At 41.3% G+C, this 144,179-nt stretch overlaps 2 protein-coding genes across 7 annotated transcripts in view; one reads left to right on the forward strand and one right to left on the reverse strand.

The window, feature by feature from the left end:
- Positions 1–26,742: 26,742 nt before the first annotated feature.
- LOC140732533 (serum paraoxonase/lactonase 3-like) lies at positions 26,743–77,442 on the forward strand (the record flags this gene model as incomplete). Its single annotated transcript, XM_073055302.1, has 9 exons — positions 26,743–26,960; positions 43,901–43,971; positions 45,488–45,543; positions 49,342–49,507; positions 50,043–50,169; positions 61,598–61,798; positions 70,212–70,293; positions 75,914–76,042; positions 76,516–77,442. Coding segments are annotated over 9 exons (1,218 nt in total), but the record flags the coding sequence as incomplete, so codon positions are not given.
- A 5,735-nt stretch (positions 77,443–83,177) lies between these two features.
- Positions 83,178–144,179, reverse strand: part of ppp1r9a (protein phosphatase 1, regulatory subunit 9A) — a 231,650-nt gene continuing 170,648 nt past the window's right edge. For 2 of the 6 annotated variants that reach the window (XM_073054197.1, XM_073054195.1), the window contains 6 exons: positions 142,805–142,888; positions 136,036–136,231; positions 107,408–107,527; positions 105,045–105,068; positions 103,276–103,458; positions 83,178–89,062 (listed from right to left, as the gene is read on the reverse strand). In XM_073054197.1, coding sequence (XP_072910298.1) covers positions 88,853–89,062; positions 103,276–103,458; positions 105,045–105,068; positions 107,408–107,527; positions 136,036–136,231; positions 142,805–142,888 — 817 coding nt within the window. In that variant the 3' untranslated portion in view covers positions 83,178–88,852. Of the gene's footprint in view, positions 89,063–103,275; positions 103,459–105,044; positions 105,069–105,884; positions 105,998–107,407; positions 107,528–136,035; positions 136,232–142,804; positions 142,889–144,179 lie in introns of those variants that run through there. The other 4 variants (XM_073054199.1, XM_073054196.1, XM_073054201.1 and 1 more) reach the window with 4 other exon arrangements.

A 144,179-nucleotide genomic window follows, 5' to 3' on the forward strand; every position in this document is an offset into this window, starting at 1 on the left:
AAGCTATTGTTCAGGGCTGCATTTAAAATTTAATCTACAATCCACGTTCATGTCTGAAGAATGACTGCTGTTGAATTTAATTATTAATTATATAGCCTAACTCCAGAATTTGCCCAAACACTCTCTAGCCTCTGTTTGAAAGTACCTTAAGTTGCCTGCCTCACTCACTCTGTGTGATATTGTCCCATTCTCACCATTATTTAAAAACATCCCCTCCCCGTTTTCGTGGTGATATCCTTACTATATATTGCTCCTAGTTAAGTTTTTCCCAACATGTGGAAACGTTTTATGTCAATAAAATAACATTTTCTTCCCTTTCCTATTGAACTAAACTCACTATGGAAACTGGCCTTGGCAATGTGGACTTTGTGCATTGGTCATGCCCAGATCACATTGACTGCACTGCCGGACATTGCACCTGGAAATTGTGCTTGCAAGTAGTTTGAGAGTTCAGAAATTGAGTTATCTGGCCTCAGTAAAAGTGTTCTGGAATGCTGAAAAGTCTTTATGAAGGATGCTGCTGAAAGGTCTGTGAAGTTGCAGTTACAGTAAAGTTCACAAGAAGCTAAAAGGCTGACATTTGCCTTTAGGCATCAGGACTCTGCATCCTTAAAAAAACACCAGTGTGTAATGTAGTGACTGGTCTGAGATGTTGAACTACCATGTTGTGAGCTTAAACCCACCAAGAATTCAAAATACAACAATCAGTTTCCAGGTTCTGTGTACATTTGGCATTCTGATTGTGGCAATACAAAGTACTCTGACTTAGAGTCTCTATTAATGAACTCCACACAAATGCTCTAGTTGTGTAAATACTCTGTAATATCTTAAAAATTCCAAGTTCCCCAGTGTAGTGCCTAACTTGTGAAAAGTTTGTGAGTACACTTGATGTAAAAAGCACCAAGAAACCAAATGCAATAAGACCCAATTATCACCAGAAACAGTGAAGAGGCAAGCGTGGTGAGGCGAGTTCAGGGATGTGCCAAGATGGTGCGTTGCAGAATCATTGTAGATGGAGTTCCGGTGCCCTGGGGGTAAGGTTGAATCACTCTGGATGATGAAAAGAGGAGTAGGGGCCTGGACAGAGAAGTTCCGATACTCGTTCAACTGGCCTGGGTGTGAGGTTGGATAGTTCTGGTCACTGAGCTGAGAGCGGCTTCAGGCTGGATGGCAGAATCCAGGCCTGGAGAGAGTCTCTGGGTGGCGTGGACTAGGCCTGGAGCTTTTCGCAGAACCGGTGCCTGGGTCCTAGAGCAAGGTATGCCATTTAGACAATTTAAACACTGGCCCAGAGTGCAGGTAAGAGCCAATCTCACTCACTCTTTGTGATCTTCACTCTTCTCTCCAGGGCACGGAGCCTTTTGCTGTTCTGTTGTTGGGTCAATGTAAACGCTGGCCCAGATAGACTGAAAAGACAGGGTGACAGTCAGAATGACAGCCAAATTTGCTTGCTTTCCATGATGGTCATTTCCATGGCACTGAAGCTATGAAGACTTCCCCAGCTGCTGTGCTCTGTGCCCGCTAATGCGATGATCTAATAAGCAAGACTTCGGGCCTTCTCCAGGCTGCTCCAGGGTTTGGATCTGAGGACTCTTTTTTTTCTTTCTCTTGCACGACGAGTGACGGTCTCTTGTTATTTTTTCTTTAATTGGGTTCTTTTTGGTTTGTTAGTGGCTACCTGTGAGCAAGCAAATCTCAAGGTTGTATAATTTATTCATTCTTTGATAATAAATGAATCTTGAATCTTGAGATAGCTGGGACCCTGACTAAGAATTTGGTAACTTTGCTAACCACAGATGATGTACCTGAAGAGCAGAGGATAACACACATTGTGCCTTTATTTAAGATGGACAGTGGGGATGATCCACGGAACCACCGGCTAGTGAGCCTTACATCAGTGTAAGTTACTGGAAGGAATTCTGAGAGATAGAATTTGCTTGTATTTGGAAAGGCATAATGATGATGACCTAACCCGTGGAAATCGTGTCTGATAAATTTGATTCAGTTTTTTGAAGGGGTTACCAAAAGCACTGATGAGAGCAGTGCAGTAGATGTTGCCTACTTTGTCTTTGACAATGCCTTTGAAAAGTTTCAGCATTGGAGGCTGATCCAGAATGTAAGAACATGTAGGATCTATGGTATTTTGGATGTAAAATTGTCTTGGTGCCAGAAGGCAGAGGACATAGTAGAAGATGACTTTTCCGATTTAGGGACTGTGACCACTGGTGTGCCACAGGTGATCAATGCTGAGTCTCCTGTTTGTCATATTTATTAGTGATCTGGATGAAAATGTAGGTAGTGTGAAGATAGCCATCATCTTCAACATTTCAGCAAAGCCTTTGGAAAAAAAAAGTGTTTGCAAGTCAAGTACACAAACGTCATTGTTTCATTCTTTGTGTTTATGCACTTTCCCAAACTTGACCTCATTTACAGTGGCCCTGTTGCCACTTCCGCTGTCCTTTCCTCTTACACTCTGCATATCTGCAACCAGATATCTGTACACTGCCATGTTCATTTTAGGTTTCTGACTTTCTGCTCAACCGCACCTTAATCTACTCTCCCTCTTTAGAACTTAGAACAGTGCAGCACAAAGACAGGCCCTATGGCCCACTAAGTCAAGTCGTGAGATTTATTGTCCTTTAACTACATAACGTATATAGAAACAAGACAATGTTTCTTCGAACCAGTGTGTAAAGCACATAACACATGATCACTTAAGAAGGTAAGGATAAAATCTACAGATGTATCATACATAAATAATAAACTAAAGTGCATTATATTAAATATTGTAAGGTACAGAACAGATTAACCAGTGATACTTTGAATACAAGGCGGACAAGATTTCAACAGCCTAATGGCCTAGGTCTGACACTCTGCAGCTAGCAAGTATCTGTTGATGGAATCCTTTACGAGATCATGTAAGTCCTATACAATCCTGAAATATGCTTTCACTCATAATATGGACATTCATCTGTTTAACCAAAAAGAGAGCAGCAACTTGCCAATTGCATGCGACGACCCAAAACTATCTCATGCATAGATAGGTCTGTTATGCAGTTTGGAACACAGTGCATTGCTCTGAGCCAGTGGAAGCACCTCTGGCCATTTCAGCTTGGTCTCATCATACAATTTAGCCAACTTGCTTTTCAGGGCCCTGTTCTATCTTTCAGCTGCCCCAGTAGATTGTGGGTGGTTCAAGTTCAAGTTTAATTGTCATTCAACCAGACACATGAATACAGCCAAATGAAACAGTGTTCCTCCGGGGCCAAGGTGTAAAACGCAGTACCAACAGTCACTCCAGCCATATTACACGTATATTTAACATAGCAGAAAAACATACAGTACCAAATAAATAATGGTAAGGGCAGATGAAATGATACATATACTGCAGGACTTTGACAACTCTGATATAAATCTACCCGTAAAATGAGGACAGTTTTCACATGGGATTTTTTTCAGGGATCCCAAACCTAGCAATCAGTTCTCATAATAAAAAAAATTGATCAACAGTTACAACATCAGTTCTACAAGTTAGATAAGCTCTTACCCATGGAGATGACAAACACAATAATAAGTATGTAATCATAGCCCATACATTTCGGTGGCAGCCTAACATCCATTTGGAGATCCACAAGTGACCTCCAGGGGGAGGGCACAGCAGTGACAGATACCGGTGGTGTCTTTTGGGATTACGTCTCCAGCCAATGATCTACTTTGCTGAAGAGTTTTCCTCCAGAAATGTTTGCAGATATATCCTCTATTCTGGGCAGAGGATATTAATGTACTTTCAGTATTACGTTGATGGTGACCTTAAAATCACAGATCCTGATAGACCTATTCTCCTTAGCTACTGCTGCCACTGGTGTTGCCCATGGGCTCTACTGAACCTTGGAAAGAATTCCTTCAGCTTCCATGTGATCTAGTTCACTGGCTACTTTATCATGGATGGTATAAGGACCGGACAGGCTTTGTAAAGCTTGAGTGTGGATTTTCATGTAATACTCTTCTACCCTTGATATGTTTGAGCTTTCCAGTGCCACCCTTGAACACTGCTGTGGCATCATCCAGTATCTTTATTAATTTGCTTTCTTTTGACTCCATTGGAGGGAATGTGGCATGCAAGTGGCGGATAGACCTCCAATCAACTTGTAGTTGTCTCAGCCAATCACAATCCCACAATACTGGCCCTCCTGTTTTTACCACATACAAGCCCAATGTGTTTTATTAGTTGTTGTATTTCACCGTTAAGAATGTGTTTCCCACAAGAGTTATCTTTTCTCAAGCAGAAGTTCTTAGTTGGTTATCTTTGAAATGCCATTCAAACACATCTTGTGGAATAACTGAAACAGCTGAGCTCTTGTCCAATTCCAATTTAATTAATTTACTGTTCACTTCTGGTGTAAGCCACATTGCTTGTCTATTGTTAGTTTTCACAATGTAAATCTCAAGGCTACTCAGTCCTCTCATCATTATTAGATATTTCATCAACAGCATGCAGATTAATGCACTTTTTGATACTTCAACTTGACTTTTTATCTTGTTCTCTTCCCTGTGCAGTCTATTTATTTTTGTCTGCCCAACATGCTCTTTGAATGTCTCCTACTTTGTTGCATTTTAAGACCATATTAAGACATAGATGCAGAATTAGGTCATTTGGCCTATCAAGCCTGCACCGCTATTTTATCATGGCTGATCTCTGTCCCACTCAACCCCATTCACCTGCCTTCTTGCTGTAATGTTTCACGCCCTGACTAATCAAGAACCTATTGATCTCTGCCTTAAATACATCCAATAACCTGGCCTCCACAGCTGCCTGTGGCAATGAATTCCACAGATTCACCACCTACTGGCAAAAGAAATTCCTGCTCATCTTCATTCTAAATTGATGTCCCTCTATTCTGAGGTTGTGCCCTCTGGGCCCAGACTCTCCCATCACAGGAAATATCCTTTCCACATCTAGTCTATCTACGCATTTCAATATTCAATAGGTTTCTATGAGATCTTGCCTCATTCTTCTAAATTCTGGGGAATACAGGTCCAGAGCCATCAGTCAATCCTCATATGATAAGCCTTTCATGCCTGGAATCATTCTCGTGAACCTCCTCAGAATTCTCTCCAATGCAAAAGTGAAATTTTACCTCTTACTAAAGGAGACTATAATCAATGTCGATCAATAACCCAGTTTAGATGGCCGGCAAATGGTATAAAATATTTAGGTATAAGAGTCGATAATGATATAAAGAACATATACAAATTAAATTATTTACCACTATTGAAAAAAATTCAAGAAGATCTTGATAAATGGATGGTATTACCAATAACATTAGTAGGTAGAGTAAATACCATAAAAATGAATATATTCCCTAGATTACAATACTTATTTCAATCACTACCAATACAATTACCCCAGAAGTTTTTTCAAGAGCTGAATAAATATGTGAGGAAGTTTCTTTGGAAAGGTAAGATGTCAAGAATATCGTTGGAAAAATTGACATGGAAATTTGAGCTAGGAGGGTTACAACTTCCAAATTTTAAGAATTATTATAAAGCAAATCAACTTAGATTTATTGCATCCTTTTTTGAGAAAGACAAACCGGCGTGGATCAGAATAGAACTAGATAAAATAGGAGAAAACATACCAGAAGACTTTATATATAAATGGGAATCTAAATGGATACGGGAAAAGAAAGAATCTCCTATATTAAAACATTTGATTGATTTATGGAATAAGATAAATGTTGACGATGAGACAAAGAAATCCTTATTAGCAAAGAGATCTTTAATCCAAAATAGACTTATTCCTTTTACAATGGATAATCAACTTTTATATAATTGGTTTCAAAAAGGGATTAGATATATAGGAGATTGTTTTGAAGGAGGTATATTAATGTCATTTGATCAATTAAAGAATAAATATAAAGTATCAAACAACACTCTTTTTTGTTACTTTCAACTAAGGGCTTATTTAAGAGAAAAGCTAGGTCAAACAATGTTACTACCGAAACCCAATGAAATAGAAACTTTAATTCAAAAAGGAAAGATTAAAAAATTTATCTCTTGTATGTATAATTTGATTCAAAAACAGGCAATTAAACAAGGAGTCCATAAGTCAAGACAAAAATGGGAAAGTGATTTGAATATCAAAATTGAAGAAAAAAACTGGTCAAGACTATGTTTTGAGAGTATGACAAATACAATAAACGTTCGATTAAGATTAGTGCAATACAATTTTTTACATCAACTATATATTACACCACAAAAAATAAACAAATTAAACCCAAATCTATCTGATCAGTGTTTTCGATGTAACCAAGAAATTGGTACTTTTTTACATTCTACTTGGTCTTGCTCTAAAATTCAACCTTTTTGGACAAATTTAAGAGTTTTACTGGAACAAATCATTGGAATACAACTTCCACACAACCCAACATTACTTTTACTAGGTAATATTGAAGGGATAAAACCGATATCCAGATTGAATAAATATCAGAAAGAATTTATAAAAATTGCATTGGCAGTAGCCAAAAAAGCTATTGCAGTGACTTGGAAATCGGATACATATCTAAGTATAGATCGTTGGAAGAACGAAATTTATGGCTGTATTCCACTTGAAAAAATCACTTACAATTTAAGAGATAAATATGAAACATTTTTGAAAATTTGGCGCCCTTATTTACAAAAGACAGGATTAAATATATAGGTGCTCTGAAGATGAAATAATTGGTTACTTGGGGAAAGAAATAAATATATATACTAAAGTTATTACGAACTCCGTGGAGCTCCGATATCCAGGCATTCCTTTTTTTTTTTCTCTTTCTTTTTTTTTAGGGATGTTAGGGGGGAGGGGTTAAGGGGAGGGGGGCTGGGTAACATTTTTTTTTTCTCATACACTTTTATTCTGTAACTATTTGAAAACAATAAAAAAAGTTTAAAAAAAAAAGAATTCTCTCCAATGTCAGCACAATTTCTTAAATACGAGGCCCAAAACTGCTCACAATACTCCAAGTCAGGCCTCACCAGTGCCTTTCAAAGACTCAGTATTACATCCTTTGTTTTATATACCAATCCTCTTGAAATAAATGCTAGCATTACATTTGCCTTCCTCACCACTGACTCAACCTGCAAATTAACCTTGAGGAAATCCTGCACAGTGTCTCTCAAATCCCTTTGCACTGAGGATTTTTGAATTTTCTCCCTGTTTAGAAAATGGTCTAAGCCTTTATTCCTTCTACCAAAGTGCATGACCATACACTTCCTGACACTGTGTTCCATCTGCCATTCCTCTGCCCATTCTCCTAGTCTGTCTGAGTCCTTCTACAGACTCCCTGCTTCCTCAACACTACCTGCCCCTCCATCAAATTCTAATAGAATCCTAATAAGTTTGACGGCAACACTTGCTCTTAGGGACAACGTGCTGATTATTTTATAATGTGCCCCCAAGAACCCCAAAACCTCATCCTTAACAATTGACTCCAACATCTTCCCAACCACTGAGGTCAGGCTAACTGGCCTATAGTTTCTTTTCTTCTGCCTCTCTCCCTTCTTGAAGAATGGAGTGACATTTGCAAATTTTCGGTCCTCTGGAACTATGCCAGAATCTATTGATTCTTGAAAGAGCATTATTAATGTCACCACAATTTCCTCAGCAACATCCTTCAGAACCCTGAGGTATAGTCCATCTGACTTCTCAAGCACATTCTCCCTAGTAATAGCAACTGCACTCACTTCTGCCCCTGACACTTCCAAACTTCCGGCATATTGCTGGTGTCCCTCATAGTGAAGATTGATGCAAAATACATATTCAGTTTATCCACCATTTCCTTAACCCCCATTACTACCTATCCAGTGTCGTTTTTCTGTGATCCAATATCTACTCTCCCTTTTCTTTATATATCTGAAAAAACATATAAAATTTTTTCAATATTATTGGCTAGCTTACATTCATATTCATTTTTCCCTTTTTTTTAGTTGCCTTCTGTTGGCTTTTAAAAGTTTCCCAATCCTCTAACTTCCCACTAATTTTTGCTCTATTATATGCCCTCTCTTTTGCTTTAATGTTGGGTTTGATTTCCCTTGTCAGCCACGGTTGTGTCATCCTGCCTTTAGAATACTTCTGCAAACCCAAGGAAATCTGCAGATGCTGAAAATTCAAGCACCAAATGCAAAATGCTGGTGGAACGCAGCAGGTCAGGCAGCAACTATAGGAAGAAGCACTGTTGATGTTCGGGCCAAGACCTTTCATCAGGACCGAAGGGTCTTGGCCCATAACGTCGACAGCGCTTCTCCCTATAGATGCTGCCTGGCCTGCTGCGTTCCACCAGCATTTTGTGTGTGTTGTTTAGAATACTTCTTCTTCTTTGTGATGTATTTATCCTGTGCTTTCTGACCCACTCCCAGAAACTCCAGACATTGCTGCTCTATGTTCATCTCTGCTAGTGTCCCCTTCCAATGAATTTTGGCCTGCTCCTCTCTCATGCTTCTGCAATACTAATAATCTGACTGTAGCTTCTCCTTTTCAATTGCAGGGTGAATTCTATTAGATTATGATCATCACTTCCCAAAGGTTCCTTTACCTTAAGCTCCCTAATCAAACCCAGTTCATTACACAACACCCAATCCAGAATAACTGATCCCCTAGTGGGCTGCAAGTTTCACCTTTAAACCTACCACAATGGTAACACAATTTGTTCAGGCTAGTTTCTGTTTAGATGCTGCAATTTCTTTTCACAATCACTTTCATTCCTGACTGCAACTCAACTGTGTCTCTATCTGTTGTTTCCATTGATACAGCTATTTTCACTGCTCTTAATGTACGTTGTCCTTCAGTTAGGAACCATTTTTGAACACTTCCTTGTATGATTCCATAAACTAAATGAGCTCTCAGTGCATCATTAATCCCATTAATGAACTGACAATACTCAGACAATCTCCTCAATTTAGCCACATATGCTGAAATGAACTCCCCTTCCTTTTGAATCTGCTTATGAAACAGGGATGCGGTTATGTTGAATTACTGGGTGAACAAGTACTGCAAGTCTGTGTCTTTATTGATGCTTTGCTGCATGTTTGAGAGATCAGTGGAGGGTGCCGATGCTTTTTTGCTGGTGGGGGGGGGGGTCGTTGCCTTGCTGCTGTTTGTGCATGGGAGTGGGAGCTGGGGGAAGGGCTTTGGTGTTCTAACGTTTAACTGTCATTCACTCTTTGGGGCACTCCTCTGTTTTCATAGATGTTTGTGAAGGAAAAGAATTTCAGGATATATATCCAATACATTTCTCTGACATTAAATGTACCTATTGAAAGCTAAAGCTTTCTGCTTCAACACTGATTTCAGTCCTATATGTTCTTGCATTACTTTCACAATATCAGCAAAGCTCATTTTGGTTGGTTTGGTTGGAGCAGTCAAACCTCTAAGCAAACTTTATGCCTTTAGCTCCAATCCACTTTGCAAAATTGACACTCACTTCTCATCAGCTCTTTCATTTGCTTCAAAATACTTCTTAGTTTGTTCCACGCACATATTCCAGTTATCTTTTGTGAAATCAAATGTCTCTATCTTTCTGATTTAGCCAGCCATTTCTGCTCTTTTTTAAAATTTATGTTTTTTTATCACACATGAATTCATCTGTTTTCTGCTTCTTTTTTGAAAAAGTCAATCGCCTACGTCTCCTTTTCTGAAGCGATATGCTGCGCTGCTTTTTAGAACTCAAATGCCTCGTTGTGCTTCAACAAGTAGGTAGTCATCTCGGGTTCATTTAAAACCTACTCGCCACCATTGTTATGTTTTGTAACTCCAAAACATTAAACTAATTGAAAGCAAAAACATGGAGCCAGGAATTTTAGTATCTAAGTTTAGTTTTAACTTTAAGCGAGTTGTGCACGTATGATGTGGCAGCTTAATGACATGCCATTTACATACTTTTACATACAACCTTCAATGCATTACGTTATCAACAAAGGATGCTGAATCAAACAATATATTTATAATATTACTTAAATATTACTGAAATATTAAATACACAACAGTACAAGCTGCACGTTTTATAACAAAATTAAAGTAGGTAATTAAAGAGCAGAAAAAAGATTTATAATTAATTTGTCATGTTTTATGAGAAGTGGTGAGAAGTTTCCATAATTGAGAGACTGCTTTGCTGAGCATCTACATTCCACCCGCCAGAACAAGTGGGATCTCCCAGTGGCCCATTTTAATTCCACTTCCCATTCCCATTTCAATATGTCCATCCGTGATCTCCTCCACTGTCGGGATTCGACCACACTTAGGTTGGAGGAACAACACCTTATGTTCCATCTGGGTTGCCTCCAACCTGACAGCATGAACATCGATCTGTCAAACTTCCAGTAATGTCTCCACCTCACCCCAACACCTTCCCCATTTCCCATCCCCTTGTCCCTCTCTCATGTTATCTTTTGCCTCTCTCTGGTGCTCCACTCTCCCTTCTTCTTTCGTCCATGGCCTTCTGTCTCTTTCACCAATCAACTTCCCAGCTCTTAGCTTCATCCTCTCCCCCCCCCCACCGCCTCCCAGTTTCACCTATCGCCTGGCGTTTCTCTCTCCCCTCCCCACCTTTCAAATCTATTCCTCAGCTTTTTCTCTCCAGTCCTGCCGAAGGGTTTTGGCCAGAAATTTATTCCATCGATGCTGCCTGGCTGGCTGAGTTCCTCCAGCATTCTGTGTGTGTTGCTCGGATTTCCAGCATCTACAGATTTTCTCTTGCTTATAGTTTCCATAATTGTCCATTGTCAAGTGCTACTCCTAAGGCATAATGTGAGTTGGTGTAATCACTTACAGCAGCACCAGCTACAAGGATGCAGGCTTTTGTTAACGTAAGAAGTTCAGCTGCATGACCGCAATAGGAAGGAAGGCAGCTGTGCCATCTCAGCTTTTATATAAGGTACACAGACTCTATATTCACTAAAATTTTCCACTATTTCCCCCAGAATCAGATTAAGAGAAGAGGCTATCAAAAAATACATGCGAGTTTACATGAAGTAGCATCTTACAACAGGCAGAATTTAAATTGTGCAAGTTTTTAAATACAATTCGGCAACGGATTATTTAAAGTAAATTGTGCAGTCCATGGTACTCGTGGCAGTGGAAGCAGAAACTTATCAAAGTTGCATTGGCGCTGATGACCAGGCTGTCCACAAACTAAACGGACCCCTCGCGGACATCCCCGAGTTTTATGATAAGCATTATAAAATCATACATTTAGAATAGCATTATCTAAATAACTAGGCCGTTCGGATCAAATGTAATACCAATCAAGTTGGTCACATGAGCCATTTGCATCTAAAGCAGGTAATGTTAAAACGTAAGTTTACAGTGAAATTGTAACCAGAAGTTAATCTGATAATGATTAATCAAAGTTTGATCACTGTCAATTTAGCTGAATATAAAACAAAACTATAAGTTAAAATAACACTCAAGTTGTATAGGACATCTATCGCAATGCAATTAAAACAATGTATTGTAGCGATGTGCTACACACAGCGCTGAAATAACGACACGCAGTTGGTAAGTCGTTTTGAGACTAGTTTATTCAAACTTCGCGGCACTGGCATTTAATCCCTAGCGTCCGCCCTCTCCAGGCGGAAATTATGTCAGAGATGCATTACCAAAGTCTCCCCCCACGCACTGGCTATTTGTGAGCCGGTTCGCCTGCGCAGAAAGTGGGTCGCCACATAACCCCGCCCCCCAGAACCGGCGATACACCCCCCAATGTCCACAGTCTGGATCAGCCTCTGTTTGGGAGGTCTGCCTCTGCGCTGCGGTGCCTGAATCTCGACTGGCTCAAACAAGTCCATATGGGCTGGTTTGAGTCGGTCCACCGTGAAAACCTCCTCTCTCCCCCCAATGTCCAGAACGTACGTGGACCCGTTGTTATTGATCACCCTGAACGGCCCCTCATATGGCCGCTGTAGCGGTGCCCGGTGTCCGCCCCTTCGTACAAACACAAACTTACAGTTCTGCAGGTCTTTGGGTACATGGGTCGGGGTCCGTCCGTGCTGTGAAGTTGGTACGGGGGCCAGGTTGCCGAGCCTTTTGCGTAGCCTGTCCAGGACTGCTGCGGGTTCTTCCTCTTGCCCCCTTGGGGCTGGTATGAACTCTCCTGGGACGACCACGGGTGCGCCGTACACCAACTCGGCCGACGAGGGGTGCAGATCCTCTTTGCGCGCTGTGCGAATTCCAAGCAGGACCCAGGGAAGCTCGTCCACCCAGTTAGGTTCTCTCAGGCGGGCCATGAGAGCCGACTTCAAGTGACGGTGGAAGCGTTCCACCAGTCCGTTTGACTGTGGGTGGTAGGCAGTTGTGTGGTGCAGCTGCGTTCCCAACAGGCTGGCCACAGCTGACCACAGGCTGGAGGTGAACTGGGCGCCTCTGTTGGAGGTGATGTGGGCCAGTACCCCGAAGCATGCTACCCAGGTTGCAATCAGTGCTTGGGCGCAGGAATCGGCAGATGTGTCGGTGAGCGGGACCGCCTCTGGCCACTTCGTGAACCGGTCTACTATAGTTAGGAGGTACCGCGCTCCTCGGGACACTGGTAGGGGGCCCACGATATCTACATGAATGTGGTCGACCCTCCGGTGAGTGGGTTCGAACAGCTGCGGCAGGGCTTTAGTGTGCCGCTGCACCTTGGCTGTTTGGCACTGCGCGCACGCTCTGGCCCATTCACTGACCTGCTTGCGAAGTCCGTGCCACGCAAACTTGCTGGAGACCAGCCGGACGGTTGTCCTGATAGATGGGTGCGCCAAACCGTGTATGGAGTCGAAAACCCGCCACCTCCAGGCTGCCGGGACGATGGGGCGAGGTTGGCCAGTAGCCACATCGCACAGGAGGGTCCTCTCACCTGGGCCTACGAGAAAGTTCTGCAGCTGCAAACCTGAGACTGCGGTCCTGTAGCTGGGCATCTCGTCGTCTGCCTGCTGCGCCTCTGCCAGTGCTACATAGTCCACCCCCAGGGACAGGGCCTGGACAGCTGGTCTGGAGAGTGCATCTGCCACGATGTTGTCCTTTCCCGAGACATGCTGGATGTCCGTCGTGTACTCGGAGATGTAGCACAGATGTTGCTGCTGGCGAGCCGACCAGGGATCAGACACCTTCGTGAACACGAAGGTCAATGGTTTGTGGTCCATGAACGCTGCGAACGGCCTGCCTTCTAAGAAGTACCTGAAATGCCGGATTGCCAGATACAGTGCCAACAGCTTCCGGTCAAAAGCACTGTGCTTGAGTTCAGGTGGTCGTAGGTGCTTGCTGAAGAATGCCAGGGGTTGCCAGCGACCCTCGATGAGCTGCTCCAGCACCCCACCGACTGCTGTGTCGGATGCGTCCACTGTGAGGGCGGTCGGAACGTCCGTTCTGGGGTGCACCAGCATCGCAGCATCTGCCAAGGCTTCCTTGGCTTTAACAAAAGCAGCCGCGGCCTCCTCGTCCCAAGTAATGTCCTTGCCTTTACCCGACATCAGGGTGTACAAAGGGCGCATGATACGGGCTGCTGAGGGGAGGAAACTGTGGTAGAAGTTCACCATACCAACGAACTCCTGCAGGCCTTTGACCGTGTTGGGCCGGGCAAAGTGGCAGATCGTGTCTACCTTGGCGGGCAGAGATGTTGCCCAGTCTTTGGTAATCCTGTGGCCCAGGAAGTCAATGGTATTGAGACCGAACTGGCATTTGGCCGGGTTGATCGTGAGGCCAAAATCACTCAGGCGGGAGTAGAGCTGGCGGAGGTGGGACAGATTCTCCTGACGACAACTGCTGGCTATGAGGATGTCGTCCAAATAGATGAACGCAAAGTCCAGGTCGCATCCCACCGCATCCATTAGCCGCTGGAACGTCTGTGTGGCATTCTTCAGGCCGAACGGCATTTGGAGTAACTCGAACAGGCCGAACGGGGTGATGAGTGCTGTTTTGGGGATGTCTTCAGGGTGCACCGGGATTTGATGGTATCCCTGGACCAGGTCTACTTTGGAAAAGATTCTTTCCCCGTGCAGGTTTGCTGCAAAGTCCTGTCTGTGCGGCACGGGGTAGCAGTCTGGAGTTGTAGCCTCGTTCAGTCTGCGGTAGCCGCCGCATGGTCTCCAACCCCTGGCTGCTTTGGGCACCATGTGCAGGGGGGAAGCCCGTGGGCTGTCGGACCGCTGTACGATCCCCAATTCCTCCATCCTCTTGAACTCCTCCTTCGTCAGGCGGAGCTTTTCCAGGGGGAGCCTTCGTGTGCAGGCATGGAGGGGTGGTCCCTGGGTCGGAATGTGGTGCTGTACCCCGTGTCTGGGCATGGCTGCCATGAACTGCAGTGCCAGAATCGATGGAAAGTCCGCCAAGATTCTGGTGAATTCATTGTCCGACAGCATGATGGAGTCCAGGTGGAGGTGAGCAGGAGACGCTCATGGAGTGAGCACTGTTTCAGATTCGCTCCATAGCCTTTACTTTTTTTAACCTTTGATCACCCTTATTTAACTTACTTTTACCTACACCAAAAGATTCTTGCTACTTTCTTGGACTTATCTTTAAGAGTTTATTGTGAATTTTTGAAGAAATGAATGCAGAAATGGCTCTTAGATCTAAAGGGCGAGAACCTGGGAAAGACTCTAACGGGAACGGGAAGAAGAAAAAGACTGATCCTAAGCGCACTGAATTGACTTATGAAATGTTATTGGAGGTTTTAAATCAAAAATTTGAAGAACAACGACAAATTTTTAAACAAGATATAAAGGCTTTTCAAGATTATATGGATAAGACAGATTCAGTAGTTAACCAGCAGTAAGTTCTAATCGCAACTCTGCAAGAGGACGCTCAGAAGCGAGACTTGATAATTGAAAAACTGCAGCAGAACTTACTTTTGACGATTTTGACGAAGGTGGAAACACTTAAAGCCAAGAGTGTCGACTTTGAGAATCGCTCCAGAAGACAGAACCTACGCATACTTGGTCTCCCAGAAGGTATCAAACAAGGGGACCCCACAAAGTACTTTGCTCAACTTTTAAAGGATGCGCTCCCTTCTATATTCCCAGACAGTCCTCCGTTACTCGATCACGCTCACAGAATTATGCGTCGATCACCAAGTGCTTCAGCTAAACCACCGGTTGTAATTGTCTGATTTCACTATGTGCATGTTAAAGAGCAACTTATTTGTGTGGCTTGGCGTGTAGGGATGATCAAATTTCAAGGTCACAATTTTCAATTAGTAGAAGATTTTAGTCCAGAAGTAATGAAGGCAAGGCTTCTTTTTAAACCTCTGATGTCTGAATTTTATGAGAAAAATCTAAAACCTGCGCTCTTATACCCTGCGAAGCTCAGAATCTCGCCTCCGAATGCTCCACGTCATGTTTTTCTTTCTACATCTGAAGCGAGAAGCTTTCTGAAGGAGAACTTCCCTACTGCTACGGACACTCATCTCTAATGAATGAGTGATTTTGATCGTGCAAGATGGTTTTTATTTCCAAAACCAGATTTTGTTTCTGGCTATTGGTGTAGGTTTACTCTATATTTTATACTCTAGTTAAAGTTTTTTTTTGACATACTAATCTTTTTATTTTACTTACTTCAACCACTGTACTTTAACTTTGGTTATTATTATTAATCCTTTGAAGGTGAATTTTTAATCCTTCGAAGGTGAATTTTTTTTTACTAAGATGGCGGTTTTTTCTCTAAAATATTTTTGGCTTTTTTTTATTTCGCTTTTTTCTCTCTCGTCTTCTTCCTATAATGCATCTCTTATCACAGTTTAAATTTTTTTGGTTTGTTTGGGTTTTAACCCAATTTATAAGTTACTAGTGATTATATTCTTTTTGTTTTTTTTTACTACCAATTATATTAAGAAGTTTGGTTTTAGTATAGTGATTATAATTTCTTCAGAGTTTGGGTGGATTTTTTTTATCCTTTATATACGGAGTTGTCTTCTGCTGATAGGGGGGTAGATTTAATTTCATCTTTCCCTTTTCCCAGCCTATCCTTGGCTGAGGTGGTCTTTTTTTTCCCTCTTGGGTGGGGGGTGGGAGGTCTTTTTCTAAATCTTATGTTTCTTATATCAGTTTTTTTCAGTTTTTTCATTTGGGCTGATTTTAAACTACAAAAATGTCCGCAATGTCGTTACTTCCGGGTTCGCCCCTTATTTTTGTTCCTCTTCCGGGTGCATGAGTTCATAATTTGGTTAACCCTTTACATACCAAAGGGTTGATTTCAGAAATATGGTTCAGACCATTAATTTTGTCTCTTGGAATACTAATGGCTTAAACCATCCAATTAAACAGAAAAAGATTTTCAAAGTATTCCAAAGACTTAATGCTCATATTATTTTTGTACAAGAAACTCATGTGAGGAAAGAGGACAATTATCGCTTTTTTAGGTTTTGGATGGATCAACAGTATCATTCGAATTCGAATGCCAAAGTAAAGGGAGTTTCAATTTTTATTGACTCCTCTATTGCATTTGTCCAACATGATATCTTTTCGGATCTGAATGGTAGATTTTTGTTAATTACTGGCTTACTTTTTAACAAAAAGGTTGCTATGGTTAATGTTTATGCTCCAAAGGTGGATTGTCCTGATTTTTTTAAGTCCTTATTTACTTCTCTACCTAATCTAAATGAATATAAGTTAATTAATGAGTGGTGACTTTAATTGTTGTTTAAATCCTTTGATGGACAAATCTATATCTACTCAGACTTTACCCAATAAGTCGGCCACTTGTATTAACTCTTTTTTGACTGATAATGGAATTTTTGATATTTGGAGATTTCGGCATTCTAAGGACAAAGAGTTTTCATTTTTCTCATATGTTTATCATTCCTACTCGAGAATTGATTATTTTTTTATTGACTCTTGTTTTATTCCATCGGTAATTGGTTGTAATTATGATATTATAGCCATCTCTGACCATGCTCCATTAAAACTTTCTATTAAATTTATGGATACAGCTTCTAATGCTAGACAATGGCAATTTGATTCTACCTTACTGCAAGATCCGGATTTTATTAAATTTATGAAGGAACAGATCGATTTCTTCTTTTCAACTAATTCCACGGATGATATTTCTTGCAGAACACTTTGGGACACTTTTAAAGCATATATACGTGGACAGATTATCTCTTACTCTGTTGGTCTGAGAAAACGCATTAAGAAGGAAACTCTATTATTGGTTGATAAAATTAAAGAGATTGACAAGAAATATTCGATCACTCCTAGTAAGGAGCTTTACAAACAAAGGGTTGAACTTCAAACAGAACATAGTTTATTACATACATCTTCAATTGAAAATCAATTAATGAAAACCAGATCTGATTTTTATATACATAGTGATAAATCGGATAAAGTGTTAGCTAGTCAATTGAAGAATGCTTTGGTTAAACGTCAAATTACTAAGATCCGTCAGCAGAATGGGGATTTGACAGTTAACCATGATGAGATAAATAAATCATTTCAAGATTTTTATACCTCCCTGTATCATTCTGAATTCCCTCATGATCGTAATACCATGTGTGATTTTCTTGGGAAATTGAATTTTCCAAAATTATCATCAGATGATCTTTCAATATTAGAAACTCCTATTATACGGATGCAGAAATTAAAGGGGTTATTTCCTCCATGAATTCTGGGAAAGCACCAGGTCCAGATGGGTATACAGTAGAATTTTTAAAGTGTTTTCCCGTTAATCTTTCTCCTTAGTTATGCAGGGTTTTTGAAGAAGCAATTAGATTGGGGAATTTGCCACAATCTTTTTATAGAGCTTCCATTTCTTTAATATTGAAGAAAGATAAAGACCCTACTGACTGCACATCCTATAGACCAATATCTTTATTGAATGTAGATTCCAAGATCTTTTCCAAGTTACTGGCATCCAGGTTGGAGAAGGTATTACCCCAAATTATTTCGGAAGATCAAACCGGTTTTATTAAAAATCGCTATTCTTTTTCCAATGTTAGGAGATGATTGAATATTGTTTATACTCCTTCACATAGCACTTCAGAATGTGTTATTTCATTAGATGTGGAGAAAGCTTTTGATAGAGTTGAATGGCCATACTTATTTAATGTGCTGGAGAAGTTTAATTTTAGTCCATTCATTTCCTGGATTAAACTGATATATCATACTCCTGTAGCCTCGGTGCTTACTAACAATCAAAGATCTCCCTTTTCTCGTTTATTTCGGGGTACTAGACAAGGCTGTCCTCTTAGTCCATTATTATTTGATATTGCTTTAGAACCCTTGGCAATTGCTATCAGAGAATCACAGAATATTTTTGGCATTAATAGTGGGACAGATATACATAAGTTATCATTATATGCAGATGATTTATTATTAGTTATTTCTGATCCTGAGAAATCCATTCCTGCAGTTTTATCATTGTTGGCTCAATTTAGTGATTTTTCCGGGTATAAATTAAATCTTAATAAGAGTGAATTGTTTCCTTTAAATAGACAGGTTCCAATTTATGGAAATTTACCTTTTAAATTAGATAATGACTGTTTTACTTACTTAGGGATTAAAATCACAAAAAACTATAAAGACTTATTTAAGGTTAATTTTTTACCCTTAATTGATCATATTAAATGTTTGTTTACTAAGTGGTCACCACTATCTTTATCTCTGATAGGTCGGATTAATGCTATTAAGATGGTTATTTTACCCAAGTTTTTATATATATTTCAAGCGGTACCATTTTTTATTCCGAAATCTTTTTTTGTGAATGTTGATTCAAAAATTTCCTCATATATATGGCAGAATAAAAATCCTAGGTTAGGTAAAATATATTTACAGAAGGCAAGGAAGGAAGGTGGATTGGCATTGCCTAATTTTAGATTTTATTATTGGGCAGTTAATATCCGATATTTGATATGTTGGTTAAAGGATTGGGATATATCTTTTAGCCTTCATTGGGTGAACCTGGAAATTAAATCTGTACAAGGATTTGCATTGGATTCTATTTTAGGGACTTCTCTTCCCTTTGCTCTTTCTAAATTGCTGAAACGAATTGACAACCCGATAGTTTAAACATACTTTACGTATATGGTTTCAATTTCGGAAATTTTTTGGGTTGACTCAGTTTGTTTTAAATATTCCTATTGTATCCAATTGCTTTTTTTATCCTTCTATTATAGACCAAGCTTATTTAGCTTGGAAGACTAAAGGATTACTACGATTTTCCGATTTATTTTTGGATAATTGTTTTATGTCTTTTGAGCAATTATCTAATAAATATAATTTGCCTAGATTTCACTTTTTTAGATATTTACAGATTAGAAATTTCTTAAATACTGTACTTCTTCCCTTTCCAAATTTTGTGTCTTCAGGTATTTTGGAGAATTTGTTTGAACTAAATCCTTTTCAGAAAGGGCTAATATCAAAACTTTACAATATAATTATGAAGATACGTTCAGAGCCCTTTTATAAGACTAAAAATGATTGGGAAAGAGAACTTAACCTTACTATCCCTATTGAGAATTGGGATAAAATTCTTCAATTAGTTAATACATCATCTATATGTGCTAAACATTCATTAATACAGTTTAAAGTTGTGCACAGGGCTCATATATCCAAGGATAAATTGGCTCATTTTTATTCCTATATAAATCCTATTTGTGACAGATGTCATTCTGAGATAGCGTCTTTAACACATATGTTCTGGTCGTGTCCGCTTTTGAAAAAATATTGGAAAGATATTTTTGATATTATTTCTGCGGTATTGAACATTGATTTACAACCTCATCCTATTACTGCAATTTTTGGTTTACCAATGATGGACTCACTCCATTTATCCTCTTCCGCTTGTCAAATGATTGCATTTCTTACACTAATGGCTAGAAGATCTATTTTGTTGAATTGGAAAGAAATTAATCCTCCTACTGTATTTCATTAGTTTTCTCAAACTATGTTATGTCTAAATTTAGAAAAACCTAGAAGTGTTGTATTTGATACTTCTATTAAATTTGAAAAGATATGGAGACCATTTATTCAATATTTTCATATGATGTAATATGACCCTGTTTCAAGCCTATTTGATTTTCCAGTTTCGATTTTATATATGTTGAGAGGATCGGAGTTGACGACACTGATGATTTTGTATTTTTGTGAGATATTATAAACAGCCTTTTTTTTTCTTTTTCCATTTTTTCTTTTACTCTTTTTTCTTTTTTTTGTTTTTTTTTCTTATTAGTTATTAGATTATTAGATTAGTTTTTTTGCATATTTTTTTTCTTTTTCTTTTTTCTGTTTTTTTTATTATATATTATGATATACCTAGGTTTGCCTTGTTTATTTGTATATTGTATCGTCCATGATTTGGGAATACTCATTTATACTGTAATCATTGCTTATGTATTCTTTCATGTTCAGTTGAAATGTGTACGTTTGTAATCCCATTATCTATGTATCAATTTTATTTTGTTGATATTAATAACAATAATAAAAAGATTGAAAAAGATGGAGTCCAGGTGTGGGGCCAGCAACTTGGCTTCACCCAGGGAGAACGTCTGGAAAGTCTCGGCATGTACCAGTCTTTTCCCTTGCAAGTCGACCAGCAGGCTGTGAGCTTGCAAGAAGTCCGCCCCCAGGAGTGGTTGGGCCATGGCGGCCAGTGTGGTCCCACGTGAACCGGCTGGCGCCGAACTGCAGCTGCACTGTGTGGGTGCCGTAGGTCCGTATCGTACTGCTGTTTGCGGCCCTCAGGTGGGTTCTGGCTTCCTGTTGCGGGTGTCATACCCCGTCGGGGGCAAGACGCTGATCTCCACTCCGGTGTCAACCAAGAAGCAGCGTCCCGACTGTTTGTCCCAGACGTACAAGAGGCTGTCCTGGTGGCCAGCCGCCATAGTCATTAGCGGCAGCTGGCCGTGGCCCTGGCCCTTGCAGGGCGGGCAACAATGTCGGGCTTTTGTGCCCCACCACTGGTGGTAGAAAACACTACTGTTCACTGGCCTCCTCACTCCTGTCTTTGTGTTGTGTGCGCTCCCTTGCCGGCCTGGTCTGGTCCGCTGTTGGGCGCGTGGCCTGGTAATCTGACTGACGGATGCCACGCTCTCCCTCTTGGCTTTCCACAGCACGTCTGCCCGGGCTGCCACCTTCGGGGGTCGCTGAAATCTGCGTCAGCCAGCAGCAGATGTATGTCCTCGGGCAGTCGCTCCAGGAACGCTTGCTCGAAAATGAGGCAGGGCTTGTGTCCGTCAGCCAGGGCCTGCATCTTGTTCATCAATGCTGATGGCAGTCTGTCTCCCAAACCATCCAGGTGAAGCAGGCGGGCACCCTGCTCACATCATGAGAGGCCAAAGGTCCCAGTGAGCAGCGCTTTGAATGCTTCATATTTGCCGCCTTCCGGGGGTGACTGTATGAAATTCCGCAACCTGGGTGGCCGTCTCCTGGTCAAGGGCGCTCACCACATGGTAGTAACGTGTGGAATCAGAGGATATCTGCTGAATCTGGAACTGGGCTTCTGCTTGACTAAACCCCACGCGTGGTCGCAACGTCCAGAAAGTTGGCAGTTGTAGCGAAACTGCGTGAACAGATGAAGAGTTGGTCATCTTTGGTCCAAATCCCGTTTGGGACCGTTGGGGTCACCAATGTAGTGATGTGCTACACACAGCACTGAAATAACGACACACAGTCGGTAAGTCGTTTCGAGACTAATTTATTCAAACTTCCCGGCGTTGGCAATTAATCCCTAGCGCCCGCCCCTCTCCGGGCAGAAATGACATCAGAGGTGCATTACTAAAGTCTCCCCCGCACGCTGGCTATTTGTGAGCCGTTTCGCCTGTGCAGAAAGTGGGTCGCCACAGTATAATATTACCCAGAGGCGATAGTGGAGCCGCCAAGAAGTCTCACACAGGTACTGTCCCCATTCCCCTTAACGGGTGAACTTAGTCAAGATGGCACCAACGTACAACGCTCCCTTGGTCGACATCTGCCAAATAGCAAATGGAAGTAGCTATTTTTAAACTTCTTTTACGTCTGTTTTCACCTTAAGTGTGTTTCTGCAGCTGTTAGATCCTGCGATTTAAAGATTCCGGGATTCGAGTGCATACTCGGACAGCCTCGATGCAAAGAAACTTCGATACAGGGTGCGAGCCGATGTCTGACTCTGTCGAGGAAGAGGAAGATATCGAGGGCAAATGCAGAAGGCGAGTGAGAATTGCAGTGCCGACTGCCTGCCTTTTGATCTGGGCGGGAGAAGGGATCTTTGAGCGGCCATTGCATTCATAGATTGCTCTTTTTGCATTTACAGCCTGGACCATGGACTTCTTCAGACATATGGTTTTTATATTCTGTGCCTTTTTAACACCTGTTCCTATTGCTGTGTGTGTGTGTGGGGGGGGGGTGGAATTGGGGGTTAATGTTCTGTTAGTTTTTTTTGACAGGGGGTTGATGATTGGATGCTGTTCTTTTTTTGTGCGGGGGAGGGGTTCTCTGAAGGATTTTTGTGTTCATTGTTTTATGGCTACCTGGAAACGTACAAATGTCAGAGTTATATATGGATACATGCTTTAATATTAAAAGAACTGTTGAACCTTTGACTCCCTTGATGTTGTAATTGCTTTTGGCAATACTGTAAAACAATCAGATTTTACTTAACTCTCTTATGTCACACAGGCATATGTGTGTTCCTTTGAACAACACACACAAAATGCAGGAGGAACTCAGCAGGCCAGGTAGCATCTATGGAAAAGAGTAAACACTCAACCTTTCAGGCAGAGACCCTTCATCAGGACTGGTGAAAAAAGATGAGACTCCCTCACCTCCCGTAGTGCTATTAGGAGCCTCAGCCAGTAGCAGGGCACCTGGTGACACCAGCTTCACCACATACTCTAGAGGTGCCACTTGTCATGAGGTTTATTGAAACTTTGCCTGGGAAGGCAGGCATAGTTTACACTAACATGTGTACATTTAGTATAAGCATGTTCAACGCCATAGTTCCATCCAGGCTGGACAAGAAGCGCAGAGACCTCGGCCTTCACCCTGCCTTGTGCAGCTGGATCCTGGACTTCCTGTCAGATCGCCGGCAGGTGGTAAGAGTGGGCTCCCTCACCTCTGCCCCTCTGACCCTCAATACAGGAGCCCCTCAGGGCTGTGTCCTAAACCCTTTCCGTTACTCCCTGTATACCCATGACTGTGTCACCACCCACAGCTCCAATCTGTTAATGAAATTTGCTGACGACACTACACTGATTGGCCTCATCTCAAATAATAATGAGGCAGCCTACAGAGAAGAAGTCATCACCCTGATACAATGGTGTCAAGACAACAACCTCTCCCTCAATGTCACAAAAACAAAGGAGCTGGTTGTGGACTACAGGAGGAATGGAGATAGGCTAACCCCTTTTGACATCAATGGATCTGGGGTTGAGAGGGTGAACAGCTTTAAGTTCCTCGGCATCCACATCACCGAGGATCTTATGTAGTCTGCACATACCAGCTGTGTGGTGAAAAAGGCACAACAGCGCTTCCTTCATCTCAGATGGTTGAAGAAGTTTGGTATGGGCCTCCAAATCCTAAGAACTTTCTACAGGGGCACAATTGAGAGCATCCTGACTGGCTGCATCACTGCCTGGTATGGGAACTGTACCTCCCTCAATCGCAGGACTCTGCAGAGAGTGGTGTGGACAGCCCAGCACATCTGCAGATGTGAACTTCCCACTATTCAGGACATTTACAAAGATAGGTGTATAAAAAGGGCCTGAAGGATCATTGGAGAACCGAGTCACCCCAACCACTAACTGTTCCAGCTGCTACCGTCTGGGAAACTGTACCGCAGAATAAAAGCCAGGACCAACAGGCTCCGGGACAGCTTCTTCCACCAGGTCATCAGACTGATGAACTCATGCTGACACAGCTGTATTTCTATGTTATATTGTTGTTGTGCATACTATTATAAATCACTATAAAAATTGTATATTGCACATTTAGATGGACATGTAGCATAAAGATTTTTACTCCTCATGTATATGAAGGATGTAAGCAATAAAGTCTATTCATTTCAATTCAGTTTAATTCAGGGGTACAGCAGGTTATAGTCACCTAATTCATCCTGACTCTGGTACCAATTGTTTCTTTTTAAACACTGAGGTAGATGTTATTATACTTCCTATGTCTTTCCCACTTTTGTCCACTTTCTCTGCTTTTATTTATCTAACCAGTTGTGACTTATTGAACCTGTTGCATTTCATATCTACATTGAACAAACTCAGGCCACCCTACAGTCTTCTGTCATTTCCCTTTCTCTAGCAACACATCTGCAAACGCTCACTTAGTCCACTCCAACCATATCATATACACACACTTCTCAATAGACTAAGCACAGCTCCAATGTCACGTTTAAGTTTGCTGATGACACCACTGTCGTAGGCCGAACCAAAGGTGATGACAAATCAGCATATAGGAGGGAGACTGGAAATCTGGTGGAGTGGAACTAGCACAACAACCTATTACTCAAATGTCAGCAAGACAAAGAAGCTGATTTATTGACTTCAGGAGAGGAAATTGGAGGTCCAAGAACCAGTCCTCAACAGGGGATCAGAGATGGAGAGGGTTTCGGAGGATCTGTCCTGGGCCTAGCATGTCAGTACAATTATGAAGGAAGCACGGCAGCACTTCTACTTCCTTAGAAGATTTAGTATGACCTCTATAATGTTGGCCAACTTCTATAAATGTGGGGTTGTAGGGTATATTGACTGGTTGAATGACAGCCTGGTAATGGAAACACCAAAGGCCTTGAGTGGAAAATCCTACAAAAAGTAGTGGATAAGCCCCCCTCACCTCTGAGCACATATACATGGAGCATTGTTGCAGGAAAGCAGCATCCATATTCAGGGATTACCACCCAGGTCATGCTTTCTTCTCACTTCTGCCATCAAGAAGAAAATACAGGAGTCTCAAGATGCATACCACCGGGTTCAGCGACAGTTATAGCACCTCAACCATCAGGTTCTTGAACCAGAGGGGATAACTTCACTCACCTCTTAACTAGGGACCCACCTTTAAGGATTCTTCATCTCATGTTCTTGATATTTATTGCTTATTTATATTATGAATTCTTTCATTTTTATATTTAGTTAGTTGTCTTTCGTACACTGGTTTTCCAGCCTGTCGGTGCAGTTGATTCTATTATGGTGATTGAAATTATTGAGTATGCCCACATGAAAATGAATCTCAGGGTTGTATCAGGTGATGTTTATGTAATTTGATAATATTGAACTTTGAACATAATGCTTTCTGGTTCATGATGTACAGTACAAACATGCATGCTGTCAGAGTCCTTTTAGAGGTTTGGTACAGGACATACAAGCAGGGTGTACACAGGCTCACACACAGACACACACATATTTTGGAATTCCTTTTTTCAACCACACGCCTATTGTGTGCCTCCGGGATCCGACCCAGACCGGGGTGACTTATTTTTTCCCTCGCTCCCGCAGGATGCGATCCAGACTGAGGGAGCTCGCTTTCTCTCATTTAATGTGCTTCCGCAGGATACAGCCCAAATTGAGCAACTCTCCCTGAACTCCTGTGAGTTTCGACCCAACCAAGAGCAACCTCTTTTTAATGCACTTCTGTGATATCTAACCTGAATCGGTCAGTGAATGTGCTTTTGGGGGATACGACCTGCACCGGGGCAACTTTGTCCTGTGCTCCTGCAGGATTAGACCCAGCTCAGAGCAACCACTTTTTAATATGCACCCAGGGGATCTGACCCAGACCAAAGCACCCTCCTTTGTTTTATTCTGCAATTTTCCTACATCAGTGACTGTGTTACCATATGTTGACTACTCACACAGGAGGAAATCTGCATTCCAGCAGCAAACTCAGTTGTTTGGTCAAGTACCAGATGCCCAGATTTCAGACTGATCGTCCTACTGGTTGAATTCCTTCTCCAGTATAACTAAATCAAGGGTTAGCCATCTTGGCTGAACCTCCAAGTAATTGTATTCGCTGATTAAGTGGACTTTGAAAACACACACTCATTCTTCAAACACACTTTATGTTACACGTGCGCATGAAGAACAACGTGGCCCCTGTCACCACTTAATCTTCTTCACCATTAGGGCATAGGCTGCCCATCTTCTTGGTGTACCCTTCCGCTGCCAGGGATGAGGTCATTGGAGCTTCTGTTGATAATTCTGTAGCACTGGGTTTTTACAGGACAGGTGGCTAATCCATGAACCCCCCCCCCCTTTTGCAGCCAGGTTTGGGGCTGTCATGTCAGAATTCCCTGACATCACACTGTTTTGAATTCTGAACACAGAAATTGCTACTTTTATGTAGAATTAACCAGCATTAAAGATGTGAAACTGTGTATGTTTGAATTCTTTACTTACAAGATCAATCACCACTCACAAAGCAGGTTTTAAAAGTCACTAGAAACCACTAGCTACCAATTGATGGTACTTTTTAGTTAGTAATTATCCCTTTTTTGGTGTGTGTGTGTGTGTGTGTGGTTTCGTATCCTTCTGTCAAATTCTTATTTCGGCCGCATTAAGCAAAATAGCTCCCGGAAATCTGTTATACATAGGGGATCCATGCTGTTCAAAGATATTTCTTGCCTGGGTTGTCTGCACTTTACCTGCAATCTACTCTTGCCTGGCAATATCTTAACCCGAACTTCCAGATTGAACTCCAGCCAGAATAAACACCCTATCAACCCGGCTCTCCGTGTTTTTTTTATATATCCAAATGCAGTATTAAATCCAAACCACCAAGTAAAAACAAAACCTAAGGAAGGTATTTATTGTTAATCATTTGGAATGAATCACGACTGTTGCCAGACGACCGTGGATTCATTGTAAACACGGAGGAGAGGCCAGCGGTGCGGCAGCGGTACAGCACGACCCGCAGTCTGACAGGTCTGGTGATTGCCTGCTGTGGGATGGTATACAAGTACCTCGTTTGATATGGGGAAAGGTATTGTGGTGCACCCTTCTCGTCGTCGTCCTCGCCTTGTTCGCCCACTCGTTATTCGACCTTTGGTAAGTGGTGCGGCCCTTTTCTGAGGTGTGACGCAGACACCGGGAGCGGACGTTTAGAGTTTGGACAGCAGGACGAGACCACGACCACAGCTCTCAGTGGGACTGAAAGTTAAATTATTATTTTGGCCAAACACGGGGAGCATTTGTGGCGTGCCTCGGATCTCTCCAGCGCGTCGCTTGGCGCCGCACCGCACTCTGCAATTCATGCCCGTGTAAAACTCTCCGACCACCGGAGCAGAATGCAGAATGTGAAGAGTTACCCACCCGCCACAGAACAGACACGCACAGTATTAGCGCACTTTCGCCTCTTGGAGATCACCTTCAATGTTACATTTCTTCGTATTATTGCTATCTAATTTCCCTCATTTACACACTGAGGGGCCTCTATAGCCGCAGACATCCCACCCTGCAAAAACTCATTTCAGGGAGGTTAGCACCCCCGCAACCCCATATCACCACCCCGTCGACCTCCGAGGGTGTATGTAATAACTTGTTTAGTGATTTTGTCTAATTTGTAAGCCAAGTTGGGTATGCAGAAAATGTAACATTAAAATATGTACTTATAGATTCGTTTTTTAAAATTCTATTACAACTTTCAGGAAGTCTACAGAGTTTGGCCTCATCACGTAGTAGTCAATAGAGTAGCTCCTTAGCAGCTAGCCAGCTAGCTTAAATAACATTAGCTATGCTAATGAACGAGTGACACCTGTTACACTCACCTCAACATGTCTTTTACATTTTAACCCACCATGGGCAATGGAAGTCACTATTGCAAACAGTGCAGCGAGCAACACTGTCATTATCTTTGACCCCTATTAGGCAGGGCTACACTTTAGTGTAGTCTGGGGTGAAGTACGTTTTATATTTTCTTTTTTGGAACACTCTGCCATGGCGGTGCAGGACACTAAACTGAACTGATGGAGAATGAAAGAGAGAGAGGTCGACTGTAAAGCCAAACCACGGAGAAAACTGATAGGTCTACTTAGCATGAAAAGAGACCAATCAGTATGTGCCCTCGCCCTCTTAAAAAAATCAATTTAGGGGATATTGTATATAATTTGCGGGGTGTCAGGGAGCCGCTATCAATATGCGGGAGTCTCCCGAAGCTTGCGGGAGGTGGGATGTGCGCAGCCCTGAGGTAACCATGCCGACACCATGTCAGTGGTGTCATATGCTCTTTGCCTTCTCCACACCTGCCCCCACCATTTCTGTAACTTAAAATTACGCTTTCCTCTTCTCTCCACTCCTGTCCATGGATCCTTCTCCTGGAAGATTAGATGCTGCCTAACCTCTCAGCTGCTTTGTGTTCTTCATGATCTGCTTTTGTTTCAGATTCCCTGCATCTGCATATTTCTTATTTTCATTTGGTGTTATTATTTCAGCAGGCTGTGATTATCACCATCTTGATGTAATAAATCTTCTCCAGGTTTTTCCAAGAAAATAATCCAAGCCTGTCTAATGTTATTCTTGCAGCCCAGTCAGCCTTAACAAAAACTATTTCATAAATTTCATCACCACTATTTCATCACCACTGCTCAGTACAAGAGGACATGGCTTTAAGGTAAGGGGAGGAAGGTTTTTCACCCAGAGAGTGGTTGGTGCGTGGAATGCACTGCCTGAGTCAGTGGTGGAGGCAGATACACTAGTGAAGTTTAAGAGACTACTAGACAGGTATATGGAGGAATTTAGGTGGGGGGGTTATATGGGAGCATGGGTTTGAGGGTCGGCACAACATTGTGGGCTGAAGGGCCTGTAATGTGCTGTACTATTCTATTCTAAATCTTTTCTGGACCATCTGTAATGCCTTTCCATCCTTCCATAGTATGGTGACTTGACTAAACCAAAAACTTCTGATGAGGATGGCATAATGTTATTGCTTTCATACTTGGTGCTTCTGCTAATAATGTAAATGTAAATTTGCCGGATCCAAATAATGACAGCACAAATAGATCTTTTTCACCTGTTTATTTCTTCAAGCTCAGCCAGTGAGTGAACTTAGTAAGCATTGATAAAATTGGTAAGATGGAGAAGCATTCTCATCCCTTCTGTGGTTCCACAAGTTCACCTGTTCGCCTTCCAGAACTGTTAGAATTTATAAGGCTACTGATACAAAAGAACAATCAGTTTGCTAACCATTCCAGCCAAGTCAATGGATTATTGATACGAAAGAACGATCAGTTTGATAGACACTCCAGCCAGTGTTAATTAAGAAAGGAATGTCCTGCTGGTTTGTTGGAGCCAAAACTTAATTACAAAGATAAGAACATCCACCAATTTTATGCTTTAATTAAGAAAGGAATGTCCTGTCTAATTTCATCAGGTACTGCCTTTTGTCTAAACCAAAAGGTGTGGAAATATCAGGAGTCATCTTATGTGGATCTGTGTGAACTTCAACCCTTATCTTGCTTCAAAGAAGCAGCTACGAGGACATTATTCAAACACACTGCAGTCACTCACAAAATACACAAACATAGTTGGTACTTAACCCATTATTTACAGGAATCTGAAATCCCCCAATTCCCTTAGACTTTATCATTCCCTCCTTTTTATCATTACATGATAACTTTTTCAGAACAGATTGTCACTTCTACAAACATGATACAAAACATACCCAACATGCTCCCCGCTCTACTTGCTTAGCGTAGAGGGACAGAAAAGTGTTAACCTGGGGGCCTCCCGAAACAGGGGCAGGTCCCCTTAGGGTCAATAAAATTATCATTAACCAATACATTTTTCAGTCCTTGTCAGTTCCACCAGTAATGTGTTTACAGTCCATTCAATGTGGCACTGGAGCTGCCCTTCCACCTTCACTGCAGTAGGTATTGTCAGTAGCACTTGGTACTGTCCTTTCCACCTCAGTCCCAACTCCTTACGATCCCAGTTCTTATCCGGACAAAATTTCCAGGCTCGATGGTGGGGTAGTCATTCTTAGGCTGGGTGTCATCCTTTCGAAGGCCTGTCATACCTGTGAATGCAAGCTTTAGAAAATTTTGGTTAGCTGTGTTAATGAATGTACCACAGCTCTGAGGGGCCGAAGGGTGCAGGGGTAGCCCCTCCTTTGTGAGAATCACAAGAACACTATTAAGTCAATTCAGGAGACCAGGAAATGAGAGAAAGACATGCAGAATCCACAAAGTGGTAGAATGTGTCCTGGCCTCCGAAAGGTGGACCCATTGATACTGGCTATTGTCTCTTGGAGACGGACTTGTGTATTGCATCCTGGACGATGCGATCAACGCCCCAGGCAATGAACCAAGGAGGAGGTTGGTGGAGGGATTGCATCATCCCCAACCTGATTGACACCTGCGACCCTGTGAGTCAGGATAAAAAGAGGGTCTGTGGGAACAGCCCCTCAGATGCACCAGAAGAAATGCTAGCGATCCCGTAATAGCGAAAGCCGGTGGAAGGCCACGTGCGTCGCTTCCATTTGCCTGGAATCGTGACCTTTGCCACGGAAAAAACAGTTTTTAGCTAACAACAGGGAACTCAACTCTCAACGACTCTCGAAGGATTGACATCATAAACAGAATGGGCAAGTTTTAACCCATCTCTCTCTCTCTCCAACAATTGCCACACAGGGTCCCCCAACGGCTGCAGCCTGTATGAACTGAACGAATTATATATTTCCATCGGGACAATTCATTATCCCTAGACAATGATACAGCTTATTTCTTATTGATTATTATTATACCCGCGCTTTTAGATTTAGTATTGACGACGTATATTATCTGTGTGTTTGCATTGATATTATTTTTGTGTATTTATCAATAAATACTGTTAAAAATAGTACCATCAGACTTCAATGGACCTCTGTATCTTTGCTGGTAAGTGACCCAGTTACGGGGTACGTAACAACTTGGGGTTCTCGTCTCAGGATTTGACACCAAATTGGGAGGCCAGTGAATCGGGCTTGTAAGTCCAAACTTGGATCTGGTTACACGGGTAGCCAGATGGGAAACCAGCAAAGATGGACGTGGGTTGGAATTTATAGAAAACTGACTCCTGGAGGCGCTAGAGGTGGCCACCAAATCAGATTTGATAAATTTGGCGAAGGGGTTAAACCTCGCAGAGGTGAGGTTGTCAATGAAAAAGCAGGAGGTGCGAAGGGCAATAACTCAGTATTATATTGGGAAGAATGTGTTTACAGCTGAGGTATTGGAAAATATCCCTGAAAAGGTACAGCTAGTGGGACGGCTCAGTTAGAGTTGGAGAAATTAAGGTTGGAACATGCAATTAGGGTAAAGCAGCTGGAAGCAGCTGAGAAGGGAAAAGAAAGAGGAGAGAGAGAGAGAGAGAGAGAGAGAGAGAGAGAGAGAGAGAGAGAGAGAGAGAGAGAGAGGAGAGAGAGATGAGAGAGAGAGAGGAGAGGAGAGAGAGAGAGAGAAGAGAGAGAGGAGAGAGAGAGAGAGAGGAGAGAGAGAGAGAAGAGAGAGAGAGAGGAGAGAGAGAGAGAGAGAGAGAGAGAGAGAGAGAGAGAGAGAGAGAGAGAGAAGAGCTGAGAAGGAGAAAGAAAGGGCCGACAAACAAAGGGAGCATGAGCTCAGCTAAAAGAGTTAGAGGTGAAACGGGAGCAGGACAGGGCTGAGAAGCAAAGAGAGCATGAACTTAAGTTAAAACAGCTGGAAGCAGCTGAGAAGGAGAAGGAAAGAGCCGAGAAGGAGAGGGAGGCAGAGAAACAGAGGAAACATGACTTGGAGATGGAGAAGTTAAGGCAAGAGCAACGAGTTCAGGGGTCCGACCGAGGAGGAGCGGTTTAATGTTAGTCGGGAGTTGAGGTTAGTACCTCCGTTCGAGGGACGGATGTTGATAGTTATTTCTTGCTTTTTGAAAAGGTGGCCGTGAATCGGAAGTGGCCCAGAGCACAGTGGGTGGCGTTGTTACAAAGTGTGTTAAAAGGGAAGGCACAGTGGGCCATATACGGCGTTGTCCATGGAGGAGGAAGAGGAGGAGAGTTATGACAAAGTAAAGGCGGCCATTCTTCGGAGTTATGAGCTAGTACCTGAGCGTATAGACAAAAGTTCAGAAATTTAAAGAAAGGGTGGAATCAGACGTATACCGAGTTTGCCTATGAGAAGGTGTGCTCTTGGACCGTTGGTGCAGCACAGAAATAGTGGACGAGGATTATTGGTCGTCTCAGAGAGTTAATTCTGATTGAGGAATTTAAAGTTGTGTTTCGGAGGATATCCGGATGTATTTGAATGAGAAGCCGAATAAGTCCATCGCAGAATTTGCTAGGTTCGCAGATGAATTGCCCTAACCCACAAGTCAAAGTTTTCCTCGAATAAAAGTTACCCGAGAGACCGAGGGGACGGTAGAGAAAGCCCGCCGGCTAACGGAGAATCTCAGCCGGAAGCTAGCGGTAAAATCGAGGAGGAGAGGCCAGAAGCCAGGAGATTTCCCTGGCTTGACCTGTTTTAGTTGTGGAAAGGTGGGTCATATTGCGTCTAAGTGCCCCGCTCCGAGGAAAGAGCCAGGAAAAGGGAAAGCAGCTATACCTATAGGCTGTATTGCGTCGATCAGAAAATCAACAAGAAAGCCCCCAGTAGATGGAGTACAGGAGGGGCCGTGAGACGTTTCGTTCAGAAGGAACCGTGTCTGTGAGGGAGGGAGGCACGCCAGTTCCAGTACGGATCTGGAGAGACACGGGGGCTGAGCTGTCATTGATTAGCAGTAAGGTGCTAGATTTTGGTCTCAGACGGGAGAGGTAGCCCTGAGAGGAATAGGAAAATGGACCGGAAGTGGTGCCCCTGCATAGGGTCATTCTGAATTGTGAGCTGGTGTCTGGACCAGTGGAATTGGGGGTACTGTCGGAGTTGCCGGGGGAAGGCGTGGATGTCCTTCTTGGTAACGACTTAGCGGGTGAAAAATGGGGTGAAGCCGTGAGCTGACAAACAATCCTGTGAGGGTTGAGGCTCCGCCCCTAGATTCCAAGATCTATCCCGCGATGCGCGGTCACTCGCAGCATGTCAAGAAAGGCAGCCGAGAAAGAGAGCAGTTTATCTCAGGCCAGTATCGATTTGACCGAGACGTTTTTGCCGACTCTGTACCACGAGGGTTAGAGGGGGGTAAAACGGAGAGTAGGGAGGAAAAGAGAGTAAATGGGAGGAGGTAGATCTACCCTTAGCAAGAAGAAAGTTTGTACGAGAGCAGGGATGTGACGAGGAGCTGGTAGCATTGAGAGAGTTAGTTCTTTCTGAGACCGAGATTGAGACAGAGCCGAGGGTTACTACCTGAAGGAGGAAGTGTTGATGAGGAAATGGAGGCCCCCCACGGTGCTGGTCGATGAGGACTGGGCGGTGGTACATCAGGTAGCAGTTCCAAAAGTGTATCGGGATGAAATTTTGAACTTAGCTCATAAGGGACCCTTAGCTGGGCATTTAGGAATAAAGAAGACAGTGGATCGGGTTATGAGAGAGTTCTATTGGCCAAACCTGAGAAAAGATATTACTGAGTATTGTAAAAGGTGTCATACATGCCAGGTGGTGGGTAAGCCGAACCAAGTTATCCCTTAGGCACCCCTCCGACCCATCCCTGCATGTGAGGAGCTTTTCTCCCGAGTCATTGTGGATTTGTGGGTCCTTTACCTAGAACTGCGATGTGGGCGGCAGTACGTCATGACTATGATGTGTGCTGCTACACGATTTCCAGAGGCTGTGCCTCTGGGAAATATTAGGACCTCTGTGGTGGTTAAAGGGCACTCATTAAATTCTTTACCACAGTGGGACTGCCTAAGGAGATACAGTCGGATCAGGGGAGTACCTTTACATCCAGAGCATTTCAGTAGATGATGACCCAGCTGGGGGGGTCAAACAAATTTTAGCTTCTGCATACCATCCAGAATCCCAAGGAGCATTGGAAAGATTCCACGCTACACTAAAGACCATGATTAAAACCTATTGTCAGGAAAACGTTCGAGACTGGGATGATGCTTACCCCTTCTGTTATTTGCAGTAAGGGATTACAGTTCAGGGATCTCTGGGGTTCAGTCCGTTTGAGCTTGTTTTCGGTCACAGGGCCCAGGGGGGCCTCTAACCCTACTTAAAGAGAAGTGGTCTAGTGCCGACCGTTCAAGTCAGTGTGATCAACTATGTTCTAAAATTCCGGGAAAGGCTGCATAAGGTATGCGCCTTGGCAAGAGAAAACCTTAAAGACTCCCGGAAAAAATGAGAAAATGGTATAACAAATGAACGAGGGAGAGCAAGAGTTTCACGTGGGTGACAAGGTTTTGGTCCTATTTCCTGTAGTTACCCACCCCCTTCAGGCGAGGTTTCAAGGGACCATATTACAGTGTTTAAGAAAATAGACTCGCTGAATTACGTGATTGAAAACCCTGATAGGCGAAAGCCGACCCAGTTAGTTCACGTGAACCATGATGAAAAGGTACCATGAAACCACCCCCGCGGTGGTCGGTGCGGTCATGAAAACCGATGAGGTAGAGGGGGGGGTGGTAAGGAGGAACCAGAACGGTTTGAAAAGATCAGTATAGTACCCACCAGATTGGAGAACTCTGTTATGTTGGCAAGCCTTGCGGATAAAGTTAGTCACTTAGAGCCTGAACAGCGGGAGCAGGTGACGCAGCTCATTAACCGGCATACCGGCTTGTGTCCAGATGTCCCAAGAAGGTGTAGTGTCCCAAGAACATGGATGTGATAGTTACCTCGACACCGCCTATTAAACAAGCCCCTTATCAGATGAATTTCGAAAAGAGCCAGCTAGTAGGAAAGGAGATGAACATATGCTAGCTGCTGGGATAATCGCGAATCCTCTTCTGCGTGGGCTTCTCCTTGCGTGGTTGTCCCAAAACCAGACGGTACCATAAGATTCTTGTACCGATTACAGAAAGGTAAACGCTGTCACTCAGACAGACGCTTACCCTATCCCAGGGTGGATGATTGCATTGATAAGATGGGGAAGGCGAGTACATCACTAAAATTGACTTGTTAAAGGGGTACTGGTGCATTCCTTTAATGGACAGGGCTCGGGAAATTTCAGCCTTCGTCACCCCATCCGGATTGTATGAGTACAAATGTATGCCGTTTCGAATGAAAAATGCACCAGGGACATTCAGTGGATGATAGACACCGTGATAAAGGGGTTAACACACACCAAGGCTTATCTTGACGATGTGGTAGTTTGGAGTGACACCTGGGAGGAGCACATGGAGGCGGTAGAAAATCTGTTTAAGAGGTTGTCGGCAGCCCGACTTACAGTAAACCTCGCAAAGAGTGAATTTGGTCATGCCACAATCACATACTTGGGGTATGTGGTGGGAGAGGGGCAGTTGGCTCCTGTGCAAGCGAAGGTACAGGCTATTTCTGAGGTCCCTGTGCCCTCCAATAAAAGGGCCCTGAGGAGGTTTTTGGGCATGGTGGGATACTATCAGAAATTCTGTAAAGATTTCGCGGATATTGCTCTCCCACTTACAAAACTCCTACGGAAGGAGGAAAAATTTGAGTGGGGCCATTCTTGTCAGAATGCCTTTGAAAAGTTAAAAGCCATATTGTGCCATCACCCTGTGGTAAAAGCACCCGATTTGTTAGCACCCTTCTCCCTGGCAACGGACGCGAGTGATGAGGCTGCAGGAGCAGTCCTATTACAGCAAGCAGGGGATGGAGTGGAGCACCCGGTAGCATATTTCTCTTGGAAGTTCAACGTACACCAGAGGAATTACTCCACCCTGGAAAAAGAATTGTTGGCCCTTGTTTTGGTGATACAACATTTTGAAGTATACATTTGTCCAGCGCAAAAACCCATAGTTGTTTATACAGATCACAACCCGTTGGTATTCCTGGCCAATATGAAAAATAAAAACAGGAGGTTATTGAGTTGGAGTCTGATGCTGCAAGAGTTCAATATTAAGATACAGCACATTAAAGGAAGTGATAATGTGCTCGCAGACTATTTATCTAGATGCTGAATTGAATGTATAACTGTATTACTCTGTAGTGAAAAGAAAAGCTTTTGTATTGTGTTAGATTGTTAGATTCTAAAATCCTGTAAGACTCTGTACTACTTCGTTTTCACCACTGGTGAAAACTTTTTGAAGAAAAGGGGTGTTATGAATGTACCACAGCTCTGAGGGGCCGAAGGGTGTGGGGGTAGCCCTCTCCTTTGTGAGAATCGCAAGTTAGTTATTGAGTCAATTCAGGAGACCCAGGAAATGAGAGAAAGATATACAGAATCCACAAAGCGGTAGAATGTGTCCTGGCCTCCGAAAGGCGGACCCATTGATACCGGCTATTGTCTCTTGGAGACGGACTTGTGTATTGCATTCTGGATGATGCAATCAAGGACCCAGGCAATGAACCAAGGAGGAGGTTGGTGGAGGGATTGCATCATCCCCAACTTGATTGACACCTGAGACCCTGTGAGTCAGGATGAAAAGAGGGTCTGTGGGAACAGCCCCTCAGACGCACCAGAAGAAATGCTAGTGATCCCGTAATAGCGAAAGCCGGTGGAAGGCCACGTGTGTCCGCTTCCATTTGCCCGGAATCGGTGACCTTTGCCACGGAAAAACGGTTTTTAGCTAACAATGGGGAACTCAACTCTCAACGACTCTCGAAGGATTGACATCATAAACAGAATGGGCAAGTTTTAACCCGTCTCTCTCTCTCTCCAACAATTGCCACAAAGGGTCCCCAACAGCTGCAGCCTGTATGAACTGAACGAACTATATATTTCCATCAGACAATTCATTATCCCCTAGACAACGATACAGCTTATTTCTTATTGATTATTATTATACCCGCGCTTTTAGATTTAGTATTGATGATGTATATTATCTGTGTGTTTGCATTGATATTATTTTTGTGTATTTCTATCAATAAATACTGTTAAAAATAGTACCATCAGACTTCAACGGACCTCTCTATCTTTGCTGGTAAGTGACCCAGTTACGGGGTTCGTAACAGCTGACACAAATACTTTCTCATTTCCTCTCTTAGGGTATGCATTATCTATTTTATCAGGGAGGGGATGATTTAACCCCAGTGTCCATGGGGTATGCATAGGCTTTCCATGGATGATTTCTGCAGGGGATAATCCAGTTTTAGTCAAGGTTGTAACTGTCATAAGGAACAATGCCAGAGGTAAAACCTTAAGCCAAGTTAGTGCAGTTTCTTGCATAAGTTTTGTTAGCTTATTCTTTAAGGTTCCATTTGCTCGTTCCACTATACCAGCTGCTCTTGAATGGTGAGCACAGTGAAATTGCTGTTTTATTGCCAGTTCTTTACAGATTTTTTCATTTATCTTAGCAATAAAATGAGGTCAATTGTCTGAGCTTATTGATTCAGGCAATCCATAATGGGGAATCACTTCTGTTAGTAATATTTTTACAACAGTATTCTCAGTAGTGCGTATAGCATCTATCTATCTGCTAAATACATCTACTATTACCAAGCAATATTTACAACAGTGTATTCTAGGTAGTTCTGTAAAATCAAGTTGTAAACAAGAAAAAAAGTCCACCAGGCAAGGAGTGGTTCCAGAACTACAGGCATCCCTTTCCAGCATTTGTATTTTTTAACATGCTGTGGTTTGCTTTTCGGCTGCTTCCTGGAAATCAGGGCACCACTGCCACCAAGATATTAACTACTCCCTCCTTGCCCAAGTGTGTACAATTATTTACATAATCTATCAAGATAGATAAGAACACAGAGGGAACACAAATCTGTCCCGCAGGGGTCACCCATAAATTGGTCTGAGGTTCAAGGTGGCGACCCATTTGGGACCATAGTTTGCGCTCTCCTTCAGGGGGATCCCCCTGGAATTTATGTATTTTCCCCCATATCTGGCATACCCATCCTTAAGTTTTGTCTAATAAGAACTTGTTGGTCTCACGAGGGGACTAAGTGTGTGGGGTCCAAGGCTGTCTGTTTTGCTGCTGCACCAGCCCGAGCATAACCCTTAAATATCTCATCAGATTCCCCTGTATGGGCTGCACATTTAATAATAGCGAAAACTCGAAGTAGCTGTAGAGCGGTGAGTAAGTTGCAAATTTGCTGATGACACAAAGCTGGGTGGCAGTGTGAAATGTCAGGAGGATGTTATGAGAATGCAGGATGACCTGGACAGGTTGGGTGAGTGGGCAGATGCATGGCAGATGCAGTTTAATGTGGATAAATGTGAGATTATCCACTTTGGTGGCAAGAACAAGAAGGCAGATTACTATCTGAATGGTGTCAAGTTAGGAAAAGGAGAATTTCATCAGTCACTGAAAGTAAGCATGCAGGTACAGTAGGCAGTGAAGAAAGCTAATGGCATGTTGGCCTTCATAACAAGGGGAGTTGAGTATAGGAGCAAAGAGGTCCTTCTGTAGTTGTACAAGGCCCTAGTGAGACCACACCTGGAGTATTGTGTTCAGTTTTGGTCTCCAAATTTGAGGAAGGACATTCTTGCTATTGAGGGAGTGCAGCGTAGGTTCATGAGGTTAATTCCCGGGATGGCGGGGACTGTCATATGTTGAAAGATTGGAGCAACTGGGCTTGTATACACTGGAATTTAGAAGGATGAGAGGGGATCTGATTGAAACAAATAAGATTATTAAGGGATTGGACACGCTAGAGGCAGGAAACTTGTTCCCGATGTTGGGGGAGTCCAGAACCAGAGGCCACAGTTTAAGAATAAGGGGGAGGCCATTTAGAATGGAGTTCAGGTAAAACATTTTCACCCAGGGAGTTGTGGATCTGTGGAATGCTCTGCCCCAGAAGGCAGTGGAGGCCAACTTTCTGGATGCATTCAAGACAGAGTTAGATAGAGCTCTTAAATATAGCGGAGTCAAGGGATATGGGGAGAGGGCAGGAACGGGGTACTGATTGTGGATGATCAGCCATGATCACAGTGAATGACGGTGCTGGCTAGAAGGGCTGAATGGTCTACTCCTGCACCTATTGTCTATTGTCAAAGGTAGCATTATTAATCGGGTGGCCAGAGGAAGTCAGAAATCTCCAAAGTTCTGTAGGCAGTGCATAGCTGGAGTCTGTTTAAAAGTTTGCACTTTAGTCTGTTGCTAGGATAGAGGGATGAGTCAGAGCAAGCAGCTCAGCTTTCTGGGTGGAGACAGCTGCTTCAAAAAAAAAAGGCTTGTTCAATTACTTCACCGTCTGTCAGTATCTCACATCGTTTTCTCGCTGGATCCACAAAAGAGACTCCATCCTCATAAAACGTTGCCTCAGGCTTGAGGGGGTATTGCGGAAGGGATGGGAGAGTCTGTCCTTCTTTCACGGTGATCCGGACCGGGGGTGGGGGGTAGTTGGTGCGGCCAACTTCATGGCCTGAAATTGCCCAGAGATGGGGTACAACGTCTTGGGTTCGGTCAATATTAAAAGAGTGTCTTACCAGATGTCCCGTCTTCACCTTTGACTCCTTCGAGTATTGGAGTTGGCCCGTGTCCAAGTCTTGCCAGTCCCCCTCGGTGCTGGAGGCTTGTTTCATCAGGATGCAGGCGAGGAACCCCTAGGCTCTTTGGCTTGAACCCAGGGCAAAGCCTAATGGTGGTATGGGGAACCACCAGTCCTGTTTGTCGCCAAAGGAAATCCGGAACTTCGGCCAGTAATGCACTGCCCTCTCTTCCTTTAACCTCTCCAATCACCGTGACTAGGAACTTCTGTCCCTCGAGGGGTGCATAATACTGGTTTTCCTCAGTTGAGCACCCTGTAGGATCAGAGCACAGAGTCACATGAGGGTCTGCCTCTGGCAGAGGGGGTTCAAATGAAGTGGAGTCCCAATTAAGTGCCCACCACTGGGGGCAGGGGGTCAGTTGTTGGAGAGCCTTCTCCAAGGCTTGAATAATCCGGTCTGTCTGTTCATACTCATTATGGATTTCCCCTTGTAACTCCTGATAGGTTCGGTATCTCAATTCTTCCTTCTATTTCTGCCCCTCATCAGATGAGAGAATCATGCAGCAAAGGCCAAATAAATCTTGCGGGGTCGCATTATACATCTGTATAGTACTGTGGACATACTGAGCAAACTGGGCTGGTTTTTCTTTTCTATCGGGGGCCTGATTCATGATCGTTTGGAAGCTTGAGGCTTCCAGGGTGCATACAAGAGTTACTGAGGGCTGTCCCTTCTCTGCTGCTCGTGGACTGGGCAGCATTTGGGTAGGCAATTGTCTCTGTGGAGCCATTAATCTGGGGCTTTATTGGATTCTTCCCTCCCTGTCTCGGAATAATCCCTGGTATTCCTTTTCTGGATCTCAGGGTATAGAGAGCTCCCCTTCCCTGCCGCTGCTGTTTTTTACCTGAGTGGCCACCGTATCTGAGTACTGGGAGCACTGGGTGCACTCGGCTTCTGGTAAGGTATGCCAGATATGGGGTCGCGATCCCGTATTGTTCCTTCACGCGCGGCACTGCCGTTTTAAACCTTCCTGTCTATCCATGTCTCCTTTTGTCTGTGTTCTTTGTTTCTCGTTCTTTCTTCTCCTTCTACCCATTAGCACTCCGCCTGCAGTGTCTCCCAACTCTCAGAGTCCCTTCTGCCGTACATAAATCTATCCCTTTATCACAGGCATTATTCCTCCAGTGGGCCAGTAAGGTACCATTCCATTTAGTATAGACTCTACCTTTCCATTCTCTAATCAATAATTTCCACTTTTTACAGCAATTCTTTTCCCAAATTAAATTTACTGCTTGTTTCCCCTGGTGGCCACACTGTTTCCCTAGTTTCTTTGTTAGCGCTGCACTTAACATCCGGAGGTCCTTTTCTTATCCGCTATTCGTTCACACACAGATGTATCGAGGGCCTGTCCCATTATTGCTCTTATCAGTTGTTCTTATTTATCAAGTCAAGTATGTAGCACATTTAAAAGTATATAGTTTGTATAGCACATTTAAAAGTATAGTTTATATAGCACATTTAAAAGTGTATAGTTTATATAACACGTTTAAAAACAACCCACTTTGACCAAAGTGTTGTACAAAGTAAAGCAAGTAGCCAAAATCACAAATACACGAAACACAGACAAACCAACAAGGCAAACAGCTTATAGACACAAAATACACAACACAAGGGCCTAGGCACAAGCAAAAAAAAAGTCACCGTTTATACCACTGGGTGAGAAATTTAGCCAGCCTGCCTCCTCCTTAATCAATTTCAACTGGCCATATTATCAGGAGGCAGCTGATACTGTCAAATTTGTCAGGTAGCGGTGGCCGCCTCTCCTGACCGGGGTCCCCAGCCCCGACTCTTTCCTTAGGAACAATACAGAATACCCAATGTCACCTGCAGCCTTTAATTCTCACAAAAACTGCTAGCCTATTTTCCGTTAATACTCGCAAAAAAACCCAACTCTCACATACCCTGCAGGCCTTTCCTCCTTCATCCTGAACTTGTCTCATTAAATTTCAACCAGCCATATTTCTGCAGCCAAGGTGAGAATTTTACTGAGCTGCCAGTCTCGTATCATTTTCAAATTTCAACCACAGTTAAAATCACAGTTTGATACACAGCAGTCACTCACAAAATACACATAACCCGTTATTTACAGGAATCTGGGAATCCCCCAATTCCCTTAGACTTTATCAATAAAAGCTCAGAGATGTATGTGATTTCTCAAATTGCCCTTTTGGTTTTAAAAGAAAATCAAAAGAACCACAGAACCTGGATACTGACTAGATGAATTTTCTGAACATTTACTGTTTTTATTTCTGCCATTTTCGATAATTTGTACGTCCACACTCTCAAGGTTCTCTGTTACTGTGTCACTTTGAGAATATTCTGTATTCCATATTGCATCACACTGCAGATTTAGAAATGGTGGCCCCCAATACCTTGGGAATACTATTACAAATTTCCTCCAGTCCAAACACAGCTATTTACCATGGCCCTTTCTCAGATACTTAAATAACCATTTCCATCTTATGAAGGTAGAATGGACTGACATTTATTTGTATTGTCTTGGAATGAGAGGTAACATTTGCCACTATGCAGTCCTCTGATACCATTGCGATCCAAAGGGCATTGAAGGATTAGGGTCAATGTCCCTGCTATTTCCTCCTGTACTTCTCTCAATATCATAGAACACATCTCATAATATTTCTGATTACTCACTTTAAGTCTGTCAATGTTTCTAATACTTTGATTTTTAATGTATCTAATGTTTTAATGTTCTCCTTCATTGTTGCTTTAGAAACACCATCATGATTATGTGCCATGTCATAAGGTGTAGGCAATCATGGTGACCATGATTGTTCTTGGCAATTTTTTTACAGCATTGGTTTGCCATTGCCTTCTTCTGGGCAGTTTCTTTACAAGATGGGTGACCCCAGCTGTGATCAATACTCTTCAGAGATTATCTGCCTGGCATTAGTGGCCACATAACCAGGACTTGTGATGTGCACCAGCTGTTTGTACAGCCATCCTCCACCTGCTTTCTTGGCTGCACCAGACCCTGATTGGGGTTCTGAGCATGTGCTACACTTTGCCCAAGGGTGACGTGCAGGCGTACTGAGGCAAGGAGCTGCTCATACCTACTTCAGTAGAGAGTTATCTCCACTGCGCTAGCTGATTTCTAACACCATCTTTCCCAAATAAGACAAATACAAAGTGCTATATTTAGTATCATAACATTGTCATTGGCAATCACAAAGAAGTTCTCTTTTTTGTCTTTAGTAGGCCCCTTTACAAGTTCTCTCCCTTTGAATATTTATATCCCCATAGCAGAGTTTCAGATTCCCATTTACATTGGCAACTTGATTTCCGGTCAAGATGGTGGCTGTGTACATTGCTCCTTCAGTTGACATCTTCTGGGTAGATCATGAAACCATATATTTCACTTCTTTTATGTCTTATACGTTTGTTTTTTATGTTTTAAATGTCATTCTGGGACTGTTGGAGCCTGTGATTTGTAGTTTGGAGATTGTTTGGGTGTTTCAGAACTCCGCAGTCTCTCAGGGGATTCCAGGAGGTAGAGGCAGCATGCGGGAATCTCGTGGCGAGAAGGCTCCGAGCCGAAGTTTCACTCCATTTCACCGATTAAAGTTTCCATCATTCGCTGATTAAAGCAGTTAGGAAGATTGAAATGCCGGCTCCCTGCTTTTTTATCACTCAGCTGCCGACGAGGATAAACTGCCTTTTTATCGCTGGTGAGATTGCTCTGCTATGGAGAGGGGAGACTGTCTTTTACTCGCTGGTGAGATTGTTCTGCTACAGAGAGGGAGAATGTTACCCAGATTCTCTGTTTTGGATGTGGACTTGGACTGTGGACATTTTTTAGTCATGGTTTTTTTGTATTCTGTGTTTTTCATCTGATCTTTTTTTGTGTGTGGGGAGAGGGGTATTTGGGGGTTGAAGTGCCTGTTCCATTTTTGTTTGTTTTTTGTGCGGGGAGGAGGGATTTGGGGGTTGACGATCCTGCTGCTGTTCTTTCTTGTTTTCATGGCTATCTGGAGAAGAAAACATTCAGAGTTGTATACTTTGATAATAAATGAACCTTTGAACTAATCTTTGTTCCTCATTTTAATTGTTACTTCCCTGGTAACTCTGTTGTAATAGCTTTATTTTTGCTAGTATTTGCAATCTGACACTTGACATAAGCAGCACCTTTTCTCATTTATATCCCTCTGTATCTTTTTCATCATCTATGGAATCCTGTTCTACGTTTACCCTGCATGAGGCTGTACGTCAACTGTACCTGAACCATGTCTTCTTTAAAAGTTCTGTTATTATTTTGCCCTGTCCAGCTTTCGACTCCAACTTGCCCGAGCTAGATCTGCAAATTTCACATCACATGCCGGTGATAATAAACCTGATTCTGATTCGCATCTTTTGGAGATCAGCCTTTGACCAATTTATTGCTTCAGATTGCATCTTCAACTTTTCCATGGCTAAGCTAAATCTGATCATTGTCCTCTAAATGTTCCTCTCTGGAAATTCAGTCCATTTGACCCACTCATTCTCTTGCTGGTTTCTAAAGTGGCTGTGTTGCTTCTTTCATTTTGCAGCAAGAAACTGCATGTGTTCAAAGAAGTGGCTCCAATTGAACCTGGCAACTGCCATCTAATGGAAGAAATTGGTAGGTGGTTCTTTGTTCATTAAAATTGGCTATAAAATTAGAGGTTGTGAAAAGTATAAGTTCTTGCTGTGGATGAATTATACCAGGGATTAAAATTTCAGTAATTGCATAGGTGATTTTGTATTTTACTAGCTTCTCTGCAGCTGGTGTCACGCCCCTGTAGCTGACTGTGCAGTGTTATGAACTCCTAATAAAATGGCCGTAATTGACAAGTTTTATGCCTCATCCTTGACTTCTGAAGAACGTCTGGGTCAATAGCACCCGATCTAACAAATCTGTTAATTAACCTGCTTAATTTATAGGTGTAAGTAGACTAGTTAAAGAATAGTTAAGATAGGAATATTTGCTTTCATTGATTGATGTTCAAGGACACATTCATTTGTACATTAACATACCCCAGTCTATTGCCATTTATAGAATAGTTTACCCTTCCGTTTTTCATAGTAATATGGTTAACTTTACATTTGTTAATGTTGCCTTGCATCTGCCATTTACTTGTCTACCTGCTCAACTTGTCTAAAACACCTTGAAGCTTTTTTGCATCCCCCTCATATCTCTCAGTCCTGCATGGCAGCATCTCTGACTGTTCCCTTCCTTAAACTTGTATTTTAAACCCTTGGATGTAATCTCATTGAAAAATGGCAGTTTAAAAAAAATCTGTTCACCCTTCTTTGCATTTATCCCAAATCACTAGTCCTATATCTGGGTTGATACTGTCTGGAGTTGGTTTCTTCCAAACTTGCTGACTGTTGCTAAATTTGCAAATATCCATGACATCAAGTCTATTAATTTTGGTTCATGACACTTCCAAGTCTATAAATGTAGATATTGCTTTGTATGTAGTCGAGTCCCAATCACTATGGTTGCTGCAACTTTGAAATAAAAATGAGTGATGCTGGTTAAGGGTCTTTGACATGAAATAATTTTTTCTATTCAAAATCATTAACAAAGCAGTTGTCCTAGTACTGACTTCTAAGAAACTCCACTGTACTCTTTCTTGCAGTGTGACAAACAAATTTATCACTCCTGTTCTCTTCGCTTCCCATTAGTTAACAAATTTTATGATTGTATTGCTCTTGCCTTTGTATTCCATGGACTATGAGCATGATGATAAGCCTGGTATGGAGTACTCTCTCAGAAGCATTCTTCTTGAAAGTCCAAAAGCATCACACCAATTAAGGCGATTCTTTCTATTAACCCAGCAAAAATGTGATAGCTGGAGTATGTTGGGACAGAAATATTTGCTGAAGGATATTAACTTTTATATTAAGACCATCTTTTGGAGTCATAGAGCATGGAAGTAGGTCCTTTGGCCCAATTTATGCATGTCAACGAAGATTCCCATCTAAGCTAGTCCCATTAAAGCTATCCTTTCCTGAACCTTTTACTGAAACATAAGTGACCTGTACCATGTTACTCCTGAACTGTGCATACTCTGCAGGCCAATGTGTCATGGTTTTGTCATTTCTCCTTTGTTGCCAGACAGGGAGTGAATTGAAATATTTTCTTGTTCCAGAGTATGGATCTGAAGATATTAGTGTTCTTCCTGGAGGTTTGGCTTTCATCAGCTCTGTGAGTCAGCACTTAATATCTGATACTAATTAAATAGTTTCAGGAGAAACATCTAATTGGAAGTGTTTTGAAAACAAGTTGTTCAGTTTTCCTTCAAGTTCTTTTTTGCTTTATTGGTAGTACGTTCACTTTTCATAAACTAGTGCACGTTTGTAAAATAAATAGGTTTGCTTAACTGGCCTCAGTTAAGTAGAAATTGGATTCAAGGAATGTTATTGTTTCTTAGCACTTGACTCTTTTGTTACCCTTTGATATAAAGTTCCGTTGAAAGCACACAAGTTCAGAACGATTTTTGGGGAGGGGTAAATCAATAGGTGGGGAAATCTTTTTACGGGTAGGAAAAAATCAAAACTCTGAAGTTCAGAAAGTGAACATTTTGTAGAAGCACCTTCATCTGTGTTGTCAAATTTTATGTTAAATATGATAGTTCATGTAGAACAACTGGAAAAAAGCCTTGTCTACACAAGTCAAAAATGGCCAGTGAATTCCACCAGAGCCAACATGAATAGTTGTGGACTAAAGGTTCGCTGCCTTGGCTTTACACTTAAAGGCCTTTTTAAGTTTTTAAAATAAAAATTTAAAAAGTAATTTATAAACCTACAACTTGTTGATAAAATAAACTAAAATAATTTTTCAGGTGTTTATTTTTTGTTTGTTTATTATTAAGGTTATTTGAATAAAATGTTAATGAAAAGGCATTATGTCTTGGAAGGTTAAAAGCTCAAATTCATTTTATTTTTTTCTCTCGCCTTTTCTCCTGTTAAGGTCTCTTGGTCCCACTGAATCACTCAGTATTGTGTCTAGGTGACCAGTTGAAACCAGTGGGTAGGCTGATCCTGTGCCAAGCTTAATCTGGCATAAGATCTACTAGGAGATTCCTCATTGTAAATTCCCACTGAATCTTAAAGTCCATCTTCCACCACTGAAATCCAGGGGAGATCGCCAGTGAAACATTCAGGAAGATTTGACATTCTGGATCTATTAGTGGAATCATTGTGTTGCCATGTAAATAAGAGAGTGATAAGTCCCAAATTTCCTGATCTTTAAAGTGTGTTTTTTCCTGGGGAGCTATTAATATTCAACATGATCTGGCACAATATAAATGGTTCCTAAATCCTTTATAGAACTGCTTCACCTTTCAACCATAAAGAAAAAGAAGCCAGAACAAATACATTGTTTAAACAAGCTTAAGAAAGAAATTTGATCTTATTTGGTATTTTGCCATCCTGGCATTTAAAAAAAAACTTCTGTTGCCGAGATACTCAATCATCTAATAATGCTCCACTGAAATTGAAACCTGCTCATTGTTCCATAATAATATTGATTATGATACATTTACAGCTTCAAATTATTGGTTCATGTTTCCCCACATATTTATGAAAATGCCTTTTATTGAACCACTCAAATTTCAGAACTAAAAATTTTCATGCTTGGGTTTCTTAACAAATGGTGGTTGTTTCTTTTCTCAAATATATAATGTCCCAAATGTTTCAAATTAAATTTAAAATTTCACTAGTTTTCTTTCAAATAGGTAGTTTACAATATATATTTTCTTGTAGTTCATAGCAGGAGACAGATTAGCTAGTGGCGTAGTTTGAATGAGTATTTGCACCATATTCTGCATTGATATAAGCTTATTGATTGCTGCATGGGAGACGGGGAGGAATTGAAACATGCAGAGGGAGCTAAAGAGGATCAAGGTGGCTAAAGAGGAATATAGGAGAGAGCTGGAGAACAAGCTTGGGCAGAATAGCACATGGGAGGTGTGGAGAGGCATGAAGAACGACACTGGTTTCAGTCAGCCCTGCTGTAGAGTCTCAGAATGCAGCCATGAATGGGATAATGAGTTAAACCAGTTCTTTAATAGGTTTGACAATTGCCCTCTTGTTCACACCCTCCTCAGCACAACAGCCCAGGTGCTGATGCACCCAATGCCCTCAGCACCTTTTCCTCCACTCCTCCCTCCTCCCCTCTCCAACATGTGGATGAGCAACACAGGCTACTACAGTTTACAGTCCTTCCTTAACCTGCACCTACCATCCACACCTCCGCATATGAGCTGCTATCGTCCAGATTTTCACCTCCTCCAGCCCCCACCTTCCACCAACTCCCCAGTCATCATGGACTCACCTTCACTACTGAGCGGGTGAGAAGGGCTGTGCGGAATTAAGAACGGCAAAGCATTGGGACTAGATGTGTGAACCCCCAGGTCCTGAAGGAGAAGTTCACCAGCGCATTTTCAATCTGATTCTGAGCCTGGAAGGGGTCCCGGCTGTGTGGGAAACATCAGGTTCTGGTTCCAGTACCTAATGAGGGCCAAATGAAGGTCTTGAATGACTACCATCCAGTGGCCCTGACTTCATGCATCATGAAGATCCTAGAGAGGCCGGTCCTGGCTTATCTCCGACCCCTGGTCAGATCAGCCCTCGATCCCCTGCAGTTTGCCTACCAAGAGCACATTGCAGTTGATGTTGTTGTCATCTATCTGCTGAATGGAGCTGACTCCCATTTGGACAAGCAGGGCAGCACTGTGAGGATAATGTTTTTTGATTTCACATGTGCCTTCAATACCATACAGCCCTCATTGCTGGGGAAAAGCTTAATTCAATGAAGGTTGGAACTTCCATTGATTCTTGGATAATGGACTACTGGACTGGCAGACCACAGTTTGTGCGACTTCAGGGTAGTGTGTCAGACATGGCTATAAGCAGCACTGGGGCCCCACAGGGAGCTGTATTGGCTCCCTTCCCATTTACCCTGTATACTTCATATTTTAGATACAACACTGAGGCATGTCATCTGCAAAAATTATCTGATAACTCAGCAATAGTTGGGTGTATAAAGGGAGAATGGGAGGATGAATACAGGGCCCTGGTGGAGGACTTTGTCAAATGGTGCAAGCTGAATCATTCACAGTTCAACATCGGTAAGACAAAGGAGATGGTGATGGACTTTTAGGAAGATAAGCCTGCACTGCTCCCTGTTACCATTGATGGTGAGGAGGATGTGCACATGGTGAAGACCTACAAGTAGCTGGGGTTACACTGGATGACAGACTTGAGCGGAGAACCAACACGGGCTGTGTTCAAGAAGGGCCAGAGCAGCCTCTACTTCCTGAGGTCCTTTGGAGTATGCAGGCCTCTCCTTCACATGTTCTACCAGTCTGCTGTTGCCAATATAATCTTCTATGTGTTGGTGTGCTGGGGCAATAGCATTAATGTGGGTGATGCAAACAGGCTCAATAAACTGATTGGAAAGGCTGGTTCAGTTACAGGAATCACACTGGAGATTGTGGTAGAACAAAAGTCCCTATGGAAAATCCTGGCAATTTTCTACAATGTTTCTCACCCTCTGCATGCCACCTTGGCTGAACAGAGGAGCACTTTTCATAATAGATTAAGGTAACTGCGCTGCTCCAAAGAGCACTATATGAGGTCATTCTTACTCTCGGCCATTGGGCTCTATAATGAGCCAACCTATAGGCAGAGAAGTAATGATCACCTCCTGTTAGACTGTTTGAGGTAACTTAGTTTTTATTCTTTCTTACTTCTCTTCTAATATTTGTATATCTGTGCAATTGTAATGCTGCTGTGACACTCTAATTGGCCTATGGATTGATAAGGTATATATTTATATCTACCGTGCAGTAAAATGTGATGATTAATTGTATTTTAAAACCTTACGAATGTGCAGCTTTTGTGCTATATGCTGGAGATTATTGCTTCACATTGGACATGTTTAATTTCTATTATGATAAGATAAAACCTGTTTATTTCTTGTTCATTTGTATATTTTAAGGGCTTGAAATATCCATTGATACCCGACTTAGCACCTGGTCAGCCTGGGCGGATTTTCCTGGTGAATTTAAACAACCCAACACTGAGAGCTGTTGAATTGAGAATTAGTCATGGGTTTGAAGTAAAGTCCTTTAATCCACATGGATTGAGCACATTCATACAGAAAGGTAAAGGTGTCAACAATTGATCTTCACTTTTGGAGAGTGGAGGGAGTGTTCCAGATCTGAGAAGTTTCATGAATCAATAAATAGAGAACAGAAAGTCTTTGGTTGTCTTTTCCAAGTAAATGTTGTGTCTATTTTGACACTTTTTAAAAATCCCATGTTGTTTGATGCTGGAACATTACGATGAATGGATTCTGGTTGATCGGACACTAAGTAGTGGAGTGTTATGTGGGAAACTGTGAGTTGATGCACTTCAGTAAGAGAAACGTAACGGTAGATTATTATCTGAATGAGAAAGATTGTAGGTAAGTGAAATGCAAAGGAATCCAGCTATTCTTGTGCCCAAATTGCATAATTTATTAGGCTGTTGCAGCATGTAATTAGGAAAGTAAAGGGCACGTTGGTCTTTATTGCAAGAGAATTGGGAAGTACTTTTACATTGAGTGTGACACTTGCTCCTTATCTATGTCTTCTAGTTTTAGTTGCCTCCAATTAGAAATGTTTCCTGTGTTGTTAATGTTATGTCATTTATTTCTAGGTGGTGCTGTTCTTCTATTTGTTGTGAATCACCCACTGCATACCACCACTGTAGAAATATTTAAGTTTGAAGAAGAACAACTTAGTCTGACTCATTTAAAGACCATCCAACATGAGCTTTTAAACAAGTATGTCATGTGAACATAAATAAGTCTGCTTTGAACTGATGGACAAGCTGATATGACTTTTTTATCTTTCATCTTGTGATGAGTCAAAACTTAAAGTTTTGATTGAACAATATTTGAGTGTTGCATGCCTCATCTAAGAGTTTTGGGGAGCCTACAGGGTACATTGACTCATATCCAATTCCTTCCAACCCTGTGAGCTGCATGTGGACCAGGCAAACAGACTTGTTAAAATAACAGTTAAGGTACTTCTACTTTATTGATTTAGCATGGGATTTGGAGTTCTTTGACTGCAGAGATGTGATATTACAGAATAGGGATATGTATTGCATTATGATCAGACTATAATTACAAAATAATTATTATAATGTATTCATGTAGAGTAAATTGTATGTGCATGATCCAAGTCACATACTGAGAGTCATAAATATGGCCCACAATGGCAAGAGGATGAAAAAGCACTACCTTGGCTTGAATCTTTAGGCACATTATTCCACCCACTTGCATATCTTCTCCAGCTCATTCTAAGGTGAATGAGTTACCTCCTGTTGCCAATGCCTGCTTCATTTTTACATTGATCTGCAGGCTTGTCAACTTCCGAAGTTCAAAGTGAATCTTACTATCAATGTATATATATGCTACCGGATACTACCCTGAGATTAATTTTATTGCAGTCATTCAGAATAGAACAAAGAAATACAATAGAATCAATGAAGTACTACACACTAAAAAGACTGACAAATTGTGCAAATACACAAAGAAACAAGTAAATAAATAATACTGGGAATATAAGTTGTGGATTCCCTGAACGTCAGTTCGGTGTTGCAGTGAGTGAAGATGTCCAGGCTGGTTGAAGAGTAATAAGTTCTCCTCAAGCTTGTGGCAGTGCTCTTTGTAGATGTGGTCAGTGGGGAGGGCTTTTCCTGTGATGGACTGGGCAGTATCCAGCACTTCTTGTAGGCTTTTCCATTCTTGAGCACTGGTGTTTCCATACCAGGCTTTGATGCAACTAGTCAGTATGCTGTCTATAGAAAAGCCACACAAAATGCTCGCAGAATCAGCGGGTCAGGCAGCAGCTATGGAGATCAATAAACAGACAACGTTATGGGCTGAGACCCTTCTTCGGGACGGGACAGGAAGGAGGAAGACGCCAAAATGAAAAGATGGGGGGAGGCAAAGGAGGATAGCCAGAAGGTGAAGGTGAAGCCAGGTGGGTAGGAAAGGTAAAGGGCTGGAGAAGAAGGAATCTGATAGGAGGAGAGAGTGGACCACAGAGAAAAGGAAGAGGGAGGATCACCAGGAAAAAAATAACCAGAAGGAGAAATTGGTATTAATGCCATCAGGTTGGAGGATACCTAGACAGAGTACAAGGTGTTGCTGATCCACCCCGAGAGTGACCTCATCCTCGCACAAGAGGAGGCCATGGATCGACGTGTCAGAATGGGAATGAGGATAGGAATTAAAATGGCTGGCCGCCGAGAAATTCTGATTTTGGTGGATGGAGAGGAGGCGCTTGCCAAAGCAGTCCCCCAGTTTACACCCGGTCTCACCAGTGTAGGGGAAGCTGCATCAGGAGCACCAGGTATGGTAGACTACCCTGACAGATTCACAGATGAAATGCTGCCTCACCTGGATGCACTGTCTGGGGCCCTGAATGGAAATTAGGGAGGAGGTAAATGGGCAAGTGTAGCATATGCAGGGTTATTATGTGCCAAGAGGCAGATTAGTGCGGAGGGACGAATGGACAAAGGAATCAGGAATCTGTGGAAAGTGGGGTGCTGGGGGGGGGGATGTAAAGATGTACCTGGTGGTAGAATCCTGTTATAGGGTGGGAAGACGTTTAGTCAAGATAACTCTGGGAATTGGTAGGATTATAAAAGACATCAGTAGACAAGTTTTTCCAGAGATGGAGGTATCAAGTAATAGGAGGAAGGTGTCAGAAATGGCCCATGTGAATTTAAGGGCAGGGTGGAAGTTGGAGGCAAAGTTGATAAAATTGATGAGTTCAGCGTGGATGAATGAAGCAGCACCAATGCAGTCATCAAAGTAGTGGAGGAAGAGTTGGGGAGCATTACCAGTGAAGGCTTGGAATATGGACTGTTCTACATAGCCAACAAAAAGTCAGGCATAGCTGGGGCCCATTCCGGTGCCCATGGCTACTCCTTAAGTCTGGAGAAAGTGGGAGGTGATTAAGGAGAAATGGTTGAGAGAGAAGGCCAGTTCTGCTAGATGGAGGAGGGCAGTGCGGAGAGGAACCAGTTGGCTCTGCTAGACGGCAGAGGGCGGTGGTACTCTCTAAAGTTTGTCAGAGCTTCAGTTAACATACTGAATCTGTGCAAACTCTAAGAAAGGAGAGGCACTGCCGTGCTTTCTTTGAAATGGCATTTGCATGTTGATCACAGGATAGGTCCTCTGATATGATCATGTCCAGGAGTTTAATATTTGCACTGTTTTTGAATCTAGATTATTTTGAATAAATAGATATGGTAATGATCCAAGCACTCATCTAAGTCTTCCTCAGTTCTGATCCATGATGGGTAGAGTGGGGTACGACACCACCTATCAGCTTCTTACAATGCAGTCCAAACATCTGTACCCTAGCATCTCCACAACAGTTCACACCTCTATTCATGTAAAGATAAGGCTAATGACCCTTTTATTACCTCTATGGCTCTTAAAGTGATTGCTATACCTTTAAACAACTAGAGTTTAAAAGCTGGAAAACTACCCACTATGGATTAGAACCGAAGAAGCATCTCGGATGAGCTAGACAGCACAGCTAAATCCAGCTGCCTTGATTTACTGTTGCTTGAGGTCCAAGCATTTGACTTCTGAGATACTTCAGGCAGTTCATCCACAAACCTGGATTAATTCACTGGAATTTAGAAGGATGAGAGGGGATCTGATTGAAACATATAAGATTATTAAGGGATTGGACACGCTGGAGGCAGGAAGCATGTTCCTGCTGATGGGTGAGACCAGAACTAGAGGCCACAGTTTAAGAATAAGGGGTAGGTCATTTAGAACAGAGATGTGGAAAAAAATTTTCACCCAGAGAGTGGTGAATATGTGGAATGCTGTGCCCGAGAAGGCAGCGGAGGCCAAGTCTCTGGATGCTTTCAAGAGAGAGTTAGATAGAGCTCTTATAGATAGCGGGGTCAAGGGTTATGGGGAGAGGGTACCGATTGTGTATGATCAGCAGTGATCACAGTGAATGGCGGTGCTGGCTAGAAGGGCAGAATGGCCTACTCCTGCACCTACTGTCTATTGTCTATTCCAAATTAGAGAGTGTTTTCTTTCCTTCAGTCAGTTCCTTTTCCATTCTTAGTGATTAACTTGAACCATCTTGGGCTAACTTTTTGTTACTAGTCTTTCATAGGCAACTTGATTTTTGGAAGTTGGGAACCGTCCACCCATGTGTGGTCTTTGATCAAGTCTAACCATGAGATTGAAGTTAAACTCTGAAGCCAGGAGAATGGAATAATAGCAGGAAATGGGATGGGAGACAGTATTGTTATGTTGTTTTGGGGAGATTGGTATTGTTAGTCAGTTAATATTAAGCATGGTTCCATGGTTTATTCCCAAAAATAGAAAAATCCCTCAATGTCTATTCTCTTAGTCCCCTAAGCCTGCACGCTAACAGTAGCGTTATTGCTCAACAAACTGACCTGTGCCTTTTAGATGCTGAGCACAAACCCTCTCACATCATTACCCACCTTTTCCCAAGCCATGACCCAATCACTAAATGTTAAATCATCATCTCACAGACCATCGCTGTTATTACATTGTTGTCGATTTTGATGGTGATATGAGGATAGATGGAGAAATTGTGAATGCATCACAACTAAGGAGGCTACAACTAGATATACTTTGGCAGAATGGCAAAGACGTGGCAATTGGAGTGTGATTTTGGAATACGTTAATATTGACCATTTATGTAGGGAAAAATTAAAGAAAACGTACAAAACTACTTCAGTGTTGAATGACTGAGGAGTTCTGAATTGCACTAGAATCTGGTGCGTGATTTGAAAAAGGCTAGTATGCAAGCACAAAAAAATCTAAAGGAAGTTAAGAGAATTTTATTGTTTACTGTTAGTGGAATTGATCATAAATGTAGAGAGGTTACACTTTAGTTATGTAGAACATTAGTGAAATCGCATTTGGAATACAGTTTTTCTGTTTTAAAGAAGGATTTTAATGCATTGGAAGCATTTAGAAAAGACGTCATCTGGCTGTACAATAAGGCTAGACATGTATTTACTCGAGTTTAGAAGAGTGAGAGGAGAATAATTGGAAGATCCTGAGTGGGTTTGGCAGGGTGGTTGAGGAGCAGATTTTCATCTTGAGAGAACATCTAGAGCTAGAAGTTACTATTTAAATTGGGGGTTATTCACTTTAGAGCGATTCAAGGTATTTTCTATAATGGTTCCTCACCTTTGTTACTCTTTTTCACAAAAGGGGGGAAGAATTTTGTAAGCAGAGTCTTTGAATATTTTTAAGGCAGAAATTGATAGCTTGTTGAAAAAAAATCAGATGCTGGAAATCTAAAATACTGGAAATATGCAACAGGTCAGGCAACATCTACAGAAAGTAATAGTGAAGCAGTTAATGTTTTTGGTCGAAGATCATATCTCAGGTAGATTATTTGTTAAGAAAAGGGTATACTATTATTATGTGCAGATGAGATTGTGGAGTTAAGGATACAGACAGATCAGGTTTGATCTTATTATATGCTGAGCAAGCCTGGCTATGGTCTACTCTGTCTTTGAATTTGTATGTTCGCTTATGAACCCATTTTTGGAGTCAATGAACCAATGTTTTACCTACTCATATAAGGCTGGTCTGCTATGCAGGTCTCACCATCATACCATTAGTAACATATTACAGAGATCAAGAAGCTGAACGTGCTGGTGGATGTCATCAATAAGCCATCTTGACTCGTCCTACTACAGACCTTCTTTCTGTACGACTGAAAACAAACCTGTCCTCTCTTTCCTTCTAATGAAAGGTCATACACTGGAAATATTGACAGGTCCACAGATGCTGAGTGATTCCTATTTTCTATTCTCCCCCACGCCCATGGAAGTATCTTTTTTCTCTTAGCTTTATTTATTTTTCTTCCATTCTTTTCCCATGTACAACTGTGACTCCCCCACCCCCTATCCCCCAATGCCTTTTGCTGTTCAGGGTATTTCCAAATTCTTGATTGTAACTATTTCATTTCCACCCTGGATATCAAGTGTTGCTTCAACTCCACTTCCCATGGTTTTATTCCATGGAAAAGAAAACAATTGATCCCATCTGCCCTCATTCACTCATGTGAACTTGGTCTTGTGTTGAACCAGTTTTCCTGTTGACTACACCTTCAAACAAGTAATATGGGAATCTGTATAGGTCCGGGGGATGCTGACCTTTATGTTGGATATGTAGAACGATTTTTGTTCCAGAACTTGTGGAGTTACTGTCCACACCCCCTTTCTAGTACATTAATAGTTATATAAAGTTTTCCTGCTTTTACTGTGAAATGGAATGTTTCAAAGCTGTTCATTAACAAATGTGGAATGTTATGATTGAGGTGGCACAGTAAGTACTGTGAGAGGCCAGGGATTTCGTGCATGCTAAATATGCAATAAACAAAACTAAACAATCAGAATCAGGTTTAATATCACTGGCATGTGTTGTGAAATTTGTTAACTTTGTGGCAGCAAAACAATGCAATACATGATAAATTAGAAATAAATGAGTTACAATAAATATTTATATATCTATATTAAATAATTAGATTAAAAATAGTGTAAAAATAGAAATGACAGAAGTAGTGAGTTAGTGTTCATGGGTTCAATGTCCATTTAGAAATCAGATGGCAGAGGGTAAGAAGCTGTTCCTGAACTTCTGACTGTGCCTTCAAGCTTCTGTACCTCCTTCCTGATGGCAACAAAGAGAAGAGGGCATATCTTGGGTAGTGGGAGTCCTTGATGATGGATGCTGACTTTCTGAGACACCACTCCTTAAAGATGTCTTGGATACTACGGAGGCTAGTAGCCATGGTGGAGCTGACTAATTTTACAACTCTCTGTAACTTCTTTTGATCCTGTGCAGTAGCCCTTCTCCCTCGTACCCAATAGTGATGCGGCCAATCAGGATGTCTCTGTGGCACACCTGTAGAAGTTTTTGAGTGCTTTAGGTGACATTACCAAATCTCTTCAAACTCCTAGAAATACAGCTGCTACCTTGCCCGCTGTGTAGTTGCATTGGTATGTTATGTCCTCGGAGATATCGACACGCAGGAACTTGAAGTTGTTCACTCTGTCCATTTCTGATCCCTCTGTGAGGGTTGGTTCATGCTCACAATGGATTAGACTGAAGCTCTGCAGTGTGGTTGATTTGTTGACGTGAGTGGTGGTCGACAGTGAGGCAGCAAAGAGGGGGAGGAGGAGGAGATCACAGATGATCTCCAATGTCAATGATGGTAGGACCCAACATGTGAATACTAAGGACAACACTTAAGCATTCACATCCGTGTGATTGATTCACCTCTGATGTGCAGTGTGGATGCTCCACTTCTGTTTCCTCTTAGGATCCCTACAATCCTAGAAGCCAGTCGTTGGATCATTCCATCCACTCCAAATGTCATGAACAAAAGGCTGCCTGCACTGTATATATGGAAAAAGCAATAGGAGCAAAACTACAGATCAGCCTACTGTTATTGGATTGTTAGATATTTCAGACTGTTGCATGTTACTCCTGCCCGAAGTGTCACCTGTACTACCTGCCACAGGAGTTCACCTCAGCTGTCCTGAGAGTGGTCTATATCCAAACTCAGGTGGACATGAAGCCTCACTGACCTATACTCTGTGGTCCACAGTCTTGAAACAGGAAACCCTGAGGACCTCTTCATCATTGCTGGTGACTTCAATGAGACAACTTCAGAAGTGTACTAACAAAATACTTTCAGCACATCCCCGGTCCACCCAGAGACCTAAACACCCTTGACCATTGCTATACAACTATCAAAGATGCCTACTTATCCACCCCATTTGCACTTCAATAAATCAGTCTATCAGGCTGTGTTCCTTCTCCATGCATACAAACAGAAGCTAAAATGGGAGGCTCCACTACAAAAAAGTTATACAATGCTTGTCTGAGGAAACAGATGAGGTTCTACACAACTGTTTGAGCCAGTAGACTGGTCCATGTTCAAAGATTCAGCTGTCAAGCTAGATGTGCAAAAGTCCCCGCCAGCTGATTGGAACAGAATTTGAACTGCAAGACCTTCTTCCACATCTTTACAGTATCTTTTAAGAAATGCATTGCAAAATCTTTACAGGCAAGGATATGCTTTTGTTTTTAGTGGGGCATGTGGTGTAAATCTAATACTGTGCATCAGCCAGATAACATCATCCCTGCTGTAAAGTATGGTAGAGGTAGCATCATGCTATGTGGATGCTTTTCAGCCGCAGGGACTGGAAATCTAGTCAGGATGTATGAGAAGATGAATGCTACTAAATACAGAGAGATCCTGGGTAAAAAACCTGCTCGACTCTGCCAGAAAGATTAAACTGGGGAGGAAGTTCGTCTTTCAGCAGGACAACAACACAAAACACTCTGCCAGAGCAGCCATGGAGTGGCTTTAAATGAAGAATTTTGATGTCCTTGGTGGCCCAGTCAGAGTCCTGACCTTAAGTTGATCGAACATCTCTGGGAAGACTTCAAGATTGCTCTCCACCGCTGCTCCCATCTAACCTGGCACAGCTTGAGCAATTTTGCAAGGAGGAATGGGCAGGTCTTGCTCGATCACATTGTGCAAAGCTAACAGAGACTTACCCAAAAAAGACTACTGGCTGTAATAGCTGTACGAGGTGGCTCAGCTATGTACTGGGCAAAAGGGGATGATTACTTTTGAATTGTGGACATCTCAGTTTTTGAAATTTTAGTTTTTCATGCTTTCCAATTTTTCCAATTTTTTGGGCTCCATTGAGAGGAGGAGCATGTGATTCACAAATAAAGTGTCTCAGGTAAATTGATCAAAATCACCAGTTGTGAACAAAGGGTTGGAGCCTGAATACTTTTTCAAGGCACTGTATGATGGCTTGCTATGACAACTACTCTGCACATGACCACCAAAAAAACTGTGGAGTTGTGCACAAAACTGGGCTGAGAAGTGGCAGATGGAGTTCAACCCAGATAAGTGTTAAGTGGTTCATTTTGGTAGGTCAAATATGATGGCAGAATATAGTATTAATGGTAAGAGTCTTGGCAGTGTGGAGGATCAGAGGGATCTTGGGGTCCATAGGATGCTCAAAGCAGCTATACAAGTTGACTCTGTGGTTAAGAAGGCATACAGTGTAGCCTTCATTAATCGTGGAATTGATATTAGGAGTCGCGAGGTAAAGTATTCGATAAAAGGTCCCCAGACCTTATGGAATTAAGAACTGAATAATGAATTTTTTCGAGGTCCAAGCAGGCCATAATGTCATTAAGCCATTGCGCATGAGTGGGCGGGGCAACATCTCACCATCTAAGTAGGATCAAGCGTCTAGCCAGGAGAGAGGCAAAGGATAGTATTCGGCATTTGGTCGGACCCAGACATAAATCTGTCTCGCCCCAAAAACCGAACAGAGCAATTAAGGGGTTTGGTTCTAGGTGCTGATTCAGAATACCCGATAATGTAGTGAAGACATCTTTCCAGAATTTCTCCAAGCTAGGACAGAACCAGTACATATGGATGAGAGAGGCCACGCCCCTCTTGTATTTATCACAGAGCGGACTAATGCCAGGGTAGAATCGAGGTAGCTTAGATTTAGACATATGGGCTCTATGAACAATCTTAAACTGTAAAAGGCAATGGCGAGCACAAAGAGAGGTTGAGTTAACCGATTTGAGAACTGAGTCCCAGCTCTCCTCAGATAAGGAGATATTTAAATCCTGCTCCCAGGCCATTTTAATTTTATCCACAGGGGCCCGTCGTAAGGCTGCTAGTTTATCTCGGATAATTGATATTAAATCTTTACCTAGTGGATTAATGGAAAGAAATAGGTCCGTAGCATTTTTCGCAGGCATTTCAGGAAAGTTAGGAATAAAGGAGCAATAAAGTGTCGGATTTGGAGATACCTGAAAAAATGAGCGTTAGGCAGGTTGAACTTAACAGAGAGCTGCTGAAAAGAAGCGAAGCGATTATCAATGAAAAGATCTTCAAAATGTCTAATGCCCTTCCTATACCAAACATGGAATGCTGAATCATACGTAGTAGGTAAAAAAAGGTGATTATGTCTGACAGGGCTAGAAACGGAAAACCCCTGGAAACCATAGCATTTCCTGAACTGAGCCCATATACGCAAAGTGTGTCTAACAAGAGGATTAGCTATTGATCTGGGCAGACTACTAGGGAGTGCAGAGCCAAGAAGTGCAGAGATAGATAATTCTTGAGTGGAGCTCAACTCCATTGCCACCCAGTTAGGGCACTCGGGTTGGCCGTGGAAGAAAGACCAGAAGGTAGCACAACGTATATTAGCTGCCCAATAATATAAGTGAAAGTTAGGTAAAGCCATGCCACCCTCTTTTTTAGATTTTTGGAGGTGGATTTTATTAATTCTAGAGCACTCATTCTGCCACAGATATGACAAAATAATAGAGTCAGGGGTAAGTTTTTTACGCAGAGAGTGGTGAGTGTGTGGAATGGGCTGCCGGTAACAGTGGTGGAGGTGGATACGATAGGGTCTTTTAAGAGACTTTTAGATAGGTACATGGAGCTTAGAAAAATAGAGGGCTATAGGTAAGCCTAGTAATTTCTAAGGTAGGGACATGCTCGGCACAATTTTGTGGGCTGAAGGGCCTGTATTGTGCTGTAGATTTTCTATGTTTCTATAGGTCAGCACATCACAGAAACCAGCCTAACCCCTATGGACTCTGTCTGTACTTCTCAAGTTCAAATTTCAATGTAACTTTATTATCAAATGAGAATATATGTATGTATATATAACTTGTGTCACTCTCTGAGGACCTGTCCTGGACCCATCATATCAATGTCATTGCAAAGAAAGCACAACAGCACTTCTCGTTATCTATTGCTGTTTACTTATATTTGTGTTTGCACAATTTGTGGTCTTCTATGCTCTATCTGCTCTTTGACTGATCCAGTTTACAGTTACCATTCTATAAATTTGCTGCATATGCTCGCAGGAAAAAAGAATCTCAGGGTTGTATGTGGTGACATGTATGTGATGATAAATTTTACTTTGAACGTTATTAACATGTACTACCTTGAGGTTCATCTTCTTGCAGGCATTTACAGGAAAAAATATGATAACATTTTACTAAAAACTATATGTAAACAGACACTGACTGACAAGCAACCGAAGTGCAAAAAAAAGACAAACTCTGCAGAAGATGTAATACTGACAATATGTGCTGTAGAGTCCCTAAGTGTGAATCTGTCTGTCACAGAATCAGTTCAGAGTAGCGTTGAATGAAATTAACTATGCCGGTTCAGGAGTTTGGTAGTAAGGCAATATCTGTTGTTGAACCTGGTCGTGTGGGACTTAAGGCATCTGTACCTCCTGCCTGATGGTAGCAGACACTCGCTTTCTCAGTAAAGTGGTCAGCAAAATCAAATATCCCACCCACTTTGAACACTCTCTCTTTTCTCCTCTTCCATCGTTGAAGATAGAAAAGTATGAAAGCATGTGGAAAGATATCTTCTACACTGCTGTTATAAGGCTACTAAATGTCTTCCTGATGCCATAAACCTCAGAGTCTACCTCACTATGATCTTACACCTTATTGTTCATCTGCACTACACTTTATCTATAATGGTTACACTTTATTCTTTATTGTAACTGTTTTACTTTTACCTCCTCACACTGTGTGAGCAGAATGCAAGACAAGCTTTTCACTGTATCTGGATACATGTGACAATAAAAGTGAATTCCACTTGATTTAAGGAAGAGCGCAGGTGTATGTATGTGGTAGATAGGAAGGAGGCTGGACAGTGTTTGGACAGTGGTTGCAAAGAGTAACTTTTATTACTAGATATGGAAAAATAACTGTTCTTAACTGCATCTGTTAAAATGCTTTATCTTTGGTTTGTTGTTTCATATAATCTCTGAATTAATTATTAAATTTAAAGTATGATGAATTGTAATTGGGTGTAAAGCAATGGACATCTTTTCAATATTTTGACATAAACAGAAAATGTTCTATAAATGATCTCCATTGGCAGCACTTAAAATGTTAGTAGAACAGAGGGTTCTAATATCTGTTCCATTCCTGCACATCTCAGCACTCTTTGTAACAATGTGGACGTGGCATTGTACTGTAATAGGTTCTTGGGAGTAAATTTGCAAATTAACATACAAAATATTACAAAAGCAATGTGGTAGAAACAAAAAGATTTTCAAGTATTCATGGATTTCCTTTTCTTTTACTCTTCTAGTGTGAATGATATCATAGCAGTGGGCTCTCAGAGTTTCTATGCCACCAATGACCATTATTACTCTAATTTTTACCTGAAGATCTTCGAGTTTCTTTTCGGCTATTCCTGGGGCTCCGTTGTTTACTATAGTCCGACTGAAGTAAAAGAAGTTGCAAAAGGGCTTAGTTTTCCCAATGGGCTGGATATTTCTCTTGATGGAAAGTGAGTACATTTTCTTTGTTTGTTACTGACTGCAGTAGCATTACTCTTAGCATTGTGGGTTGGTGTTGGAATGATGTTTTTTTTGGGTTTGATTGTTAATCATACAAATAGAGTCTGTGTTTTTGATCTTATTTGATGCAATCTTCCTCTTGCCTGATAGTGAATAATGGATTGCAAAATTACATTGTGTTTCTTAAAGTTGTCAACCATTTAATCATCTGAAATTTCCTTTAGTTATGTAATACTAATGTGAATCTGATTCCTTTACAAAAATTTTCTTGATCATTATATACCTGTATACAGATGGTGAAGTCATTGGGCATGAAGTTTTTTTTGTGAGTCTAGCCAATCATGTAGTGTAAGAAATATCTTTGGCCTTTGCTTCTCCCTAAAATTACTTTACATATCATTCCATAATCAGAGATAATTTCAGCAGAAACATTTTTTTTCCTTATTGCCTTGAATTACTCCTCATGCCTCCACACTTCTTCCAACTACATTTGTGTTTGCCTTGGAGAAAGCTAATGCAGTTTGGGTGACACATTTCAGAGCACCCGTGTTCAATTCACAGAATGACCTTGGAATTTCTATTCAATACCATTTTAATTCCCCATTCCACTCTCACCCCTATTTATTTCCTGTTATAACTTTCTGGAACAACTTCCTATCTTCCATTCTAGATTAGATTCCAGATTCAACAATTTCAGTACCTTGCTTTCTCTGGCTTTATTAAAACTGGGCAGGTTACCAGTTACATTTGTTCTATAGGTAGTTTTGCAAGGTATGGCCTACACCTCTACACTTCTCACATTTACCTTCCTTTATGTCTCTCCAATTGCCTAACCTTTGTTCAGATCCTCTCTCCCTCTCTAATTGCCCTCAATGAAACTATCAGCTGGATGACTTCATTTATATTTTATGAGCAACCACTCCCATCCCCAGCAACCCTGATATTGCCTGATTCTTTCTGTTTCATCCGTCCCTTTCTCTACAAATTCTCTCTTTTCCAGTTCTTAATGAAGGGTTTTGGACCTGAAAACCTCGATTTCACTGCCTGATCTGTGGAGTGTTCCCAGAGTTTTCTGGTTTTTATGATAGTTTTCCATCATCTGCAATTTTTTTTTATTCCATTATGCCACCATTGGACATAGATGGTACTTGACAAAATAATTAGTATAAAACAGAGTGGCCTAACAGTAAATATACATTCGTTGAGTCCAGATGGAGGGTATTGACTTGAAATTTCGATTGGACATTTCCCGCCACTAATGCTGCCTGATTCACTGAGTTCCTCCAGGCATTTGCTTTTTTGCTCTGGATTTCAGCCTCTACAGTTTCTAGCATTTGCGTTATCTTGGGAGCAGAAACCAGGTACAACTCCATGCTGCCACAAACAGTCCTTGCATTCAGTGTTCTGGCTAATTGCCGACCTCGTTGTAACTTTACTACAGCCTTGCCATGTCATTCCATTCTGCAGAATTTATTTTGTTTTCCTGACAGCACTTCTTACTAAGTACCATTTCCTCTTTCCAAACCAAATAATCTTCCCAAGTTTTTTTATAAAACAAAATTCCAATTAATTACACAAACAGCCCAAACCACAGATCTGAAATTGAATGAAGGTAATGATCAAATAAAGCTTTGTCATACGCACATTGAAATTTGTCGTTTGTGTCGAATTGTGTTGAGCAGCCCTGAAGTGTCGTCACGCTTCCGGTGCCAAGATAGCGTGCCCACAATTCACTAACCCTAACTGTACGTCTTTGGAATGTGGGAGTGTGACGGAGGACACTCGGTAAATGCACTCCTTGCACACGCGGATTCACTTGCACACGTTGTCTTGTCGTTCTGCTGTTGTTGTGGTGGGTGTACACATTGTATTCCCTGGCATATTCACATAATTAACCCACTATTTTCCCACCGCATTGCTATGTGCATTCAGAGTCAGACGCTAAATTTTAGTTTAATTTCATTCTTTATTTGTACTTAACAGCAAGTGTGGAGCGTTCTGCTGTGTCACATTGTTGACTCCTTGCAGATCCATGGCATGTGCTTGGGTTGGCTTTATGCTGCCTTTCCCACCATAGATGGTGGAATATTCACTTTCTTTAGAAAAGGGGATGTGTAAATGTGTATACATTGTTTGTATACTGTATTTAAGGAAGATACTTCTGTTTATTTTGTGGTTACATTGTGGGTGCATCATATTCTGATTCATGTGTGGTCTTAACATCTCTCTGTTGGAATTAAAGATGGTATGTCCTAGTGCCAAATAAAAGGAGCTCATTGCCCTCAGTATGAGAAAGAGAGATAGTGGCTGCCAGGACTTTCACACTGGACAAGAATAAAATAGGAGCTATTTTGTGTTTTCTAATAGATATCTTTTTGTAGATATTGACATCTATCTTTTCACTATTTTTGCTAATTTTTTGTAAGTGTGATTTTTGACACACCTAATAAACATCCTGGCACTAAAGTGCTAATCGACTCCAGACATTTTTTCTTTGGTCATAACCTACATACATAACATCTGGTGTCAGCAGTGGGATGGCCAGTCGCAGAGTGGTGCGCTCAAATCAAGGGAGAGTGGGATTGTGGTCTCAATTCAGGAAACTGTCTGAGGCTAAAAATGTAACAGTTGCCTTGGAAACAGCACAGACCTCAGAGGAGGGAAAACTTCAGCCCACGGCGAAACTCAGGCCAGAAGCAGAAGGGCCTTTCAGTGGCACAACCTCTGAACCCTCTTGGAAAATCCGTCTTCCCAACGGAGGAGAGATAATGCTTTTAGAAAGGAACTCCAAAACCTGCAGATGTCTGTTGAGGCCATCACGCAGCCTGTCACTGTCTCCCCACCTGCCAGCCCTTCAACCCTCCTGCTCTGTTGTGGAAATGCCCGATGGTGCCTCCTTATCAACAAGGTCATGATATTGAAAACTATCTCCTCAGCCTTAAAAGGATGGCTCGGACTTGGTGAGGGCCAGAGGAGGAGCGGGCTCACAAAGCCTTCACTGCAATGGATGAAGGGTGGTCCAACAACTATCCTGACCTGAACAGGGCACTGCTGGCTAAATTTGATATCCTGGCTGATACCTGTTGCCAGTGCTTCCATTCCAGTACTCAGCCACCCACTCTGACGTACCATCCTGAGGAGTCTCCACTGCTGATGGATTCAGTAAGAACAAAAGTCAAAGGAGCAGATTGATGAGGCCATTTTTCTGGAGCATCTGCTGCGGGTTCCTCCTCCAGACACCAGAACATGGGTCTGATAACGTGAGCCAGTGGATGACTTGCCCTAGAGTACCTCAGTGCCTGCAAGGGTGAGCACCATGGCCAACAGAGAATCTAACCCTCCAAGTGAAGCCGGTAACCAGTGGTGTGCTTTAGGGATCTGTTCTGGGACCCCTACTCTTCGTGATTTTTATAAATGACCTGGATGAGGAAGTGGAGGGATGGGTTAGTAAATTTGCTGATGAGACAAAGGTTGGGGGTGTTGTGGATCATGTGGAGGGCTGTCAGTGGTTGCAGTGGGACATTGATAAAATGCAAAACTGGGCTGAGAAGTGGCAGATAGAGTTCAACCCAGATAAGTGTGAAGTGGTTCATTTTGGTAGGTCAAATATGATGGCAGAATATGGCATTAATGGTAAGACTCTTGGCAGTGTGGAGGACCAGAGAGATCTTGGGGTCTGAGTCCATAGGACATTCAAAGTTGCTACGCAGGTTGACTCTGCAGTTGAGAATGCGTATGGTGTATTGGCCTTTATCTACCGTGGGATTGAGTTTAAGAGCTGAGAGGTAATGTTGCAGCTGTATAGGACCCTGGTCATACCCCACTTGGAGTACTGTGCTCAGTTTTGGTCGCCTCACTACAGGAAGGATGTGGAAGCCATAGAAAGGGTGCAGAGGAGATTTACAAGGATGTTGCCTGGATTGGGGAGCATGTCTTATGAGAATAGGTTGAGTGAACTTGGCTTTTTCTCCGTGGAGTAGTGGAGGATGAGAGGTGACCTGATAGAGGTGCATAAGATAATGTGAGGCATTGATCATGTGGGTAGTCAGAGGCTTTTTCCCAGAGCTGAAATGGCAAGCATGAGAGGGCATAGTTTTAAGGTGCTTGGAAGCAGGTACAGAGGAGATGTCAGGGGTAAGCTTTTTACACGGAGAGTGGTGAGTGCATGAAATGGGCTGCTGGCAGTGGTGATGGAGGCAGAAATGATAGGGTCTTTTAAGAGACTCTTAGATAGGTACATAGAGCTTAGAAAAATAGAGGGCTATGAGTAAGTCTAGGTATTTCTAAAATAAGGACACGTTCAGCACAGATTTGTGGGCCAAAGGGCTTGTATTGTGCTGTAAGTTTTCTATGTTTCTAAGGGATTCTCACCCAGAAAAGAGGAAGGAGTTTCAGCCCTATCGCATTAACCTCTTGGACGCCTGGAAGGAGAGAAGGGTCCCTACCAACAGCATATCTCTCCTGGTCTGCCCGATTGCAGAAAAGAATGACCTGGAAGCCTGCTGGTCATGGGGAGAATGTACAAACATCTTGCAAATTCCTTTTTGATAGTTGGAGTCTGTCTTTTCCACCATTTCTTCAGGCCATGCACTCCCGACCATCATCATCTGAATATAAAGAATACTTTAATTCCGTTGTTTTGCCTCTGCAAATCTTTGTGCTAAATTAAATAATTTAAATTTCACGGATCCCTCAAAGCACCCAAAGTACAGATCTAGAAAATCTTTTCACTCTTTCTCTTCACCACTTGTGTTGCCCAGAACTGTCCACAATTCTGCAGCTGGGCCCTAATCTGCATTTGGAAATGGGTTTAGTATAAATTTGTTTTTGTACTGTGCTGTTTATAAAATAAGGAACTTACGCCTTTTTGTTGACTAAAAGCATTCTCTAATTTTGTGCTGTTAATTCACAGAATCATGTAAAATTTGCAACATAGAAGGAAACCGTTCAGCCCAAAGTATCTATGCTGGTCAAAAATGAGCTAGCCAACCTAATCCTATTTTCTAGTAATTAGTGGCCCTACGAGGCTCTGCTTCTTCAGCACACATTCAAATATTTATTCAAATTTAATGAGGATTTCTCTCTCTACTATGCTTCCAGGCTGTGAATGCAGCCCATAACAGACTTCAGCTGCTTTTTCTTGTCTTCCCCTAGAGGCTGCATAAAATGTATGGCACCTAGTTTGTGACATCTATGCTGAGGGAGCTTCCTAATTCTTCAGTATCCAGTTCTTCAATATGGTGGGTTAATTAATTAATTTTGGAACAAAGGAGAATTGATGGGCATCTGAGTCTCAGACTACAGGAAAAACAAATGGGATTAATAGGATTGCTCTGTTGGGAGCCAACATAGGGTTGAATGGTCTCCTCTTGCATTAAGTTAGTATGATCCTTCTGTGAGCTACTGATAATAATCTGAAAATGCTGTAATCAGTTTCCAAATTATAAACATTCTTTGAAAAGTTCCCAAAATCACAAGTGGTATTATAAATGCAGTCTCAAAAACTGAATTGGGCAAGATTGTAAAAATAAATTTGAATTTATCTTTATCAAAGTTCAAAGTAAATTTATCAAAGTACACATGGTATACAGGGCGTCACCATATACAACCCTGGAATTCACTGTCTTGTAGCCCTTCACAGTAAATACAAGAAATACAGTAGGATTGATAAAAGTCTGCTTCCAACAGGATGGACAATCAATGTTTAAATGACAACAAACTGTGCAAATACAAAAAGAAAAAATAATAAATAGCAAAAACATGAGATGAAGAATCCTTGAGAGTGAGTCCATAGGTTATGGGAACAGTTTAGTGATAGGGCAAGTGAACTTGAGTGAAGTTATCCCCTCTGGTTCAAGAATCTGATGGTTGAGGGTAATAACTGTTCCTGAACCTGGTGTCGTGGGACCCGAGGCTGCTGTACTTTCATCCTGATGGCAACGGTGAGAAGAGAGCAAGGCCAGGATGGTGAAGGTCCTTGATAATGGATGCTGCTTTCCTGCTTTACCCATGATGATCTGGGCCATATCAACTACTTTTTATACACCTTTCCGTTCAAGGGCATTGGTGTTTCCATACCAGCCCATGATGCAACCAGTCAATATATTCTCCACCACACAGCTATAGAAATTTGTCAAAATTTTAGATGATATGGTGACTCTTCACCGACTTCTAAGCAAGTAGAGGCACAGCAGTGCTTTGTTAGTAATGGCCCTTGTGTGGTGAACCCAGGAAAGATCCTCTGAAATGATAATGCTGAGGAATTTAAAGTTGCTGACTCTCTCCACCTCTGATCCCCTGATGAGGACTGGCTTATGAGTCTCCAGTTTCTTCCTCCTGAAATCAATAATCAGCTCCTTGGTTTTGCTGACATTGAATGAGATGTTGTTATGGCACCACATAGTCATATTTTCAATCTCACTCTTATGTGCTAATTCGTCACCACAATTGAAAAAATATTAAGTATGGCATTGGAACTGTGCTTTGCCTCACTGTCATAGGTATAAAAGGAGTAGAGCAGGGAGTTAAGCACACAGCCTTGTAGTGCTGATGGAGATTGTGGAGAAGATGTTATTGCCTCTCTGAATTAACTGTGGTCTGCAAGTGAGGAAATCGAAGATCTGCTTGCAAAGGAAGAATTGAGGTAGATCATCCTTACTGTAAAGTATGTTGGAGGTAACATCATGCTATGGGGAAGCTTTTTAGCAGAAGAGACTGAATATTTGGTCAGGATTGATGGAAAGATGAATGATGCTAAATACAGAGAGATCCTGGATAAAAACTTATCCAGATAAAAACTTTACAAAATGTGTAAACTGGGGAGAAAGTTCATCTTTCAGAAGAACAACAACCCAAAGCACACTGACAGAGCAACCATGGCATGGTTAAAATGAAGAAAATTGATGTCCTTTTGTGGCTTCATCAGAGTCCTGACTTTAACCTGATCAAACATCTCTGGAAAGAGCTCAAGATTGCTTTCCACTGCTGCCCAACAGCTTGAGCAATTTTGCAAGGAGGATGGACAAATTTTGTTCCATCATGTTTTGGAAAGCTAATAGAGAATTATCCAAAAAGCCTACTGGCTGTAATAGCTGTGATAGCTGGCACAAATAAGTATTGAGCAAAGGGGGATGATTACTTTTGAACTGCTGATGTTTCAGTTTTTGTATTTTAGTTTTTCACGTTTTACAAATTTCCCTGTTTTTTGGGCTCTTCTATGAAAAGAGAGCATGTGATTAACAAATAAAAATTCTCAGTTAAGTTGATCGAAATCTCTGGTTGTAATACTCACCTCCGTGAACAAAGGTTGGAGGCTGAATTCTTTTTCCAGGCACTATATACTGTACCAGAAGTCCATAATGCACTTCAGAGTCTTGGATTTACAAATTTTTCTCTGACAAGGCATCTTGGGGAAAGCTGTAATGAACAGCTGTGATGTCACTACATTCCATGCAACAGTGATTCCTGCATGAATAAATTCTATTGAAGTGTCTCCAACAGTGGTGGGGCTCATCACCAACAACAATGAGATGGCCTACAGACAAGAGTTGGAAGAGCTTGAGGCCTGGTGCTGGGCACATAACCTCTTTTTCAATGTCAACAAGACAAAGAAGATGGTGATTAACTTCAGGAAAAGTTGTACCGCTCACATGCCCTATATTGGCGGCACCTGTGAAAACTGCGAGTAGTTTTAAATTCCTGGGAGTGCACATCACACAACTTCTCATGGTTCCAGGACACATCCTACAGAGTCAGGAAAGCTCACCATTGCCTCTACTTTCTGCAGAGGCTTAAAGAGAGTTGAACTATGCACATTTATATGCCTGTCATTCTACAGATGTACAATAGAGAAAATCCTAGCAAGATGCATCATTGCTTGGTGTGGAAACTGCAATGTGGCAGACAGGAAGACTCCGCAATGAGTTGTCAAAACTGCCCAATGCATCACCTGCATCAGCCTACCTGCCATCAAGGAAACAAATACAGAAAGGTGCCAGAAAAGGGCTGATACTGTTAAGAAGGATCCCACAAGCTATTTAACACTATCATAACTCCTGGTTTTGTAATTGTATTATAAATTTCAAAGAAATTCTAACCTTTATGTTACAAGTATTATTGACTGAGTGAATGCCTCCATTTTATTAATTCATTGACCACTGAAAATTATTTTAAGCATTTACTTTTTAGGATTTTTTGCATGTTTGGTTCTTCAGTATTCTTATTTCTCCATTTCAGTTTGCTGTTATAATTTCAAAATTGTTTTTCTTTAGTTTCTCCAAAAATATAGAAGGGACACCCAATCTTTATTGCAATCAGTGGTTAATTGTTAACATTACATTTTTAATGATTATAGAGTAAAATATTTCTACAATTTAATTCCAGTTTTGTTTTTTTGTAATTCAGACACCTATTTGTTGCAGAGACTATAGCTTCTATGATCAATGTTCTGGAAATTAATCCAAACCATAGTCTGACTCAAAAGAAGGTAGGTCTGTGGGAAACTAAATATTAGTTTTTGGGAAGTAAATTTAGATGTGATTTTACTGGCAAGTGTGTAATTTGCAATCACAAAAGTTGACAATTCTTTGACTAGTTTGAAGTTGTTCATTAGCTGAATTAATTATAATATTTATCATTTTACTTACTTAATCAGCTTGAATCTATAGGGAAAGTTAAGTTTTCTTTGTACATTCTTAGGTCTGTCATTGATAATTAATATAAGTGTAATAGTAACAAGGTCAGTCAAATGTCATTTATTTGAAGTTTAAAATACAAACCAATCTTGTTCTCTCTTTATCTTAAACTTACTTTTTATTGCTGTCTTCCCTTTTATATTACAGAATTTATGAAATATAAAATGTCTTTTTGAATTAATTATAACCTAACAGCTCCATGACTGCTGGTCATGATTGATTTATATAATTGCCTCAACTGGGAAGGAGGCAAGGTCACATGGGAATTTTGTCAGATAAATGCAACACTGCAGTCATAGGGGTCTTGTAGGCAATGATGTTTAAGTTGCAATGTATATAAAATAGAGGAGAAATGCAGAATCCCATTAAGGTCAATAGATGGAAATAGTACAAGTTTTGTAATGGTAAGGCAACCAGCTGCTGTAAAAAAATATATCAAACACAGTTAAGAAACCCAATGAAATAGAAATTCTGTCCAGTCACAAAAGTGCTATTGGAATGGTTGAGAAATGCTTGATTAAACATTTGGGGAAAGGAAGATGGGCAGCTGGAATGTGACAGACAAAACAGGCTGAAGAGGCAGTGATTAGCTGAAGCAAGAGTGTGAATGCAAAATAACCAGAAATATTGTCAATGAGGAAGATAATAATAGCCTTCTAAAGACATATAAATGCTCACTTTGAATAAGATTTCCCCCTTTCTATGATGGAAAATGTACTAGGTCTCTGTCTCACTGTCCGTGGTTTACATCTATCACCCAGCAGCCTCTATCCCACTCCCCTATAAACTGCTATATAGAGTCATAGAACACTACGGCACTGAAACAGGTCTTTCATCCCATTTAGTCCATGCCAGACTATTAATCTGCCTAGTCCCATCAATCTGCACCCTCTATAGCACCCTCCATAGCCCTCTATAGCCCTCTATACCCCTGCCATCCACATACCTATCTAACTTTCTCTTAAATGTAGAAATCAAACCGGCATGCACCACTTACACTGGCAGCTCATTCCGCACTCTCACCACCCTCTGAGTGAAGATGTTCTTCTTCAACATTTCACCTTTCACCCTTAACCCATAACTTTTGGTTCTAGTCTCACTCAACTTCAGAGGAAAAACCCATTTGCATTTACCCAATCTATAGTCATGATAATATTGTATTTCTCTGTCAAATCTCTCCTCATTCTCCTATGCTCTAGGGAATAATGTTCTATACTATTCAATATTTCCCTATAACTCATGTACTCACTGTATCTCCTACCACTAGCTCTGGCGGTCTGTTCTAAGCACCTACCATCTCCCCTCCTCACCTTAAATGCATGCCCTGTAGAATTTGACATTTATCATGGGAAAAAGATTCTGACTAACTACCCTATCTACACCTCTCATAACTTTGTACTTCTATCAGATCTCCCCTAAGCTTCCAATCATACAAAAAAAAAATTGTCAATCTTGCCTTATAACTCATACTCTCTAGTCTTGGCAGCAACATGGTAAGCCTCTTTTATACTTTTTCCAAAGCTTCCACATCCTTCCTGTAATGCTGAGAGTAGAATTGCACACAATACTGCAGCTATGGTCTAAACAAAGCTTCATAAAGCTGTCTGTAATGTGACTTCCTCACTCTTGTACTCAATAACCCAACCAATGAAGTTAAGCATAACATATGCGTTCTTTACCACCTTCTGCGGCCACTTTCAGAGCAATGGACTTGGATAGCAAAAGCAAAGATTCCTGAAAGTGGCAGCAAAGATAGGGTGATGTAGGCAGTATATAGGTTACCTGCCTTTGTTAGCCACAGTATATGACTACAAGAACAGAGATGATACAACTTTGGTTAGGCCACAGATGGTATATTAAGTGAGTTCTTGCCACCACAGTAAAGGAAGGATATGATTGCACTGCAGAATGAGCAGAGATTAACTAGAACATTGTGTGGGAAGGAATATTACAAAGGGAAAATGAATGGGTTTATTTTCTCTGTAGCAGAGGTGGAAGGGTGTACAAAATTAGGAAAAACAGAAAATGGTGTGGGTACTAAGAAAACTGCCCCCTTGGCAAAGGTGTGCAAGACCAGAGGACATGGGTTTCAGGTGAGGAGTAAAGGATTTGGGTATCTGGGGAAGAGTTTCTGCACTTAGCGGGTGATTGCAATCCGGAATGCACAGCCTGAGAAGGTGGTGGGAGTTGATATTCTCAAAACATTTAAGCACAGGAACAGGCCCTTGGGTTGATCACACAGAAATGAGCACTTAAATCAGCAGAAGATAGTGGACTAAGGACCAAGATTAGTATAGGTAGATACTTGAAAGTTGGCATAGATAGAGGGGCTGAAGAGCCTGTTACAATGCTTTATATCTCTATGACTCCTAAACTTGCTGTCAGTAAAACTTCACCTTAACTTACAAAACATAATATACACAAATGACTGTTAACTTGTCACTTCCAAAGACCTGTGGACAAATATTTAAGGACCCTCGGTTTATGAATCCAGTTCAAAATTTCTCTTCATCCTTCGTATCAAATTACATATTCTAATTGCAGCATGTTTACCTATTCCACTAGCATGTTTATATGGAGATAAAAGAGACTGCTGATGCTAAAATCAATAGTGAAAACAGAATGCTGGAAGCATATCAATTCCTGCCTGGGGAGTAACTTGGATCTGCTCCAATATGCCTACCATCACGGTCGATGGCATTTCATCAACTGCAAAACATGTAGATAGTGAAGATGCATACACCAGGATGCTCTTAATTGACTACTGCTCAGTATTCAACACTGTCATCCCTTCAAAATTAATCACTAAGATCCAAAGACCTAGGCCTCAATACCTCCTTTCAGACCCCAGTCAGTGCGTGGAAAATGGATCATGTGCAGGCAGAAGAGATTTAGTTTGTTTATCATGTTCATCACAGTCATTGTGTACTGAAGGGCCAGTCCCCATACTTTGTTTATATTGCGCCATAATTAGCCCCTCAAAATAGTATCGGCTTGCATTATCAGTCCTAAGATAATGTATGACATTCTCTGTCCTATGGTGTAGCTAAGTAGGGTATCATCTCTGTACAGGAAAGTAAATCACATTAACTATAGGCAAGAAGGCCAGTGACTGTTCCTAGGGATCTTAAAGTGTATGAGAGTGGGGGATTTGGAGGTCAAGGCTAGAGAATGCAATCCTCACGGGGCAAGATGCGTGGTAGTGCTAATCTGGAGTGAGCTGCCAGGGGAGAAGGTAGAAGCAAATACAATTACGATGGTGTGGGACCTAAGGCTCCTGTATGATGGATGATGGGGTCCTTTGACAGATGCTGCTTTCTTGTGGCATTGCTCCTTATAGATGTGCTCCTTGATGGGCACATCATACCAGGCCATAATGCAAGCAGTCAGGATACTCTCCACTGTACATCTGTAGAAGTTTGTCAGATTTCTAGATGATGTGCTTAATCTGTGCAAACTTCCAAGAAGGTAGAGCTGCTGTTGTGCCTTCTTTATAATGGCATTTATCCTGGGCTAGATCTTCTGATATGACAATGCCAAGGAATTTCAATTTACTGATCTTCTCTATCTCCAATCCCCAAGTGCCCATGGACCTTCGGTTCCTTCCTCCTGTAGTCAATAATCAGCTTTCTGGTTTTGCTGACATTGAGTGGGAGGTTGTTGTTATGGCACCATTCAACCAGATTTTCAATCTCCCTCCCATATGTTGATTCTTCACCACCTCTGATACTGCTAGCAACAGTGGCGTCACCACCAAGCTTAAATATGGTATTGGAGCTGTACTGAGCCTCGTGGTCATGGGTATTAAGTGTTTTGTGCAGGGGCTAAGCACACAGCCTTGTGGTGCACCTGTGCTGATGATGATTGTGGAGGAGATCTGCTAGTGCCCAAGATGGAGCTGACTAGATTTACAACCTTCAGCAGCTTCTTTTGGTCCTGTGCAGTAGCCCCTCCATACCAGAGTAATGCAGCCTGCCAGAATACTCTCCACAGTACAACTGTAGAAGTTTTTGAGTGTAATTATTGACATGCCAAATCTCTTCAAGCTCCTAATAAAGTATAGCTGCTGTCTTCTCTTCTTCATAACTACATCAATATGTTAGGACCAGGTTAGATCCTCAGAGATCTTGACACCCAGGAACTTGAAGTTGCTCACTCTCTCCACTTCTGATCCCTCTATGAAGATTGATATGTGTTCCTTCTTCTTACCCTTCCTGAAGTCCACAGTCAGCTTTCGTCTTACTGATGTTGAGTGCCAGGTTGTTGCTGCAGCACCACTCCACTATTTGGCATATCTCACTCCTGTATGCCCTCTTGTCGCCACCTGAGATTCTACCAACAATGGTTGTATTATCAGCAAATTTATAGATGGTATTTGAGCTATGCCTAGCCACACAGTTATGTGTGTCTAGAGAATTGAGCAGTGGGTGTGTCGATGTTGATTGTCAGCAAGGAGGATATGTTATCACCAATCCGCAAAGACTGTGGTCTTCTGGTTAGGAAGTCAAGGATCCAGTTGCAGAGGGAGGTACAGAGTGATATCAAATGCTGTGTAGAGTTTGCAGCTTCTCTCTGAGAGCTCATGGGTGTCCTCTGGCTACTCCAGAGGACACCCATGACTTATGTGTTATTATGACTTATGATATCCAAAGACTTATGTGTTATTAGTAAGTTAAGGGGCCACTGTAAATTGAGCCTTGTGCAGAGATGAGTGGTAGAATCTGTGACAGTTGATGAGGATGTGGGGAGAATAAAAATGGGATTAATGTAGGATTAGTGTCAGTAGATGATCTTCATGAATGTAAGCATCTGAAGGGTGCGTTTCTTGTATCTCTCTAAGTACTTAACAAAGAATGTATTGAAGACTGTCATTTATAAATATATATAGTTTCAAGATGCCGCTTATTACATTGACAATTATTTTGTCATTAGAAAGCTGCAGCACCTGCAAGTGCTAAAATATGTGATACTAATATGTGCATAGCTGTAAAATCGCCAGCACAGGTTTAGAAATTCTGTCACATTTGCTCTTTGAACACTTTCTGAATTATCTGATATTGTTTTGTAGATTTTCACATTTTACAATGTAAAGTAATTTATAGTGATATTGGATTAAGTTATGTGAATTATGATGATTTTTTAGATTAACTATGCAGATTTAGTTTTATGTTATAAGAGGACAGAAATTACTAACAGTGTTATTTTGGTACAAATGTTTAAGTCACAATTAATTCCACTTTCTATTTTGGTGCTTTTTTTTGATTACAGAGAGAATTTTGGAATACATGTTGAATATACACTAGGATAAAGCAAATTCACTTTTATCCTGTTATATACAGTTTATATATAGTTCAACAATTTTAACATTCTAATTGTATAGTTGAATCTTAATGTTGGTTCTTTTGTGTAAAGAGTTTGGCTCTGAGAGCAAATCCAGACAATGTGAATGTGGATCCAAAGACTGGAGATATTTGGACTGCTGGTTGTTTAAATGCATGGAAACTTCAACCGTACAATCCTGAAGACCCCCCAGGATCTGAGGTTTGTTTTTACATTTATATTATAGAATAAGAGTTTTACAATACATGAATAAGTTTGGCATTATGGGCATTATTTATTTATGGATGAATGTCTGCTAACATGGTTCATAAATATTTATATATAATTTGCAGAATTTCTAGGAAGAAAATAATTGTTGTATAGGAGATAATGGCATAGTCACTGGAATAAAAATATTATATTTTATATCATCAACATTTTCCTCCAAATCTGAGGCTTTTTAAAAAGTCACAAGAAAATTTTCATTTGAGGGATGGTTTGATTTTTAAGTACAGCCCTGTGTAAATCCCCAAACACTTTAAGCTGATAAAATAAGAACATGCATTCAGTTTAAACATAGAAGGATAGGCTGATGGCATCAAAATAAGCATTTCATTTAGCTAAGAATGTTTTGGCTTCATTATTGATCTCTCAGCCATTGTACTGCTCAGTTAACACTTCTTTTGTGCACACAGGTAATCAAAATTGAAAACATTTTTTCTAAGGACCCCAGAGTGATCCAAGTGTATGTGAATAATGGATCTGTACTGCAAGGTGCTTCAGTTGCCACGGTTTACAATGATAAACTGCTCATCGGAACAATTTACCACAAAGCTCTCTACTGTGAATTCAGTAGTTTGTAACTTTGGAAAAAGTGTTATTTTTCAATTGACAGCAATCTACAGTTCTGTAGGTACTACAGAACTACTGTAGTACTACTGATCTAATCAAGGGGTCATAATTTTGGTAATATAGATGGTAATATATATGCTAGCATCTTCAGAATTCTACCACTTTTAATACAGGTAAAGTCCTGCAATGTAATAGTATTGAAAAAGTGTTTTTCTCTATTTTCCATTTATATAATGATTTTGTTGTACAAGGTGCTGAAGACATTGGTTAGATTCAATGATGGGAGTTAAAAAAATAACTTACTTGGAAGAAAGTTTCATATAATAGTTCAATTAATATACAGTTACCAAAATGATGATTATAATGTATGAACAAGTTGTAAAACAATGAAATATCTCATTTATTTTAAAATGTCAACTGATTTTGGTTCCATAATGCTTCCATGTTCCACTTCGACCAAGGGTTCTCAACCTGGAGTCCACAGATCCCTCAGTTAATGGTAGGGGTCCATGGCATAAAGTAGGGTGGGAATACCTGACTTAGATAGTGAGATGAAATTGTTTGTAGATCATAAAGAGCTCTCGCATGGTCTATGTATTGAAAATTTTTAATGGAGAATTCATTTTTCCCCTAAAGATTTATATAAATTAACATTCAATTTCTAGTCTTCTCTTGATTATTTTGATAAATGTGAGATATATTGTTGAGTGATGTACTTTGTGTTTAATAAATCTAAACCTAATGATCTATATACTGTATTGATGACTTGCTGCAAGTTTCCAACATCTCAATTTCTTTTATTCATGATATATTGGGTCAATTTTCATGCAACATGAACAAATCAAAATTCTGTAATTTGCGCAATATAGATCAATCTTTCACTGCATGATCTGTTGCTCTAATACTTCTTTAAAGGACCAGAATACCTTGCATTGAGATGTATTTCATCATAAATTGTATAAATCTTTGTTTGGGAAACAGGACAAAGTTTTTAATGAAGGAGCTTTTGATTAGGGTGTTGATGATATGATGCTCATTCTTGCTCTGAAAATAAAAAGGGAAGGCATTTGTAGCAGCTTGAAGTCCTGTTTGGGACAGGCTCTTAGGAACAACAATGTTTATGAGCAAAGTTATAATATCATTCTTTAGAACACACACAGCATGTTTACCTAACTGTATTCTATCTATAAACTCAGTTCTCATTGCAAATTAGTGTTGGTTAAGATATTAAATATATAAATGTAACAGAGCTTATAATAATTTCAGCTGCAAATTTATCCAACATTCTATATGTTAAGTATTTTCTCGTGTCGAGTAGCTAACAAGTTATTAATATTAGTCTGATAAATTTGATTGTTTTTAAATTGATCCAAAAGGCTCTAGCCCAATAGTCTGACTTCCATTGGAAGAAACCAACCCCAGTGACATTTGAGTATAATATTCTTGAACTTTACAAAATTTGCAATATCAGGAACTTCTGATTTCCCAATGTATTGGGTGCTTTTATTTTTATAGTAATACTTCAATTCCAATTTTTGAACAGCAACATTTAGTGCACATTCAATGAATAAAATTGTTAATGAAACTTAAATAAAAAATAATAACTCAAGTTAGTAATTCAGGGAATAATCTAAATTTAGTTCAGGAAATACTTATTATGACATAAACAGTCTTGTAAAAAAAGACAGGTGTGGCCACGTTACTTGCAGTATTTACTTTACAACAAACCAAAACCGCAGAGACTAAGCCAGAAGATCAACGGTGTGTGACATGCTTCAAATAATGAAGTTCCAATGTCGAAAAAGATATGTTCGATCGTTTATTATGAAAGCAGCAAAGATGAAGAATCTTCTAGCAATAAAAAAAACAAAACTAAATTAGCAAAGTAACAAGTTAGTGGTCAAACTAAAAGTACTAATAGTGACCTAGTTAATGTTCCAATTAGCGGTCCCAATTAGCGTAACTAAGCAGTCAAACTAAATTAGTGTTCTAGTAGCGGTTTAAAAAAAAATCATTCTCCGTGGTTCAACCACTCTCCATTAAACTAAACAACTAATGAAATATGTAACAATACTCATTTGCTTCTACCACATGGCCCCTACATCCCAGCCACTTAATTATTGCACTATTATAATTACTACATACTACTGAAATAACATTTGTACAAATGTCCACTTTCTTTCAGTCAAGTCATGTAAGTCATCTAGGCCAGAGGTTACCAACACTTAGCACAATACAGAATGATCTTTACCATCACTCTCTGTCAAGTCAAATTCATGAATCTCGTAGAGCTGTAGCTTCTCAAACCTCTACCTCCTGTTGAAGACAGATCTTGGTTATAGGCTTGTCCGGACAGCTGTTCTTCGTCTTGATGCGCACATGCCGCACAAATCCTTCTTCTGTCTGTAAAGATTTGAATGTCTCTTCCCATGATCCATGAGTTTCAAGGTGATGTGTCATCAAATATAAGCACAATGTCTCCTGGGAGGACATTGCGTCTTACACTTGACCTTTTCTGACATTTCTGTAGCTGTGGTAAATACTCCTTGACCCACTGCTTCCAAAACAATTTTGATATGTATTGGACCTACTTTCATCTGTGATGAGTATAAACAACTTCCTTTTGGAACTCTCCTGGTGGTGAGGATAGTGAGGTCTTAGAAGCAACAGCTGGTTTGGTGTTAATATTTCCAAATTGTTGTAATTGAAAGATGCTTTAGAAGTTGGAGTGCCATTGACAAAAGCCTCTACTTTACAAAGGACTGTGTGGAACTCCTCTTTGTTGAGATTGTGTAGCTTCATGATGGAATTGAGGACCTTTTGCACAGATCTGATCATGTTGAGAACATGATGTGAACCAACTTTGGGGGGGGGGATGGGTTAAACATCCAATTAATTCCTTTTTGAAGAAGGACATCACTGATCTGTGAATGATTGCACTTCTCAGTGGCTTCTTGCAACTCACACTCAGCTCCAACGAAGTTTGTTGCTTTATCAGAGAGCAGTTCATGAACCTGTCCTTGTCTTGCTATAAAGGATGAATTGCATTAATAAACGAATCTGTTTCACACCACTTCAATGTGAACAGCTCATATAGCTAGAGGGGTAAATATGGACCTATACCTCTTCACTGTACTCCTTCTGCTCTTCACCTCAAAACGTCCAAAGTATTCAACTCCTACATGTTCATCTGGAAAGAATCTGTCTAGAGTTAGATCTGCCATATGCTGGCATCCTGGAGCTGCTCCTTCCTCCACAATGTGTCCATATGGCTTGCCATTGCAGCAGTGATGAGCTCCATACGAGGGATGTAAACTATTTTCCCATGACCAGAGCACTGTGCATTTGAGAACATGTGTTGTGCAACAATAGGTAGGACACTGCTCCATAGCCATCTTCGCTTCGTAAAGTGATGTAACTGTACAGCAGTAACTTCTCCAAATTCCAGGGGCTTCTAACAGCTAACAAACATGAAGTCTGCCAAAGGGCAGAGTTCTTCCAGGCAACTTGTCCACTCATGAGGCAACTAATGTTGGTATAGTATTATCCAAGTCAATTCCTTTCTTATATAGATCTTGTAGGATCTTCTTAGCAGATAGCACCACTGGACTCAAGATTCCTAAAGGATCATAGATAGAATTAACTGTAGAGACGATCACCCTTCTGGTGAGTGGTCTATCTTGGACTGTGATATTTAACTTGGAAGTACCAGACTGAACACACCATTGCACACCCAGTACTCTCTCCACCGAAGGTATATCTTGATCCAAATCCAAATTCTTCACTCTTCTGGTTTCAGAGCTAGCACACTATGTCTGTTGCCTATTCACTTTGAGTTGAGTTCACCTTCAGAACAAATGGATACATGGTCATGATAGAGAGACACCACTTCTTCCTCAGAGGACACTGGCACAAAGCAGTCATCAACATAGAAGCAATGTAAAACCTTATCCACCATCTCACAGCTGGACTGTTCTTCACTGTTTTCTACACATTTCTCGAGCAAAGTTGGCACAGCTCCGTGATGAAGTTGCTCCAAAGAGATGTACCACTATTCTAAAGTCCACCATATCATGGCTGAGGTCACCATCAAGTCACCAGAGAAACCTCAGCAGATCTACATCTTCAGCTGGTACTTTGACATGATGAAACATTGATTCAACATCTGCCATGATCACTACTGGTTCTTTTTTGAATCAGGTTATGATCCAATCAGTGAGCTAGTAAGATATGGTCACTGTAAAAGCTGGGCATTAAATGATATTCACCAAAAAGTCGCTCCGCAGTTAAACACAAAACAAAATTTCCCTATTCTGGGGTAATGAATACCATGATGTGGAGTATACGAGACTTTCCCTCACAGAACAGACATACCCTTTTGTTGATGAGACCATTTCCCTTCCATTAGTTCCAGATTCAGTTTTAGCTTTACTTCTCACAATGGCCACAGTAGTGGCAAAGCTGCCTCCTTTAACCATAGAACAAAGACATGACTTAGTTTTGTTCACACCTTTGCTTACTGCTGGTGATGCAGCATTTTATATATTCCCAAACACCAGGTGTGTAGCAGTCTTTACTTACCTTTCAATAAAATCAACAATGTCAGCGAAAGTAATTTTACAGTTGTGTCTTTTCAGCAGTTCATGGACCACAGTTCTCCATTTATCCCTAAGCATATAGGGCAATTTCTTTACAACTGACAGGCCGGTCCAGCTCATACATGTACTGTACTTCTTCCATTGCATTGCAAGTCTCTAAGAAAAAGTCTTGTAGAGCTTTCACCTTGTCAGATTTGATAGGTACCCAAGAAAGAGCAATTTGCATGTAGGCAGATGCAATTTTCTGTTAGATTACCATAACGTTCCTGTAGTAAAGCCTTAGTTTTTATATATCCTTTCTTAGGGTTGACAGACTGGCAACTTCTGACAAATTCTCTAGGAGGGCCCCTTATCTACTGTAAAAGGAAATAGAGCCAGTCATGGCTATAATTTTGCTTCCTCATACTGTAATATCAATAATATTTTTTTACCTCTGTCGTCTAAAACAAAAGTGTTTCCTTGCTTTATGCAAATGTCATGAGCCTCTTGAGCTGTTGGATATGACATAGGTCCAGCGTGCCTCCTTAGCGCAGGCTAGAAGTAAACACCCTGAACTACTTCTTGGGAGTCTTGTTCATGTTTTACAAGCACCAGTGACATTGAATGTTCTTGGGTTTTTTTTCTGTACCTCTTCAAAATAAGAATTCAAACCATGGGACTGTTCCCTTTAGCACTTGCCTCATTTGAAGTCCTTAGCTCATTAACTTTGGCCATCTGTGCAGCAAATTCTTCTTGCAACTTAAGCTGCTCCTTCCTTTTCTATAGCTGTTCATCTTGTTCTTCCAGTGCATATTTGTTCTTCAATAATTGTTGCCATGTGATTAATGCAGCTAAATCAGCCTCTATTTTAACATCCACATAGGTATTAGATACAGAAGATGCTCTGTCTGCAGCAGAACTTCAACCGCTGACATTTGACACATTTCCTTGGGTCTATGTCATCTTGTGGGCCCTCTGCTACATGCTTAGTCAAAACACGCCCTTGGAATTTGAGAAACGTTGTCTGTTGGAAGGTGAGACACATATTCACTTGTTGTAGCAACATGACCTTCAATATAATGTTTGGTTCAACCATTGCTTCACATCCCATATGAATGCACTGCAATAACAATCAGTGCTTGAATGACATCTATTTTGTCTTTCCTGCTCGAGCTTGGAAAGTAATAAGATTAGCATGTGATGTTGCTTAGCAACAGCATCACAGAGATTAGTCAAGTCCTCAAGATGAGATTGTACTTGTGAGGCATTTTCTTTAATTTTGTTCACATTTGTTTTATATTCCTTTTGAAGACTTTCAATTCTACCCACCAAAGCCTTCAAAGTAAATTTAATTTCTCTTTTGCCAGCCCGACGTGAGGGTTGCTGATGCCAGTTCCATTCACTCATGTTACCTTTTCTAGTTGCGCCAATTGTATTTACCTCTTTGTTTTCCCTTAGCACCAGTGACATTCAATAAATACAGGCAACAGTCTGTCCCACACCACAGCGCTTAAACCAAACAACCTTCAGATCAAATGTCAGCAACCGGAATATTTCAGCACTTAAATAAAACAAAGCGACGAGCCCTCAGGGAAACACCACACGATCAAGCAATTGTCCCCAATGGACAGGCAGCAGTGGCCATTCAGAATTGTGTTCAAGCTACAAATACACAGCATGAATTAACAAAAGGTCGTTTACTTGATGCAGGCTGCCTGGGTTGCCAAAGTGCAAGCTTCTCAGTGTTGAGATTCCAATTTCACAAGCAGTTCCGAGGCAATCCTTAGCTGTAGACTGGTGTTCATTTTGTATAATTATTTTTTGTTGACAAAATGTAATGGTTACTTTAAACAAACCAAAACCACTGTGTCAGGAGATCAACACTGTATGATGTGCTTCTAATTATGAAGTTCCAAAGTCGAGAAAGGTACATTTGATCCTTTATTGCAAAACCACCAAAGATGAATTGTAGCGATAAAAAAACTAACAAAACTAAATTAGCGATAAGTATTCAAACTAGAGAAGTAACTAAGTTAGCAGTTGAACTAACAAATTTAAGCGTACTAAAAGCGATCTAGTTAGCATCCCAATTAGCACAACTAAGCAGTCAAATTAAATTAGTGTTCTAATAGCGGTCAAAAAAATATAATTCTACATGGCTCATCCCCTCTCTACTAGATTAAACTAAACAATTAACAAAATGAGAGGTAACTGTACTCATTTGCTTCCACCACATCCCAACCATATGACCGAAAATAGATACATGGCTCTTACAGTCTTGGTTACTGAAAAAGGGATAATTCAGTACTGAGCATACACTTGCAAGAGTATTTTCTTTAACCTGTTGTTTCACTTAAGACTTTTCACTTGTTTAATGCATGTTGTCTGATAACAGTGCTTATTCATTGGCAAGATGTTTATTTACATTTATCCAAATAAGTTTCACAGGCATTTAAAATCAACAAAAATACTAGTTATTATCTGTCATTAACATTAAAATAAAACATTAAGTTTGTAAACATAAGAATGTAATACATCACAGGGCACAGAAGACTAAATTCAGGCATGGCACTGTTTTCATTATCATGCAGGAAGAGGAACATTGAACAGCTCTTCAAATCAGACATCAGGCCATGCCATTTGTACACATTATATTCAAATTAAATTCCTCCATCTTTTGGAACTTATCTTACAAATAAAAAACAATTTCAACAACCTCAGTGCACTTCTTTGTTAGCTGCCCCAGTCCTCCTTCAGCTACATGTAACCATATTACTTCAAAATCAATTAACAGTAACACAAGAATTGAAAGAACACCAATATAACATCCTTTTATAGTTTGTTTTACATATATATATAAATATATATATATATATATATATAAAAACACTCCCTTCTGTACAGGATTTCCTATTATGGATCACTATATTTTGTAAGCTTGCTAGATTTCTTTCATTATTTTGGGCATTTATTGTTTGTAAAGTTAGTTTTCAGTTTTACTCCCTCGCTTCACAGCATTTAACTGGAAAACAAAACTATCTACACTCACAAGATATCCCCAAAAGGAACAATATATACTAGACCAACTGATTTAGTTAATTACAGAATTGTAACTATAACCTCAGCAATTAGAAATGTTTTTGCAGTTTTCATGTTAGTGATAATTATTCAGCATATAACAGAGCAAGTGATTCAAGACTTTTATAAAATCAAGTAACCTAAAATAATTGAGGCATTAAATTTAAAGATTTAATATACTTACAGTAGTTACATATTGAAAAATATAGCATAAATAGCATATTGCAACAAATGAGATGGAAAAAAAACTGCTAATTACTGCAAAAAGGCAAGAGGAAATTGACAGTAAAACATTGCTGATTTGAATATTACTGCTCTGCTCAATAATATTCTAAATGGGAGATTGGGTGATAAAAGACATGCAGAATTCATTGCAGAACTTCATGTGAAAAATCACTTTTAGCATTACTTTTCTTCACAAGCTTAATATTTTTCAGAGGAGTGGGTGAGAGGAGAGAAATTACTTGTCCTGTTAAGACACTGCAAGGAAGCCAAGAAAGGGTCATCATTAAAACAGACATTTTTATAAGAAATAGGAACTTATTTATGGAAATATAAGCCCCTTATGCCCCATTAAGCTGCGCTGCCCAGCAACTCCTGATGTAACCCTAGTCTAATCACGGGGCAATTTACAATGACCAATTAACCTACCAACCAGTTCTTTGGACTGGGAGGAAATCGGAGCACCTGTAGAGTCACTGGTACTGTAATGTATTGTACTAACCACTACATTACCATGCCGCTACTGTACTGTTTAAAATAAAGACCAAAAACGTAACAGGGCAAATCATATGCATCAGTGGGCAGAGATGTAAAGAAAACATGACATTAAACTATAAACACAACAGATTCTACAGATAAGAAAGAATCTGCAGATGCTGGAAATCCAAGCAACACACAAAATGCTGGAGGAACTCAGCAGGCCAGGCAATATCTATGGAAAAGAGTACAGTTGACATTTCCGACCAAGACCCTTCAGCAGCACTGGAGAAAAAAAGATGAGGAGTAGAGTTAAAATGTGGGGGGAGGGGAGGGAGAAGCACAAGGTGATAGGTGAAACTGGGAAGGGGAGGGGTAAAACAATGAGATGGGAAGTTGATTGGTGAAAGAGCTAAAAGGCTGGAAAAAGGGGAATCTAATAGGAGAGAACAGAAGGCCATGGAAGAAATAAAAGGGGGGAGGGAGGAGCACCAGATGGAGGCAATGGGCAGGCAAGGAGACTAAGTGAGAGAGAGAAGAGGCGATGGGGAATAGTGAAAGGGAGAGGCCATTTCCAGAAGTTCAAGATATCAATGTTCATGCCATCAGGTTGGAGTCTACCCCAGCGTAATATAAGGTGATGTTCCTCCAACCTGAGTATGGCCTGATGGTGACATTAGAGGTGGCTATGAACTGACATGTTGGAATAGGAATGGGAAGAGGAATTAAATGGGTGGCCACTGGGAGATCCCACTTTTTCTAGCTGACAGAGCATAGGTGCTCGGTGAAGTGATCTCCCAGTCCACGTCAGGCTTTTACAGATTCTACAGAATCTTGAGTCACACACACAAAAGGATGGAAGAACTCAGCAGGTCAGGCAGCATCTATGGAAGGAAATAAACAATCAATGTTCTGGGCCGAGACCCTTCATCAGCACTGGAAGGGGGCAGAAGCCAGAATAAGGTGTTGGGGTGGATGGGCAGTACAAGTGGGCAGGCAATGGTGAAACCAGCTGAGGGAGAAAGTGGGTGGGGGAGGAGGATGAAGTTTGAAGCTGGGAGGTGATAGATGGAAGAGGTAAGGGGCTAAAGAAGGAATCTAATAGGAGAGGACAGGGGACTATGGTAGAAAGGGAAGGAAAAGGGGATCCAGACAGAGGCAATCAAAAAGAAGGGGTTAGAGAAGAAATAGAATTGGGAATGGAAAAGAGAGAATGGGGAGGGAGAAAAATTACTGGAACTTAGAGAAATTGATGATTGTGCTATCAGGTTGGCGTTTACCTAGACAGAATATAAGGTATTGCTCCAACCAACCTGGTTGTGGCCGTATTGTAGCAGTACAGGAGGCCATGGACCAACATGTCAGACTGGGAATGGGAGGGAAATTGAAATGGAAGCAGGAAATCCTACATTTTGTGGTGGATGGAGTGAAGTGCTCTACAAAGCCGCACCCTAATCTGCATTGGGTCATGAAGATATGGAGGAGGCTGCACTAGGTACATGAATGACCCTGACAGAGGCATAGGTGAAGCACCATCTTACCTGAAAGTACTGTTTGGGCCCCTGAATGGTGGTGAGGGAGGTGGTGTAGGGACAGATGTACACTTGTCCCACATAAGGATGAGTGCCAGGAGTGAGATCAATGGGGAAGGATGAATGGACAAGTGAGGCATGCAGAGCGATCCCTGTCAAAAGTGGAGAATGGGGATGTTGGGGGGTGGGTGAGGGAGAAATGGTAGAATCCCGTTGTAGATTGGCAGAAGTTACCTTGAATTATGTGCTGGATAAGGAGGGTAAGGGGGTGGTAGGTAAGGACAAGGGGAACCCTAGCCCTGCTACAGTAGTGAGAGAAAGGGGTGAGGGCAGATAAGCATCAAACCACTTGTCTGAACAATGCAGCAGACACATTTGCATTTGGACCGAAGCAGTTTTGTTTAGTTCAAATGGTAGAAGTAAAAATACTAATGACTTTGTTGGCAATTAGGTTTTACTAACACATCTCTGGAACAAGATTAATTTGGTATTACTCCCAACAGTGTTGAACTAAACTATAGTAATCTTCTCTGATACTGGGAAAATAGCACTCAACCACTTTGTTGAATTGGTTTAATTAAATGCCCAAACTTGTTTGCTGCTTAATTTTAAATAAGTGAGAACCAAGAATTTGCAGCCATAAAATACTTTCAAAGTAGTAAAAAGGAATTGAAAACAGTGATGGTGAAAGTGTGTAATGACACTTAATCAGAATTTCATATAAAACACGTTTAATGTTTTGATGCTTTGTAGACTTAAATTAAATATTAACTATTGGCTCTAATTACTGACTGCTGCTATCATAAACAAAATACACAGACTATTGACGGGGAAGACATGGAAATGACACATTTTAACCTACTCATTAATGATGTTCTGTGTTTCTGTTTTAAACAGCTTCAAAACAAATACAAATTGGCTTCCAAATTAGGTTTTAAATACATATGTCATGTTCTGAACTGTTTTTTGAGCTTCAAAGTAGTAATGCTTTATATAAAATCACTTCAGCAAAGCCTTGATTATCCCTCAAATCACAAGAAAGAATACGCCGCAATACACAATATACGCTCACATACAAAATATTGATGTTAAGGAAATGTATTACTTATTTTAAGTGGTAGGGAGATTAATATCCAAATGAGGTATCAACAGTTTAACTGAACTAAATATGGCATATGATGACTTTGAATTCTCATCAAGTGGGATATGTTCCAAATCATTAAAGCCAGAAGCTTACAGTTATGCAGAACCATCAATATAGATAATAACTACTTGTACCTACCTTTAACAATGAAAACCCACAGTTCTAATGTGCTATCTTTGTTGAATTGACAAATAACTAACTTTACCATTTACTGTGGAATAAAAAATACTGTAAAGTAGAATAACCATATCAGATTTTTTTAAAACTGCTGTTTGCTTAACCAACTGTTCCCAGTTTCGACACCAAAACATGCTTTAGATCCTATGAAAATAAAATCCCAATAAAGTAGTTTATATCATTTGCCATTCAGTATTACATCTGTAACAATATAAAGACCATTACTTAAATATCATTGTCTCAACTAATTTATTGCAAATTTAAGTCTTTGGAAATGTTTCAGAACATCTATTATTTAGATAAACTTTAAATGAAATATTGAAACTGCTATTTACAGTTCAATAAATCTTTGAAATAAAAAGAAAAATGCAGTGTGCAATAATATTTTAATAGTAAAATTCATTTTTAAATTTTGCCAATTGATGGAGTAAAACAGGAATACGCCTTTACAAACAGTTATATCCTCATATTTCAGGAAACATAACTTGACAGTTTTCTACTCAGAAGTTTAAGTTCAATGAATATCAGTGCAATATGCAGACTGCAGACATTGCTTATTTTGGGCCCTCTCCTTTTATGTAACGTTGATATATTGTATTTTAGTTTTCTAGCGTGAAAGTTCTGAGATAACATAAAACCAAATTTCTATCCCATTTAACTTTTTTTAAAAGCTGATCACTTCTCCACAAGTTGTTTTGACAGTTGTTTAGGTTTTGTGCAGTATGATTTTAATGCAAGGTTATCAGAGAAGTTATGCAAGTCTTCCACAGGAGCCAGTGTATGTAAAGAAAAACATACACAAAACTAAAATAAAATGTTCAGGTTCTTTTGTGATGACCACCATAAGATGATTCTGACATAATTCTGAGGTGTTTGTAAAATGAAATTATATACACTCCTCAAGTCTGTGCACAGGATATAAAGTGCCTAGGAAACTATTAAAACCCTTTCAGTCTTTTTAATGATGAACTTCTTATTCAGTGTCAGGTTCTGCTGCTAGAAATAATGACTTGCTTGTTTTCTTATTCTTTTTCAGAAGCTGCTCCTGTTCCTTTTTTCTCTGTTTTTCCCTTTGTTTCTCTAATTTCTGTTGTGCTTTACGTGCTTTCTCAACTGATGACTTCAACTCCTTTAGCTTCTTTTTGATAATGGCCCGATCTCGAGAAACATTAATACCTAATGCCTGCAGAGAAACAATATTTGGAATGACAGTTAATGCAAGGTAAACAATAATTTGGATTAAACATTCTCCTTCACATCTAAGCATAAAAATCGTCCTGCACACCTGTGAAAACAAAAGATGGAGTATTTTGAAAAGGAGCCCTGTGTTAAAACTGAGAAATGCCACAAAATTGGATTTTAATGAATCAGAAAGAATATCAAGAATGCTAAAAATTGCAACTCTTGCCACTTGCTAATATGAGTCGGGGTAAGCTTTCTCAATTTAGAGAGAAGAGCTTCCGTGTTAGGGCACTGAATCAGTGCTATCCGGAGCAGACTTGGAAGAAAACCCGTTCTGCACATTCCCGTGCTCTAAAAGTGCTGATGAACAGTAGATCTGCCTAAATTTATCAGGTTATCATAGCTGGCACCTTGTACGGACACTCAAATCTGTTGAGAAAATAAAAGTCAATTACACTCCTGTGTGATTACTTATTTTGAAATGCTGTTCACCTGCATTTCTAAAAAAGGACCAGCACCCCACAATATATTCACTTGTACCTCCTCTGTGTACATTTGATCTACTGTATGTAGTCAGCATTTTCTGCTTTCACTCCACTCTTTAAAAGTTCAAACTGATAATTAGATTAACTGAGCAGCCTAGATTTGAGCCTTTCCTCATAAGAAAGTATTATAATAATAATAATTACAAATCCCATTTCCAGAAAAGTTGGGATATTTTCCAAAATGCAATAAAAACAAAAATCTGTGATATGTTGATTCACGTGAACCTTTATTTAACTGACAAAAGTACAAAGAAAAGATTTTCAATAGTTTTACTGACCAACTTAATTGTATTTTGTAAATATACACAAATTTAGAATTTGATGGCTGCAACACACTCAACAAAAGTTGAGACAGAGGCATGTTTACCATTGTGTTACATCACCTTTCCTTTCAATAACACTTTTTAATCGTTTTGGAACTGAGGATACTAATTGTAGTAGATTTGCAATTGGAAATTTTGTCCATTCTTGCTTGATATAAGACTTCAGCTGCTCAACAGTCCGTGGTCTCCGTTGTCTGATTCTCCTCTTCATGATGCGCCATACATTTTCAATAGGAGATAGATCTGGACTGGCAGCAGGCCAGTCAAGCACACGCACTCTGCGTCTACAAAGCAACACTGTTGTAGCCCGTGCAGATTGTGGTCTGGCATTGTCCTGCTGAAATAAGCATGGACGTCCCAGGAAGAGACGTCGCCTTGATGGCAACTTATGTCTCTCTGAAATCCTAATATACGCCTCAGAGTCAATGATACCTTCACATACATGCAACTCACCCATGCCGTGGGCACTGATGCACCCCCATACCATCACAGATGCTGGCTTTTGCACCTTTCGCTGATAACAATCAGGATTAGCTTCATGAAAGTTATTGGTCTTTAATTTCATGCAAAATCTGCCCTTCAGTTATAGACTGCAATTCTGTTGGCACACATTGACCATTCCTAACTACAATTACACCACTTGTGGTGGTGAACAGCCTTCTTGAACTGATGTGGTTTGTGTTGAAGGTACGCTCACAGCTGCATTATGTCATATGTTCTGTGATTTTGGTAATATATTTGGAGGGAACCAGTGCTGATTCAAGCACCTTTTATCCCTGTTTTATAATGCTGAAGTTCTTTTGTGTCGGGGGTGTAATGAGTTCTTTCGGCCTGTGCAGGGCACTTGAGAGCACTGGACTAAGGTTTTTAGAGCCATAAAACATGAACAACTCTGCAGATACTGGAAATCCAAAACACACACACAAAATGCTGGAGGAACTCAGCAGGCCAGGCAGCAACTATGGAAAAGAGTAAACAGTCGACATTTTGGACATTTTCACATCAGGATTGGAAAGGCAAAGGGAGAAGTAAGAGTAAGTAAGTTGGGGGAGGGGAGGTAGACGAACAAGGTGGTAGGTGATAGGTGATACCAGTAGAGGGGGACGGGGTGAATAAAGAGCTGGGAAGTAGACTGGTGAAAGAGATAAAGGGCTGGAGAAGGGGGAATCTGATAGGAGAGGATAGAAGATCATGGAAGAAAGGGAAGGAGGAGGAATATCAGAGGGAGGTGTTGGGCTGGTGATGAGATGAGATGAGAGAGGGAAACAAGAATGGGGAATGTAGAAGGGGCTGGGGGAAATCACCAGAAGTTAGAGAAATTGAGTTTGTGCCATCAGATTAGAGGCTACCCAGACAGAGTACAAGGTGTTGTTCCTTCACCCTGAGTGTGGCCTCATCGAGGTAGAAGAGGAGGCCTTGGACTGACATGTCCATGTCAGGTCCCACAGGTTCTTGTCTCTCAGGTTGCACCATCAGCTCTTGGGTCCTCACTCCCAGCCCATCATCTCTGAACACTCCAACCCTCCCTTCTCCTCAGACAATACCATCTCTATTCTCCCCAACTACCCCCCCACCACCCAATTCCATCTGTGCTAAGCCTTCACGACTCTCTCTAATCAGACTTTATTGCAAATGTGTTGGAATTTGAAAATATACAAACTTTATTAAAATGTACAGCATGATAGTATTGGCTTATTATTGTCACATGTAACAAGATACAGTGAAAAGAATATCTTGGGTGTTGTTCATACTGATCAAATCATTAAACAAAACATTGATGTAGAACAAGGTAAATCAGTAACAATGCATATACAATAGGTCTGGAGAATTGTGCACAGTTTTGTCCTCCTGACCAAAGAAAATATATAGCAGTATTGGAGGCAGTCCAAAATAGATTCACTGGGATAATTCCTGTGGCAAGAGGGTTTCCCCATCAAGAGAGGCTAAACAGATTAAGTTTGTATCCTTGGTGTTTAGACGACCAGGTGAACTTATGAAAACATGAAAGTTCCCAAGGAGACATGTCAGGAGACACAAGTTTATTCACGGCAGTTTCAAGATTAGGGGTCAGTCATATAAAATGAAGATAGGACATAGAAAACAACACAGGGACAAATCCTTTAGTCCACAATATTGTGCCAAACAAATTAAACTAGTATTCAAATGGCCTTCTTTCCACACAATGTCCATATCCTTCCATTTCCCTCACATTTACCTGCCTATCTAAATGTCTCTTAAAAGTCCCTAATGTATCTGCCTCTACCACCACCAGGCACCAACCACTCTCTATGTAAAAAAAATTTGTCCCTCACATCTCCTTTAAACTTGCTCCCTCTCACCTCAAATGCATGCCCCTCTGGCATTAGACATTTCAACCTTGTGGGGGAAAAAGATACTGTCTGTCTACTCTATCTACGCCTCTCATAATCTTGTAAACTTTTATGAGATTTCCCCTCAGTCTCATTATAGCAAATGTTGTCTAATCCAGGTAGCATCCTGGTAAACCTCTACTGCAACCTCTCCAAAGCTTGACATCCTTCCTATAATGGGGTGACCAAAACTATATGCAATACTCCATATGTGGCCTAATTAAAGTTTTATAAAGCTGCATCACAGACTTTTGAACTTAATGCCTCGACTAATAAAGGCAAGCATGCCATATGCCTTCTTAACAAACCTACCAACCTCTGTTTCAGGGAGCTGTGAACATGGATCTCAAGACTCCTCTGCTCATCAACACTGTTAAGGCAAGACTGTCTCTTTAATTTGACCTACCAAAGTGCATTACTTCACATTTATCAGGTTAAACTCCATCATTTCTCCACCAGATCTGCAATTGATCTGTAATTTGCTGTATTCTTTGTTAATCTTCTACGCCATCCACAACACCACCAATCTTTGTATCATCTGCAAACTTACTAACCCACTCATCTACATTTTCATCAAGCTCATTTATATACATCATAAACAGCAGAGGTCCTAGTATAAATCTCTGTGGAATGCCATCTATCAAAGTTCTCCAGCCAGAATAAGTCTTTTTGACCACTGCCCTCTATGAGCAAGCCAGTTTTGAATCCAAGTTGCCAATTCACTATGAATTCCATACATCTTAATCTTCTGGATGAGCCTCCCATGAGGGACCTCATCAAACATCTTACCAAAAATACATGCATCAATGTCCACAGCTCTACTTTCATCAGTCTTCCCTGTCAACTTTTCAAAAACCTCAATCAAGTTAGTAAGACATGACTTGCCATGCTGGGTCTCCCTAATTAGGCCATAATTTTCTAAATGCTCACAAATCCTAAACCTAAGAATTTTCCCCAGTATCTTCCCTATCACTGATGTGAGCCTCATCAGTCTTTTTTTTTTACAGAATTTTCTCTGGTTCCCTTCTTGAATAATGGAAAAACATTAGCTACTTGCCATACATTGAAATTCATTGAAATACTTACTTACAGATGGTAACGAATCTTTGAAATTGTCTATCAGAGTGAACTGAGGACCCATAGCTTAATATAAGGATTGGAAGTGGAGGTGGATTAAATTTTTAAAAGCTTGATGAACTGAGTGCTATTGGGATCTGGCACAGAGGAGATAAGGCTGGGGTAAATCATTAGTTCACTCTGAATGGTGAGGTTGGCTTCAAGGGCTAGGTGGCTATTTCTTGCTTCTGTTGTCCTGATTTCTTTGTTTACTCCAGCCACTGGAACATGTTCTCCTGACATCATGATTTTATAGGGTTTTTTGATGCTTCCTTGATGGTAAGTTAGCCTATTTCTGGAATTCAGCTCATTTGACCATATTTGGACCAAGGTTGTAGTGAGAGCAGAACCCAAAATAAAAATAGAATATTGGTAAACAAATTTGCTTAATAAAACTGTTGATAATGCCTTCCATTATGTTTTGATTGTTAAGGGTAGCCTGATATAGTTTGGTAATCACTAAGAATGCAATTTTCCTGATTTTTCTGAGAAGGGTATCACCTGTACAATCATAAATGCAGGAGATAATGCAGATGCTGTAAATCCAGAGCAACACACACGAAGTGCTAGAGGAACTCAGCAGGCAAGGCAACATCTATTGAGAGAAATAAATAGTTGACGTTTTATGGCCGAGACCTTGCATCAGGACAATCACGTATACAATTTTCCGTTGCCATGTAGATGTTAGTGTTGTAACTATTTTGGAACAGATTGGCTGGCACCATAACTTTTAAAATATATACAGTATTAAATAAGTATTGACAATTTATCAATCATAGCTTGGCTTCCGATCTTAGAAACAGCAGAAACATTCTAGCATATTTGGACAATCAAGTCCAAATTAGTGCAACAACTAAGGAAAAACAAAATGAATCCTTATCCTGTAATTTAATTATAACCATATAACAATTACAGCATGGAAACAGGCCATCTCAGCCCTTCTAGTCCGTGCCGAACGCTTACTCTCACCTAGTCCCACTGGCCCGCGCTCAGCCCATAACCCTTCATTCCTTTCCTATCCATATACCTATCCAATTTTACTTTAAATGACAATACCGAACCTGCCTCTACCACTTCCACTGGAAGATCGTTCCACACAGTTACCACTCTCTGAGTGAAGAAATTCCCCCTCATGTTACCCTTAAACTTTTGTCCCCTAACTCTCAACTCATATCCTCTTGTTTGAATCTCCCCTACTCTCAATGGAAAAAGCCTATCCACGTCAACTCTATCTATCCCCCTCATAATTTTAAATACCTCTATCAAGTCCCCCTTCAACCTTCTACGCTCCAAAGAATAAAGACCTAACTTGTTCAACCTTTCCCTGTAACTTAGGTGCTGAAACCCAGGTAACATTCTAGTAAATCTTCTCTGTACTCTCTCTATTTTGTTGACATCTTTCCTATAATTCGGTGACCAGAACTGTACACAATATTCCAAATTCGGCCCTACCAATGCCTTGTACAATTTTAACATTACATCCCAACTCAATGCTCAATACTCTGATTTATAAAGGCCAGCATACCAAAAGCTTTCTTCACCACCCTATCCACATGAGACTCCACCTTCAGGGAACTATGCACCATTATTCCTAGATCACTCTGTCCTACTGGATTCTTCAATGCCCTACCATTTACCATGTATGTCCTATTTGGATTATTCCTACCAAAATGTAGCACCTCACACTTATTAGCATTAAACTCCATCTGCCATCTGTGGTGAACTACATATACCTGTCTGGACACGCCCCCCCCACTGACTGCTCCTGTGGCTCCTCCCACAGACCCCGGTATAAAGGCGATTGGAGGCGCTGCTCCTTCCTCAGTCTCCAGGATGTTGTGTGGTGGTCACTTGCTGCTTGTGCTTTCTTCCAGCCAATACAAGCCTACCTTAACTCACGTCTCCGAGAGTTATTGATGGTGCATCAATTTTATTGGCTGGAAATTTTAAAACATGGAAAGTATTTTACATCCGGAAAAATTAGACATGGATCCTCAAGACTCAGAAGCAGCTCTTGCCTTTGAACTCTGGCTTGCATGCTTCCAATCATACTTGGAAGAGATTCGCGTGACTGAGCCCGCTATCATGCACAAAATCCTCCTTTACAGGGTCAGTCCGTAAGTATTCTCTCTTATCAGGGACTTGCCGACCTACCAAGGGGCACTGGACGCCCCCAAAAGACAGTACCTGCGGCCAGTGAACCCGGTCTACGCAAGACATCGCTTAGCGACGCGGTGGCAGTGGACCGGAGAGACGAGCGCGGAGTTTGTCCGGGCCCTACAGACACTCATGTGGGCCTGCGACTGCAAGGGACTGACGGTGGAACAGCATGCGGAGCTCCTGGTACGAGACGCCTTCGTTACGGGGATCAGGTCAGTGTACTTGCGCCAGTGGCTGCTGGAAAACGCCGATCTTACCTTACGCTCGGCGATCGAGATGGCTGACACGCTGGAGGCTGCTCTGCACAACGCTGACGCTGTCCAGCCGTGCGATCCCCCGCCGGTTCCGTGGACGCTGCAGACCCTGCCACCCGCCAGCGAATCGACCTCGGCTGCTGCCACTCGCGAGTCCACGAACTTCCTGAAACCGACCACAGCTGCTGCCAGTCGCAAGTCCGCGCAGTGTTACTTCTGTGGACTCAAAAAGCACCCCCGAAAACGCTGCCTGGCCCGAGAAGCTACCTGCTCCAGCTGCGGAAAGAAGGGCCATTTCGCCAAGGTCTGTAAGTCTGAGCCACGAGCGGGGTCGAGCAGCGCCGCGTGTGAGGCATGGGGGCCGCCATCTTGCCTGCCCACCTCGTGCGAGGCATGGGGGCGGCCATCTTTGTCGGCGCAACCTCGCCCTGCCTCCGACCCACGGGTGCTTACCAGGCACCAAGACGGCGATTCAACTCTGGCTTCCGTGACCCTCGACCAAAGCACCCCACACCAGCTTGCAAGGTCAATGATGGACATTCTGGTGGAGGGGCACAGGACTAGCTGCCTGTTTGACACAGGCAGCACTGAGTTTTATTCACCCGGACACGGTGCAATGCTGCGGACTCGTGACACAGCCGGTAAGCCAGAGGGTCACCATGGCTTCTGGGTCGCATTCCACAGACATCCGGGGGGGGTTGTGTAGGGACATTGATGGTGCAGGGCACAGAATATCGGGACTTTGCGCTACTGGTTATGCCTCAACTGTGTGCGCCTGTGCTATTGGGGCTGAACTTCCAGAGCCACCTAAGAAGTGTGACAATGGCATATGATGGGCCCCTCCCACCACTCACTGTCAGGAATCCTCAGTTTTGTGGGACTTCGTCATATACCCCGCTACTGACCACACATACACACACCGACCCGCACATCCCACCCATCACCATGCCGACAGCTGCGCTACTGACACCAGTTGCAGCCTCTCCACCCTCAAGATCCCTCCCCCACCGCTGTTCGCCAACCTGACCCCCGACTGTCAACCTGTGGCAACTAAAAGCAGGAGGTACAGCGCGGGGGACAGGGCCTTCATTCAGTCGGAGGTGCAGCAGCTACTCAGGGAAAGGATCATTGAGCCAAGCACAAGTCCTTGGAGGGCCCAGGTGCTTGTTGTTCGGACCGGGCAGAAAAGTAGGGTGGTCGTAGACTATAGCCAGACCATCAATAGGTTCACGCAGCTTGACGCGTACCCCCTAATCCGCATCGCGGATATGGTCAACCAGATAGCTCAGTACAATGTGTACTCGACAATAGATCTGAAATCCGCTTACCACCAGCTCCCCATCCGCCCAGAGGACCGCCCCTACACCGCTTTTGAGGTGGGCGGCAGGCTCTATCACTTCCTGCGCATCCCCTTCAGTGTCACGAATGGTGTCTCTGTCTTCCAGAGGGAAGTGGACCGGATGGTGGACCAGTGCCAACTGAAGGCCACATTTCCATATCTGGACAACATCACCATCTGTGGTCACGACTGGCCGGATCACAACACCAACCTCCAACGATTTTTCCAAGTGGCCAAAGCCCTGAACCTTACTTATAACAGGGACAAGTGTGTGTTCGGAACCACCCGACTCGCTATCCTTGGGTATGTCGTGGAGAACGGGGTCATTGGCCCTGATCCTGACTGTATGCGCCCCCTGTTAGAACTCCCCACCACCCTCCGAGCCCTCAGACGGTGCCTGGGCTTCTTTTCCTATTACGCCCAATGGGTCCCTCATTATGCAGACAAGGCCCGCCCCCTGGTCAAGTCCACCACATTTCCCCTCTCTGCCGAGGCCTGCGCGGCCTTCAGCCGCATTAAGGGGGACATTGCCAAAGCAACGATGCATGTGGTGGATGAGACCATTCCCTTCCAAGTAGAGAGTGATGCCTCCGACTTTGCGCTGGCTGCTACCCTCAATCAGGCAGGCAGGCAGGCCAGTAGCATTCTTCTCTCGTACCCTTTAAGGCCCTGAAATTCGGCACTCCGCGGTGGAGAAAGAAGCCCAGGCCATAGTGGAAGCTATTAGGCACTGGAGGCACTATCTCGCCGGCAAAAGGTTCACCTTGCTGACCGACCAGTGCTCAGTTGCGTTCATGTTCATCAACCAACAGCTGGGCAAAATCAAAAATGATAAAATTTTGCGGTGGAGAATAGAACTCTCCACCTACAACTATGATATCCTGTACCAGCCTGGAAGGCTCAATGAGCCCCCTGATGCCCTATCCCAGGGAGCGTGCACCAGCGCACAGCTCGACCAGCTATACGCCCTCCATGCAGATCTTTGCCACCCGGGGGTCACCCGATTTTACCATTTCGTGAAAGCCCGGAACCTGTCTTACTCCCTTGAGGACATCAGGACGATGACCAGGGACTGCCAAGTCTGCGCTGAGTGCAAACCGCACTTCTACTGTCCTGACAACTTATCAAGGCCACCCGCCCCTTTGAGCGACTGAGTGTTGACTTTAAGGGCCCCCTTCTCTCCACCGACCGCAATGTCTACTTTCTCAACATTATCGACGAGTACTCGCGGTTCCCCTTTGCCAACCCCTGCCCCGACACCACTGCCACGTCCGTCATAAAAGCCCTGCGCCAGCTCTTCACTCTGTTCGGATATCCCTGCTATATCCACAGTGATAGAGGGTCCTCCTTTATGAGTGACAAGCTGCGCCAGTACCTGCTGGCTAGGGGCATTGCTACTAGTAGGACCACGAGCTATAATCCCCGGGGAAATGGACAGGTGGAGAGGGAGAATGCCACAGTGTGGAAGGCCACATTTTTAGCCCTTAAGTCAAAGGGGTTGCCGGTCTCTCGATGGCAGGAGGTCCTCCCCGAGGCACTCCACTCTATCCGCTCTCTGTTATGTACATCCACCAATGCCACCCCTCATGAGCGCCTCTTTTCTTTTCCCAGGAAGTCTGCCACTGGGACCACCCTACCAGCTTGGCTGACATCCCCAGGGCCAGTGCTGCTCCGGAAACATGCGCGGAGCAATAAATACTCCCCGCTGGTAGAGAGGGTTCACCTACTACATGCGAACCCCCAGTATGCCTACATGGTCTGACCTGATGGGCGGGAGGACACGGTCTCCATCCGTGACCTGGCGCTCACGGGAGCAGCAGACCACTACTCTGAACAATCCACGGTTAACTATGAACCCTGTACCCACCGAGGTGTGTACCCACCTGATACCGCGCACACCAAGCCCTACACCGACTCCTCACGACACTCCCCTACTGGGCGCCTCGCACACGCATATACCAGGCGCCTCGCACACGCATGAGGGATCACTGACGCCTAGTGGGCTGACACCTCCAGTCAGGCCGGAACCAGCACAACCACCGTCTCCGGTTCAATCACCACCGGCACCTGTGCAATCACAGCCGGTGCTAAGTAGATCGCAGCGACAATTTCAACCACCTGATAGACTTCACCTGTAAATATACTTGTAAGAAACTTCGCCCCATGGGGACTCTCTTTTAAAACAAAGGGGGGGGGGGTGAATGTGGTGAACTACATATACCTGTCTGGACACGCCCCCCCCGCTGACTGCTCCTGTGGCTCCTCCCACAGACCCCGGTATAAAGGCGATTGGAGGCGCTGCTCCTTCCTCAGTCTCCAGGATGTTGTGTGGTGGTCACTTGCTGCTTGTGCTTTCTTCCAGCCAATAAAAGCCTACCTTAACTCACGTCTCCGAGAGTTATTGATGGTGCATCACCTTCGTTCAGCCCACTCTTCTAACTGGCCTAAATCTCTCTGCAGGTTTTGAAAACCTACTTCATTATCCACAACGCCACCTACCTTAGTATCATCTGCATACTTACTAATCCAATTTACCACCCCAGCATGCAGATCATTAATGTATATGACAAACTACATTGGACCCAGTACAGATCCCTGAGGCACACCACTAGTCACCGGCCTCCAACCTGACAAACAGTTATCCACCACTACTCTCTGGCATCTCCCATCCAGCCACTGTTGAATCCATTTTACTACTTCAATATTAATACCTAACGATTGAACCTTCCTAACTAACCTTCCGTGCGGAACCTTCTCAAAGGCCTTACTGAAGTCCATATAGACAACATCCACTGCTTTACTCTCATCAATTTTTCTTGTAACCTCTTCAAAAAATTCAATAAGATTTGTCAAACACGACCTTCCACGCACAGATCCATGCTGACTGTTCCTAATAAGACACTGTCTATCCAGATAATTATATATACCATCTCTAAGAATACTTTCCATTAATTTACCCACCACTGACGTCAAACTGACAGGCCTATAATTGCTAGGTTTACTCTTAGAACCCTTTTTAAACAATGGAACCACATGAGCAATACACCAATCCTCCAGCACCATCCCTGTTTCTAATGACATTTGAAATATTTTTGTCAGAGCCCCTGCTATTTCTACACTAACTTCCCTCAAGGTCCTAGAGAATATCTGTCAGGACCCAGGGATTTATCCACTTTTATATTCCTTAGAAGTGCCAGTACTTCCTCCTCTTTAATCATCATAGTTTCTGTAACTTCCCTACTTGTTTCCCTTACCTTACACAGTTTAATATCCTTCTCCTTAGTGAATACTGAAGAAAAGAAATTGTTCAGAATCTCCCCCATCTCTTTCGGCTCCACACATAGCTGTCCACTCTGATTCTCTAAGGGACCAATTTTATCCTTCACTATCCTTTTGCTTTTAATATAACTGCAGAAACCCTTCGGAATTAAATTTCACCTTACTTGCCAAAGCAACCTTGTATCTTCTTTTAGCTTTTCTAATTTCTTTCTTAAGATTCTTCTTACATTCTTTATATTCCTCGAGCATCTCATTTACTCCATGCTGCCTTAATTTATTGTAGATATCTCTCTTTTTCCTAACCAAGTTATCCCTTGAAAACCATGGCTCTCTCAAACTTTTAACCTTTCCTTTCAACCTAACAGGAACATAAAGATTCTGTACCCTCAAAATTTCACCTTTAAGTGACCTCCATTTCTCTATTACATCCTTCCCATAAAACAAATTGTCCCAATCCACTCCTTCTAAATCCTTTCGCATCTCCTCAAAGCTAGCCTTTCTCCAATCAAAAATCTCAACCCTGGGTCCAGTCCTATCCTTCTCCATAATTATATTGAAACTAATGGTATTGTGATCACTGGACCCAAAGTGCTCCCCAACACATACTTCCGTCACCTGACCTATTTCATTCCCTAACAGAAGATCCAACACTGCCCCTTCTCTAGTCAATACCTCTATGTATTGCTGCAAAAAACTATCCTGCACACATTTTACAGACTCCAAACCATCCAGCCCTTTTACAGAATGGGCTTCCCAGTCTACGTGTGGAAAATTAAAATCTCCCACAATCATAACCTTGTGCTTACTACAAATATCTGCTATCTCCTTGCAAATTTGCTCCTCCAATTCTCGCTCCCCATTAGGTGGTCTATAATACACCCCTATAAATGTTACTACACCTTTCCCATTCCTCAATTCCACCCAAATAGCCTCCCTAGATGAGCCCTCTAATCTATCCTGCCAGAGCACCGCAGTGATATTTTCTCTGACAAGCAACGCAACACCTCCCCCTCTTGTCCCTCTGATTCTATCATGCCTGAAGTAACAAAATCCAGGAATATTTAGTTGCCAATCACACCCCTCCTGCAACCATGTTTCACTAATAGCTATAACATCATATTTCCAGGTATCAATCCATGCTCTAAGCTCATCCACCTTTCTTACAATGCTCCTAGCATTAAAATAAATGCATTTAAGAAATTCTCCACCTCTTCCTCTCTGTTTATCTCTAACAGTACAAAGAACTTTACTGTCTTCTTTATCTTCCTTCTCCTATCTGTTCCTACACTCTGGTTCCCCTCCCCCTCGTATCTACAAACGTTTGTAGTTTAAATCCACTGGAGCCTCTCTAGCAAACCTACCTGCAAGAATATTTGTCCCTCTCCAGTTCAGATGCAAACCATCCCTCTGGAACAGGTCCCACCTTCCCTGGAAAACTGCCCAATTATCTATAAATCTGAAGCCCTCCCTCCTGCACCATGTCTTCAGCCACGTGTTGATCTGCACTATCTTACTATTTCTAAACCCACCTGCACGTGGCACTGGTACCAAGCCTGAGATTGCTATCCTGGAGGTCCTGTCCTTTAATTTGGCACCTAGCTCCCTAAACTCATCTTTCAGGACCTCCTCACTCTTCCTACCCACGTCATTGGTCCCTACATGGACCACGACATCCGGCTGCTCACCCTCCCTCTTGAGAATACTGAGAATTCGATCCAAGATATCGCGGACCCTGGCACCAGGGAGGCAACAGACCATCCGGAATTCTCAATCTCTTCCACAGGACCTCCTATCTGTCCCCCTAACTACCAAATCCCCTATCACTACTGCTCTGCTCTTTTCCCTTCTTCCCTTCTGAGCTGAGGGTCCAGTCTCGGCGCCAGAGACGCAACCACTGCAACTTGTCCCTGGTAGGTCGTCCCCACCAACAGTTTCCAAAATGGTATACTTATTGTTGATGGGAACGGCCACAGGGGTGCTCTGCTCTTCCTGTCTATTCTCCTTCCCTCTCCTGACAGTCACCCAACTACCTGTCTCCTGACTCCTAGGGGTGACTATCTCCCTGAAACTCCTGTCTATTCCTGCCTCTGCCTCCCGAATGATCCGAAGTTCATCCAGCTCCAGCTCCAGTTCCCTAACACAGTTTGTCAGGAGCTGCGGTTGGATGCACCTTTTGCAGGTGTAGTCATCATGGACAACTGTGCTCGCCCTGACTTCCCACATACTGCAAACGGAGCACTCAACTGCCCTAATTGCTGCCTCCATTACCTACTCCTAAGCTAATTAGATTAATTAAAGGAGCTTACTGGGCCTTACCTCACCTGGAGTGAAGCTCGTACTCAGCCTCTGCTTGCTTTTTAAATTCCCCCGCTGATCTCAGAGGCCGACTTTCACGCGCTTGCGCAGTCGTGCCCCGTTCAACCTTGCCTCTGCCTGTTCTCACAGAAGCCTGATTGAGCCAAAGCCGTCCCACTCTGCCTCAGTCCACTCCGACAATGGCCGCTACAATGATAGCCGCTGTATATGGTCTTTCTTTTAAACCTTTGGCATGCTACGTCACGCGCCTGCGCAGTCTAGCCTCTTTTCCCCGATCAGTTAAAAAAAACAGCTTCTCTCCGAGCTTCTTTTACCTCTTCCCTCTCCGCCTCTTGCTTTGATTATTTTCATCATAGTCACGATTTTACTTATAGGCTACATTTCTTGACTGTGAGCATTTTTATGTCTAGTATTGGCATGATATAAGAATCCAATTCTAATAATTCATCTATGAAATTTAAATTCACATTGAACTAAAAAATATTAAATCTTACTTTTAGAGAAATTACTAACCTTCAATTTGGTTCCATCCAACTGGAGCAACTGAGCTCCGTCAATGCTTTTGGCAATAAATTGTGGAACATATTGCTCCATGTTGAGTCCCATAAGCCAATGAGAAACTTGATGAGTGCTCCAGTCCAAAACAGCACAAGTTTTCCATTGATTGTGTTTGGGCGACTGTCCTTCATCAAGGATCTTTCAAGGTAAAAACAAAAATTCATCATTGTGATTGTGCTGCTACCAATATCATTAAACCTAAGGCTACAGCAAAAACTGTCTTCATTTCAACATCTTAACATTTTATTGCTCTTCTTTCAAAGGCAATTGTATCACCTGGAACCTTTTTGACAGAAGTTCAAATAATACATGCTGATGCCTGTATAAGGCTGTAGAACATATTTGCAGGATATTGTGCACTTTCAACAACCACTTAACTCTATCACAAGTCTTTAATTTATGTTTTTCTATCTTGACAAAACCAATCCAGAGAACAGAGATGTGTGAGAAGAGAAGGGAGAGCTAAAATAAAGGCACAAAAATCCCCAGTCATCTCAATGTTTTCTCAATTTGTTCTGATATTTCTCTATTTTTTTAAAAGCCATGATTTGCAGGAGGGCCACAACCCCTAAAATCACTCACTTCCAATTCTAATAGCCAAAAATAATGTCATTTTCTGCTCTTACTATTTTCGATTAATTTTCATCACCACAATAGCTTTTACTGCCAAAATGTTCCTCCACTTGTTATTTTCCTATTGATAAATTTGTGATGTATTAGGTAGCAGACTTTGCCAATATATCCATGTGTTTAATACAATGAATACCTCAGCCTTATCACAAGATGCGTTGGGCTAGATCTTGTTTTGACACAAAGGTGAAGTCCAACAGTGCTCTCCTTTCTTAATATTTAAACCAGTAAGTACTGTAAGGTAACTAAACACTCAGAAGTATGAATCAAGATGTTGCTATCCAAGTTGCCTAACTTTCCCAAAAGTTGTTCAAGTGTGATCTTTCAAAGGTAAACATGGCAATGAAATACTGTACTTACACGTGAAATCTACACTGAAATGTACCAGGAAAAATCAATGGAATGAAAAAGAAACTTTAAATATTTAATGATGCATTTATATTAGTTAATAACAAATATCTACAACTGTGGTCTTTGCATTTGGACTTTAATAGATATTTTGAAATTCATTTTTCATTAAAATATTTGTTTTCAATTCTAAATTTCAGATTTAATTTTCTTTCTGTACCTGAATTATCTATTCCAGATCAAATTTCTTAGAGTCAACAATGCGACTAGTTAGTGCTGCTCCCTTATATTAATAGTAGAAGTGCAAAAAAATCCCAGAACATTTAGTGGGTAAGAGTAATGAATTATTGGTGTTGTTTTTGCACTGTTATGATCAAAATTTACTCAATGAGTTAACAGCTAATTATACAGTACTTTTACTGTAAATTGACAAAATATTATAAATCTATTTATTATTTGCATTGCAGATTTTGAAAACTTCAAAATGCTAGGAATTTTAGGAATTAGGTTTCAAAACAAAGCATATTATTAAATTGCAAACTATCAACTGAATCACAATTTATAATTCTAGATTTTTTATTGCAGAATCCTAACAGTAAAATCACATGAGCTACTGTTTAGGTATAATTTTTGATTATGAGATTACATCTTAAAAGTGTGTTACATATTAGATGCTGTGCATAAAGTTAATGATGAAATGGTAAAATTAAAATAAAACATGCTAAACTTGATTTTAAGCATCTCACCTTATCATCTATCATATCCAGGCTCTGCCAAGTTAGCAACAAGAGAAATGAAGAAAAAATATTTCAGAACATAAAAAATAATGCAAAGAAATATTAACAAAATTTATTTCCCAAATAATGCTCAATGTACTTTTTGAATGCAATGAGATGAACAATATGTTGCAGTTATAGAAAAATGCTTTTCACTAAAAGCTTATTTTGCTGCTGCTCAGATTACTTCACCTGGCTTCATTCCACTATTCCAAACCCTGTAATAGGACTGGATTCAAATATATCCAGGATGTGGAATTTATTTAAGAAATTGCATAATGTGATAGCTAGTTGTCAACGTTGTTATCCCTGATGTATGAGATAATAAACAGATCAAACCCATGTGTTACTGTGTATTATTCCTGTGGTCCATTTCAGTTTCAATGGACACAAACAAAATTGTGCAATATCAGATTATATACATACAACTAAAGTCACTACACAATTGGGACTTTATCATGTTTTATACCAGTAGATCCAGGTTGAGAACAGTAGAGACTAAATAAAAATAAAGGCCCCTGTGAAATTTAGAATACAATGTAAAATACAGGTTTTGTTCAATTTAATGTTATCTCTTTTTTATGGCAGCAGGTCAAGAATGCTGACAGAAAAAGTAGGCCGAGTGTATTTTTAGGCTTAATAATGGAAATACAATGCTATAATCCAAAGCATCAGTCAATTCCTTATTTGTATTTTTGTTCTCTGTTCCTCAACCAGCATTTTGAAAGACCAGATACCGGGTAGGGACTGAGATAAGGATGGTAAGGTGTAGAATTAGTGCATTTACCAAGAATTTGGGTTGGACAATACCTTCAGATTGTGCAGTGAGGGTTGATGATGAAGCCTTGTTCTTATTTATTCACTTTCTTTTGACAGGGGACTTCCGCTGTCGAGGCCAACATTGACTGCGCCTCCTTAACTTCCTTTGAGAAAATGATAGTAGTGAGCTACCTTCTTGCACTGATACAGACCTTCCAGTGAAGATATTCCCACAATGCTATTGGGGTGTTCCAGGATTCACAACAACGGTGAAGGAACAGCAATATATTTCTTAGTCACGATGTTACTCAGTTTGGAGTGGAATCTGCAGGTAATGGTGTTCCTATGAACCTGGGGCACTCATGCTTCTTGGTGATGGAGCTTTTAGATTTGAGACATGCTTTTGAAGTAGCTTATATGAATAACTTTGTAAATATTACACTTTGTATCCATGATACTCCAATGATAGGATATGAATGCCTAGGGTGGGAGTCTTTAGAACATGGAAGAGTAGAGCTTCAGTTTAGAGGAAGATTTTGGATCGGAGGTCTTGGAGATAACAGTGTACATAAAGTGAATTGGACCATAAAGAGTGGAACAGTTCGACTTGGTATAAACGTTCCTGCAGGTTTTAGCTTAAAATGGAAAGCCACCAATGTATAGCTATACATAAAGAAATTTGTACAACAAATATAAATTTAATAGAATAAGAGGCATACAGCCTCATTAACATATTTAAATTGGAAACAAAGCCAGTTAATAGCTGTTTACGTGCACAACCAACCATTCCTTCCACCCTAACATGGTAGCAAAAATATTTCCTATCCTACCAAATTTAAACAATTCCTCTCCCTTTACACATTGAGTTAAAATTGTATAAATCATTACATTTCAGTAAGATCTAGTATCTGCACAGTGTGAAAATTTCCATTTCACACACCAGTCATAATCTGCAACCAATTTAGTGGTGTTTTGAAACAATTGACACAATTTGGTGGAAGAGAGAACATGAAGAATTATTACACCACAAACATTGTTATTGTATCATCCTACCTAGAATCAAACTTAATTCTACAAGGGAAAGTATCATCTTGTAATTTCAGGTACCATTCAGTTCCTCAATCAGAAGTTCAGTTTTATACAGCTCCTTCAAAACTTTGATTTTACATACATCCTACAACATATATAAACTACTTTCACCTTTATTCACATAATTCTATTCAGTTCACCTTATCATAGTACAATTAGGCCCTTGAGTAAGCTTTTGGAAGAATGGTATTTCATTGTTTCTGAATACCTATTACATATTGATAGTTTCATGATCACCTCAACGTGAGTTAATGATGGCAAATTTCATGACAGGATTGGGAGCATATTCAAAGACAATCACTCAGTATCATTAAAAGCATATATCTGAGTCTCTATTGAAGATGATCAACTTTTCATCAATATACAAGGAAAAAAAAGAAAACCACCTCTGCATTAAAAATGCCTGTTAATATTAGTTCTCACAAAAGACATAATAAAAGCAGACCCAAGTATTTCAATTTTACTTCTTTTCACAATTTACTTACTTCATCAGAGGAGAGTGCCAATATGTGTGAGCGCCCTGTAGAATTTGGTTCTGCAACAAATCCACTCAAATCAGCAGAACTTGTGCTACTGGGACTAAAGTCATCAATGTAGGTGAAATTCTGCAAATCAAAGATTCTGGGTGGTAATAAGTGCTTAATTTGAATTAAATATAGATGAATACCCAAAATAATACAGTATTTAGTTTCAAATGCACGCCCTACTGGAATAAACAAGAGAAAATGGGAGCCAAGGGAAAACAAACATGGATGTACAAGATCCGCTGTTGACTGGCAAGTGGAAAAACATGTTTTTGTTCCTCAGACTGCAGGAAAACAGCTTTGAAATTGAAGCAGAAGAAGCAGATGGCACAGGGCATAGCTCATAGAGCCACTGCCCCATTTTCCTGTAGAGCTAGGCTCAGTCCTGATCTCGGGTGCTGTCTCTGTGGAGTTCGCACATTCGCCTGGTTACCATAACGACACAAGAGATGGAAGGTGCTAGAATATGGAGCAACAACCAATATGGTAGAAGGTCTCTGTGGGATGAGCAGTATCTGTTACCTGATTACCATAAAAGTTTCCTGTGAGCATTCTGGTTAACTTCTATTTCCCATAGACATGCCGATAGGTAGATTAATAAATGTAATTTGCCTCTTATGTGGAGGTGAGGGGAATTGAAAGGAAGATGAAAATGAGGAACAGGATTAGTGTAAATGGGTGGTTGACAGTAAGCATGGACAGAAGAATCAGCAATGCCAGTCTTTGTAAACTATACTTCCAGCATTCACTGCCTGTTTCTTTCACTCACTTTGCAAGTACTTTCCTATATTTTCATCATCCTTGTTACACCTCCTCTAAACTTCAGTTTTGTTACTTGTTATAACCTTTACAGCTCTATTTTGCCCAGCTCCATCACTTTTTCCATATAATTCTACCTACCTGCCAATCCTCCTTCTCTTTCTCTTCCTGCGATTCTTGCTCTTAAAACTAATTTTATCTCTAAATTTCTAGGTAAGAAAAGTCAACCTGAAACATCAATACTGTTTTTGTCTCTCCATAGAAGCTTCCAACATGCTGACCGCTTCCAGCTCTGTTTTATTTCCAGCAGCTGTTTGCTCTTTGATATATGTACTGTTTCCTTGAACTATTTTTATATTGAAAATTCCAGATACTTGTCAGATGAAGATTCATACATATGATTATCAAATACAACATTTTAAATTAGATGCTAAAAAGAGTTTTTTTGCATTTTCGTGAATCCCCTAGGCCAAACAAAATTTCATGCCTTGGGAATCACAGGAAATTTGAGTGCAATTAAGTATCAGCAGAATGAGTGCAGGAATGACTATTAACTCTCTTTGCATCATCTATATTACACTTTACAGAAACGCCAATATTGCATTTTCATACTCTTTCTGAAATCTAGGGCAGAATAACAGTTGATCCACAAAATTTCCTTAATTCATACGTAGGGCTGACATAAAATGTTTATTACACAACTGTCTGTCAAGTACACTGAAACATGACTTTTCATCTTCCAATCCATGTGCATAGAACTATTTCTATTAAAATACATCTTTCTTGTTACATTATTTATAACTCATCTTAACCAAATTAATGCATTTTTTAGAATTATTGACATGTTCATCATAGAAAGTAATTCAAGTTTCATATTGACTTCCAACACAAATTTTGTATGTGCAGAAACAGAAATAATAATGAATTGCGAGAGATTAGAGAATTTTCAAATCAGAGACTGATTCATAAACCAGACAATGCTCTGGTACATAACAACTATAAGGCATAACTATCTGCAAGAGAGAGTCTTATACTCTAATCCAGAATAAATCAAACCATCTGACTGGCACTCTACCACCCAAAGCATTCAATCATTCCTTCAGCGGTGGACTGTAGATGCAATTAGAGCACTTACAAAATGCACCATAGTTTCTAGGGCTACTCACACAATCTCTTAAATCTAAAAAGGACAAGGGTCATAGACAAATGGGAATGCTACACTTGCAAGGTCTCTAAAACACACACCTGCTGTACAATTACATTGCTGATCCTTCATTTTGCTGGATATAAAGCCTCCCATTTCCTACCCAGTAGCAGTGTGGGAGTACCTGTATTGGAATGACTATAGAAGTTCAAGATGGCAGCTCAATTTTCAAGATGAATCAATAATCAGCAATAATAACTGTGGGATGTCAATGTGCTCATATTCCATATATGAGTATTTTTCCCCCCAAGTGAATATTAGAATTAGAAAGTTAAATGTTCAGTGCTTTGAAAACCGGCAGTAATATTTTAAAGTCAATCCTCTAATGGACAGGAAGCCAGTGCAGCGATCCGAGAACTGGAGTGATACATTCTTCTTTCTTGGTCTTAGTGAAGACTCTAGCATTTCTGAATGAGTTGCAGCTGAGGGCTGTTCTTTTTTACAGAAACCTGTGAAAACACCATTACAAGTACTCCAGCCTACTAAAAATAAATGCATGGATGAGTTTTTCTAGATCTTCCTGAGACATAAGCCTTTTAACTCTCGCTATGTTTCTAAGATGGTAGAAGGCTGACTTTTTAATTCTCTTAATGTGGCAGTTAAAATTTAAGTCAAAGTGCATTACAACATCAAGGTTTCTGGCTTGGTCTGTGGTCTGTAACAACAGGGATTTCAAGTGATCACTTACAGAGTTTATAAAGATTGGCATATAGAATATTAGAATAGCCTCTGGTAAGGAAAATTATACTAGACTCCAGGAAGAAACACAAGTTGTATAAGTAGAGTTAAAGAAGGTCAAGAGTGAAATTATTTAAAAGTGTCAATGTAGGACAGCCTTTCTCAACCTTTTTGTCCTGGAGGTACCCTTGAAATAATTTTCAGGTCTCATAAAATTATTATATCTACAGCTCATGGTACATTAGCATGACCAGTAAATTGTAGACGTAATAATCCAAAAATAGTCAATGGTGTTTTGAGTAGAGAATGAAATTTTAGCCAACCATTTTAAAAAACACAGGTAGTTAAGTTTAGCTTACCTTTTTTGACAATAATCTCTTTCTTTCCCTTTCATAAATTTTAAAAACTCATTAGACAAATATAATAAATTTCTGTTAAATAACTGGCTTAAGCTAAAATAGGATTTAATTTTTCTAAAGGTAAGCTTGGTAGATTTAATTTAAATAAAGGTTGTAAATTAATTTTAATTAATGTTATTTACAACATGAAAATTTATTGACAGTGTTGAATAGTAAAGTTACTAAAAAACACAAGCCAAAGCAATATGAATAAAAATATAGCCTAAAGCACAATTTTATACAAGACTTTGAAAAACTATTTTCTTACTAAATGACATGATCAGGCTCAAATATAGGCCTAGCATGTGAAATCTGTGCTTGTTTTTTTTAATGTTGTTTAAATGAGAAAAACATAAAAAATATGAAAACTTCACAATTCACTTCTAACTTACACAATCCCTCTTTTGTAACGTTTACAGGAACAGCAGAGTGGCAGGCCAGCAGCCGAGTCACAGCATGTAAAAATTCCTTCTTTAGAATGAAAATTTCCCTTCAATTTTCTACAACATTGGTAGAGATTGTTCGCTCCCTTTAGTCAGTTTGTGGCGCATAAGGGGAAGTTGAGGGAAGTAATTTGGGAGTGACAGGCTGACATCACAGCCCAAGTTGGGTGAGTCCATTCAATGCTCGGAAAATACACTTCATGCTCCTCATCAGCCTACCTTCCTCCCTTCCATGCACTACAATGCTCACCAATTACCAATGGCCTCCACTTTCTCGCGTCAAAAACTGAGAATGGACTCAACCAAATAAACACAGTACTGCACATTGCCGTACTGGGCTACGAGACATCTAACAAGATTGCTAACAGGGCTGCTCCATCACTACCTAGCACTGTGAGCACTATCATCGTGCATTGTGTTAAGTTCAAAACATTTTTTTAAAACTCATAATCCCTTGTGAAACCCTAGGGTTCTGCAGAACCCCAGTTGAGAAACCCTGATATAGGATAAAAACAACCAGTGATCAAAAATATTGGATTCATACAGATTTGTTGAAAGGTAGCAAGTGAAGAACTAAATGAGAGTTACAGATGCACAAAATTATTGACAATAGCTAAAGAAAAGAGACTGCTTTGACTTCTTCAGCTTATTCAGACAGTACTGGGGTAGTGCTATTACATGGAGTGATATTACAATCAAGATCCCTACTTACTTGTTCAAGTAACTATTCTGCAGAAGTTCTCAAAAAGGTTCTCTGGTCAATATTTGTCCCTCAATCAATAATACCAAGTAAAATTCGAATGGACATTTATTTGCTTGTTGTTCATTCCTGTTTGCAGTGCACATGATAGCTGTCAGTTTTCCTACTTATCAAATAACATCAGAAATAACCTTGCAAACATGACAAAATCTGCAGATGCTGGAAATTCAAGCAACACACACAAAATGCTGGTGGAACGCAGCAGGCCAGGCAGCATCTATAGGAAGAAATCCAGTCAATGTTTCAGGTCGAGACCCTTTGTCAGGACTAACGGAAAAAAAGAGATAGTAGGAGATTTGAAAGTGGGAGGGGGAGGGGAAGACCCAAAATGATAGGAGAAGACAGGAGGGCCATTGTCTCCCACACCATCAACAACCTTATCAGCTCTGGGGAACTGCCATCCACTGCCACCAACCTCATAGTTCCTACACCCTGCACTTCCTGTTTCTACCTCCTACCCAAGATCCACAAACCTGCCTGTCCAGGTAGACCCACTGTTTCAGCTTGCTCCTGCCCCACCAAACTCATTTCTGCGTACCTCGACACTGTTTTATCCCCCCTTGTTTAATCCCTTCCCACCTATCTTCATGACACTTCTCATGCTCCGGATTTTTTCAGTGATTTCAAGTTCACTGGACCCCATCATCTTATTTTCACCATGGATGTCCAGTCCCTATATATCTCCATCCCCCACCAGGAAGGTCTCAAAGCTCTCCGTTTCCTTTTGGATTCCTACCCAAAGAGCTCCCCTCTACCACGACTCTTCTCCGCCTAGGGGAATTTGTCCTTACTCTTAATAATTTCTCCTTTGGCTTTTCACACTTCCTTCAAACTAAAGGTGTAGCCATGAGCACCCGTATGGGTCCCAGTTATGCCTGCCTTTTTGTTGGCTTTGTGGAACACTCCATCTTCCAAGACTATACGGGTATCCGTTCCCCACTTTTCCTTCGCTACTTCGACGACTACATTGGCGCTACCTCCCGCACACATGCTGAGCTCGTTGACTTCATTAACTTTGCCTCCAACTTCCAGCCTGCTCTCAAATTTACCTGGTCTATTTCTGACACCTCCCCCCCCCCCCCCCTTTCCTAGATCTCTCTGTCTCTATCTCTGGAAACAGCTTATCTACTGATGTCTACTATAAGCCCACAGACTCTCACAGCTACCTGGACTATTCCTCTTCCCATCCTGTTACTTGTAAAAATGCCATCCCCTTTTCTCAATTCCTCTGTCTCCACCACATCTGCTCTCAGAATGAGGCTTTTCGTTCCAAGACAAAGGAGATGTCTTCCTTTTTTAAAGAAAGGGGCTTCCCTTCCTCCACCATCAACTCTGCTCTCAAACACAGCTCTCCCATTTCCCACAAATCTGCCCTCACCCCATCCGCCCGCCACCCCACTCGGGATAGGGTTCCTCTTGCCCTCACCTACCACCCCACCAGCCTCCGTGTCCAAATTATAATTCTCTGTAACTTCCGCCATCTCCAATGGGATCCCACCACCAAGCACATCTTTCCCTTCCCCCCCTCTTTCTGCTTTCCGCAGGGATCGCTCCCTATGCAACACCCTTGTCCATTCGTCCCCCCCCCCCATCCCTTCCCACCGATCTCCCTCCTGGCACTTATCCTTGCAAGCGGAACAAGTGCTACACCTGCCCTTACACTTACTCCTTCACCACCATTCAGGGCACTAGACAGTCCTTCCAGGTGAGGTGACACTTCACCTGTGAGTCGGCTGGTGTGATATACTGTGTCCGGTGCTTCTGGTGTTGCCTTCTATATATTGGTGAGACCCGACGCAGACTAGGAGACTGTTTTGTTGAACACCTATGCTTTGTCTGCCAGAGGAAGCAGGATCTCCCAGTGGCCACACATTTTAATTCCATGTCCCACTCCCATTCCCATATGTCAATCCATGGACTCCTCTACTGTCGAGATGAAGCCAGGTTGGAGGAACAACACCTTATATTCCGTCTGGGTAGCCTCCAACCTGATGGCATGAACATTGATTTCTCTAACTTCTGTTAATAGCCCTCTTCACCTTCTTACCCCATCCCTAATTTTTAATTTTTTTCTCTCTTTTCCTCTCACAATAACTCCTTGCCTGTTCTCCATCTTCCTCTGGTGCTCTCCCCCTCCCCCCCCCACCTTTCTTTCTTCCAAGGCCTTCCGTCCTATGATACTCCCCCTTCTCCAGCCTTGTACCCTTTTGCCAATCAACTTCCCAGCTCTTGGCTTCATCCCTCCCTCTCCTGTCTTCTCCTATCATTTCAGGTCTCCCCTCCCCTCCCTATCTCTTTTCCCCGTTAGTCCTGACGAAGGGTCTCGACCTGAAACGTCGACTGTACTTCTTCCTATAGATGCTGCCTGGCCTGCTGTATTCCACCAGCATTTTGTGTGCATTGTCAGAAATAACCTATTTACTATAATGGTCTTCAGAATATTGAGGATATGATAAAGGGCTAAAACATTGATGAAATATTTTCTTACAACCTGGTATCAAACAGTGAAAATGACAGGATTCATAGAATCAAAGGAGGAAATAGAAAAAATAAACTCATTGTTAGTGCATACAATGATGCTCATCCAGTCCTTCAGTGGATATCACCAAGACCAACTGTATAGAGAATGACAAAATGAGGACAAAGGACGATTATCTTAGATTTTCTTGCAATGATCATTCAGGATCAGGAAGAAGCACTGCTGTAGAAATGTCTAGGCTTGCCAACAGTATAAAAAATAACAGGAAATGGCTTTGCCCTCTGAGGTGCTTCTGCTGTGGGGAGTGCAAAAACCCTACTCCAGGATTTCAAAGCAGAAAATACAAAAGGTATGTAATGTGCTATGAAACAACAGCAGCATCTCAAATTTTAGGGAAAAGACATCACATGAGTCTTATGAGTGACATCAATAAGGTAGATATTCAGAATCATTTTCCCAGGGAGAGATATCAAGTACTAGAGGACATATATTTAAGATGAGAGGGGGAAAGGAAATTTTAAAGGACATACGTGGGACAAGTTGTGTCCTTTTTTTGCACACAGTAAGTCGTAGGTGCCTGGAATGATCTGGCAGGGGTTGTGGGAAAAGCAGATATGATAGTGGCATTTAAGAGGCTTTTGGATAGACACATGAATATGTAGGGAATGGAAGGATATGGATTTTGTTCAGGCAGAAGAGATCAGTTTATTTTGGCATCATGTTCGTCTCTTCTATTGTCTATGAGTCACAGTGACATTTAAGGTGGTAAAAAGATTTTAGCTGAGGTTCTGGGAGAGGAATAGTGATTTTTCTTGAATTCAAGACAGACAGTATAGTGGCAATACAAATCTGATAACAAGTGCCCTGCAAAGTGGTATGCTTGAGGTCAATTAGTTCATTGGCTGATCTCCTCTTTAGCCAAATTCCTGTTGAATCAGCTCTCAAATACAACAGTTTTGAGGGAGAAGTAACTACTGGAGAAATCTCTTTTTGTTGATAAGAAATGTAAAATGTAATAATACCGACTTAAATAAAATAAGCAACACACACAAAATACTGGTGGAACGCAGCAGTCCAGGCAGCATCTATAGGGAGAAGCACTGTCGACGTTTCGGGCCGAGACCCTTTGACAGGACTAACTGAAAGGAAAGATAGTAAGAGATTTGAAAGTAGGAGGGGAGGGGAAATGCGAAATGATAGGAAAAGACCGGAGGGGGTGGGATGAAGCTGAGAGCCAGACAGGTGATTGGCAAAAGGGATACAGAGCTAGAGAAGGGAAAGGATCATGGGACGGGAGGCCTAGGGAGAAAGAAAGTGGGAGGGGAGCACCAGAGGGAGATGGAGAACAGGCAGAGTGATGAGCAGAGAGAGAGAAGAAAAACTAAATATATCAGGGATGGGGTAACAAGGGGAGGGGCATTAATGGAAGTCAGAGAAGTCAATGTTCATGCCATCAGGTTGGAGGCTACCCAGCCGGTATATAAGGTGTTGTTCCTCCAACCTGAGTGTGGCTTCATCTTGACAGTAGAGGAGGCCATGGATAGACATATCAGAATGGGAATGGGACGTGGAATTAAAATGTGTGGCCACTGGGAGATCCTGCTTTCTCTGGTGGACAGAGCGTAGGTATTCAGCGAAACGGTCTCCCAGTCTGCGTTGGGTCTCACCAATATGTAAAAGGCCACACCGGGAGCACCGGATGCAGTATACCACACCAGTCGACTCACAGGTGAAGTGTCGCCTCACCTGGAAGGACTGTCTGGGGCCCTGAATGGTGGTGAGGGAGGAAGTGTAAGGGCAGGTGTAGCACTTGTTCCGCTACAGTGCCAGGAGGGAGATAGGTGGGAAGGGATGGGGGGGGGGGGGGGGGATGAATGAACAAGGGAGTCGAGTAGGGAGTGATCCCTGCGGAAAGCAGAAAGAGGGGGGAGGGAAAGATGTGCTTGGTGGTGGGATCTTGTTGGAGGTGGCGGAAGTTACGGAGAATTATACGTTGGACCTGGAGGCTGGTGGGGTGGTAGGTGAGGACAAGGGGAACCCTATCCTGAGTGGGGTGGTGGGTGGATGGGTTGAGGGCAGATGTGCGGGAAATGGAGAGATGCGTTTGAGAGCAGAGTTGATGGTGGAAGAAGGGAAACCTCTTTGTTTAAAAAAGGAAGACATCTCCTTCGTTCTGGAATGAAAAGCCTAATCCTGAGAGCAGATGCGGCGGAGACAGAGGAATTGTGAGAAGGGGATAGCATTTTTGCAAGAGACAGGGTGGCAAGAGGAATAGTCCAGGTAGCTGTAGGCTTATAGTAGATATCAGTAGACAGGCTGTCTCCAGAGATGGAGACAGAAAGATCAAGAAAGGGGAGGGAGGTGTCAGAAATAGACCAGGTAAATTTGAGGGCAGGGTGAAAGTTGGAGTCAAAGTTAATGAAGTCAACGAGCTGAGCATGCGTGCAGGAGGCAGCGCCAATGCAGTCGTCGATGTAGCAAAGGAAAAGAGGGGGATGGGTACCCGTATAGGCTTGGAACATGGACTGTTCCACAAAGCCAACAAAAAGGCAGGCATAACTGGGACCCATATGGGTGCCCATGGCTACACCTTTGGTTTGGAGGAGGTGGGAGGAGCCAAAGGAGAAATTATTGAGAGTAAGAACTAATTTGGCTAGACAGAGGAGAGTGGTGGTAGAGGGGAATCCAAAAAGAAGTAGAGAGCTTTGAGACCTTCTTGGTGGGGGATGGAGGTGTATAGGGACTGGACATCCATGGTGAAAATAAGGCGGTGGGGGCCAGGGAACTTAAAATCATTGAAAAAATTCAAACCCTGAGAAGTGCCACGAACATAGGTGGGGAGGGATTGAACAAGGGGGGATAAAACTGTGTCAAGGTATGCAGAAATGAGTTCAGTGGGGCAGGAGCAAGCTGAGACAATAGGTCTACCTGGACAGGCAGGCTTGTGGATCTTGGGTAGAAGGTAGAAATGGGAAGTGTGGGGTGTGGGAACTATGAGATTGGTGGCAGTGGATGGGAGATCCCCAGAGCTGATAAGGTTGGTGATGGTATAAGAGACAGTGGCTTGGTGCTCCTTAGTGGGGTCATGATCAAGGGGTAAAGAAGAGGAGGTATCAGAGAGTTGTCGCTGTGCCTCGGCCAGGTAGAGGTCAGTATGCCAGACTACAACAGCTACCCCCTCATCAGCGGGTTTTATAGTGAGGTTGGGATTGCTGCGGAGGGAGCCGAGAGCAGAGCATTCGGAAGGAGTGAGGTTGGAATTGGAACATGGTGTGGTGAAGTCGAGATGGTTGATGTCCTGTCGGCAATTAGCAATAAAGAGATCCAGAGCAGGCAGAAGACCAGAGGGGGGTGTACATGAAGAGGAGGAGGGTTGAAGATGGGAGAAGGGGTAATTGGTGGGGGTAGGAGAGTCCTTGCCAAAGAAGTAAACTCGGAGATGGAGCCAGCAGAAGAAGAGTTCAGCATCATGGCATACGCGGAACTCGCTGAGTTATAAATCAAATAAATCTGTTCTTATCCTAATCTTCCGCCACCCAACCAGGATAGGGCTCCTCTTGTTCTCACCTACCACCCAACCAGCCTCCACGTCCAGCACATAATTCTCTGTAACTTCAGCCATCTCCAATGGGATCTCACCACCAAACACATCTTTCCTACCCCATCATTTTCTGCTTTTTGCAAGGATCGTTCCCTACGTGACTCTCTTGTCCATTTATCCCCCCCCCCCCCCCAAGTGACTCCCTCCTGGCACTTATCCATGCAAGTGCAATAAGTCCCACACCTGCCCCTACACCTCACTACCATTCAGGGACCCAAACAGTCCTTCCAAGTGAGGTGACACTTCACTTATGAGTCTGTTACTGTGTCATATTCTGTGTCCAGTGCTTCAAGTGTGTCCTCCTGTATTATCGGTGAGACCTGACGTAGACTGGGAGACATTTTTCACCAAGCACCCATGCTCTAACTGCCAGAAGAAGCGGGATCTCCCAGTGGCCACCCATTTTAATTCCACTTCCCATTCCCATATGTGAATCCATGGCTTCCTCTACTGTCCCAAAAAGGCCACACTCAGGTTGGAGGAACAACACCTTATATTCCGTCTGGGTAGCCTCCAACTCCTTCACCATTCCCCATCCCCTTTCCCCTCTCTCACCTTATCTCCTTGTCTGTCCATCACCTCCCTCTGGTGCTCCTCCCCCTTTTCTTTCTTCCATAGCCTTCTGTTCTCTCCTATCAGACTCCCACTGCTCCAGCCCTGTATTTCTTTCACCAGTCAACTTACCAGCTCTTTACTTCATCCTTCTCCCTCCCAGTTTTACCTATCACCTTTTGTTTCTCCATCCCCTCCCCCACCTTTGAAATCTACTCTTCTTTTTTCTCCAGTCCAGCTGAAGGGTCTCAGCCCAAAATATCAACTGTACTTCTTCCATAGATGCTGCCTGGCCTGCTGTGTTCCTCCAGCAGCTTGTGTGTGTTGCTTGGAATCCAGCATCTGCAGATTTTCCCTTGTTTTTAAAATAAAATGCAAACTGATTTGGAATATTTAAGTTAAATTATTATTAAAGGCTAAACACACAAACACACATGCACATACACGTAGACATATATATATTCAGCATAAGTACACACATACATAATACATACATACATAGTCCATTTGGTTAGTCGGAGCAGTTGCTTATTTGGGACAACTCCTAAAGAACTAATCAAGGAAATAGCCAGGATTCCCTTTGCTTATTTGGGGCACTATGCCACTTAATTAAGGCAGGAGACTGTTGCTGAAGTTTTTAAACAAGTGTCAGTCATATGTGTTTCTGTGGCCGTTAGACACATCATCATGCTTCGATGATGGCAAATAAATAGTGTCAATTGCATCTGTTTGTGTTCTAAATGCTGCGATTTTTGTCACTGATAATGGACGAGAAATAAACAGTAAGACAATTCAGAACTGTTTGGCTTGCTGTGGTTTCAAACATTCAGTCTTGAATATGCTGAAAATGGCCAGCAGTGAAAATGAAACTATTTACTTAAACAAATTAGAAACTACGAAGAATTTGAAGGCATGAACAATAATTTTGGATGTTACAATGCAAATGAAGATTTAAAGAATGCAATCATACACAGCATCAAATGAAGACTGTCCATTATCTGCACTAAGTGCCTGCACCGATTTTGTTCATTTACAGTCAAAAAAATGCAATGCACCATGCACTCTATTGGTAACATTAGAGACCCTAATGCTGGGATCTGGGGCACGCGACTTTTCTGTTCTGGGACTTCTAAAGCGTCCTTCTTCTTCGAGGAATGAGGCTTCCCCTCCATCTCAATGCAATCCTCATGCACATTTCCTTCACTTCTCAGGTGTTTGCTGTTGTCCTTATCCACTCTCCTGAATAAGAGATTCCCTGTGCCTCATCATTCACCTCACAAACCTCTACATTTGCTACAGTACCCTCCACCATTTCTGCCAGTTGCAAAAGGATTCTATCTGCCCCTCTCCCCCATTTTACTGTTTTGTGCCTATACCACTCTTGCCTTGAATTCCTGGTTCACTCATCATTCCCTACTCATCTTCGCTGTTACCCTGGCACTTTCTTCTACAATTGTACATATACCTGTCATTTGTCACCATTCGAGGACATAAATGAGATGAGGCAGATTCATTTACTAACTAGCCTACAACCTAATGGTATCAACATTGAATTTTCCAATTTCAGGTAACTGACAGCCCCAGTGTTTCTTTCCCACTCTCAACTGTCCACCTAACATTTCATTTTCTTTGTTCACCATTTCCATTTTTCCCAACCACTCTCTTATAAAAACCTATTTATCACACCACTGTGATTTGTTTATATATCTGCTCGTTGATCTCCTTTTTCAACCTTGTAGCACAAAACCAGCAAAATAATTGACCCCCTTCTTTCCAAGTTCTACTGGTATTGAACGATTGAAGAGATTTCCATGACATTCCTCATTATGATACTGATGGTCTTCTTAATTGATATTACAATGCTCTTGCTTCCTTTACTTCTTCCTCTATCAAGCCTGAGATTTCATAACTTAGAATGTTGATTTGCCATTCTTTCCCTTCTTCAAACCATATCTTTATGACTGCAGCAGCATTATATTGCACGTGTCCACTAACTTAGCAGCCATCCCTCTGACTGCTGGTCAATAAGCTAAAAGTAACTCTCTTAAAATAAGAACATTGAGCAGTACAGCACAGTACAAGGCCTTTGGCCTAAAATGTTGTGCTGACCTTTTAACCCACTAAAAGATAACTCTAAGCCTTCCATCAAGTTGTAGTTGTCTCAATCACTCACATCTCCACAACACTGGCCCTCTTGTTTTTAACCACTTACAAGCCTAATGTGGCACGTTGGTTGTTGTATTTCACTGTTAAAAATGTCATCCCCTCAGGAGTTATCTTTTATCCAGTCTATGTACAATTGTTTGTACATTTTTGGACATCTGCAGGCTTCAGTTCAGTATCTTTGAAATATAGTTCATACTCATTTTGTGGAGTGACTAAAACAACTGAGCCAGTGTACAATTCCATTTTAATTAATATGCCATTCACTTCTGATGTAAGCTATATTGCTTGCCTAATTGTTAGTTTTTCACATTAAAAATCTCAAGGCTATTCAGTCCTGTATCACTCTTATTATTATCTGCTTTTTCATTAATAGCATGCAAATTGGTACTCTTTTTGAAACTGCAGCTTGACTTTTTAAACTTTTTCTCTTCCCTGTGCAGGCCATTTATTTTTGGCTGCCCAACATACTCTTTGTATGTGTCCTACTTTATTGCACTTGCTGTGAATTTTGCCTTTTAATCTGCATTGGGCTGCTGTACATGAGCCCCTGCCATAATGGTTTCACAATTTGTTCAGCTAGGCAGGTTTCAGATTAGACATTGCAATTTTGTTCAAGCTCACTTTCATTCTAGACTGTAACTCAACTGTGTCGCTGTCTGTGGTTTCCAATGATACAGCAATTACAACTGCTCTTTAAAATGTGAGTTGTGCTTCAGTTAGGAACTGTTTTTCATTCCACAAACTAAACAATCTCTCAGTATATCATTAGGCCCATCACTGGATTGACAATGCTTAGAAAATCTCTTCAATTCAGCCACATATGCTGAAATGGATTCCCTTCCTTTTGATTCTGCTTATGAAACCTAAAGTGTTCTGTAATTAACACTGGCTTCAGTTCCAAATGTTCCTGCATTACTTTCATGATATCAGCAAAGTTAATTTTGGGTGGTTCTTTGTTAAAGCAGTTAAACTTCTAAGCAAACTGAGTGCCTTTATATCCAATGGACTCAGCAAAACTGGTACCCACTTCTCATTGGCTATGTCATTTGCTTTAAAATACAGCTCAATCCATTCAGTATTCAAAATCCAGTTATTTCTTGTGTAATTAAATGAGTTTATCTTTCTGATGTAGCCAGCCATTTCCACTTTTTAAAAATTTATTTTTGATTATTATCACTGTACTCACTGTTTATAAACCCATGAATTTGTCAGTTTTCTGCTTTACTTATTAACTCAAACATCCCTGTCTCCTCTTGAAGAAGTATGTGCTGCACTGTTTTTTTACTCAACCATTTCTCAATGCACTTTAAAAAAAACCTTGAACACCTTGCTGTACTTCAACAGGTAGGCATTTGTCTCGGGTTTGCTTAAATCTCCTTCGTCATCACGGTTACGTTTTGCAACTCCAAAACATAAAAACTAACTGAAAGAAAAACAAGGGAGCCAGGAATGTAAGTTTTTTTTTTCATTTTTACTTTAGCAAGATGTGCCCATATCACATGGTAGCATCATAAGACATAGGAGCAGAATTAGGCCATTCAGCCCATCAAGTCTGTTCTGCCAATCTGTCATTGCTGACCCCAGATCTCACTTAACCCCATACACCTGCCTTCTTGCCATAGACTTTTTTGCCCTGACCAATTAGGAAGCTATCAACTTCCACTTTAAATATACCCATGTACTTGGCCTCCACCGCAGTCAATGGCAGAGCATTCCACAGATTCACCACGCTCTGGTTAAAAGAACTCCTCCTTATCTCTATTCTAAAAGGTCGCCCCTCAATTTTGAAGTTGTGCCCTCTGGTTCTGGATACCCCAACTATAGGAAACATCCTCTCCACATCCACCTTATCTAGTCCTTTCAACATTTGGTAGGTTTCAATGTGATGTCCCCGCATTTTTCGAAATTCAGTGAGTACAAGCTGTCAAACGCTCCTCATATGTTAAACCTTTCATTCCCAAAATCATCCTCATGAACGTCCTCTGGGCTCTTTCTCATGACAACACATTGTTTCTGAGATATGGGGCCCAAAACTGTGACAATACTCCAAGTGTGTAATGTCTAGAGTCTTATAAAGGCTCAGCATGATCTCCTTGCTTTTATGTTTGATCTCCCTTGAAATAAATGTATTTGCCTTCTTTATCCACACTCAACCTGTAAATTAACCTTCTGGGAGAAACCATGCTGACTTTGACTTATTTTATCATTAATAATCAATAAAAGAGTACAACCCTTTCCCAACCACTAAGATTATGCTAATTGGCCTACAATTTCCTTTATTTTGCCTTCCTCCTTTCTTAAAGAGTGGAGCGATATTTGAAATTTTCCAGTACCACGGATGATTCTTGAAATTTTTGAATTCCATGATAATGCATCCATTATTTTTTTAGCAACCACTCTCAAGACTGTAGAATGTAGTCCATCTGGTTCAGGTGACTTATCCACTTCAAGACCTTTGAGTTTTGTTGAACGTAGATTCTAAGATTTTTTCTAAGATATTGGCGACTAGGTTGGAGAAGGTGTTACCTCGAATTATATCTGTGGACCAAACTGGATTTATTAAAAACCGTTATTCTTCTTTTAACATTAGGAGATTAATGAATACTGTTTACATTCCTTCATAGTACTCCAGAATGTGTCATTTCATTAGATGCTGAGAAAGCATTTGACAGAGTTGAATGGCCATATTTATTTACTGTACTTGAGAAATTTAAGTTTAGTTCGACATTTATATCTTGGATTAAATTGATATATAATACTCCAGTAGCTTCGGTTAACACTAATAATCAAAGATCTCCCTTTTTTTGCTTATTTTTGGGCACCAGGCAAGGTTGTCCTTTTAGTCCATTACTATTTGATATTGCTCGAATCTTTAGCAATTGCTGTTCGAGAATCACCTAATATTTTTGGCATTACCTGGAGGAATGAGATACGTAAACTATCATTATATGCAGATGATTTATTATTGTATATTTCTAATCCTGAGGAATCCATTCCCGCAGTTTTATCTTTGTTGGCTCAGTTTAGTAATTTTTCGGGTTACAAACTGAACCTTAATAAGAGCAAACTGTTTCCTCTAAATATGTAGGTTCCAATTTATGGATGTTTACCCCTTTAAATTGGTTACCGACTATTTTATATATTTAGGGGTTAAAATTAGAAAAAAACATAAGGATTTATTTAAGGCTAACTTTTTACCTTTAATTGATCAGATTAAACATTTATTTACCAATTGGTCACCAATGTCTTTGTCATTGACAGGTCGGATCAATGTTATCAAGATGATTATATTATCTAAATTTTAAAATTATTTCAAGCGGTACCAATTTTTATTCCAAAATCTTTTTTTGATAGTGCTGATTCTAAAATTTCTTCTTATATTTGGCAGAATAAAAATTCGAGGCTAGGCAAACGGTATTTACAGAAGTCTAAAAGGAGGGTGGTCTGGCGCTGCCAAATTTTAGATTTTATTATTGGGCAATTAACATCCGCTATTTGAAATTTTGGCTATGGAACTTGGATATAACTTCAAGCCCTCATTGGGTAAATCTCGAATGTAAATTGATGGTACAAGGGTTTTCACTGGGTTCTATTTTAGGGACTTCGCTTCCCTTATCTCTTTCTAAATTGTATAAATAATTAGATAATCCAATAGTTAAGTACACTTTATGAATATGGTTTCAATTTTGGAAATTTTTTTGGTCGAATCAATTTATTTTAGCAAGTTCTATTGTATCTAACTTTTTTTTCATCCCTCTATTATGGACCAAGCCTATTTGACTTGGAAAACTGGAAGTATATTATGATTTTGTGATTTATTTTTGGATAATTGTTTCATGTCATTTGAACAATTATCTAACAAATATAATTTACCTAGATCCCATTTCTTTAGATATTTACAGGATAAACTACAAAAACTGTACGATATGGATAGTAAAACAGTTTGCATTAACTGTACAGGTGAGAGAACAGTGTGATAAATGTAATCAACTTGATGTGATGTGATGTGTCTGGGACTTTAAATCAAACTGAGTCAGTTTCAGACAATACCATAGGGACTTCAAGTGGGCAGTCCTGCCAATGATGCTTCCATCATTGGAACATCCTTTACATTGAACAGTCTTGCGGTACAGCGACACCATCCACACTTCAAAAAATTACGGGTGGCAAGGTGGCATAATGGTTAGCACAACGCTTTACAGTAAAGGCAACTTGGCTTCAATTCCTGCCGCTGCCTGTAAGGAATTTGTATGCTCTTCCCGGGACTGTGTGGGTTTCCTCCCACAGTCAAAAGATGTATCATTTGGTAGGTTAATTGGTCATTCTAAATTGTCCTGTGATTAGGCTAGGAGTAAATCGGGGGTTGCTGGGTGGTGTGGCTTGTAGGGCCAGAAAGGCCTATACTGCTCTGTATCTCAATAAGTAAGTAAACATAAGAGATTTCATAAGTGACTCTAGTGACTCAAGTGAGGATGACAGTGACAAAACAGTGGGAATGACAGTTATGTCTCGATTGGCTCCAATAAAAACAAAGGAAATGAAGGCATGTCAACATAGAAATGGAACCTATGAAAGTAGACAGTTGTTCAACAATCAATCATCTGAAACAGACAAGATTGACAAGTGGTCAAAGGTAGTTCCATTCCTTAAATAGGATAATTTGAAGACCTGGACAGTGCTTGAACGTATCAAGAACATATAGCAACAGCATTCATCAGATGGCCTCCAAATTTTGGCCACTATATTGTCTTCTCAGCAAAGCAGACAGTTGAGTGAGATAACTGAAAATGGCATGAGAAATGATATAAGAGGTAGCTGAATGCCAGTAAGAGGTAGTTGTAAGAACAGGCTCTAGCATACATGAATTAGAGGGAAGTAGTTAATTGCAAAGAAAATATTTCTAAGGACGTTTCTGCATATGACAAAGGGTGACAAATACAGGACAGAAGGTATTATATTTGAATGCACACAGAATATGAAATAAGGTAGATGATCTTCTACTACAGTTAAAGATTGGCACGAATGACCTTGTGGATATCATGGAGTCAAGGCTGAAAGAAAATGTTGTTAGGAGCTTAATATCTAAGGGTACACAATCTATTGAAAGGACAGTAAGGTAGGCAGAGGAGGCTCTGCTAATAAAAAATGAAATCAAATATTTAAAAAGAATGACATAGGATTGGAAGACGTAGAGTCCTTGTGGGTGGAGTTAAGAAAATACAAGGTTAAGTAGACACTGATGGAAGTTATTTGCAGGCCTCCAAACAGTAGCCAGGATGTGGTTTACAAATCACAGCAGGGGATAGAAAAAACATATCAAAAAGACAATATTACGTTAGTCTTGAGGTTTTCAATATGCAGATAAATTAAGAAAATCAAGTTAATGCTGGATCCCAAGAGAGAGAGAATTTGTTTAGTGCCCCCAAGGTGGCTTTTTGGAGCAGCTTGTGGTTGAGCCTACTGGGGGATCAGCAATTCTGGATTGGGTGTTGTGTAATGAACTGGATATAATTATGGAGCTTAAGGTAAAGGAACCCTTAGAAAACAGTGATTGTAATATGATAAAATTCCCATGCAATTTGAAAGGGAGAAATTAAAGTCAGATGTATTGGTACTACAGTGGAGAAAAGGGAATTATAGAGGCATAGGAGAGCTGCTGGCCAAAAATGAATGGAAGGGTACACCAGCAGGGATGATGGCAGAGCAGCAACGGCTGGAATTTCTGGGAGCAACTGTGGCCGACAAGGGAAGTCAAAGCCAACATAAAGGCAAAAGAGAGGATGTATAATAGAGCGCAAATTAGTGGGAAGTTAGAGAATTGGGATTTTTAAAACAACATAAGGCAACTAAGAAAAACCATGTGGGGAAAAGATGAAATATGAAGATAAACTAGCCAATAATATCAAAAAAAGATGCCAAACTTTTATTCAGATATATAAAGAGTAAAAGAAAGGCGAGTAGATACTGGTCCAGTGGAAAATGATGCTGGAGAAATTGTAATGGGGACAAGGAAATGCTGGATGAACTGAATGAGTATTTTGCATTAGTCTTCACTATGGAAGACACTACTGGTATACTGTAAGTTCAAGAATGTCCAGGGACAGAAGTGAGATCAATTGCTATTATTAGGGCGATGGTGCTTAGAAAATTGAAAAGTCTGAAGGTAGATAAGTGACTTGGACCTGATGGCCTAGACCCCAGGATTCTAAAAGAATAGCTGAAGAGACTGTGGAGGCATTAGTAATGATCTTTCAGGAATCAATAGATTCTGGCATGGTTCCGGAGGACTGAAAAATTGCAAATGTTACCCCATTCTTCAAGGGAGGGAGGCAAAATAAAGGAAATTATAAGCAGTTAGCCTGACCTCAGTGCTTGGGAAGATGTTGGAGTCCATTATTAAGGATGAGGTTTTGGGGTCCTTGGAGGTATGTGATAAAATAGACTGAAGTCAGCATAGATTCCTTAAAGGAAAGGAGAATTGGTGGATGTTTTTAACTTGGATTTTCAGAAAGCCTTTGGCAAGGTGCCCTACGTGAAGCTGCTAAAAAAGGTAAGAGCCCAGGGTATTACAGGAAAGATACAAACATGGATAAAGCATTGGCTGATTGACAGGAGACAAAGAGTGTGAATAAAGGGATCCTTTTCAGATTGGCTGCTGGTGGAGTAGTTGTGTTCTACAGGAGTAATTATTGGGACCAATTCTTTTTTATGTTGTATGTCAATAATTTGGATGATGAAATTGACAGCTTTGTTGCCAAATTTGCGGATGACACAAAGACAGTTGGTGGGGCAGGTAGTGTTGAAGAAACAGAGAGGCTGCAGAAGGACTTAGACAGATTAGGAGAATGGACAAAGGGGTGGCAGATGGAATATGCCGTCAAGAAGGGTATGGTCATGCACTTTGGTAGAAGGCAGAAGAGCACAGACTGCTTTCTAAATGGGGAGAAAATTTAAAAATTTGAGGTGAAAAAGGATTTGGGACTCCTCGTGCAATTCCCAAAAGATTAATTTGCAGGTTGAATTGGCACTGAGGAAGGCAAATGCAATGTTAGCATTCATTTCAAGAGGGCTAGGATATAAAAGCAACGATGTAATGTTGAGGCTGTGTAAGGCACAGGTGGGATCTCACTTGGAGGATTCTTAAATAAGGATTGGGCCCCTTATTTAAGAAAGGATGTGTCGACATTGGAGAGGGTTCATGAGAATGATTCCGTGAATGAAATAATTTTCATATAAACAGTCACTGAAGGCTCTGGGCCTTCACTCACTGGAATTTAGAAGAAATGGGGGGAGGCAATCTCCTAGAAACCTATCAAATGTTGAAAAACCTATATAGAGTAGAAGTGAAGAGGATGTTTTCTTTGGTGGGGAGTCTTACACCAGAGGGCACAGCCTCAAAATAGAGGGTCATCCATTTAGGACAGAAATAAGAAGGAATTTCGTCAGCCAGAGGTTGTTGAGTCTGAGGAATTCAATGCCATAGGTGGCTGTGGAGGCCAGATCACTGGGCAAATTTAAGGCAGACGTTGACAGGTTTTTGATTAGTTAGGGCATGAAAGGTTACAGGGAAAAGGCAGGAGAATGGGTTTGAGAGGGAAAATAGAGTAGACTTCATGGGCTAAGTGGCCTCATTCTGCTTCTATGTGTTATGGCCTTATAGTTCCTCAATGATTGAGAGAGGAATTGGAATGGCTGGATGGACTGTAGCTTCTGGAACTGAAGTTCTGGCATTAGGAGACATGGCTCCTGGTACCTCTGTGCAACAGCCAGAATTAAAAGCTTGGACTGAGGCTTGTTAAGTTGGCAGAAGGATGATAAACTAATATCTACAATGATTCTCAACATACTTTCATTGTTACCTAAGAAAGACTTTGGAAACCTGCATAGGCAAGGAAGATTACTTAAGGCTGTAGGAACTCTAATTAAGAATGATCAAGTAGTACAAGAACTTCTGGAATTTATACAACTGCCATCAGAAGTTGCTATATTAAAACATAAAAGCCATTCTGAAATGACTACAATGGAAAGCAGTGGAAATGCATTAACGGATGAAACTGTAAAAAGGGCAGCATGGGAAGGAATAAAGGAAATAAAATAAGTACCCAGAACATATGTAGTGAACCTGGCAACTGGAATTATGGAAATAAAGTTGGACTCTATATCACAGACGAACATATCTGAGAGATGCAAGTCCAATGGTCCAGACATGAAAAGTGATTCTGGATAGAACATGGTTGGAGGTTAAACAATGATGGTGTATAGTTATAGAGTAGTAGCTACACTAAGTTGCTTCCATGTCTGGCACAGCAAATACACTCCCTTGGACACATTGGAGTGCAAAAGATGATGGACAGATATTCCCAATGATGGTGGAATCCAAAGTTTAGGGCACAAGCTTGACAAATATTTGAAAGATGCTTCGCATGTCAGAAAACAAATCCTGAAGCAGTGGAAAAGCTACAACAATTAAGTGCCCCTGCACCATCTGGTCCATTTTTACATTTGCAAGTGGACTACACTTCTCCACCAAAGTGCTAAGGATACTGATATACACTGGTAATAGTCTACAAGTTTTCAAGATGGGTGGAAGCTAATCCAGCAAGGAAAGCCGGTACCACACATACAACAAAAGCTCTGATCAAAGGCTATATTCTTAGATCGGGATTGCCATTTTACATCAACTCCGACCAAGGAACACATTTCACTGAGAGGTTTGCCAGGAATTATGTTGACGGATGAACATTGAATGATCTTTTCATTCTCTACATCACCCAGCAGCTTCAGGACAGTTTGAACAGATGAATGGATTCTTCAAATGACTAAGTATCATGAGGAAGGCAATACCTTGGCCTACAGCTCTTCTTGTGGTCTTATGTAGCATCAGAGCAACCCAAACAAAAAAACTAATCTAACCCCATTTGAGGTGGTAACAGAGCATCACATGTCACTGCCAGAAGCCCTCGATTTCAGAGAGGCTGATATATACATTATGGTAGATGAACTGTCCAAAGTTGAAAGTACATGTATTATCAAAGTATGCATAAATTATACAACCCTAAGATTCATTTCCTGACATGCAGCCACATAACAAAAAAACGAAAAGATCCCATTTAAAAACAGACCAACAAACACTCAATGTGCAGAGCGAGAAAAAAAAATTGTGCAAACAATGAAAGCAAGCAAACAACATTCAGAATGAAAGTGAGTCCATTGACACAAACTCTGGGGCAGCTGGAGCAGGGCACAGCCTCAGCCTTAGAGCAGTAGAGAACATTGTAAACATTGTGGAGAAGTGTGCAGAACCGGCCCAACCCTTACCTCTGATCCCTAAACCCTGCCCTTTCAATCCCTTCAGCTTGACATTTAAATTGTCCAAACACTGGGTTGTTCCTCATCCTGTTGCATTGATATGCCATGTTCCAGGCCATACTTGACCTTTCCAAATTGGTCCAGTGCGTAGGTCGATCAAACCTTGCTTTAGGTGAATGGGTTCTGAAGTTCCTCCGCAGGCATCTCTTCGCACGCCCCAACTCAGACTCGAATATGCCTTGATCTCACTCCAACCACTTCTCCTTGAATATACCTCGACCTCACTCCAACTTTATGCCACACCCACACACTATGACCCTCAAGTCAGCCTCGCCTTTGTCTTTTTGTTGCTTGCGGTGATCATTTATCACAATGTTCCACAGAAAAAGTGTTATTAATAAAGTACTTAGTTGTACTTCTTGCTTTATGAGCTGCCAGTAAGCTGTCACCAATCTTCAGTATTGCCACCTTAAAACAAAACCAGTCTGCTTAACAGATATCTGCCATTTGGAGTGATCCAATAGGAGGATACAGCCTGATTCCTGGCAAGTTGGCCTTGTTTAAGAAACAGTATAAGGATGCACTGGGAGCTTATGGGGAAGATCCCTAACAAGTACTGTTAATTGCCAACTCGGTGGTTAAATTAGAAGGCAAAAGTAAGTGGATACGCACCAGCCAGTGCAAGTGAGCTAAAGTGGTATCCAATGAGCAAAATCAGCACTGTGATTGATGTGCTAGTAACCTCCTGCTCACAATGCTCATGCTGTTGGGCTACAGTGAGCAAATCACTAATCATAAGACCATAAGACAAGTGCAGAATTAGGCCATTCAACCATCAAGTCGGCGCCACCATTCCATCATGGCTGCTTCTGAGCCTCACTCAACCCCAAATATCTGACTTCTCACAATACCCTCTGATGCCTTGATAAATCAGGAAACTATCAACTTCCACTTTAAATATACCCATGGACTTTGCCTTCACTGCAGGTTGCGATACAGCATTCCACAGATTCACTACCCACTGGCTAAAAAAAATCTTCCTTACCTCTGTTCTAAAAGGTTACCCCTCAATTTTGAGGCTATACCCTGTGGTTCTGGATTCCCCCATCATAGGAAACATCTTCTCCACCTCCACTCTATCTAGTCCTTTCAACATTTTGTAGGTTTTAATGAGATCCACCCCTGCAGATTCTTCTAAATTCCAGAGAGTACAGGTCCAAAGCTGCCAAACGCCTCCTCGAATGTAAACCCCTTCACTCCCAGAATCATCCTTGTGAACCTCCTCTGGACTCTTTCCAATGACAACACATCTTTTCTGAGATATGGGGCCCAAAACTGTTGAAAATACTCCAGCTAAAAGACTTCAAGCAGGTCAGGAACTACTGGACATTGTTAACTATACGCAACACACACAAAATGCTGGTAGAACGCAGCAGGCCAGGCAGAATCTATAGGGAGAAGCGCTGTCGATGTTTCGGGCCGAGACCCTTCGTGAGTCCTGACGAAGGGTCTAGCCAGAAACGTCGACAGCGCTTCTCCCTATAGATGCTGCCTGGCCTGCTGTGTTCCACCAGCATTTTGTGTGTGTTGCTTGAATTTCCAGCATCTGCAGATTTCCTCGTGATTGTTAAGTATACAGTGGTATTCAAAAGTTGACCAGGGCTGCTCAAAAATTTCTGTTACTGTGAATAGCTAAGCGAGTAAAAGATGACCTGATTTCCAAAAGGCATAAAGTTAAAGATGACACATTTCCTCAAGATTTTAAGCAAGATTACTTTTTTATTTCCATCTTTTACAGTTTCAAAATAACAAAAAAGGAAAAGGGCTCAAAGCAAAAGTTTGGGCACCCTGCATGGTCAGTACTTAGTAACACCCCCTTTGGCAAGTATCACAGCTTGTAAACACTTTCTAAGCCAGCTAAGAGTCTTTCATTTCTTGTTTGTGGGATTTTCGCCTTTTCTTCCTTGCAAAAGGCTTCTAGTTCTGTGAGATTCCTGGGCCGTCTTGCACGCACTGCTCTTTTGAGGTCTATCCACAGATTTTCAATGATGTTTAGGTCAGGGGACTGTGAGGGCCATGGCATAACCATCAGCTTGCGCCTCTTGAGGTAGTCCATTGTGGATTTTGAGGTGTGTTTAGGATCATTGTCCTGTTGCAGAAGGCAACCTCTTTTCATCTTCAGCTGCTTTACAAATGGTGTGATGTTTGCTTCCAGAATTTGCTGGTATTTAATTGAATCCATTCTCTCCTCTACCAGTGAAATGTTCCCCATGCCACTGGCTGCAACACAAGCCCAAAACATGATCGATCCACCCCCGTGCTTAACAGTTGGAGAAGTGTTCTTTTCATGGAATTCTGCACCCTTTTTTCTCCAAACATACCTTTGTTCATTGTGGCCAAAAAGTTTTATTTTAACTTCATCAGTCCACAGGACTTGTTTCCAAAATGCATCAGGCTTGTTTAGATGTTCCTTTGCAGCCTTCTGACACTGAATTTTGTGGTGAGGGCACAGGAAAGGTTTTCTTCTGATGACTCTTCCATGAAGGTCATACTTGTGCAGGTGTCACTGCACAGTAGAACAGTGCATCACCACTCCAGAGTCTGCTAAATCTTCCTGAAGGTCTTTTGCAGTCAAACAGGGGTTTTGATTTGCCTTTCTAGCAATCCTACGAGTTCTCTCGGAAAGTTTTCCTGGTCTTCCAGACCTCAACTTGACCTCCACCATTTCTGTTAACTGCTATTTCTTGATTACATTACGAACTGAGGAAACGGCTACCTGAAAACGCTTTGCTATCTTCTTATAGCCTTCTCCTGCTTTGTGGGCATCATTTATTTTAATTTTCAGAGTACTAGGCAGCTGCTTAGAGGAGCCCATGGCTGCTGATTGTTGGGACAAGGTTTGAGGAGTCAGGGTATTTATAAAGCTTTGAAATTTGCATCACCTGGCCTTTCCTAACGATGACTGTGAACAAGCCATAGCCCTAACAAGCTAATTAAGGTCTGAGAGCTTGGTAAAAGTTATCTGAGAGCTCAAATCTCTTGGGGTGCCCAAACTTTTGTATGGTGCTCCTTTCCTTTTTTTCACTCCAAAACTGTACAAGTCAAAAATAATACACTAATCTTGCTTAAAATATTGAAAAGAATGTTTCATCTTTAACTTTATGACTTTTGGAGATCAGTTCATCTTCTACTCACTTAACTATTTACAGTAACAGAAATTTTGACCGGGGTGCCGAAACTTCTGCATGTCACTGTATACTAACATCGCTGACTAGTGGCATAGTTGCATCAGTGCCAGACTTCGGAGCGAAGGCTCCCGAATTCAAATCCAGCTGACTCCCTTGTTGGGCAAGTGTCGAGCTAGCAATTCAGCCTCGTAAAAACAAGAGAGCCTGCTAAAAAAAACACTGTCATGATGATGTCCCGATGACTCCACTTGGAGTTAAGGGCTTTCTTCTTCTTCTTCTGTATACGAACATAAGTTGTTATATTTTTGCCAATTTTGCCCACTTAACTATGAGTACTAATATTCACACTAATGTCTTATAGTTTACATTGTTTTACTTGTTTAAAGATGATGATTAACAGAATAGTTCAAGCCTTCATAAGTGTGCCTATTAATCTGCCTAACAATGACATAATTTTATGAATACTTTGAATATATACCTTTTGATATTTAATAACTTAAGTATTTCTTTGATTATTTTACATGTAACATAGATACAAGTTTTTCTACCTCTATGTTTTCAGATCTAATGATTCTAAACATGATTTAGAATCAAAGGGAGGGGGGTATTGTTGGATCTGACTGTCATTTTCTTTGCAGTTTAACTACTAATTATCTGCGTATTTTAAAATGCCTTTAAATGCGTAACAATTTAATATACCTCTAGTGGCTATATAAAGTGTAACTCTGGAAGCCTCTTTGTTCTTTCATTGGTACTTTTTACTGCAGTATTGAACAAGTATTTTCTAATTAGTTGTCTTTTATCTATGGATTTGAATGGAATTTTCCTTATCTTTGGGTACAAAAGTAGCTATTTTATGCTAGGCAGGCACCATCTTTAGTTTCTCTCTTCAAGTAGCAGTCCTGTCACTGTCCTGTTCTCTTTGTTCTATCACATCTTAATAAAATGATCATCAAGCAACAAGTTTTATGCCTCATTCCCGACTTCTAAAAGAACACTAGAATTTAAAACACCAGAATCCAACATCTGCAACTTCTCAGCCAGCTCTGCATCCTATCAATGTCTCATTATAAGTTATGATAACCTTCTGCACTATACATACCATCAGCTTTCATGTAATTTACAAACTTACTAACCCACTCACTTGCTCACCCAAGTCATTTATAAAAATCACAAAGAACACAGGTACCAGGAACAGGTCCCTGCAGAACACCACTGGTCACTGACCTCCAGACAGAATACACTCCATCAACCAACAAACTCTCCTTTATATGGGCACGCCACTTTTGAATTCATGCTCCCAACTTTCCCTGGAACCCATGCCTAACGAGTTTCTGAATGAGCCTATCATAGGAAACCTTATTGAATGTCTTACTACAAAACCCATATACATCAAATCCACCACTCTAACTTTATCAATTCTTCTTGTCACTTCCTTAAAAAAGTCAATCAGGTTCATGAGGCATAACCTTCCCCTTTTTAAGCCATGCTGACTATTCTTAATCAGACTATGTTTCACCAAATGCTCATAAATCTAATCTCTAAGAGTCTCCTCCAGCAGCTTACCCGCCACTGAGGGAAGACTCACTGATCTACAGTTCCCAGGATTATTCCTAGAATCAGAATCACAATCAGGTTTAATATTACTCATATGCTGCGAAATTTAATGTTTTGCAGCAGTAGTAGAGTGTTTAATTAAAAGAATAATTAAAAGTATAACTTGCAATAATATATACAGTACTTCAACTTAAATTAAGTAGTGCAAAAAAAGAGCAAAAATAAAAAGCAAGGTAGTGCACATGGGTTCATTGTCTGTTCAGAAATCTGATGGCAGAGTGGAAGAAGCTTTTCTTAAAACATTGAGTGTCTCCCTTCAGGCTCCTGTACCTCCTCCTTGATGGTAGCAATGAGAAAAAGGCATGTCCTGGGTCCTTAATGACGGATACTGTCTTTGAATCAACTTTTTAATAAGTCTATGATGCTGGTAAGGTTAATGTCTGTAATGAAGCTGCCTAAGTTTGCAACTTTTGCAGCTTCTTCTGATCCTGTGACTGGCCCCTCCATAACAGATGGCGATACAACCAGTTAAAATGCTTTTCACAGTACATTTGTACAAATTTGCTAGAGAGTCTTTAGTAATGTACCAAATCTCCTCAAACCTCAAATGAAATTGGTGGACTGGACAATCTTTAGAAATTCATCTTTGACCCTGAATGAATATGCCACAAATGTTACTGACTTCATCAAGATTGAGGTGGATGAGTGTGTGCCTTTGAGAGCATACTGGACATGCCCAAACCAAAAACTGTGGATGAACCAGAGATGCACAGTTTGCTGAGGGCTAGATATATGGTATTCAAGACCGGTGATCCAGAACTATACAAGAGGTCCAGGTGCAACCTACGGAAGGCTAATTCAAGAGTGAAGAAACAATTCTGATTGAAGTTAGAGGCGGAATTGGATACACATCAGCTCTGGCAGGATTTGCAGATCATTACATTCTACAAGGCGAAATCTACCATCGTGAATTGCCTTTTATGCATGCTTACAAAGGGAGATTAAAACTACACCCGTATGAATCCTTGCAGCATCTTGTGACCCTGTGATCACAGTCTTGGAGGTCGACATTATAACATCTTTCAAGAGGGTGAACCCTCACAAGGCATCAGGTCCTGGTGGCGTACCTAGTAGAGCACTGAAAACCTATGCCAACCAACTGGCAGGAGTGGTAAAGGACATCTTCAATCTCTTACTGCTGTAGTTGAAGATTTCCACCTGCTTCCAAAGGCTGACAGTCATACTAGTTTCCAAAAAGAGAAGGGTGTGCTGCCTCAATGACTATTGCTCAGTTGTACTCATATCTACTGTGATCAAGAGCTTTGTGAGATTGTTCATGGCCAGAATCAACTCCTGCCTAAGAAAGGTCCTGGACCTGCACATTTGCCTCTTGCCACAATAGATCTACAGTGGTGCAAACTCACTAGCTCTCCACTTTGTGAATGAGACTTCTTATTACATCCTCTTTTCATGTACAAAATAAGTTGTAAATTACCTTAAATCTTTGTTTCTCTGGGCTAAGGCTCTCAGAAGATGGTTCTGTTGAGCTGCTAGGAGATGGCAAATTGCTGGAAGAGTTGTATCTTTTTGAACCTTCACCAAACCAGGATAACAGTACACAAGGTGGAATGGAGGAGGATGATTCTCCTGAAATGTTGCTTGTTAAACTTTCCAGTGTATCATTGGAGATCCTGCCATTACAAGTAAAAAAAAATCATGAAACTAAACTAAGTGTATATAACCATTGGCAGGCTTCCAAAATTTTATTAAAATACTTCCTTCGCCAATTAATATTGATTTCCACTGTTTTAGTCACAGATAAGAAGTATGCACTCTGCAGGCCATTTCCCAACATTCAAATCTATTGGATGGCAGTGCTACCAATAAATCACTTCCAACAAATATTTATTTAAAACAACTTGCTAAATAAATAGAATTGTTGATCTTCTGAAAAAATTCTGAAAAAAAAACTTTACTGGGATTCCAAGGTCTGAAGAGCCAATATTTTGAAAATTCCTCAGCAAATTTACTGATACCAACATGTCCCAAGCAGCAGTACATTCCTAATGTCTAGAGAAAATAATTTTGCAGATTAGCTTACATGAGAAATGTGCTACATTCACAAGCCAGGATTTGCAAATCTGAACCAAGAGAAACCAGGCCTCACTTTTACAATTAGTGGATGCAAATGCTTCTCATCCCAAAGACACTCCCAAATAATCCTGTGGTGTCTTAGAGTCATAGAACACTACAGCATAGAAACAGGCACTTCGCTCCATCTAGTTCATGCCAAACCATTAACCTGCCAAGTCCAACGAACCTGCACTGAATCATAGCTCTTCATACCCCTTCCATCCATATACCTACCCAAGTTCCACTGAAATGTTGAAATCAACCCCGCATCCATCACTTGCACTGGTAGCTCATTCCACACTCTCACCACTCACTGAGTGAAGAAATTCCCCCTCATGTTCCCCTTAAACATTTCACCTTTCACCCTTAACCCATGAGCTCTAGACATAGTCTCACCCAACCTCAGTGGAAATAGCTTGCATTTACCTTATTTATAGTCCTCATAATTTTGTATACCTCTATCAAATCTCCCCTCAATCTTCTACATTCCAGGGAATAAAGCCCTTTGCTTGTAACTTAGGTCCTCAAGTCCCAGCAACATCCTTGCAAATTTTCTCTGCACTCTTTCAATTATATTTACATCTTTCTTGTAGGAAGGTTACTCAAATTACACACAATATTCTAAGCGACGCAGACAAAATGCTGGAGGAATTCAGCAGGCCAGGCCGCGTCTATGGAAAAGAGAATGGTCGACATTTTAGGCCGAAACACAATACTCTAAATTAGGGAGAAGCGATGTCGACATTTCGGGCTGAGACCCTTCGTCAGGACTAACCGAAAGGAAAGATACTATCTTTCCTTTTGGTTAGTCCTGACGAAGGGTCTCGGCCCGAAACGTCGACATCGCTTCTCCCTATAGATGCTGCCTAGCCTGCTGTGTTCTACCAGCATTTTTTGTGTGTTGTTGTTTGAATTTCCAGCATCTGCAGATTTCCTTGTGTTTGCACTCTAAATTAGGCCTCATTAACATCTTAAATAATTTCAACGTAACACTCCATCCCCTGTACTCAACACATTGATTTATGAAGGCCAATGTGCCAAAAGCTTTCTTTACAACCCTATCTACCTGTGACGGCACTTTCAAGGAATTATGGATTTGTATTCCCTGATCCTTCTGTTCGACAGTTCTTCTCAATGCCCTACTGTGCACTGTATAAGACCCACCCTGGTTGGTCCTTCTTGACCAATCTCCCATGCAAACTTTGCCGAAGGTCTTGCTAAAGTCATGTAGCCAACATCCACTCTCCTCGCTTCAACTTTCCTGATAACTTCCTCGAAGAACTCTATAAGATCAGTTAAACATAACTTACCACAAAACAAAGCCATGCTGACTATCTCTAATCAGTCCCTGTCTATCGGAATACTTGTATATCCAGCCCCTTAGAACACCTTTCAATAACTTTCCCCCTACTGATGTCAGGCTCACTGGCCAATAATTTCTTGATTTATTCTTAGAGTCTTTCTTCTTAACCAATGGAACAACATAGCTATCCTCCAATCCTCTTGCACTTCATCTGTGGCTAAGGATGTTTTTTTATATCTCCGCTAGAGCACATGCAACTTAACTAGCCTCCCACAGGGTCCAAAGGAACACCAAGTCAGACCCTGGGTATTTACTCGCCTAATTTGCCTCAAGACAGCAAACACCTCCTCCTCTGCAATCTATATAGGATCCCTGACCTCGCTTCAAAAATTGCTTCACGTTTATAGACACTGTGTCCCTCTCCTGAGTAAATCCAGATGCAAAACAAAATTAAGGTCTCCTCCATCTCTTCCAGCTCCATGCATTGATTATCACTCTGATCTTCCAGAGGAACAATTCTATCCCTTGCTATCCTTTTGCTCTTAATAGATCTGTAGAAGCTCTTGGGATTCTCCTTCACCTTGACTGCCAGAGCAACCTCATGCCTTCTTTTAGCCCTCCTGATTTCCTTCCTAAGTGTGCTCTTGCATTTTTTAAATAATCCTCAAGTACCTTCTTTGTTCTGTCTGCCTATACCTGCTATGCACCTCCTCCATTTTCTTAACCGGGGCATCAATCTCTCTCAAAAACCAAGATTCCCTAGATCAGTTATTCTGTCAGGAACATACAAACTCTATTCTCAAAATTTCACTTTTGAAGGTCTCCTACAGAAAAGAGCTTGTCCCAATCTACATGTGTTAGATCCTTTCTGATACCATCAAAATTAGCCTTTCACCAATTTAGAATCTCAACCAGAGGACCAGACCTATACTTTTCCATAATTTTCTTGAAACTAATGCCATCATGATCACTAGAGCTCACCTACACAAACTTTTATCACCTGCCCTATCTTATTCTCTATTAGGAGATCCAGTTTTGCACTCTCTCTAGTTGGGACTTCTATGTACTGATTAAGGAAACTTTCCTGAACGTATTTGACAGAATTTTCTCATCCAGCTCTTTTACAGTATGGGAGTGCTAGTCAATATGTGGAAAGTTAAAATCACTTACTATTACAACCTTATGTTTGTTGCAACAGTCTGGGATCTCTCTACAAATTTGTTCCTCTAAATCTCATGAACTGTTGGGTAGTCTATAATATAGCACTATTAACATAGTCATATCTTTTTTATTCCTCAGTTGTACCCAAAAAGCCTCACTAGACGAGCTCTCCAGTCAGTCCTGACTCAGCGCTGCTGTGACATTTTCCCCGACTAGTAATGCCACCACTCTCCCTTTAATCACTCCTGTTATATCACGTCTAAAACAATGGAACCCCAGAACACTGAGCTGCCAGTCCTGCCCTCCTGCAACCAAGTCTCACTAATGGCTACAATGTCATAATTTCATATGCAGATCAATGCCCTAAGCTCATCTGTCTTTCTACAATACTCCTTGCATTGAAATATACGCAGCTCAGAACATTAGTCACACCAGATTTTGTATGTAGGCTTAACAACATCTTTCTCCACAAGCACTCTGCTATCTGTTCTGGCACTCTGGTTCCGAATCCCCTACAACTCTCGTGTAACCTCCACCCCCCCAACATTGCAGTATTAGCAAACCTTTCCACCAGGATATTAGTCCTCCTCCAGCTCAGATGCAAGCCATCCCTTCTGTATAGGTCCCACCTTTCCCACAGCAGAGCCCAATGATTCAAAAATCTGAAGCCCTCCCTCCTGCATCTACTCTTTGGCAATGTGTTATCTTCCTATTTTTGGCCTCACTAGCACGTGACACAGCTAGCAGTCCTGAGATCACAACCCTGGAGGTCCAATCCTTTAAATTAGCACCTAATTCCCTGAACTCACTTTGCACGAGTTCATCTCTTCTCTTCATTGGTACTGACATGGGTCACAACTGCTGGCTTGTCAACCGCCCACTGTGACGCTGTGGACTCAGTCCAAGCTGTTCCTGGCCCTGGCACCCAAGAAGCAACAAACCATCTAGCAATCTCATTCTCATCCACAGAACCTCCTTTCTGTCGCCTTAACCAAAAAATCTCCTATCAGTACAGCTTTCCTCTTCTTCTCCCCACCCACCACTTCCCTTCTGAGCTACAGAGCCAGACTCAGACTCCGTGCCAGAGACCTACTGTGGCTTTCCTCTGCTAGGTAATTCCCCCCAACAGTATCCAAAGAGATATACTTGTTGTTGAGAGGAATGGCTATAGGGGTACTCTGCACTGGCTGCCTAACTTCTGTCCCCATTCTGACGGTCACCCAGTTACCTGTGTCCTGCACCTTGGGTGTAAAAGTCCCTGTATATGTCCTGTCTATCAACCCCTCAGCCTCCCGAGTGACCCAGAGTTCATCCAGTTCCACCTCCAGCTCCTTAACATGGTCTGTTGGAAGCTGCAGCTGGATGCACTTATTGCAGGTGTAGTCATCAAGGACATAGGTCTCTCTACAATCCCACATCCCACGTAGAGGTGTACAGAATTATGAGGGGTATAGATAGGATAAATACTAGCAGGCTTTTTCCACTAAAGTTGGGTGGAACTACAACTAAAGGTCATGAGTTAAGGGTGAAAAGTGAAAACTTTAAGGTGAACATGAGGGGAACATCTTCACTCAGAGGGTCGTGAGAGTGTGGAATGAGCTGTCTGCCAAGTGGTGCATGCAAACTCCATTTCAACATTTAAGAGAAGTTTGGATAGGTACATGGATGGTAGGAGTATGGAGGGCTATAGTCCCGGTGCAGGCCAATGGAAGCAGACAGTTTAAATGGCTTGGCACAGACTAGATGGGCCCGAAGTTGTTCTGTACTGCACTTTTCTGTGACTCTATGACACTACCCTGCAAGAGGAGCATTCCCACCGGCATCCCCACTGCTCTAAATGTGCAATAAGAAATAAAGATTAAATAATAAAAAAAACATCTATCTATGGCCTAGCCTCTCCTTGCCAATGCCTCAACTCCCCACTCCAGTAGCTGCCCACTCATACAATGTTCATTGCACATGAACCCAAATTTTTTATTGGTCCTTGTCAAGTGCCTAATTATGTGCTATCCTCAGTACTGTGGCGTGCAAAATGTGACAACTGAGCTACTGGCTTCTTTTAAACTCTCTCCCCCTCCAAACAATTCGGTATCTCCTTGGAACTATGGTGTACAAAAATGTCCCAACTGCTCCCACTCTCTTCTTCTAAACTCTCTCTCCCTCCAAGCAATCCAGTGACTCCTCGGGACTGTGGTACACCAAGTGTGCCGACTGCCTCTGTTCACTTCTTTTAAACTCCATCTCCAAGCAATCGGGTGTCTCCTCAGGACTGTCATGAAAACTGTGACTTACTCAATCACAAAACATATGAATGCTTTATTTCCATATTGAACTTCTAAACAAAAGTGTAGAAGTAAGGCATGCTTGCCTCCATAGGACCTGGCATTGAGCCTAGATTTGGGATGTCATGTTGCAGTTGCATAAAATTTGTCCAGCCATACCTTGAGCATTGTGTACATTTCTGATCACTATACTACTGGAAGGATATAACATCAGAAAAGTGCAGAAGCGTTGCACTAGAATGTTCCATGTAGTTACAAGGAGAGATTTGATAAGTTGTGCTTGTTCTCACTGGAATGTAGGAATCTATGTGGCTTCATAGAAGTTGATAACGTTATGAGGGGATAGATAGCCAGTCTCTTTAATCCAGGGGCAGGCCAGCCTCAAACTAAATAGCATATGTTTAAGATAAGAGGGAAGACATTTAAGAGTTCTGAAGAGGCAAATATTTCCACAAAGAGCAGCGATTACATGGCATGAGCTGCCAGAGATGGTTGAGGCAGATACAATTACAACTCCTACAATATGAATAATGAATCAATAGAAATATAAATTAAGATAATCTATTAACTGTGATTTACTTATTAATAATATAAAAGGCTCAATTTGCAAGGCTATGTTATGATGATTGGTAGAATCATGATCCTTTATCACTTTCCAGGTCTGATTAAGTGTCTTCAATCTGAAATCCCAACTCTGATTCCTACCCAGACACAGTTTGACCTATTTACCAGCATTCCCTTTTTTGTTTGTTTAAGTTATGACTTTGCTTACTAATAGTATACTTGCAGCCTTTGTTCATTAAAAATTGCGATGGAAGGCCAGAAAGTGATTTGAAGTGGCTCCTGACAACTGTGCACCATTATCTGATTTATGCTCTTCAATAAAAAAAACTTTAAATTCACCTCTTGGTAAAACAAAGAACCAGAATACATTTAGATAAAGTGATAAACCAAAACAATGTTTATTCATCATTTTACAGAAGGCTCAGGATGCACTGAAGATGAGAACAGACAGTAACTCTCATATACTGTCAAGGCCATCAAGGCCAAATGAAATCAGGACTTTTGTTGCAGTAATATTAACTATCACTGGAATAGTTAGTGCAGCACATTTTGTATGTTAAAGAAATGGACTGATACCAAAAGTGTGTGCTTTCTGTAGTACCAAATAATGAGTTAATTTCCAAAGCTGTACTTTTCTAGTCTCTCTCTGGTTACCTTAAGAAAATGTGTACTGAATAAAACAATTCTACTAGTTACATGGATTTGGTGAGCCCTGTTCTGGGTTTAATAGGCTCATCTTGTTTAAGTGGCATGATCAACTTTTATGAAACCTGAAAGGTAAACATGCACCAAAATCTATGGTGGATAGTACTGCATTATACCTGCTTCCTGATGAGAGTCTATTGGCTTCTTTCACTTTGTCTTTCTGTTTTTTCCCTTTACTAAATGTTTTTTGTGCTGGACACCTGCAATAAATTGTAAAATAAATTGGACATGTAAGAACCAGGTTAAATATAGTTGTAGATCACTATGTTTCAATCAGTCTTTATTATTCAATATTTTTTTAAAAAGGAAATTGAAGTTATAGTACAAGATGCAAAAATTCTCAGCAAGTATTTCTAAAATGTAATCTCCCAGAATTGAAATAAAACAAGATCAGTTCTGCAAGAGGGAGCTGGGTAGAGATGAATTGAATTGAATTTCAGTTTATTACGTATATAGATAGTACGTATATGGATAAAGAAAGCTGGAGATTAACTAGAGGAGATTTAAACTGAGAAGGGAGAAACTTAAAATGAGCTGAAGAGCAACTTTTACCAGGTACAGGTGATGAGTATGTGGAATGAACTGCCCGAGGAATTGATGAAAACAGGTACAATTAAAATATTTAATAGACATTTGGACAGGTACATGGATAAAAAAAGGTTGGGGGGGGGGATATTGGCCAAACACAGGTAGGGTGGCATGAAGGAGTTATTTCTATGCTGTATATTTCACACCTACTGGTACTATATCACACAAGTGTAATTGTGAGGCAACCTTTAAAGAGACAAAAGCACAATATAAGCAATACTGATGCTGAAGAGAGCTGTTGCTTCAGTAAAGGATGCTGTAATGATGGGAAAGGGCTCCAGCAACTGTGCTTTTAATACAGAGTCCATCAGCTGTTGGAAAGTCTGTGAATTATGCACAATTCTCCTAATTATGTTACCCTACAACCCCATATAATTATTAATCCCTTTGATTAGTTATTGTTGATCTTTTACTCTAAAACAACTTTCATTTACTGACTGGGACGAAACTTAGGAGGACGATGGCACCTAACAGCAACTGTTTTGCTTGCGTCTTCAGAAACAGCTCCATTTCTATCTTTGATATCTTTTTTCCCATTTCAAGGTTCTTTTGAAGATCCTGACCTGGAGTTATGCTCTGACTTCGGTTCTTTGCGGAAATGGGACCCGCTCTTAGGGCATCACGCAGGCCACTTTTTGATATGCCAAGGATGCAGCCTGGAAGTCTAGCATACCTTCAAGGTGCTGGATTTTTGTGGCTCTGGAGGTGGGTGGATTCAAGGCCATTGTGGCCAGCTGATGTGCTGTGGGAGATGGAAGATTGAAATGCAGCGGGCTGGCTGCTGGCTGTGTGCCTAGAGACCAGTGTTCTTTGGGCACAGAGCTTGACAGAAGTGATGCAAACAGTCTTTTAACACCATAAATCAGTGAGTTGCTTTTTTATGTCTCCCCTCTCGCTGTGAAA

Source organism: Hemitrygon akajei, chromosome 8 (genome assembly GCF_048418815.1).
Source record: "Hemitrygon akajei chromosome 8, sHemAka1.3, whole genome shotgun sequence".
NCBI lineage: Eukaryota > Metazoa > Chordata > Chondrichthyes > Myliobatiformes > Dasyatidae > Hemitrygon > Hemitrygon akajei.